Genomic DNA, 126413 nt, shown 5'->3' on the forward strand with positions numbered 1-126413 from the left:
AAACCCGAACCCGATTTCCTAAACCTAAACCTTAACCTATTCTCAATTTCCTAAACCAATTGCTTATAACCTAAACCGAAAGCTAAACTTATACCTTAACTTAAACCTAAACCTATAACCTATAACCTAAATCAAAACAACATTTCCTTAAACCTTAACCTAAACCTATAACCTATAACCTAAATCAAAACCAAAACCAAACCTAAACCTAAACCTAAACCTAAAACCTAAACCTAAACCTAAAACCTAATGTATTCTCAAATCCCCAAACCTAAACCTACACCTAATCCTAATCTAAACTCCCTAACCTAAACCTAAACCTAAACTTGGTAACCCAAACCTAAACCCGATCCTGAACCCAAACCTGATTTCCTAAACCTAAACCTTAACCTATTCTCAATTCCCTAAACCTATAGCTTATAACCTAAACTTAAACCTAAACCTAAACCTTAACCTAAACCTTAACCTAAACCTATAACCTATAACCTATAACCAAAACATAAACCTAAAATCTAAATGTATTCTCAAATCCTTAAACCTAAATCTAAACCTTAACCTAAACCTTAACCTAAACCTATAACCTATAGCCTTAACCTAAACCTGTAACCTATAACCTAAACCTAAACCTAAAACCTAAACCTACACCTAATCCTAATCTCAACTCCCTCACCTAAACCTAAACCTAAACTTGAAAACCAAAACCTAAACCCGAACCCGATTTCCTAAACCTAAACCTTAACCTATTCTCAATTCCCTAAACCAATTGCTTATAACCTAAACCGAAAGCTAAACTTATACCTTAACCTAAACCTAAACCTATAACCTATAACCTAAATCAAAACCACCTTTCCCTAAACCTTAACCTAAACCTATAACCTATAACCTAAATCAAAACCAAAACCAAACCTAAACCTAAACCTAAACCTATAACCTATAACCTAAACCTAAACCTAAAACCTAATGTATTCTCAAATTCCCAAACCTAAACCTACACCTAATCCTAATCAAAACTCCTTAACCTAAGCCTAAACCTAAACTTGATAACCCAAACCTAAACCCAATCCTGAACCCAAACCCGATTTCCTAAACCTAAACCTTAACCTATTCTCAATTCCCTAAACCTATAGCTTATAACCTAAACTTAAACCTAAACCTAAACCTTAACCTAAACCTTAACCTAAACCTATAACCTATAACCTAAACATAAACCTAAAATCTAAATGTATTCTCAAATCCTTAAACCTAAATCTAAACCTTAACCTAAACCTATAACCTATAGCCTTAACCTAAACCTGTAACCTATAACCTAAACCTAAACCTAAAACCTAAATGTATTCTCAAATTCCTAAACCTAAACCTACACCTAATCCTAACCTCAACTCCCTCATCTAAACCTAAACCTAAACTTGAAAACCAAAACCTAAACCCGAACCCGATTTCCTAAACCTAAACCTTAACCTATTCTCAATTCCCTAAACCAATTGCTTATAACCTAAACCGAAAGCTAAACTTATACCTTAACCTAAACCTAAACCTATAACCTATAACCTAAATCAAAACCACCTTTCCCTAAACCTTAACCTAAACCTATAACCTATAACCTAAATCAAAACCAAAACCAAACCTAAACCTAAACCTAAACCTATAACCTATAACCTAAACCTAAACCTAAAACCTAATGTATTCTCAAATCCCCAAACCTAAACCTACACCTAATCCTAATCTAAACTCCCTAACCTAAACCTAAACCTAAACTTGATAACCCAAACCTAAACCCGATCCTGAACCCAAACCCGATTTCCTAAACCTAAACCTTAACCTATTCTCAATTCCCTAAACCTATAGCTTATAACCTAAACTTAAACCTAAACCTAAACCTTAACCTAAACCTTAACCTAAACCTATAACCTATAACCTAAACATAAACCTAAAATCTAAATGTATTCTCAAATCCTTAAACCTAAATCTAAACCTTAACCTAAACCTATAACCTATAGCCTTAACCTAAACCTGTAACCTATAACCTAAACCTAAACCTAAAACCTAAATGTATTCTCAAATCCCTAAACCTAAACCTACACCTAATCCTAATCTCAACTCCCTCACCTAAACCTAAACCTAAACTTGAAAACCAAAACCTAAACCCGAACCCGATTTCCTAAACCTAAACCTTAACCTATTCTCAATTCCCTAAACCAATTGCTTATAACCTAAACCGAAAGCTAAACTTATACCTTAACCTAAACCTAAACCTATAACCTATAACCTAAATCAAAACCACCTTTCCCTAAACCTTAACCTAAACCTATAACCTATAACCTAAATCAAAACCAAAACCAAACCTAAACCTAAACCTAAACCTATAACCTATAACCTAAACCTAAACCTAAAACCTAATGTATTCTCAAATCCCTAAACCTAAACCTACACCTAATCCTAATCTAAACTCCCTAACCTAAACCTAAACCTAAACTTGATAACCCAAACCTAAACCCGATCCTGAACCCAAACCCGATTTCCTAAACCTAAACCTTAACCTATTCTCAATTCTCTAAACCTATATCTTATAACCTAAGCCGATGCCAAAACCTATACCTTAACCTAAACCTAAACCTAAACGTATAACCTATAACCTAAACATAAACCTAAAACCTAAATGCATTCTCAAATCCTTAAACCTAAATCTAAACCTTAACCTAAACCTATAACCTATAGCCTTAACCTAAACCTGTAACCTATAACCTAAACCTAAACCTAAAACCTAAATGTATTCTCAAATCCCTAAACCTAAACCTACACCTAATCCTAATCTCAACTCCCTCACCTAAACCTAAACCTAAACTTGAAAACAAAAACCTAAACCTAAACCCGAACCCGATTTCCTAAACCTAAACCTTAACCTATTCTCAATTCCCTAAACCAATTGCTTATAACCTAAACCGAAAGCTAAACTTATCCCATAACCTAAACCTATAACCTATAACCTAAATCAAAACCACCTTTCCCTAAACCTTAACCTAAACCTATAACCTATAACCTAAATCAAAACCAAAACCAAACCTAAACCTAAACCTAAACCTATAACCTATAACCTAAACCTAAACCTAAAACCTAATGTATTCTCAAATCCCCAAACCTAAACCTACACCTAATCCTAATCTAAACTCCCTAACCTAAACCTAAACCTAAACTTGATAACCCAAACCTAAACCCGATCCTGAACCCAAACCCGATTTCCTAAACCTAAACCTTAACCTATTCTCAATTCCCTAAACCTATAGCTTATAACCTAAACTTAAACCTAAACCTAAACCTTAACCTAAACCTACAACTTATAGCATAAACCTAAACCTAAACCTAAACCTGTAACCTCTAACTTAGACCTAAACCTAAAACCTAAATGTATACTCAAATCCTTAAACCTAAATCTAAACCAAAACCTATAGCCTATAGCTTTAACTTAAACCTATAACGTATAACCTAAACATAAACTTAAAACCTAAATGTATTCTCAAATCCCTAAACCTAAACCTACACCTAATCCTAATCTCAACTCCCTAACCTAAACCTAAACCTAAACTTGAAAACTCAAACCTAAACCCGATCCCGAACCCGAACCCGATTTCCTAAACCTAAACCTTAATTCTCAATTCCCTAAACCTATAGCTTATAACCTAAACTTAAACCTAAACCTTAACCTAAACCTATAACCTATAGCATAAACTTAAACCTAAACCTAAACCTAAACCTGTAACCTATAACCTAAACCTAAACCTAAAACCTAAATGTATTCTCAAATCCTTAAACCTAAACCTAAACCTTAACCTAAACCTATAACCTATAGCCTTAACCTAAACCTATAACATATAACCTAAACATAAACCTAAAACCTAAATATATTCTCAAATCTCTAAACCTAACCTACACCTAATCCTAATCGTAACTCCCTAACCTAAACCTAAACCTAAACCCGATCCCGAACCCGAACCCGATTTCCTAAACCTAAACCTTAACCTATTCTCAATTCCTTAAACCAATTGCTTATAACATAAACCGAAACCTAAACTTATACCTTAACGTAAACCTATAACCTATAACCTAAACATAAACCTAAAACCTAAATGTATTTTCAATTCCCTAAACCTAAACCTACACCTAATCTTAATCTCAACTCCCTAACCTAAACCTAAACCTAAACTTGAAAACTCAAACCTAAACTCGAACCCGAACCCGAACCCGAATCCGATTTCCTAAACCTAAACCTTAACCTATTCTCAATTCCCTAAACCTGCAGCTTATAACCTAAACTTAAACCTAAACCTTAACCTAAACCTATAACCTATAGCATAAGCCTAAACCTAAACCTAAACCTAAACCTGTAACCTATAACCTAAACCTAAACCTAAAACCTATATGTATTATCAAATCCTTAAACCTAAATCTAAACCTTAACCTAAACCTTAACCCAAACCTATAGCCTATAGCCTTAACCTAAACCTATAACCTATAACCTAAATATAAACCTAAAACCTAAATGTATTCTCAAATCTCTAAACCTAAACCTACACCTAATCCTAATCTCAACTCCCTAACCTAAACCTAAACCTAAACTTGAAAACTCAAACCTAAACCCGATCCTGAACCCGATTTCCTTAACCTAAACCTTAGCCTATTCTCAATTCCCTAAACCCATTGCTTATAACCTAAACCTATACCTTAACCTAAACCTATAACCTATAACCTAAACATAAACCTAAAACCTAAATGTATTCTCAAATCCCTAAACCTAAACCTACACCTAATCCTAATCTCAACTCCCTCGCCTAAACCTAAACCTAAATTTGAAAACTCAAACCTAAACCCGATCCCGAACCCGAACCCGATTTCCTAAACATAAACCTTAATGTATTCTCAAATCCCTAAACATAAACCTACACCTAATCCTAATCTCAATTCCCTAACCTAAACCTAAACCTAAACCCGATCTCGAACCCGAACCCGATTTCCTAAACCTAAACCTTAACCTATTCTCAATTTTCTAAACCTAAACCTAAACCTAAAACCTAAATGTATTCTCGAATCCCTAAACTTGAAAACCCAAACCTAAACCAGATCTCGAACCCGAACCCGATTTCCTAAATCTAAACCTTAACCTATTCTCAATTCCCTAAACCTTTATCTTGTAATCTAAACCTAAGCCTAAAGCTATACCTAAACCTATAACCTATAACTTAAACCTAAACTTAAAACCTATTACTTATAAGTTAAACCTAAACCTAAACCTAAACCTTAACCTAAACCTACACCTAATCTTAATCTCAACTCCCTAATCCAAACCTAAACCCGATCCCGAACCCGAACCTGATTTCCTAAACCTAAATGTTAACCTATAACCTAACATAAACCTAAACCTATTACCTGCACTTATAACCTAAACCTATAACCTAAACATAAGCCTAAAACCTAAACCTACACCAAAAATCGAAATGTATTTTCAAATCCTTGAACCTAAACCTACACCTAATCCTAATCTCAACTTCCTAACCTAAACTTAAACCTAAACTTGATAACCCAAACTTAAACCTGATCCCGAACTCGGACCCGATTTCCTAAACCTAAACCTATAACCTTAACCTATTCTCAATTCCCTAAAGCTATAACCTATATACTATAACCTATAACTAAAACCTAAACCTTAACCTAAACCTATAACCTAAGCCTAAACCTTAACCTAAACCTAAACCAAAACCTATAACCTAAACCTTAACTTATAACCTATAACCTAAACTTATGACCTATAACCTAAAACCTAATCCTAAACCTAAACCTAAAACCTAACACCTAAAACCTAACACCTAAACCTAAACCTATTTTAATGATCAGTTTTATTTTTAAAAAGTGCTCACTTTTTTGGAAGAAGTTTATGCCATTCCTCATGATTCTGAATTATAATGTTTTGTTGGTTTAACATTTTTTTTTCAGGTGAAAGACAAAGAAAATTGTTGCTGATTTTTTTTCTTTTTTTTTATTTATAATGTTAAACTTATATGTATTTATGTGTGGATGAATGTAATGTAGATAAGATTGCTTGTGTTTGGATGGATGTAGTTTATGTTTGGATGAATGTAGTTTACGTTGGATTTACGTAGTTTGGGTTTAGATGGATGTAGTTTATGTTGGATTTACGTAGTTTAGGTTTAGATGAATGTGAATGTGAATATGATGAAATATATTATATAACAGGTGTATATTAGGAAGAATATGATGATGTAACAGGTGTATATTGACCCTCTTATAAGGGACGGTCCATGACAGTCCTTTTAAAGGACGGTCCATGACCGTCCTTTTAAAGGATGGTCTGCGGTCCGATGACCCATAAGAGACGGACCATGACAGTCCTTTTTAAGGATGATCATGGACCGTCCTTAAAAAGGACGGTCTATGGCCGTCCTTTAAAGGCTCATCAGAGACGGTCTACGACAGTCTTTTTCAAGGACAGTCCATGACCGTCCTTTTAAATGACGGTCGATGGCCGTCCTTTAAAGGCTCATAAGAGACTGTTCGAGACCGTCCTTTTTAAGGACGGTTCACAATCGTCCTTTTTTAGGACGGTCCATGACCATCCTTTTTTCGTAAAAAAAAATGACGGTTTTTTACCGTCCTTTAAGTAATACGACACGTCAGAATTTGACGGCCCTTGCGACGGTCCATGACCGTCCTTTTTGGTCATTTAAGACGGTTTTGGACCGTCCTTTTTTCGCAGTTTTGGCGTAGTGTGGGGTTCTCATATTTTACACTTAGTCTATATGATATGCAATTGAAGTCATTCATATGAAAAGAAATATACTTCTACGACTACCCATGGGTTTTCCTCACTCGATGGACACCAAAATTAATGGCTAAGGGGCTGATTTATCAATCGGGCCACTTTTACAATGATCTAAGCGCTAAAATTCAATGTGTATGGTTAATTTATGTTACATAGGTATGGTATAAAATTTTACATCAAATATATCATGAAAACTATGTGATCTAGAATTCAAGGGTCTAGGTTAATGGCATTTTCATTATTATTGTTAATTTGAAAGTTTCAGGAAATCTAATGTTTTACATGGTAATAGGCATGCTTCTTAGCAATTCTTATAAAAGAACTCATATCTAAATCATTATAAATAAAGAGTTATTCACCAAATGAATTAAAATTATTATTAAATAAGGCAAGATACATATGTCAAACAACATGATGGATGGTCAGATGACATGTCAAAAATAGAAAAACTTGATGGTTAGTACTGTGACCATGTAAGCAAGTAGATGTATGGTTAGTTTCATAAATGGATGATCATAGAGTAGATTTTTAGAGGGATCAAGAGGTACAACATGTATAATGTTAGATTCAAGTGACTTGTTCACATATATAAGTTCCTCATATTGTAGTTTTGAAGGTGGGTTAAGTATATTCATAGGTGGTGAACAAGTTGAATGGATTAGCATCTCAATTTGATACGTGTATGAGTAGATGTTGAGATCAGGTAGTTAATTTACTATGATCAGGTGGTCCAAACTCAAAGTGGATGGTCAAATATCTTTAGCTAGTGATAAATAGTTGATTAAATGATTGGTTATGATGGAAAATTGAGAATACTTAGATATATGATTATCTGTTTTAAAAATCAACGGTCGAATGACTTGACGTTGGGATGAAGATTATTCCCAACGTCCAAATTCCGGATAGAGAATAAATGTAAGGTTAAGATATGCTAAATTGGTGACATACACATGTATGCAATAAATTAAGTTTCATACTAATATTCGAGAACTTTCAATACTCGAGTATTAAAAAGTTTGGGGTTTTACTATCTACCACCCTTAAACAAAATTTCACCCCCGAAATTTAATTATTTTTATCATGTATACAAATTTATTATGTTTAAAATTTCACTATGTTTTATATGTCTAGGTGTGTATAAGTGTGTATAATTGGCTACACGAAATCGGGACACTACAGTGGTGGACGCGGTTGATATCTTTATTGGGGTTATTGAGGCTAGTACTGGTGGTATTGCTGGCGTCCTTATTCAGGAATATACTAGTTGTCTTGTGTTATGTGTGAAATATTGTATATTTTACCCTTATAGTGCATTGGTTTTTCAAGCATAGAGCTACCTAATTGATTCAATTATGTATGTTTTGCCATGTGAGGTGATTTGGAGAACCAAGATGAAAAGAATGATTAAAGAGAATATGTAATACTAAAAGAACGACTAAGTTAAAACTTAGAGATTTGGAGGTGATTAATGAAGATTTCGAGTGTTAAGCATTCAAGAAAACTAAGTGCAAAAGCGAGAGAAAATACTGACAAAATCACAAAGTGCATTAATGGAAATAACCGACCATTTGGTCCCACCTGAGGTTGGTTTGGTCCAACCGAATGTGCATAAAATAATCTAGTAAGAAATTATAATTTTTAGAAGAGATTTGACTCAACACTTATGTGCAAATGAAGCCATGTTCGGTGCTACTGAAGGAGAGTTCAGTGCGATCTGAGGCAGACAACGATTTCACATTTATGTTGGTGAATTTCGATTACAACCAAAAGAATGTTTGGTGCGAACGAAGTTATGTTCAACTACAACCGAAGGCTGCTATCAGTGCAACCGAAGCATAACATAAGCGCATAAAATTGAAATCAGTTCCAAGTTGGTGAGATTTTTTCCTATTTAAATAATGATTCTAGCATTCATATCCATTGTCGGATTATACAACATCTAAGGTCCTCTAACTTGGCCAAGAATGTGGCTGAGAATCAACCTCAACATCATGTCAATGAGCAACAAGATGCAAACGATGTGCAAAACGTCCCACTAGCTAGAATACAACGTGATTATTTACAACCAGCTAAGACGAGCACATCTTCCTGCATGATCTTTTCACATAATATAAGAAATGTGGATTATAAGCCATGAGTGATCCAACTACTTCCGAAATTCCATGAACTAGATTTTAAGAGTCCATACCTACATCTCAAAGAGTTTGACTAGCAACCTTACACTTTAACAATGTGTCAGATGACACCCTTTTACTAAAATTATTACCTTTCTCATTAAAGGAGAAGACCAACTCTTTAATTCACTCATTGAGATGGAGATTGATTCGGACATACTCTAAGATGACCTGCGAGTTCCTTAAAAAGTTCTTCTTGATTCATAAAACCAATTCCCTTAGAAGGGCCATTATGAATTGCTCTCAGAAAAATGAAGAAACCTTCTTCTAATGCTGAGAGATGTTTAAGGATCTCCTAAGTGCTTGCCCACATCATAGATATGAACTTTGGCAGGTCATAAGCTTTTCCTATGATGGACTGACTTTGCCCATGCGCCAATTTGTATAAATGATGTGCATTGGGGAATTCATGAACAAAGATCTTGATGATGCGTGGGACTATTTTCATATAATAGCTAAAAATGCATAATCATTAGATACTTTAGCCAAGACAACTAATCCCAGGTCAACTAAAGAGAATGGAGGAATATACGTCTTAAGGGAAAAGACGACGTCAACGCTAGGGTAGCTAACCTTAAGAGAAAGGTCCAAGTTGTGGAATTGAAGAAAGTAGAAACAATTAAATTTGAGGAGACCATTGAAACTGCTTGTGGTATTTACACAAGTAATATACAATTGATGTAGGACTGTCCTACAATTCATGTATTCTCAGAGTTGTTACAAGAGCAATCCAATGTCGCAAACAATTATCAAAGACCGTTCAACACTCCCACTCAAACGCGTACAATTCTAGTTGGGAGAAATACCCGAACCTTAGTTGGAAGAATGGGCTAACAACTTTTATATATATATATATATATATATATATATATATATATATATATATATATCATCAAGGGTCTCTTCCTTCGATCTTCATTCTGCTACTAAGTTAGAAAAGAACCTAAGAGGATATGGTTTAAAAATTTAGGCATGATCAAGAGCACTTCAATTAAAATACTTTGCAAGCATTCCAGGATATTAAAACATTCTTGGGAGTGTTTGCATCGTCTATTCAAATATTGGAGTCACAACTTGTTGTTAGGGAGAAGGGGACTACCTAACTCAAAACCGTAATACGAGATAAGTGACTTGAGCTCTTCGAATCAACATGTTGAGCAAGAAAAGTTCATCACCACTCTTAGACATAGAAAATTAATCAACAAAACATCTTGAAGATGTCTGAGAAGCCTAAGGACTCATAAGAATATAATAGAATATAAGCCGATTGCTCCATTCGCACAAAGGTTGATCTCACCAAAACCTCTACCCAACACTCAGGATATCTCAAACATTTTAAAACATGTGAAAATCAACATCCCTCTATTAAATACCATAAAACAAATCTCGACATATGCTAAATTTCTAAAAGATCTTTGTATGACCAATAAATGACACAATGTCCAAGAAAACACATTTTTGACAAAAAAATGAGTGTCATCATCAAATAAGATGTGCTTAAAAAATACAAAGATCTCCGTAGCTCGACCATACTATGTGTGATTGGGAACCATCGGATTGAGCATGTGCTGCTTGATTTGGGGGCAAGTGTGAATCTAATCCCATACTCAGTTTACAAACAGCTTGGCCCAGGTGAATTAAAACCCACCAAGACCACTCTCTAACTCGTTGATTGTTCAATTTGTATATTGAGAGGGATGCCAGAGGACATGCTTGTCCAAGTCAATAAATTTTGTTATCTATTAGATTTCATTATTTTGCATACCCAAGCTGTCATTGATGCTAACACTCAGATTCATGTCATCCTTGACTGACCATTCTTAGACACATCAAACGCTATAATCAATTATAGGAATGCAATTTTGAAACTATCCTTTGGGAATATGACACTTGAACTAAACGTGTTCAACATATGCAAACAACAGGAGGATAGTGATGATGTTCACGAGATTAAGTTAATAGATTCATTCATGGAAGATAAGTCACTTTTGACTTTATACTATAACACTTTAGAGATTTTCCTGGCCCACTCCACTGATTTAGATGATGACATGATTAAGGAGATGGATGCCTTACTTGATGTTACGCTAATACTTGAAACTAATTGGTGGAGGCCTGAATTTGAAATATTACCTCAAACTGGCTCAAAGCCTCTACCTTCTACTGTCAGGGCACCGAAGCTTGACCAAAAACCTTTGCATATTGATCTTCAATATGCCTATTTGGGTCAAGACGAAACATATCCAGTGGTGATCTAATCTCACTTGGATGACGAACAAGAGAGTATGTTAGTTTCTACTCTCAAAGAATATAAAGGAGCCCTTGGATGAATAATTGTGAACCTCAAGGGAATTGACCATCTTATTTGTAGTCATCGCATTTACCTAAAAAGTAATCTAAAAATGTCTAGACAACCACAATGTTGTCTAAATTCAAATATGAAGGAAGTGGTTAAAGTTGAGGTTTAAAAACGATTGGATGTGGGTATCATATACCTTATATCTGATAGCCAATGGTTGAGCCCAACTCAGATGGTACCCAAGAAGCCTGAGATTACCATCACAGCCAATGCGGATAATGAACTCATGCCAACCAAAGTAACTACTGGTTGGAGAATGTGTGTTGACTACCAAAAATTAAATACTGTAATAAGAAAGGACCACTTTCATTTACCTTTTGTTGATCAGATTTTAGAAATGTTAGCGGGTCATTCCTACTGCTACTTCCTTGACTGGTATTTAGGCTACAACCAGATAGAGATAGTTCTTAAGGACTAGGAAAAGACCATATTCACATGTCCTTTTAGAACTTTCGTTTACCAAAGGATGCCATTCAAATTGTCTAATGCCCACGTTACATTTCAGTGATACATGTTGAGTATTTTTTCTGATATGATAGGGCAATTTTTAGAGGTCTTCATGGATGACTTCTTTATCTTTGATTCATCATTCAGTGAGTGCCTTGAGCACTTGAAATTAGTGCTGAAGAGATGTGAACAAAAGAACCTTCTACTGAATTGGGAAAAATGTCATTTTATGGTTCAAAAGGGAATAGTCCTTGGATATATATATCATCCAATGGAATTGAGGTGGATAAAGTTAAAATTAACTTAATCTCTAACCTACCTTTACCTAAAAGCATATGCGACATGCAATCCTTCCTAGGACACGCCGAATTTTATCGAAGATTATAAATGACTTTAGTCTCATCACTTATCCTTATGAAACCTTCTTCAAAAGCAAACTTCCTTCAAGTGGAGTGAAGAATGCTAAAAAGTTTCAGTAAGCTCAAGGGCATATTGACTAATACTCCCACCATGCACATGATTTCAAAAGGTATACACTAATCAGGCACCTGATTAGTGAATACCTTTTGAAATTATGTGCAATATAAGTGACTATGCAATTGGGGTGGTATTAGGTCAAAGAAAAGAGAAGAAGCCCTATATTATATACTATGTGAGTAGAACTCTAAACTGCACCTAAGTGAACTACATCGCTATGAAAAATGAACTCCCAATCGTATTGTTCGCTTTGGACAAGTTTATGTCCCACTTGATATGATCCAAGATCATTATATTTCAAGTACAATCTTTCTAAGAAGGACGTTAAACCTCATCTATTGAGATGGACCCTTCTACTCCAAGAGTTCGTCCTTAAATTTTGAGATAAGAAAGGAGTAAAAAAACGTAATGGCTGACCATCTCTCATAGCTTGTCCTATCCGATATGGAGATGAGACCTGTTAATGATATGTTCCCTAATAAACAAATTTTTAAAGTCTCTCAATTACTTTGGTACACTGACATTTCTAATTATCTTACCACATGTACAATTTCTAGTCATTTGACTATACAAAATAAGAAGAAATTCTTTACAAAGGTACATAAGTTTTTCTGGGATGATCTTTATCTTTCTAAATATTGCCCAGATCAAATCATAAGGAGATGTGTACATGATCATGAATATAATAGTGTCACCTCCTTTTTTCCATTCATATACATGTGGTGGCCACTTTTCGGCTAAGAATACAAGATCAAAAATTCTGCAATGTGGCTTTTATTGGCCCACTATGTTCAAGGATACAAACAAACTCTTCAAAGGGTATGAACGATGTCAGAAAATAGGAGGATTATCACATAGAAGTACAATGTCGCGGAACCTCATTCTAATCATTGAAGCATTCGATTGTTGAGGCATTAATTTCATGGGATCATTCCTCCATCTTTTGAAAATCTCTATATCCTTCTCCATGTAGATTATCTCCAAATGAGTCAAGGCAATTCCGTGCCAGAATAATAACGATCGTACGGTCATTAAGTTTTTAAAAGAAAATATTTTATCCAGATTCAAAACACCTTGGGCCATCATAAGTGATGGAGGATCTCACTTTTGTAACAGATCATTTGAAACATTAATAAAGAAATATAATATTTTGTATAAAGTGAGCACCCCTATCATCCGTAAACAAGTAGCTAAGATGAAATATTGAATGGGGAGATAAAATAAATTCTTAAGGAAACGGTTAACCCAGATCGCTAGGACTGGTCACTTCGACTAACCGATGCGTTGTGGGCTTACCGTACAGTGTATAAAACCCCTATTGGTATGTCACCCTATAGACTTTGTCTATGGGAAGGCTTACCACATGCCTGTATAGTTGAAATATAAGGCATAATTAGGCTAAAAAAATTTCAACTTCAATCTTGATAAAGTCGGCTAGCTACGCAAGTTACAACATAATGAACTGGAAGAAATCGAAAACGAAGCTTACGAGAACTCTTAGGTATACAAGGACGGGATGAAGGTGTTCCATAACAAGAACATTCTTTAGAATACTTGTGAACCAAGCTAAGAAGTCCTACATAACTCAAGAATTCATCTTTTTCCCGGTAAACTAAGATTTCATTGGACCGACCCCTTTACAGTTAAAACATTTTATCCTAATGGGGCCATCGATATAGGAAATCTGGCAAATGGTAACATTTTCAAAGTGAAAGGTCATCGACTTAAACCATTTGCAGAAAAATTCAATTTAGCAGATATGTCTATCCCTCTGAAAGTCCTGTCTATCAGGACTGACCTTCTAGTCTAATGGAGGTCCATCTATCCATTTACTACTTTCTTAACATTAGGATAAAATAGTTTAGGTTTTGTTTTAATTTATTTTTGTTTAGTGGTAACCCCTTTAGATGGTGAAGACTTCATGTCATCTTATTAATCTTCTTAAGGTACTCTCTTTTACTCATTCATTTTTTATTTTCGTTTTCTCATGTTATAATGCATTACATATATTTTTACATTAAGGACAATGTAGATTTTAGGTTTGGGGTGAGATTATATAAAATTAATTAGTATTTTCTTAGTTTTTCTAGCATTTTTTTTAAAATTATAAATTTTTAGATTTTAAGACTCTTTTTGAAGATTAATATTCTATGTATTCGAATATATTTGAGTATAAGATGATAAGATATAAAGTAAATTTTGAAATTCTAAAGTTTAGTTGATTGGTAGATTTTTGAACAAAGTCTTTAAATGAACAAAGTCTAGTTGATAACATATTTAAACATCAATTGAGCCTAGTTCATACTTCACATCTAAATTATATTTTTTAAAAGTTAACTTGAACTCCTAAGTGTTTTAGCTAAATGATTACTCAAGAGTATTAGGAACTAAGTATGGAGATCCTTATCTACCTTGGTATAAAAAGAAAAAAGAACTAGCTAAGAAATATTTGGAATTGAAAATGGTTACCTATTGCATGTGCCTAAATGAGAAAATAATAAAGAAAAAAAGAAAGATGCAATAGTGTTCAAGTTATAGATGAAAAAAAAATGAAAAAATAAGTGAAAAAGGAGATGAATTCGGAATCAATACCTTGTGTTGATCTAACCATTTTGAGGTAATTATCATAATTAACGTTATGGAGAGAAGGCTAACTCTTATATATTATAAGTTAGAATTCATTGAGCACACTAAGAATTAGATGTTTGAATGCATTTTATTACTTGATTATTGAATGAGAACTTAGTTTAATGATTTACTAGTGATATTAGGTTATAGACTAACGATATTCCATCCTTGTATCTTTGAATGTTACCTACATATGTATAGGAATACATAAAGTGTTGTTTTTTTTTTATATATAAATTTTGAAATTTGAGTTTTGAAGACTAGTTTTTCTCATATTTTGCTTGGGATTAGAAAAATGTTGGTTAGGTGATGTGTTGAGTGTGAAATATTATATATTTTTCCCTTATTCTGCCTTGATTTTATAAGCATAGATGTGTCTAATTGATCTAAATTTGTATGTTTTTCTATGCAAGGTGATTTGGAAAGCTAAGATTAAAAGAACAATTAAAGAGAAGACTTATTACTCAAAGAATGACCAATTAAAGACTTCGAGATTTAAAGGTGATTAATGAATATTCCAAGTGCCAAAGATTCAAGCAAACTAAGTGCAAAAGAGAGAGAGAGAGAGAAGACAGCAAAATCATAAAGTGCATTAACAGAAAAAACAACATGTTCGGTCCTACTTAAGGTTAATTCGATCCAATCGAATGTGCATAAAACAATCCAGCAAGAAACTGTGATTTTAAGAAGAAACTCGACTCGACACTTAGGTATAGTTGAAGCCATGTTTGGTGTCATCAAAGGAGAGTTCAGTGTGATCAGAGGGAGATAAAGACTTCAGGTTTATTTTGGTGAAATTTGGTTGCAACTAAAAGAAGGTTCGATGCGACCGAAGGTATGTTTTAGTACAACCGAAGGCTATTGTCGGTGCGATCGAAGTGTAATATAAGTGCATAAAATTAAAGTTAGTTCCAAGTCGGTACAAATTTTTTCTATTTAAAGGGGTGATTGTAGCCTTCTAAGATATGAATTATGGTATAAGAGAAAGAGCAAGGAGTTGTGGAGCTTTTACAAAGTCCTTCTCCAATCCTTCGCTTCTTCTTTAGTTTTTATATGTTTCCTTTGAGTTTTAGTTCAATCATGTCTTTGGTTGGCTAAATCTATAAGCCGAGACTAATAGGTAAAGCTTATAATGGTTTTTAATATCTTTGTTTACTTTGATTCATGTTATTGGTTTAATTGTTCAACAATTCATTGATAATTGGTTTGAATGAAGATATATTTTTAGTTTACTTTGATCCATTCTCGACTCTGAGCACATGGGATGCTTAGGAAAGTCTGAAGTAATTGCTTATATATTTTCAAGTGATTGATTTGTAAAATCCATTGATCTAACGTATATTAAGGGCACAATAAATGCTTTTAATTTCTTGTAATGAATACTTTGATGCTTTATGTGGGAACCAATTCAATTAAAGCTCAAATCTATGTTGGTATTTGAATGATGATTTAACTATTCTATTATCCCGCTGGATAGGATAGGACTTCGATTCAAGTTAACTTATATGATTGAATCATGTGAATTAAATATTAAGAATGATTATAAGTATATTCTTGGCACTCTACTACTTTATCTCTATTGATTTATTTCTACTTCACTCAATTACATCATTACTTTTTAAATCAAATTTCACAAGTTAGTTTAAATCTAGTTCTAATTCTAAAGTGTTCTAGAAATAGCACAATTATAAGTATGTGTCGGTTTGACCTTGGTCTCACCAAGTAAAACTACATCGCAAACATGTACCTGGGTTTGTCTCGATCACCTTAGGTAGAGAGGTATTGATGTTGTTCACTTCGGTTAGGCGCTGGGTGGAACCATTTTTGTTCCCATTCTCGTACCCTATAGGTCTTCCTTCAACTTTACTTTGCTTGACCAAGGCAACTTGGGGAGGCTATGAGTAGATTGTCCCCACAGTATTCCTACTTCAATTTCTTTCCTGACGCCAATAAGTTGAGTGAAGTTTGTGTAAGGGTATACCTAGAAATACTTGGGTTTATCAAGTGGACGATCATGAAGATTTGTTACTCTTCATCGATAGGCATTCACATCCTAGGGGTCACAACTTGCCAACGTCCAACTTAAGTAAAAAATGTATCTTCACTCCTCTGCCTTAATGCTGCCAAGTTTGTTCTCATGAGAGTCATGTTGAGGTTGTATGCGAATTGGTTAACAGAGGCTTGGAAAATTTATTCCTAAGTCTTGATTCGGTGACAATCTAAAGATGTGTACCAATCTAATGTCCTTTCAGAGATTTTTGGAACAGGTAAATGAGGGCTCCATCATTCCTCACCACTACGTTTAGCTCCCCACAAAAGGCCTTGAGATGTGTCATGGGGTAGCTGCTGCCATCATATCACTTGAATTCGATCACCTTAAAATGTTAAGGCTCCTATGCATCTAGGAAGGGACACAGGTCCCTGAACTTTGTTGAGGGTAGATCTACCCCTTGTTGTCATTGAAGCTGGTTTTTCATGACTTGGAGCTACTCCCGCAACTCCTTCGTTTTTACTCGGCTCATTTGAGAGATCGACGTCTCTCGTGGCAAGGCTTACTCTGCTTCTTTAGTATACAGATCGACTTCTTCGAGCATATATATAACTCCCATGAGGGAGAGCTTGTTGGAAAGTGATTGTGTTCCCGGTTACGAAAAATTGCTGAAATTGAAAAGTACTCCCAATCGGCGTAACCCGAGGGATTGGGAAGTGACCCCCTTGGTGTGTATTCGTTATTGATCGTTGATTGAACTGGACCTGACACTAATCCCATTGTGGGAATCCACCATTGCTTGCCTTGGGCCTTTGGTTAGGGAAGCTGATGTTGTTGGAAATTGATGGGAAATCTCGACTACGGGATTGACTGAAAATTGAACAGAAATCCGAACTACTTGATTGTTTTGGATTGGACTGGAAATCCAGGTTGTGGGATTATTTTATTTTGGAATTAACTCCTATTTGCTAGAGGCTATTGAAAGAATTACCTAATGGTCGAGGGCTGCACTGACTAGTGTCGAAAGTCCTGTGCAGAATCTGACAGTTGTGCTTGAACTGAACTGGATGTTGGAAGGAAAACTGGAGAAGGTGACACTTTTTTCTAAGCTGGGCCAACCTAGTTGCTGGCTATGGTGGATCGTGCCTGCATGAACTAGAGGAACATTTTTTGTATGGCCTTCATTTCTTGGGCCAATTCCTGGATGCAGGTGACTGGCATACCTTCTTCTTGTTGTGGTCACATGGGTTGTTCTTTTAGCATGTCGAGGATGAGGAAGGGATGGATTTCTTCTTTGTGGTTGGACATTGCTATTTGGGAGCATGTACGAACTATACTATGAAAGAGAGAGTTTTTAGGGACATATGGCTCGAAGGGGCGTAATGGTTTAATTTTTGTTGTGATTTTTGTTCTTTTTTTGGGATTTTTATTCTTTTCTGGATTTTCAAGATTTGGAATGAATGATAAATGTAAATGTAGTCACGCGAGAACTATTAATCTTCAAGAATTTATGAGATCTTTTTAAACTCCAGTTGTAACTAGTGGGACTAGCAAGTCCCCAGCAGAGTCGTTATTCTATCGATGCTGGATCACAGGTGGATCATGTTCACAGGTTAAATTTTGTTGTTTATAAAGAGGGCATTATATTTGACTAAAATCCTCATTAGCCAATTACTCCATTCCTACAGTTGGCTAGACCTAGTAGAAACATTATGAGTCAAGAGTCTTAAGGATCTCAATCCTAAAATAACTCTTTGATCTGCGAATGAAGATTCCAAGTAAGGAACTACCATTACAGTTAGAGAAGGTGTTAGGCACTCACTCTACCCATATAAATGTATGGTCTCTACTTCATAGGATCTGACTAATTATTGAGGATCATGATTAATACTAGTGGTGTGAAGTGTAGGTGATGCCATGTTAGATGCAAGGTAATCGATCCAGAAGACTGAAAACCCCAAGTGCAGGGCAACAATATAATTTTAACTCAGTGAGACTGAGATCGAATCCTCAAGGACTTATATTAGTACATTCTAAAAACACTTTAGAACTAGAACTCGAACTATAACTATTTATGAAATTTGAATTAGAGTAAAGAAATAATAGAAATCTGAGCATTATAAAGAGAAGATCAATAAGATAAAACACTAAAGCATCAAGGATCCACTTCTAACCATTCTTAATGGCTAATTTACTTTATTTAATTAGATAACGCATCTGGAATCGAAGTCTTATCCTATCTAGCTGGATAATAGAGCGATTGATTCAAATTCACAAACCAAAATAGATATGAACTTTAATTGATTTAGTTCCCACATGAAGTACTACCAAGTTATTAATCGCAGAGAATCCAAAGTATTTATCGTGCCCATGGTCTATGATAAATCAATCAATTTTATAGATCAATCCCTTACAAAAATAGATAAGCAGACAATCTTAACCTTTCTAAGCATCTAAAATACCCGGAGTCGATAATAGATCAAACTAAAACCAGAACTTTATTCAAACTAAAATCAATAAATTATTTAACATTCAAATTATAAAATTTGAATCAAAGTAAACTAAAACATTAAAAACAAATAAAAGCTTCACCTCTTAGCCCGAGTTAGGATATTTAGCTAACCATTGTCATATTTAAGGTAAACTTAAATAATATATATATATATATATATATATATATATAAATAAATTAGAACCAAAAGATTAAGAAAGAAAAATGGCTCCATAGAAGCTTCACCACCTCTTACTCTCTCTCTCAAACCCTAATTTGTATTTAGAATGGTCTAAAACATCTCCTTAAATTGAAAAATCCCGCACCGACTTCAAAATCGTGTACTTTTGTTACACTTCAGTTGCACCAAATCGCATTGAAGCCAGCTGAACATTTTTCGGTTGGAATCGAATTTCTCTTAAACTTCTCTGAACTCTGTCTCCTTTCGGTCGCACTGAACACCACTTTGGTTGCACTGAATAGCCATTCAGTCGAGCCGGATTAATCTTAAAATTCACAATTTATTGTTGGACTGTTTTTGGCGCTTTTGGTCAGATAGAACCTTCATTCATTACTTACTTTTCTTGGATCTTTGGTACTTGAATTCTTCAATATTATCTTTCAAACATATAATATTCCACTTGATTATTTATTGAGCTTTAAATTATTACTTTATTCACATTTTTGTCTTAGCTTTCCAAATTACCTTGTGTAGTAAAACACATGTAACTAGATTAACTTAGTACTTTTATGTGTTTAAAACCAATGCACAATTGCCGGCACATATGCAATATTTCACACTCAACACAAGGCCTATGATAGGCTATAACTTAGGCTGGATAAATCCACATCGATTCTTCCTCTTGCCAAAGCATTAACCAACCAGTCCAAATTTCCGATGGGCAAGATCCAATTATCTTGACAAGCCATAGCATATGTTTGAATGGTTGGGTGTTAAGTGCTATATATACAGTATCATGTATGTAGGGTTATATAATGTTGTGTATTCGATGTACTGTTGGATGCAATGCCTATGACAAGTTATACCTTGGGTTGGATAAATCTAGCTTAACTCTCCCATTTGCCAAAGCAATGACTAATCGTTCAAAGTTTCTAATGGGCATGACCCAAATATATCGACAAGCTGCAGAGCATACACCCAAGTCGATTAGCTGCACAGTGCAATGCAATGTGGATGGATGAGATGAGCATGAGGTTAAGAACAAAATGGATGTTGCATGATACTAATGTAGGAATATGCAAAGTTATTTGGAAGTTAGACAACTGGATGGATAGGAGTGTCATAAGGATTGGCTTGAACGGTTAGGATTAAGATCTCAATGGCTCAAGGGACTAAAGGTTTAACTAGACTAGGCTTACCTGTCTTAGAGCCTTCTTGTCACTCTCACTTCTCCTTGGTAGAGGGATGGATGACTAAGATGACTAAGGGTTTAAGAAATGGATATACCAAATGCCTGAGGGATGCTTGAATTATGTGAACAGGAGACAGCTATTTATAGCCCCAAACACAGTTTTCTTGTAATTCTTGAGAAGTCCAGGGTCTACATGCTTGCACCCCACACTAGGGAGAACTCCACATGCATTGGGCTTCTCCTTCCAAGGCAGGGGGTCTTCCATGGCCATGTGTGGCTCCCTACTTTGGTAGGTGAGCTCCCCAAGTATGTGCGAGCTCCAGTTCCTTGGGTGCTATGTTGCTGCCTCTTTGGATTATTTTTTGATGGGTTTTATATTTAGGCTTGGACTTGATTTGACCTTGGGTTGATTTTGGGCTTATTTTGACTATGTGAGTTGACTCAGTGAATTGACTTGGCGAGTTGTCTTGATGAGTTGGGTTCTAAGGTTTACGAGTTTAAGCATCAAGGTTTAGCTTCTAGGGTTAGGATTTATGTTTAGCTGGTTAGGTTTGATTGAATAGACTGGTCCAACTTGATTATCTTGTCAACCTGAGTTGTGGGGTGGATTACATATGCATTTTTCATGCATGGCCGGCCAAAATCTTGATTATATAAATAAATATTTCCAAAGATATCTTGTCCAAATATAATTTCAATAAAGTAGGAATAGTCCAACATTAGACATTTAGCTTTCCTTCCAACCTTATTCCAAGAAAATCAATTCCCCATCCAAGCACGACCTATACAGTAGTGAGACTTCAAGATGATAAAGGGCCTATCAAATCTTTTAGAAGATGCCACACGTGCCCGCTCTTTCTTGACTATGTTCCGTAGAGAATTCGGTGGGCCATGCATGGAAACAATGGGGATATGAGTTCTAAAATTGTAGGAAATGAGGTAGTTATAGGGGATTATGGGAAATCCAACGTTGGAGCATTGCAAAGCATTCCTTGGGCTTGTATTCTGGAGCCGTGTGGCCCGCTCCCTGCATCCAAAAGAACAAGGGTAATACTAGATCAGACCTTGTTCTTATATTCATGTATTTTATTCTTGTTTCGCGTGAAATTCACATCCAAGAGCTGAGATGAGGAATTTCTTGCCTTTACTGTTGCAAATGTGAAGTTGTTGGAATAGGTCCTTGTGTACCTGTGAGATCAAAACACTTTGTAATTGTCCAATGGTAGATTAGGTCCACCATGGGCTAACACAGCCCAAGACCCTACTGGACTTAGACAATATCAGTTGTTTGGGCTTCACATCAGGCCTTTTAGGCCTTCTTTGGACATGAATTCAGGGCCTTATATATATATATATATATATATATATATAAACAATTACATCTGAGGTCATTTCGATTGAGGGGCTGATAGGAACAATGGTCCCCAGAAGGTCAGGCGTTTCTCAACACATTTCTTTAGATAAAGATCCGTTTTTTCATCTTTCTTGATTGTAAATCTTTCTCAGGAGGATGAATCAAACGGGAGCAGATTAGCTGTTACCCGGGTAACACCTTAGTGGGTGTTACCCTAACCATGTGGGGCCACCTAGATGTATTATTATTTTTTGTATATCCATGCCATTCATCTGTTTTTTCTGTCTCATTTTAAGACACTATACCAAACCTTAAAAAGATCTAAATCTCGAGTGGACTACACCACTAGAAATAGTGATGAATGACCATTAAAAGCTTTTCGTGGGCCATAAAAGTTTTGGATCAAGCTGATCTTTGTATTTTCCTTTCATCTTGGTCTTCTCAACATTATAATCACGTTGGATGGAAAGTAAACATTATGAAAACCTTATATTGGGCCCTTTGGAATTTTTAATGGTGAGGCACTTAAACACCAGTGTTTCCTGTGGTATGGCCCACCCGAGATTTGGATCTACTTAATTTTTGGTACCACGTCCTAAATGGGCTGTAGAAATGGATGGACGGTGCAGATATACAACACATCATCAAGATAGGCCCCACAGTAAGTGTAACTCCCAATATGATGTCAGTGGGTAACACCTAATCAACTCCGAATCAAACCCATGTTTGAATTGAAATTTAGATACTAATACAAGTTTTTTTTTTTTTTTTCTAGAAAATGAGATAGATTCACATCTGAAAGAGGATTCTAACCCTAGATTTTATTGATCCTACCCATTAAAAGGAGGGACTCATCCGGCAATTTGGCCATCCCGGACCATGGTCGCCAATCATCAACTATCGAGAGATTCAGAGATCTTATCCATGTTTCCGTGCCCACGAACGGTACCTTTAAGTCGTGATCACCGCTGTTTGGCGATTAAGAAAAGAAAAGAATATATCAGTATCATGTTATTGTTTTGTTCAAGAAAAGGTAAGAGGTAGAAGGAACGTTCACCTATATATCAGAGCTCGGTAGCCTCTTGTGATCAGGTCGAGATGGTATTTTACACTGCTCTTGAGATCTTCAACATAAGGAAGGTCCGTAGCGCACCGTTCCCATTCTCCAATCGTCCGCTATTTTCATCATGGCAATTGAAAATGTCATCATCCATGCAAACAATGGGCCGGGAACGCGAACGCGGGATTTCCTGCCAAAGCCTTTTGCAGGAAGTTACCGTGCAAGGATGCAGGGTGGGGCCCACTGCAATGTTTATGATAAATCCACCCGTCAATCCGTTTTTAGAAATCATTTTAGGACATTCAACCAAAAATGAGGTGGATCCAAAGCTCAAGTGGACCACACAAGAGGAAACAATGGGGATTCAGTTAGCACCGTTGAAACAATCTCATGGCCTTAAAACTTTTGTATAGGATTTTTTATTTTTTCACTTCATCCGTATGGGATTGACCTTATATATGGTTTGGATGGCATATAAACATCAAGGTGGAGCCCAGAAAGGTTTCAATAGTAGGAATTTCTTTCCCCAATTTTCCCACTCGTGTGACCCACTTGAGTTTTTAATCCACTTAATTTTTAGTCACATGTCCTAAAATAAGCTCCAAAAACGGATGGACGGGATAGATTTCTCAGAAACATCATGGTGGGCCCCACCCCGCATCCTTGCGCACGAACTCCCCGCTAGGTTTCTAGCGCAGGAACGCTTTCGACAGGAAATCCGCGTCCACGTCTGTGGGCCCGGGAGAACCGGGTAGACCAGCCCCAAAAAACGAATGTAAGTGATTGGTTCCTCCCATCTTTGGAACTGTTATCATTGTTATTTCATGGAATGAGTTTTGCCACATGTGGCCACACGTGTGTAACAATCATGCATGTGTTATACACAAACTCACAAATGAGACGGGCGCCATCATCAAGATAACCTGGCCTGGGCCCGAAGCTATTGTAGGGAACGGATGCATTGATGGAGGAAATGCAAATTCCAGTTGGTCCCCATTCAATGTAGCTGTTACGCAATGCCTGATGAGTGGACTAGAATGATTTTCACGCCACTGTATCTACAAAGAGGGGCCCACCTAACATTTGCGTCCAATTTTCCACACGTGTCGACACATGTGGCTGACGTAGTGCGCGTGTGTGCAAAGCAAGAGTTGCACCAAAATGCATCACAGGAGTGTACCTCACGGACGTGGAGAGCCTTTCTAACACTTGCATCATTTGCCCAATAATAGGTGGGCAAATACCCGTAAGTCTGCGAAGAATCAACGGTTAGTTACAGTAGGATTCCTCAAGATATCTTTTCATCCAGTGAGGGCCACATGGTGAGACTGTCCGGTGATCAGATCCCTCCATAAACTGGATGCTACGAACTTCCGTCAAGCTGACGGTTCTGATCATCACTGTGTAGATGAACGTGATGTGCTGAAAAGAACTTTTTTGACGGCTCACATTGAACAAGGATGAAGCATCTAGATCAACCTTGCTCATTTATGGTAACAACAAGTATACGTACACACTCGACTGGATTTTGGGGGTCTGTGTCTAAATTGTTTTAGACCTATTGAAGCCCGCTTGTATCCATACTCTTCCTCCGGTGGTAGACTTTAGGAGTTTCAACACCCGGTCAAGAATTCGACCATCCATAGGTGGTGAAATCCCACTACGGAGTGAGTGGCGGTTAAAATTAGAGCTGTACACGAGTTGAGTTAGATCGGTCAGCTTGCTTGACTCGGAAAAGCTTGACTCGTCTTATCTTGAAATTGGATTCGGACTAAGTTAAGTTTGTTTTTGGAGTTGGAAAAAATTTTGAGCCGAGCTCAACTTGACTTGGTTCGAACCTCAACTCGAATCAACTAGGATCAAATCGACTCGGTGACTCGATTATTTTGATTTGACACCGCTGGTGAAGTGTTTCATGAAATGACTCAACGAAGTGTTATTTTGGATGCATACATTCTCCACGGGATCAACTACTGGCGAGGAAGGAATGGATACGAAACAAATCACTACAAAAATAAAAAAATAAAAAATTTGCATTATAAAATTACCCTCATATCTTAATTTTGATGCTGCCCACCGAGTGTTTGTTGAAATACTTGTAAACTGCTGTTTCTATTTTGCATTTTGTAAGAAATTGAAGATGCACTATATGTGTTTGAGAAAATGTCACGCAGGCTCAAACTCAGCTTGAACCGGTCCAAGCTGTTGACCAAACCAAGCCGAGCTGGCCAGTCAAGCTTGAGGACTGAGCTGAGCCGAGTTCAAGCCGGGGTTAGCTACTGGTCGAGCCGAGCCGAGCCGAGCCGTTCTGAGCTTGACTCGATTCAACTCGTGTACAGCTCTAGTTAAAATTGGTTGCCGATGAGACTAGTTGAGTTGGATCATTAGCTTGGAAGACTCGATGCACTTATGGTGACTTGAGGGAACTCGCACCTCCAACTAGTGGTACTCACCCTAATGTGGAGCTAGTGTAGGGATGCACACACATCATCCACCCACATCGATAAGAAATATTGGTCTCCTAATCTAATACCACATGATGTAGGGAGTACCGACCAACGCAACAAAAACTCTCGAGTTGTTGGAGAAGCACGTCTCATAAGCCCAACCTCATGGGCCACCCTTGGTGTGGACATACACATGTATCAATTTTTGAACATGACCATAAACAATGGGAAAGCAACCCACTTGACAACTGGATTGGCCTAAAATTTGAGGCATCAAATTTTCATCCTGCAAAAAATCCCAGTTGGAGTCTTTAAGTTGAATGCATGGTATAGTCGAGCCTTTGTGATTATCCGTATAGTTTTCGATCATCTTCTTTGGTTTTAAAGTTTACTAATACAGAATCATGTCCGCACCACACTCCCACCATGTGATTGTGTGGGAACATATCTTGGTTGGCTATATTGTGTAATCTATGAGTAATTTACATGCCAAAATCTTAAGAAAATTGGCAAGGAATTGCAAAGGGATTCATACTCGCCCTCAATTCATGGATGGATGGAGATGTGCGCCATCGGCATATGTGATATATTTCCTTCTTGTACCTCAAGTTGCAAAATAAAATTTTTATTTTTATTTTTTTTTTAAAAAAAGGGTAACTGTGTAAACTATATGCAGAATTGCAAAAAACCATGCTATGCATCGAGTATGGAGATCAAGTAAACTGAATATATGGTGTACCTAATTAGGATGTTATCGCTGTAGGCTTGATGTCATAGTCTTCCACACCTTACACCCTTAGGGGGTGTTTGGTGCATGGGTTTAAAGGGGATTAGGTGGGAGTGGGTTTTAATATCCCATGGATCATTGGGACGTCCTGTTTGGGACTGTGTTGTGAAGCTTTTTCTTGGAATCCACACATGGGCAAGGGATTTCCGCATTCCTACTTTGGTCGGTGTTATGTGGACCCCACCATGATGTATTTGTTTTATCCACGTCATCCGTTCATTTTGAAATATAACTTTAGGGCTTGATCTCAAAAATGAGGTAGACAAACTCAGGTGGACCAGACCATGGGAAAATAGTAGTGATTGAATTCCACCATTAAAAACCTCCTAGGGCCACCTGTAATGGTTATTTGACATCTAACCAGTTGATTAGGTCATAAAGACTTGGATGAAGGGAAAAAAATATATATCAACTTGATCCAAAACTTTTGTGGCCCCCAAACAATTTTTAATGGTGGTCGTTCAATCAACACTATGTGGTCCACTTGAGATTTGGATCAAAGTCATTTTTGGGCTCGTACCATAAAATGATCTGGAAGAATGGGTGGATGGCATGGATGAAACACACGCAACATGGTGGGGCCCACAGAGTACCGACCGGTAGTGGTAGGGTGATTTGCAAATCCGTTTCAATTCCAGATGCCAAGCCACAGGATTAAACGACAATCCCTAACAATACGTAATTATTGCATTTTCCTAATTCCATCCCACTTAAACCCATGTTATCCCATGCACCGAACACCCCCTTAGGGAAGCACATGGATGGGAATGGAAGCTTCTGGTGTATGTAGGATTGGGGACCCAATCCTATTTATATAATTTAGAGGGTTAAAGAATTTAAAACCCATCGAAACTCCTCTCCCTAAGGCTTCACATGAATTTGGTAATCCCAGTCCCATTAGAACATCATGTGTGTGACACAATTGTAGTGCACCACCCCTTACATAATTTTAGATGTATCACAACTTAGTGGGGTCCACTGGTATTCTCGATCACACTATCCAAACCTTAGGACAATCCAGACTGTTGATCAATAAGACCCACCTTATAGAATTCTTATATTCTCCCACTTGGGACACATTGATTAATGTCAATGATTAATCTTTAAAAAAATATTTTAATTTTAAAGAAGCATCTAAATGATTGATTAACCAATATAATTGTTGAATGATATGGGCAACGCTGTTACAATCTAGTCCATCAAGACCATTAGTATCGAATTGCGATAGCCATCACAATATGTAATCTAAGCGAAGTAAGACTAAGTGTGGTCACAAATACTATCAGTATTAATTACATAAATCAGGAAATAGGAAGTGTGGTATAAGGTTTACACATGTAGTGTGATAATATGTGCATATTCTTAAGAGGTCCTGGAGCTTTCAAATGTCTTCAACGAGACACGACTTTAGTTGTACTTGGAACAAATTGTGTATGTGTAGAAAGAAGTAAAAATTAACTTTATATCAGAATCATCAAAACTTTATCAATGAAATCCCTTCAATGTCTATGAAAATAAAACACTCTCTCCCACTAACCGAATATAACTGTGAGATCAATGACGCACATGGATGTTACATACTCCTGAAATGGCATAATAGGGAGCCATTTAGTGAGCAGATCCGCAATTATTTCCTTAGTGTCAATGAAATTTACAGACACTATACAATTCCGAACTCTTTCTTTCATAATAAGATACTTGATATGGATATACCTCAACCTCAATGAATGCTTGTTGCTATTAGAGAAGGAAATCTAGTTGAATTATTGTAAAAGATTCTTAATGGTTTCGAGATATGCTCCAGTACCCACAAATCTGAGAAGAAACGATTTAATTAACCACAATACCTGATTAGATGCCTCATAGCAAGCAATGAACTTATCTTCCATGGTGGATGAGGTTATGGTTGACTGTTTCATACTTTTCCAAGACAGCCCCACCAGCTATCATGAAGATGTAGCCTGAGGTGGACTTCTTTGTATCAATGCAACCAACATAATCTGCATTTGAGTATCAAACCAACTCTAAATGATCAAATCTTTTGAATGTGAGTCCGAAGTCCTTTGTTCTTTGCATCTACTGTAATACCTTCTTTGTAGCTATCCAATGCTACATTCATGGATTAGATAGATATCTACCCAACATTCCAACTGCAAAGGTAATATCCGATTACGTGTAGACATAAGGATACATGATGCTCCCCACCACTGACGTGTATGTAATATCCTTCATTCAATTCTTTTCTAAATCATTCTTAAGACACTGGAACTGGCCAAAATTATCACCTTTTACAATGGATGACCATCCATGAGCACAGTTTTGTATCCCATACCTTTCAAGTACCCTATCAATATAGGCCCTCTATGACAAGCTAAGCAGTCCACACAATCTATCACAGCCTATCTCAATTTTGATGATGTAAGAGGCATAACCAATATCCTTCATCTCAAACCTTTGAGATATAAGTTTCTTGGTAACGCTCAATATCCTAATGTCACTGCTAGCCAACAAAATGTCATCAACATACAAAACTAATATGACAAATTTACTCCCACTAATTTTGATATAGATACATTCATCTACAGCATTTGCTACGAAACTATCTAAGAAAATCACTTCATAAAACTTCAAGTATCACTGTCGTAATGCATGTTTCAACACATAGATGGATTTATTTAGTTTATAAACCATATGTTCCGAGCCATCGGCTATAAACCTTTAGGTTGCAACATATATACGTTCTCATTTAGATCCTCATTGAGAAACGTAGTCTTTACATCCATCTAATGTAACTCTAAATCAATATGAGCTACAAGAGTCATTATGATCATGAATGAGTCTTTCTTAGATACTAGTGAAAAAGTCTCCTTAAAATTAATGCCTTCACGTTCGTTAAAATCCTTAGAAAGAAATTTGGCTTTATATCTTTTAACATTACCCTTGGAGTCCCATGAAGGTAAATCAACAAGATCTCATACTTTATTATCTTTCATGGATTTCAACTCATCCTTCATGACATCAATCCAAAGAGAAGGGTCGGCACTCTGTTTGACTTGTGTAAATGATTCGGGATCTTTTTCTACCCCTATGTCCAACTCATGTTCCTGCATATACACGATGTAATCGTCTCGATTCACAGGCCTAATCTCTCTTTCAGATCTTCTCAATAGCTCATCCTCTTGAGTATGATTTTGATTTCCATCATCAGTGGGTTCTATAGAAAGTTCATCGTAGTGATCTGTAGTTAGTACAAGCTCAACTGCAGGATTTATACCAACATGATTTAGAATAAACCGCAACCGGAGTCACATTCCTTTCTTCATCGAATATAAAATTCATAATGTTCATGCTCTCACTATTTTCAGTATCCATAATGAATTTGGCATTCCTAGTCTCAATAATTCTGATAGAATGGAAAGGAAAGTAGAATCGATAACCTTTTGACATTTCTAGGTATCTTATAAAGAAATAACTTATGGTTCTGGGATCGAGTTTTCTTTCATGCAAGTTATAAACTTTAGCCTTAAAATGACATCCCCAAACATGTAGACATTGAAGAATTAGTTTTCTTCCATTCCACAACTCAAAAGGGGTTTTACTTATAGCCTTATTAGGGATCCTGTTAAGGATGGATATGAACTGCACTTTTAATCGCATCACCCTATGCAAATTCTGGCAATGTCTAATTGCTTATCATATTACGCACCATATCAATAAGGTACGATTGCATCTTTTAGCCACACCGCTCTGCTCTAGTGTACCGAGCGATAATGCCACAATCTTATAGCTATCGAGCGAAGGGTCGTGGATTGCAACCTAATTCATCATATCTACCATAGTATTCACAACCAAGGTCAAACCTGACGACCTTAATCTTCTTATCGAGTAGATTTTCAACTTCAGCCTAATAAATTTTAAAGGCATTTAAGGCATCTGATTTTTCACTGATAAGATAAAATATTTATGCTCACTTTATGTTGTTGTAGGGAATAGCCCACAAATGTCTGTATTTATTACCTCCAAGAGTCCTACACTCCTTTCTGAACCTTTCTTTCTAGTTTTGGTCTATTTATCCTTAATCCAATCAACACAATTTTTATAGTCGAAGAAGTCTAAATAATGAAAAATCCCTTCTCGCACCAACCTATCAAATCTCTCACAAGAGATATGGCACAATTGCCTGTACCACAACATGGAGTAATTTTCATAGTCTGGTCTTTGCTTAGATCCTATTTTATTTCCATGCAAGCCATTTACATTATAGATGTGTAAGGCATTCTAGTCTAGTTGGTATAGATTATTCACCATAGAACCAGTGCCAATTTTAATTTAATCAAAGTAAATACTCAATCTTTTATTCTCAAACTGAAAAGAATATCCTAATTTATCCAAACAAGAAGTAGATTTCAAATTACCCCTTATAAAATGCATACAAAATGTATTTACTAGATCCAATAAATGACATAACCCTAACCTAAGCCTATAGACTCCGATTGCCTCCATGTCAACTTTAACACCATTGTTTATGTATACTGAGCGTTCTGCAACAGTTAGCGGTTTACCATGTAGCAAGTCCTGTATAGAAGTATATATGTGAATAGTTGTTCACGAATCTATCCACCAAGAATCTACCAACATGTCAGTTAGATTGGATTCAAAACAGACCAAAATTATATTATTATCATTCCTTATGAGTTATTGCTTGTACTTTATGCAATCTTTCTTCTAATAGCCCGACTTCATGTAAATAAGAAATTATCCTTTTTAACCCTCTTATGTTTTGATTCGTTCCCAGATTGAATGTCAGTTAAAAAACCTGGAGGACATGAGCATCCCTTATCAGAACTATGTTTCTTTTTTAAGTTTTCATTATGTCCATGTCCATTTCTTGAGGTTATAATATTAAAATTCTGTGTGCTTTTAGATGATTCTGGAGGTTCATATTTTTCTAAAGCAATGTCTAACTATAAGTATCCCAAGGTTATATCTATGGACTCTTTCCATTGAACATAATCGGACCTGGTCATGGTAGGAAAATATACTTACATTAACATACTGTTTACATAAAACAATTCATGAATAAAACTGAATATCTGGCAAAATTTATCAATTCAATTGATTGAGGCCATTAATTAAACTACCCAGCATAAAGATGTGCCTAACCATTCGATCCTGGTGAGAATCGATCACATCATCATTACTCTTGCGGGAGGCGATCACAACATGCAAGTGATTCTCCTGAATATGAAGCTAATCAGTGCCAATCATGAAAATCTAGTATTCTCAACACAAGGGTGTAAGATGAGTATCTCATCTTTTACATCACCAGTACAATTTACTCCACCCTGTCCACGCCCCTATCAAACGACGATCGTCCATGTTTTCGTCACTATTTGCATTGAGCATAAATGCAAACATATCCATTCCTACCACTGTATCCCAATATCAAGAGTAAAAATTCATAAAATTTTCACCAATTGAGGTTACGATGGTAGGTAACACAACCGGATCCAATCCCACGAATTTAAATTTAAGGATTGCGAATATAGCCCTGCCCTCAATGGATTATCTAATGCAGTTTAATTTGGCCTGAAAAGTAGCTGGCATAAATGATTGATATACAAGAAATCAGAAAAGGAAACAAACGAATAGGTTTTCCCTCCCCATTTTCCTTTTAAATCAACGATCTCTGTCAGCTTCTAGAGTATGGGTAATGGGCCCACAGCTGAGCTAAATCAAGACTCGATGCACATGATCTATACATCATCAATGAGCATCCCAATTCTGATCTTTAACATGATTCATATGGATGGTGAGATCCTTACATTAGGGTCCACATTCCGATATTTGAGGTCCACATGATGAAACGTTCATAAGTTAAATCGTTCCTCTAGTGAATGAATCAGGTTTCTATGCTCATTATAAGCTGAATAGACGATTCAAATCTAAAGTCAAAGCCAAAGTAGGCCTTGAAGGGAAGGCACAAACATATACCCTAAATGAGTTTCCAACATGGCCCTAAGATTAGGTAGAACGAAAAATGCAAGTAAAACAAGGGCCTCCATCTAGTTAGCAACCAAGCATAATTAGGTCCAACACTAACCGGAGTGGGCTCACGAGGTGGCCCTAAATGAATGGCCAAATAAGCCCACATTTAAACTTTAAACAGGTATCATCCCACTTACATTGCCCAATCTGATATGCCAAAAAGAGGATCCACAAGACAAAAGGACTCATAGATGTGGCTCATCATAGGATCTGGAGTGGGCTTAGGGCAATCCTATAAGCCAGCGGACAAGGCCCACTACTAAAACAGGAACAACCCAGGACTGTTGCTTGAAGAAGGTGCATGCCCAAAAAAAAATAAAGATAAAATAAAATAAAAACAACCACATTCGAATAAAGGGAAGAGAAAAAAAGTTAAAAAAGGGTCGAAAACCTACCCCAGATCTAGTCTGCACATTTCCCTCTCTCGTCGATGAGAATCAGGTGTTCGGCTACCGCAAGATCAATTACAGCTATCATAGATGTGGCCTAGAAATAGAAGAGTCACGATTGCCCCTAACCTTTCCCTCGAAACCTAGCCTGCATCGGAATTTTCAATTAGTAATGGAGCTCTCTTGTCGAAATTGATGGTAACCTTCTCCATTGCTTCCAATAATCAAGGGAAAAAGACAGTGGGGTTGCAGATGACCAATGCCATCATCTGACAACGAGAGAGACTCCTTTAATGTGGTGCTACAAGGAGAATTTGGTGTCTACACACCACTGGGGAAACAATCATGGGAGGAGATGGATTATGACTATCAGAGCGAGACAAGAGGGATGCCGATTCAAACCATCACAGGTAAGGGTTTGAAATCCCTCATTTAAAAAAATATTGTGGTCACAACAATGGCAGTCGCCGCTGTCGCTGTTACACCCTCTTTCTCAAGGATAGAGGTAGTTCGTCAGTGATAAACCTAAAAGGGGTTTTATTGTTCACAACCCCAATTGCAGGATCGTGATATAGTAATAACTCATGAGAACGAGGTCGAATCCACAGGGACTAAACTTGTACATACTCTGAAAAGAACTAGAACTAGAACTAGAAAAAGATCTAAATCTAAATATGGAATAAAAGAGAGTAATTGTGAAGGATTTATCAAATATCGAAAGTAAACTAGAGCCCCAAGGGTCCACTTGTAGTGATCAGGGAGCCCTCTTACTTGATTCAAGTACCACAATTGGAATTGGAGTCTTATCATATCCAATTGGAAGATATAACAATTAAGATCAAATTTGAACTTTCCTTGACCTAATTCTCAATGGAGGAGAATTGTGATAATTAGAAGAGATTTCATCACCAAACCATGCCCATGGGACAATGGCCAACAGCAGGATTTACCAATCCCACAATCTCAAAATCAAGAAAAGAAGCTACTCAAAGCTATTGTAAATCTACTATAATTTGAGTCACAATAAACCATTAAAAACTAAAAGTATTCCTTAAATATCAAATTAGAATTAAAGAAGGTTTAACATAAACATGAATCAAAGCAAGAGAAACATCTCATCACGCTACAAGCTTCACCTCTTAGCCCTATCTAAGAGGTTTAGCCAACCATAGACATGATTGGACCAAAGTCTCTTAAGAAAAACATGAAAACAATTAAGGAATAAGAAGAAAAACACTTGGCGATGGCTTCTCCACCCTTTTGCTCCACTCCTTAAACCCTATAAGATGCATAGGAACATCCTAGGGAGTCCTATTTATATTTGTGGAATTCCAATGAAATAAATCTCAATCCCTTAATGTATAAAACCTCTCTAGGAAAACAATCTTTTGTACACCTAAGTATGAATGAGTAGAATTAAGATACGAAAGTGGGGTTTTGAAAACTTAGAGCCGAACCACATAAGCAACCAATCAAGTAAATTCATTGTCCATTAAATCGAGCATAATTTGCATATCAAGTTTTTTAATGTGCTTAGTGAAAATTAACTTACTTCCTATACAAATACTATTAGTTCATCATGTTAGCCATACTCACCACCTCAAGATCAGTTTGAAACTCAAGTACTAATTTCGAACTTATTCCCTTTTCCTTCTTTTTCTAGTATTTGATTTTATATCGACAGTCAATTTTTTATTCATTCTTTTTATTTTTGCATTCTTTTCCATATTTTTCATTCTTTTTATTCTTTTTCATAACATCTTTGTCAATCTCCTATTTTTTTAACTGATTCTTTTCTTCTTTTAAGGTGGATAAAATTCTCTAAACTCGATTCTCACCATCTATTAATGATTCACATACTAACAATCAGAACTTCTAGCATGTCTTACAGAAGACAAATTGAATGCGTCTTATGATTTAGATTAACCTAATATTCAAACTATCTCTTAATCAATTAAGCGCAAGAACTTAGGTGATATATTACTTTATTGATCAAATTCTAACAATCCAAAATTCAATCTCTATTTTTATCATACTCAACGCATTCTTAAGTACACAATTCATCACTTCCCAAACAGATTTCAACTTGAAACATTGAAAATTTTTAAAATTTTTGCTCAAAACTGAGAAAACAATGATTAGTTCACCTAATCCCCCATCCCCAGCCGAAAAATCTACATTGTCCTCAATGTAAAAGAAATAAGCATGTAATGCAAAAGAGGCAATGAAAAGAGGACGGAAGTGATGGAAAGGAATACTTGAAGAAGGAATTTTGAGGCTTTTCGAATAGTCTTAGTGTGGCGATGGGTTAACATAAGAATTAAACCAAAAGAAAGCAAACTATCTTAAATAATGGAAAGTAAACTATCCTAAATAACGGAAAGCAAACCATCCTAATCTTAAATCATATGAAAGCAAATAAATCTACCTATACCTCCGTTAGACTAGGAGGTCAATCAGAGGTATTACATGTCCTCTGAATCAAATTTTTAACAAATGGCTTTAAATGATGTTTTAAATTCATTACCATTGTTTGGATTCCAAATCTCGACAACCCCATGAGAATAAACTTTATTAATAGTGAAAGGGCCGGTCCAACGAGATCGGAGTTTACCCGGAAAAGGTGTAACCGAGAATTATACAAAAGGACTTTCTGACATAGTGTGAATGATTTTCAAAGAATGCGATGGTCATGAAATACCTTCATCTTGTCCTTATAAATTCTCGAGTTCTCATATGCATCATTCCGAATTTCTTACAGTTCATTCAACTGAAGTTTGCGCAACGAGCCAGCGTTGTCCAAATTAGAATTCAAATTTTTAATCGGCTAGTAGGCCCTATGTTCCAACTCCACAGGCAAGTAGCAAACCTTCCCATAGACAAGTCTAAACGGAGACATTCCAATAGGGGTCTTAAATGCAGTAAGGTAAGCCCATAAAGCATCGGTCAATCAGACTAATCAGTCTTTATGGTTAGGGTTAACCGTTTTTTTCAAAATATGTTTAATTTTTCTATTGAAAATTTTGGCTTGCCCACTTGTTTGTGTGTGGTATAGAGTGCTCACTTTGTAGGAGATGTCATATTTATTCATTAAGTTCACAAATGGCCTATTACATAAATGAGAACTTCCATCACTAATGATGGCCCGAGGCATTCTAAACCGGGAAAGGATGTTCGCTTTTAAAAACTTAATGACTGTTTGATGATTATTGTTCTGGCACGGGATCACTTCGACCCATTTAGTGACATACTCTACCGCTAGCAAAATATACAAATTTCCAAAAGATTAAGGGAATGGTCCCATGAAATCGATGCCTCAGCAATCAAATACTTCAATGATCAGAATGAGGTTCAAAGGCATCATATTTAGACGGGACAATGATCCCAATTTCTGACAACGCTCAGAAGCTTTGCAAAACTCATGAGTGTCCTTGAACATAGTGGGCTAGTAAAACTTGCATTGCAGAATTTTGGTCATGGTCTTTTTAATAGAAAAGTGACTACCATAGGCCTAAGAATGACAGAAGGAGATGACACTTTGGTGTTTATTATCTGACATACATCTCCTTAAGATTTGGCCTAGGCAATATTTAAACAAATACGAATCATCCCAGAAGAATTTGCATACCTTAGTGAAAAAAAATTTCTTATCTTGCACAGTCCAATGTGTCTCCATGAAACCTGTGGCAAGATAATTAGCAATATCCACAAACTAAGTTGAATGGGAGACTTTAAACAGTTGTTCATTAGAGAACATGTCATTTATATTCATCGTCTCAAGGGAATCAGATAGGGTCAAGGCAAGAAAGATGGTCAGCCACTATGCTCTCTACTCCCTTCTTATATTTTATTTCCAAATCAAATTCTTAGAGTAGGAGGATCCATCTTATCAAGCCGGAGTTAGCATCATTCTTAAAAAGAAGATACTTGAGCGCCGCATGATCTTTGTAGATGACGATCTTGGATCCGATCAAGTAGTACCTAAATTTATCCACTTGTTAAGTAATTCACTTTGGCAAGATTTAGAGTTCTACTTGCATAGTGTATAACATGGGGCTTCTTCTATTTTCTCTGGCCTAACACTACCCCAAGAGCATAATCAGATGCATCACATATAATTTCAAAAGGAATGCTTCAATCGGGTGACTGTATGATAGGTGTAGTGGTTAACATGCCCTTAAGCTTAGAAAAAGCTTCCTAGCATTGCTCAGTCCACTCATATGATACATCATTTTGAAGTAGATTGCATAAAAGGATGAGAGAGATAACTAAAGTCCTTTATGAATCTCCTTTAAAATCCAGCGTATCCTAAAAAGGATCGCATGTCTCGTATGTTCTTGGGTGAAGGTAAGTTAGAGATAATATCAATCTTAGCCTTATCTACCTCAATTCCTTAGGAAAAGATGATATGTCCAATGACAATCCTCTTACAAACCATGAAATGACACTTCTCCCAATTTAGTACCAAATTCTTTTCCTCACATCGCTTCAGCACACATTTAAGATTCTCCAAACAATTGCCGAAGGATGGACCAAAGACAGAGAAGTCATTCATGAAGACCTCTAAATATTGCCCCACCACGTCAGAAAAAATACTCATTACCCATCACTGAAAAGTGGTGGGGGCATTACATAGTCCAAATGGCATCCTTCGATAAGCAAAGGTGTCAAAGGGACATGTGAATGTAGTCTTTACCTGATCTTCAAGGGCTATCTCTATCTGGTTATAACTCGAATATCTGTCAAGAAATAGTAATATGAGTGACCAGCTAACCTTTCCAAGATTTGATCAATAAAGGGTAAAGGAAAGTGGTCCTTCCTTGTGACAATATTCATTTTCCTATAGTCAATGAACATTCTATAACCAGTAGTAACTCTAGTTAGTAAGAGTTAATTATCGGCATTGGCTACGATGGTGATTTCGGACTTCTTAGGAACCACCTGAGTTGGACTCACCCATTGGCTATCAGATATAGGGTATATGATACCCACATCCAATGGCCTAAGAATTTTGGCATTAACCACTTCCTTCATATTTGGATTTAAACTATGTTGTGGTTACCAGGAGTTCTTCGCATTATCTTCTAAATAAATGTCGTAAGTACAAATCAAATGATCAATTCCCTCAAGGTCCACAAGCGACCATTCAAGGGCTCCTTTGTGCTCAATGAGAGTAGAAATAAGCATACTCTCCTGTTCTCGTTCAAAGTGGGAAGAAATCATCCCCAGGTATATCTCGTCTTGACCTAAATAGACATATTTCATATCAGAGAGCAAAGGTTTTAGGTAAAGCTTCGGTGCCTTAAGGTTACACGGTAGAGACACTATATCCATTTGGGGTCATTCTTCAAATTATGGCCTCCACCGGTCAACTTCAAGTACCGGCACAATATCAAGCATGACATCCGTCTCCCTAATCATATTATCATCTAAATCACGGGAGTGAGCCAAGCACGTCTTTAGAGGGTCAAATGATAATATCATCAGAGTTCTATCTTCCACGAAAGAATCAATCAAGTTAATATCATGAGCATCATCATAATCATCCTCTACCCGTTTAATCATATTGAAAAAGATATTGAGCTCCAATGTCATATTCTCAAAAGACATTCATAACTTTATTCTTACAATTGATGATTACATTTGATGTAGCAAAGAATGGGTGACCAAGGATGACAAGAGTTTGAGTGCTCATATCCACGATGGGTTGAGTATCCAAGACGATAAAATCTATTGGATAGTAGAATTTGTCAACCTGGACCAACACATCCTTAACTATCCCTCTCGGCACACGAACTGAGCAATCGGCCAATTGTAATATAGTCCGGGTAGGTTTTAATTCACCTAGACCTAGTTATTCATAGACCAAGTATGGGATCAGATTTACGCTTGCTCCTAAGTCAAGAAGTGTATGCTCAATATGGTAATTCCCAATTACATAGGCGATGGTTGGGATACCAGGATCTTTGTACTTCTATAGCACATCTTGCTTTAAGATGACACTAACTTTTTCTGTTAAGAAGATTTTCTTTTAAATGTTTTGCCGTCTTTTGGTCATACATAAATCTTTCAAAAATTTGACATATGAAGGTATCTGTTTTATGGCATTTAGTAGAGAAATGTTGACCTTCACTTAAGCACTTCTAGAATATCCTAAGAGTTAGAGAGAGATTTTGGTGCTATCAACTATTGGGGAAATGGAGCAATCAGTTTGCTTTGAAGTTCCGATTCTACCCCATGTAGAGCATTGCTAGGTCTATCAGTCTCATCTACATCTGGGTCCTTAGGCTTCTCAGCCCTTACTAGAATAGATTTGTCAATTATCTTCCCACTCTTAAGAGTGGTGATAGACTTAGCTTGTTTCATTATATTTAAAGAGTTTGGTTCACTAACTCTGTATTGTGGTTTAGGATTGGGGATAGGTTGGGCTGGAAGCATCCATTTCTCCATAACTATAATGTGTGAGTCTATCTTTTTTATAGCCTTTGTGAGTTCTTATAAGGCTTGAAGAGCACTTTTCTGGATGAGCTCTTGAGGATTTTGAACCAATTCCTCTTAAGGTTTTCCTTGATTTAAGAATTGATTAGAGATTCCTTGAGGTGTAACAAATTGTCAATTCCTCAAACTGAAATTCGGATGATTTCTCCAGCTGGAGTTATATGTGTTCGAAGTGAGTCCCTTGAAAGGCCTTTGGTAGTTGTTTACGGCATTCGATTGTTCATTTAATATTTCTTAAAATGCAGGTATTGTTGAAAAAATTTCAGTTGTATGAATGTTACAAGCACAAATACCGCAGACAACTTCCTTATCCTCATCCTTCCTAAGTTCCATAGCTTTGAGTTTCCTTGTGAGACTGGCCACTTTAGCATTGATATCATCTTCCTCTTTTAAAAGATATATTCCACCTCTCTACTTTGATTGAGTAAGCTTAGACTTGATGCTCGTTCTTAGGGAGATGTCTCATGATTATGTGGTTTCAATAAGTTTATCAAAGTTATCCCACACTTCATCAACATCTTTGTTCAAGAATTCCCCATTGCACATTGTCTCGACAAATTGGTGCATGGAAGATCTCAGTCTTTCATGGAAGAAATTTGTTATGCGCTACATTTCAAAACCGTGTTATGGGCATGAACTGATAAGATCCTTGAACCGCTCACAACATTGGAAGAATGTTTCATCTTCCCTTTGGGAGAAGTTCATGATTGAATTTCTGATGACGTTTGTTTTATGATATGGGAAGAATTTCTTTATGAACTCCCTTGTCATGTCATTCCATTTACCAATAGATTGTGAACGTAGTGAATGTAACCACGTCTTAACATTTTCTTTCAGGGAAGGGAAGAGTTTCAGCCAGATTGTGTCCTCAGACACATTAGGAAAGTATAAAGTAGTTATGATCTCATCATACTCTTTCAAGTATAAATATGGATTCTCATATTCAAGTCCAAGGAACTTTGGAAGGTGTTGGATCACTCCTGGCTTGATATATATGTTTCCTATATATTTCTGAAAAAACCATGCAGGAAGGGATGCTCACCCTCGCCGGTTACAAATAATCTCGTAAAGTACGAGGTGGGGGTGCTCGATACACCTCGTTCTCATCCTGGATTTCCTTCACCCTAGGTTGGGGTGGATTTGGAGGTTGATTGGCAAGTTGATTTGTAGCCATAACTTCGGTGAACTTTGTGGATCTTGAGTGGTATGTAATCCTGTGATGGATTGATAACCCCTCAATCAATTCTCTTTCACTCAAGAGACTTCGAGTGTTGTCGCGGACCCACTTGGGCATGAAACACTCTCAACCCTCAATTTCAGAACCTAACCTAAACCTAAAAAGAAAAAGGGAAATAGAAATTTAGAAATAGAAAGAGAGAATTAGAAATAAGTTACCAAATTAGAAGTTTTTATGTTAGGATCCTGTAAAAGAAAAAGGAAAGTGAATTAGTTTCTAAAAAGAGAAATAGAAAGTTTTTAAAAATAGAAAGATGGGTTAGTTTCTAAAAATAAATTAGGAAAGTTTCTAAAAAAAATAACCTAGTTTTCAAAAAATGAAAAAGAAAAGTTTCTAAAAACAAATTAGGAAAGTTTCTAAACATAGAAAAAGAAAAATAAGTTAGTTTCTAAAACAAGAACTAAGAAAGCAACCTAGTTTCTAAAAAAAATAAAAAATAAATAAATAAAAAGAAGAAAAAGGAAAGTTTCTAAAAATAAAAAGATAAGTTAGTTTCCAAAAAGAAAAGAAAATGGAAAGTTTGTAAAAATAGAAAGATAAGTAAGTTTCTAAAAAAGAAAAAGGAAAGTAAACTAGTTTCTAAAAGAGAAAAAGAAAAGGAAATTAGTTTCTAAAAACAGACTAAGAAAGTTTCTAAAAATAGATTAGGAAAATTTCTATCCTAGAATTAGAAAGTTAATTAGTTCTAAAAACAGAAAATGAAAGTTTGAAAACTTAGAAATAGAAAGCTAAGTTAATTTTTAAAATAATTCAGAAAAAACCCTAACCTAAAAATAAAAAGTGAAAAAATCTTAATCTTAAACTAATTCCAAAACTATTTAACCTTAGAAAAACGCAACCGTTAGTCCCTGGCAGTGGCGCTAAAAACTTATTCACAACCCCAAGTGTAGGGTCACGATATAATAATAACTCGTGAGAACGAGGTCGAATCCACATGGACTTAACTTGTACGTATTCTGAAAAGAACTAGAACTAGAAAAAGATCTAAATCTAAATATGGAATAAAAGAGAATAATTGTGAAGGATTTATCAAATATCAAAAGTGAACTAGAGCGCCAAGGATCCACTTGTAGCGATCAGGGAGCCATCTTACTTGATTCAAGTACCAAAATAGGAATTGGAGTCCTATCCTATCCAATTGGGAGATATAACAATTAAGATCAAATTTGAACTTTCCTTGACCTAATTCTCAATGGAGGAGAATTGTGATAATTGGAAGGGATTCTATCACCAAACCATGCCCATGGGACGATGGCTAACAACAGGATTTACTAATTCCACAATCTCAAAATAAGGAAAAGAAGATACCTAAAGTTATTACAGATCTACTGTAATTTGAGTCACAATAAACCATTAAAAATTGAAAGTATTCTTTAAATATCAAATTAGAATCATAGATGGTTTAACATAAACATGAATCAAAGTAAGAGAAACATCCCATCACGCTACAAGCTTCACCTCTTACCCCTAAGTAAGAGGTTTTACCAACCATAGATATGATTAGACCAAAATCTCTTAAGAAAAATATGAAAACAACTGAGGAAAGAAAGAAATAAAAAAACTTTGGGCATTGGTTTCTCCACCCTTTTACTCCACTCCTTAAACCCTAAAAGATGTCTAGGAACATCCTAGGGATTCCTATTTATAGTTGTGGAACTCTAACTTTCACACCTAATTGGAAAACTCTAGAAACCGCATCAAATTTATGCAGTTTGCTAAAATAGATTACACTCTACGCAGTTTTCCAAAATAGAATTCACTCTGCGTAATTTCACAGAATGACCCAAAGTTTCAGAATATGCCTTTTGAAGACAATTTCAGGATTCCTTTTCTTCACTTCAAATCTTTAATTCTCTTTATTCCTTACTTAGTTTTCTTAGATATTTGGCATGTGAATTCTTCAATCTTGGTCTCCTAAAATCCATCCCTTGCCTTGGTTATTCTTGAGCATCAAATCCATGCTTTTAGCATCTTTTTCAATCCAAGCTCTTAAATTCGCCTTGCAACACAAACATGAGTAAAATAGAACATTAAGCATTATCATGTTTATAAAACCAAGATATAAATGGGGGATAATATGTAATATTTGACCCTCAACATTTATCCCCAACTATAAGCCGGAATCCGATCCCCTTGATTTTGAATATTCGATTGTCCTAGTTGTTAACTATAATTTTCAACAGTTGTTGGGTTCCCTCCTCTTTTTTATGTCATCTCTAGTTGGTAGTGGTACTTTCAAAATTAGGTTACCTTGGATTTAGGATTCTGAAGATTCAGATACCGGATTCACAAGTCTGACAACAATAGCGACATATGCCACTAATGGAGGCTGGATGATAAAAACAGGTACAGAGTAAAAAGAAAAACAATAGCTTGATCTGAGTTTGGTTATACCGTGATCAAAACATAAATCAAGCCTGAAGGATTAAAGCACAAGTTCAACAATCTCGACAGCTCCACCATAGTTGATGCACAGTAGGTTCTGATACCAACTGTACACTATATGTGGAATTACAAAGGACCGTGTTATGCATCAAGTATATAGATCAAGTAAACTGAGTATATGACATACCTGATTAGGACGTCATCGCTATATGCTTGATGTCATAGTCTTTCGTACCTTACACCCTTAGAGAAGCACACGGATGGGAATGGAAGCTTCTGTTGTATGTAGGATTGGGGACCCAGCCCTGTTTATATAATCTAGAGGGTTGAGGAATTTGAAACCCAATGAAACTCCTCTCCCTAAGTCTCCACACGAATTTGGTAATCCCAGTCCCATTAGAATACTGTGTGTGATACAGTTGTAGCGCACCACCCCTTACGTGATTTTAAATGCATCACAACTTATTGGGATCCATTGGTATTCCCGATCACACTATCCAACCCATAGTACAATCCAGACCATTGATAAATATGGCCCACCTTATAGAATTCTTACAAAGGGGTGTTAAGATGGAAATGCAGTAATCTGAGGAAAGAATGAAGAATGAGACCATCAAAATCAAGAGGCATGCTCATAGGATCCTTACTCTTGCTTCGATGGTAGACTCTCAGGAGTTTCAACACCCGGTCAAGGGTTCGAGTATCCATAGGTGGTGAAATCCCACTAGCGTGAGTGTGTGGGGGGTGTGTGTGCATGTGTTATAAAATAATTATAAAAATTAAAAAAAAAAAAAGAAAAAAAAAAGAGGAGGCATGCTCATATATGTGTGTGTGTGTGTGTTTGTGTGCTCACCTGCATACTTTCTTAGGTGAGCACTCATGCGCACCTTTGAACACGTGTCATGGTCACCGAATCTGAATGGTCCACGTGATGCAGCACCCCTTGAAATCTCACAAGCCCAACCTTCAGCCTAATACAAAACTCTGGTGGGTCATGACAAAAGGAAACAGTTTCCTTCCTTGATTTGCATTTCTCTTTGCTATAGCCCACTAGAGTTTTGGATCGAGCTTAAAATTGGGCCCATAAAGTTTCAAGGGGTGATGCATCACGTGGACCATTCAGATTCTGTGACCATGACATGTGTGGAAAGGTGCGCACGAGTGCTCCATATATATATATATATATATATATATGGAAAAGGTACTATGCGCTCGAGCTAATGGGACCGTCCCATGAGGTCGAGCTGTGTGGGCCCCACCGTGATGCGTTTCGAACATCTACCCCATCAGCCAAATGCACCATTCCATCATGGGCCTAGGTCTCAAAAATCAAGTCAATCTGTTGCTTGTGTGGGCCACACCACATACAGAAGTGGGGAGGGGCCGTGCACCATTAAAACATTCATAATCATTTTTTGGGCCAACCAAGATGTGGTTTGCTAATCCAGCCCATCCATTATGTGTGTCCCACATGGATGAGGGTTTAGACCAAGTTTCAGCAGCATTCAAAACTCAGGTGGGCCCCACCAAGTGCTTTTATATGTTTTTGGCATGTGTTCACATGATTTTAGATGGTATGGCCCACTTAAGTTTCGTATATGGCTGATTTTTGGGATATCCCTTAATTTAGAGGGGACCCATCAAATGCACAGTGTTGATGGTCGACATGCATCACGGCGGGGCCCACACAGCTCGACCTCACGGGAGCTTATCGTGAGGTTGAGCGCATAGTACTTTTTCCCATATATATATATATATATATATATATATTGTGTGCAGGCGTACGCCGGCACAAGCTTCCCATGAGGTCGAGCTTTGTAGGCCCCACTGTGATGTGTGATGGACATGTATCCCATTAATCATATACACCTTTCACACTTTCATGGTGAGCCATAGGCCTAAAAATTAGGCATCCAGGGCCACACTACATACAACAATTGAGAGTAGATGCCCGCCCATTGAAACCTTCCTGATCGTATATAGGGCCCACTGAGACGTGATTTAAACATTCAACCCATCCATTATGTGTGTCCTACTTGGAATGGTACTATAAGGTCGACCTCATGGGAAGCTTCCCAATAAGGTTGAGCTCTATGGGCTCCACTATGATACCTGTTCAATGGACATATATCCCATTAATCAAATGCACCCTTCCGTGGTGAGCCATGGGCCTAAAATTAGGCAAATCCATGATTTAAATGGGCTGCACCACATAAAACAGTTGAGAGTGGAATGGCATCACTCAATCAATAACACACGCATATCTTAGGTCTAACTAAAGTTATGGCCCTTGATACAGTGGAATGGCAAAACAACATACATGTTTCCAACTTGATTAATTGTGAGAAGGCTTCAATGATGATGATGATGATGAATTATAGTAAATAATTTAAAATTTTTTATTTTAGCAAGATTTTCCCAATAATAGCCTAAGGAAAAACCCAAAATTTGAAAATCTCTCAAGAAATTCCCTAGAAACGGGACTTGTGGCTATGGTTCACACCTACATATGCACAGATTGAGAGAGAGAGAGAGAGAGAGAGAGAGAGAGAGAGAGAGAGAGTACCCTACACCCAAGAGTAGGAAGGGGATCTGGGAGGAGGAGCGCTCTAGAATTCTCTTTAAGAGATCTTCCGTGTTCCAATGTATCTTTTGGCTTTGGAGATGCAAAGGGGCATTTGGGCTCCAAAATGTGAACGGAATTAAGTCCTGTAATGCACTGTACATCACAAAGATCGAGTCCACAGTCCATTCCAATAAGAAACAACAAGAGAACCGGAGGCAAGTTCATTATTACCTTATTTACTGCCTCAAGATCCTCTGAACATTTAAAATTGCTAGCCTTTGCATAAACTCCTCTACAACTTTTCTTGGTTGACTGGCATGATGAAGCAAAATAAAGACAACATCTATTAGAAGTGATATATGTACCCACCCCTTTTTACACCCATCTTGCGTTTTGAAAATTAAATAATGATAAATTTGCATATGTGAATAGTCACTCTCCGACTTAATGTGGATGAGATCCACCAAATCCATCAAGTGGGCCACCTCATGTTAGGACTTGATCTTAAACATCACACTCGTCCAAAACTCTAGTGAGCCTTAGAATATGTAAAATATTCCGATAAAACCTTTAAATTCACTTGTAATCCACTTGAGTTTCAGAATAACATGACTTTTAGAGAGTACTTTCATCTTGGTGAGAAGAATCCAGAGTACATTGGATCGCATATACAAACTAAGTGGACCACACAGACAACTAACGGTTGGCATCTTATCCTAACTCTTTCGATGGTGTAGCCTACTTATGTTTTGGATTGACCCAAAATATGAAGAATATGAGGTAGTGCATCTTATCTACGATGCAATTCATTACAATAAAAATATTAAAAGAAAATAAAAGAAAAGAAAAAACCAATTTATTGGACAACCATTTGATTGTTAGCTATTATTACAATGTTATTAGTGGTCAATGAATAGCTCGTCATATAGCCTGTATGGTAAAATAAAAACGCTTTTAAAAGGTGAAAAATAGAAATTAATCTTTATCAATCAAATGAAGGAAGATGCAGAACAAGGCAATTCCAAGTGCTGGTGTAAGTCTTATCTCAAACATGCATTGCAGTTCTCTTCCCACTGTGTTTTGTTGTCATGTGTACCGGATGATGTCCACCGTTAATTTGAAATTTCAATTTTCTCAAGTTCTTGTTGAAATATGGAGCCACATCTGGACAGGGCCGCTCGACCAGTCGAGTGGCCCACTCAACCAGTCGAGGGTTCGCTAGACTCAAAGTCCAGCGAGCTGCAATTTTTGGTGTCCGAAGTGCTCGACCAGTCGAGGGTCCGCTCGACCGGCCGAGGTTACGCAGAGTCGTTTGCGGCTTTGATGAGGACTACGTAAATTTGATACAGTTTTTGGCAAGGTGCAGAATGGAAGTTGCCTAAAATATAAATATGGGTCATACGGTTATTCTAGGGTATGGAAAAGGGTTTTCTAAGCAAGACTAAGGGTTTTCTCTATGCATGGGAGCATCAAGAAGAGGTTAGTATATTATATGTAATCTCGTTTTCTTCATAGTGGAAGTTTGCACCCGTGGTTTTTTACTCTTGTTGGGGTTTTTCCACGTATATTCTGTGTTGTAGTTTGTTTGGTATACTTTGATTCTATTTCTAGATTATATTTCTTTCTTTTTATCATTTTATGGGTGCGACTAGAGATTGGATCTCAGTTCCCTAGCATTGTTGGCGTGCTACGCAGCAGTTCTCACGTCCGCCCTTCACTTGAGTTTTCTACTAGATGGATCATGGCCCAAAAATCCCCTCAATAGGGCATCCTAGCCGTTAAATTTGTTCTCTACCAATCCATCAAGATTTATAATAAAAAATTTAAAAAAATAAAAAGAAAAAAAAAAAGAGTTCCAAATCGGTGGATGCTAGCTTCCTACCCGTAGATTTTTGGACATGGTCCATCCTGGGACTATCGTATCTGACCAACGGTCCAGATATGAACTGTGCATTTGTACAGATCGTTAATAGATGTTTCCCTGTCGAATGTGAACGACGTTAACAATCTTGTATACGAATATCACTTTTATCTGGTGGTCAACGTGAGTTTCGTAACATGGCCCCACACATGATAAGTCAAAAAGAAGAGGGGACAATATCATTTGGCCATGCAGATACGTAGTCCTCATCGTGGATGGAAAAACAAAGAACGGTCTCACAATCAAACTGAAACAAGCTTGAAGGGTTTAGTGGAAACGGATTACCTCATAGAGTTCGTTCGATATAAGACCCATCCCATGGGCGTACGGTACAAATGAGCCCTCATCTATTACTCTATCCATCTTGGGGTTTCCGAGAAAATAACCCTGCAAGCAATTCCATTTTATAATATTTTAAATTAAGGGGAGAGAGAGAGAGAGAGAGAGAGAGAGAGAGAGAGAGAGAGATGCGAGCTCGCACATGTGATATACTTAATAGGCATGATGGTCAAACGCCCGCCACATTGTCAAAAGGGTTGGGGTCCTCCTCAGGTTGACTGGGACACACATGTGTGGACTTAAGTAATTTTTAGTGCCACGTGTGTGAGGAGTATTTTAATCTTTTGGCCAATCAACTAGAATTAAAAATAAAAAATTGCACTTTTTGTTTAGAGAGATTTAAAGAGTAATATTTGGAAGTTTTCTTTCTTGGAGAAAAAATAGTAAAAAGAGAAAAGAAGAAGGGGTTTTGTAGAAGAGAAGATTAAGAAGCTTCTATTACCAAAATCTTCGTATTCGGATTTGCAAGGATCCATTCACAATGTTGGTTTCTTCAATTGTCTTTTTTAAGGGTTGTGTTAGGAATTTTCTACATTTTCTAGTCGGTGAGAAATTCATTTTCTTTCATTATTACTTATAATCCATCATTAGATGATGTAGTTTGGGTATCCAAGAGAAGTCTCTTGATGATTGTACTTCCATTATTTTTATTATAGTGAATTTGCGTTGCACTAGGTCTCGTGATTTTTCTTTCACATTGAAGGGTTTTCTTTGTAAAAAATCTCAGTGTCTCTTGCATCCTATATGTTTGATGATTTGTTTGTTTGTGCTAAAAATGATTTTATCTACTAAATATTGTATATTGTTAATCCCATCGATTTGCACACAAAAAGAAAAGTTGTGTGGTTTTCCAACAAGTGTTATCAGAGTTCCGAGTTTTTATTTCGTGTGTGAATCATGAAAGCAAGCACAAGTCAAATGGTTAGCTTGAATGGAAACAATTGGATGATTTGAAAAGCAAAGATAGAATATTTATTGTATTACAAAGTTTTGTATGCACCCGTTAAAAGTGATGGGGCCAAACTGAAATATATTAACAATGATGAGTGAAAGAAATTGGACTGGAAAAACGTTGGATTTATTCAGCAATGGTTGGATGATGGTGTCTTTTATTATACGTCTTTAGAAACATTGACATAATTATTTTGAAAGAAATTGAAAGTGTTGTATGAGAGAGAGTGCGGGCAACAAGGCTTTCTTGATTAGGAAGCTTGTGAATTTGAAATATAAATAAGGAAGCTTAATTGCAGAGCATTTGAATGAAATCCAAAGTACCATGTACAAACTAAAATCCCCATTGCACACACTCTTTTTAAACTCACCTCTAGATCGTCTGTGTTTAGGGAACTTTGCTATTGCCCATGAAGTTCTTTTGTGTGGGACTTTGTGTTGTCCAATCCGTTGATCTGATATCCTGACCGGCCCCATCAATGACATGCTACACCAAAATCTTCCAAATTGGAGGATCTTAACTGTACAATTTTTGGCTTTTTCTCCTATTGATTGTGAACTGTTGGTGTATTTCTTAACCATCTATTTTCATGCCAATTCAGGATATTCCTTGATCGTGTTCCTTCCATGATTGGGGCCACAAGCTCAATGGTTTGGATTGCCCCCACATGCACAAATGCCATGAATAAGGGAAATTTTTACATTGAATCAAATACCTTGAGATTCAGGATTGGTTCCTGCCCAGCGTCAATCCCTGCAATACCATATATATAAGGACGTCTCAAATGCAACTTGTTGCCCCCATAAAGTTATCATCCAGCTAGCTCGTGATCTGCACTGCACCATGTGTGAATGACATCCAATCCGTTCAGAAGGTGAGCCATGAGTAATTTGGATCTTACCAATGGCTTTCAATTTTTTTTCCTATGGTGTGGCCAATATGATGAGTGGATTTTCTTAATTTATGCATCATCTGTTTTTCAGTATGGTCCCAACCTTTTGGACGGCTTGGATGTCGAAAGAGCAATATAACCATGACACCAATGCATCTCTATTCGAACCCATCACCTTGTGTTGAAACTCATGTGAATCTACCACAACGGACCAAGAGTAGAGTTGTACACGAGTCAAGTTAGTCGACTCACCTTGCCTCAAAGTTGGATTCGGACCGAGTCGAATTGGTTTTTGGAGCTCGAAAAAATTTCTAGTTGAGTTCGAGCTTGCCTGAGCTCGACACTACTTTGATCGAACCTCAACTTGAACCGACTCGAATCGAATCAGATTGGCAACTCAATTATTTTGATATGGATATGTTGCTCGCCAAGCATTTAATGAAATGACTTAATGAAGTATTGGTGAGGAAAGAATAGATATATTGGGTGTTTGATTTTGATGATATTTGTAGGGTGTTTAATTTTGTTTGATTTTGATATTGTACGCCGAGTATTTGATTTTGACGTTGCACGTCGGGTTTTTGATGAAATACCTGTAAAGTGTTGTTACTCTTTTGTATTCTATGAGAAATTTAAAATGCATTCCATGTGTTTGATAAAATACTGCACATGCTCGAATTAGCCCGAGCTGCTGACCGAACTGATCCGAGCTGGCTAAATAGGCTCCAGGACTGAGCCAAGCCAAGTTCAAGCTGGGGTTGGCCACTAGCTAAGCCTAACCGAGCCGAGCTGTGCCAAGCTCGACTTGAATCAACCTGTGTACAGCTCTAGCCATGAGTAAGGCCGTCGTGTTAAAACTCTTGTGACTCTCGTGAGTCTCATACTCGACCAGCCTGATTTCCTCGGCCTCATGATGCACACGGTTTTTAACACATGATCCACAACTCATTTGTCACATACACGTGCCAGATTGGTATATACATCAATGTGTTGAGGTTGGTGTGGGGGGGTTAAGCTCCACTATGAGTTTTCCACCAGTTACAGTACTCTGGCAACTCACTTCGTACATATGCACGCCAATCCAGACCGTCAAAGTCGTTAAGCCCCATCATTAATGGAGCAAAGCCAGAAATGACACTGGTAAGACAATCCTCACCATCCAATTTCAATCGGTTGAATTTGGACCATTGACCGGTATCTTTTTAACCGGCTGCTTGATGCCTTCAATTAATCATACGGCAATGATCGTCCGCTCAATATCATCTTGAGCTATGCTTCATAAACAATGGGGCCCACAAAGTAAATGTGGATTGCAGTTAAAAGAAATGGTTTTTAAAAAGCTTGAAATCAAGAGAGATTACCATTTGCTATTTCATGAACAATGACAGGAATAGTTAGGCCACAATATGAGTCACCACCAATGTAGAGAGGATTCGACACGAACTGTGGGTGATCTGTCAACCACTGCAACAAAAAATAAAACAAACGTGGAACATTCACATCCATCCATCTCAATGGCCCACAAGGTTACCGTTCATTGAGTGCATACAGCCAACACGTCCCATTTAGGGGTTCACACTGAACCAGTAGAACCGGTAAACCAGACCGGAACGGACCAGACTGCACGGTGTGAACCGGTCCGAAGTGCACCAGTTGGGTTCCAATTTTGGTTCCAAATCAAAGAATCGGTTAGATCGATTCGGTTCTCAGTTTGGGGTTTTGCATAACCGAACAGGTCCGTAAACTGAACCGTAGAACCGAACCTACCGAACCTGGAACTAAACACCTTGGCCAATAAATATTATATATATATATATATATATAAAAAATTTAACATAAAAAACTACACCATTAATCAAATGGATCACAACACAAATAGACATTGGCAGCTAAATCATATTGAGAACATGAAAGGGTCATGAAAATAAACCATGACAAGATTACTCTCAATGAAAACTTTCAGTAGAGGAGCTTGGGATATATATATATATATATATTTGGGTTGGATTATAAAAACAAACCATGCAATTGAGGTGGATTATAAAAAGTCCATAACCATAGAACTGATCCAGAATCGACTGGAATTGAGCCAATATTTTATGGTCCGTTCCCATTCGGTTCTAGGGTGCAAATAGTCTGGTTCCAGTTCTAGTTTTCCTGGAACCATTGGGAACAGTTTAGTTCCGATTTCACTCCAAAACCGGAACAAACCGGACTGTGTGCACCCATAGTCCCATTTGTAGAGCACGCAAGCTGCTGAAAAGGTAGGTCACCTTGAAAATCACCGGGCACAAAATTCTAGCGGATTCATTTATCATTTGGTGGGCTGCATCACTAGAATACAATGAAGGCCATGATAGAGCATCAACACATTGTGAAAGCTAAGGTTTCTATGATGAAGAATAGCGGTTAAATCAATGCTTTCCATGCTACTACTTCGCTTCTTAATCTCTTGCCTTTATAAATTCTAATCATAGTTCAAACAATCTGAAAACTCCACTACTCGACTCTCCATCTTTAGTTAGGTCGGCTTGATCGGAAGATTCCAACAAAACTCGGCATTTACTAATTATATTAACAATATTTGGAGTGGTTTTAAACATTTAAAACAGCTTAGTTATTATTATAATGGATTTTAACAAGAAAATTCCTCACCAATGCTAATTTTTTGAAAACATGCTTTTTAACTTTTATATTTACCAAAACATGCCTCAGAACATGCTAATGAGGGCTAAATGATATATTTCTCCTTATTTTGAAAGGAGACAGAAATTAGAGACTGATTGTAAAGAAATAAAGTCTTGCTTAGGGCACATGCATGTACAAAGGCTGGTGTACATGCTACACATGCCAACATGGTGCATACATGCCTGGCCTAGTTCATCCATCATGTTAGTCTAAACTTGTACATTTTTTCCCAAAAAGAAAATCTAATTCAATTTGCATGTAAGCCTCAATATTGAAAACATGTGAATGAGTTCAAATAGCATGTAAGCTTCAATATCGTAAGCTTTATCCAGGTTTTCCTTTTCCTTTTACCTCTTTGTTTCAAGAACTCAAATGGGAATCCATGTTTCAATAACACTCATAGAAATCATCTGTGAAAATTAGGTATGAGAGGAATCTGAAATTCTTATTATTTGATTTTTATTTTATTTTTTGTATTTGATGTCTTAAATCGAATCAGATACAGGGTCTGTCGATGTCATTGACAGCCTGTTCGATGGCATCGAGCAGTTCTCGATCTCATCAATATTTTTTATATTTTCTTCAGTTGGTTGCTGGACTAACTGGGCACTTTTTCAATGCCATCGATGCATGTTCGATGCCATCGAGAATTTTCAGAAAATCATATGGTCTTTAGATAGTTGAGGTATTAGTTCGATGCCATTGACAGGGCTTCGATGCTATCGACAAATTCTGCGCAATTTTTTGCAAAACTGTGAAATTGCGAGATTTGTTTCCAATTTCGTTTGGAATTCTTTACAGGCTATATATATGAGTGTAAAAGGGATTGGGAGGTATTCTAAGAGTTTCTAAATTGTCCTAGGGTTTCAAAGAGGTGTAGCAAGGGTGAGATTCGAGGTTATTTGAATCGGGTAAGCTTTCTCTCTTTGTAATTTCTACTTTCATAGTGATCATCTGTCGCTTTGTGCCGTAGTCTTTTTCCCACAAGGGTTTTTCCATGTTAAATCGTTGTGTTCTTTTCCCTTTTGCCTAGTGTTTTTGGATTGCTATCCTAGATTCATCTATGTGTGCTTCCGCGGTCCCCCAACAAGTGGTATCAGAGGTAACGTTGGGGCGCAGGCTTGAATCTGAATGATTAGTCTCAATGGGAAACACTAAGTATGATATTGAGAAGTACGCAAGGAAAAATAATTTTGAGTTATAGAAGGTTAAGATGATTAGCCTATTAACTAAGCAAGGCGAAAATAGGGCACTTAAGGAGCGACTACCGTCTATGAGTGACGAAGACTGGAATACTCTTGATAAAAATGACTTATCCTCTATCTGTTTGTGTCTCATAGATGAGGTCCTCTACTATGTCTTGAGGAAGAAAACCGCAGCAAGTTTGTGGGCAAAGTTAGAGGACTTTTATGCTAAAATGTTCACTAAAAATCATATACACTTGAAGCTGCAGTTGTTCAACTTCAGAATGACAAAGGGTGGAGATGTGGAGGCCCACATCAGTAGTTTTAATAAATTGATTTGCAAGTTGGTGGACATGGAGGAAGTGGTCAAAGATGAAGATCAGACATATATGTTGTTGAATTCTCTTCCTGCATCATATGAGTCATTCAGGGACTCATTGTGTACTAGTAATAAGTCCCTAAGTGTGGACACCATTATCTCATCTCTTCAAGGGAAGGCCATGAGAAAGATAAACACTGGCATAGGGACATCTTCTGATGCACTGCTTACGAGAGGCAGGAATATGGTATAAGATCTTCGAGACCTAGATCTATATCTAAGGGCAAGGGTAAAGGAAAATTAAAGTGCCGAAACTGTGGGATGACTGGACACATGAAGAAGGATTGTACAAATCATAAAGCGAAGAAAGAAAACTCAGAGGCTTCTTTCAAGCAGGCCAATATTGTTACATCCAATGAAGAGACAAACACGTGTGAGGTGTTGTCTTGTCTATGATCGGACACTTGCACGATGATTGCAGAGACGAGTGGATCCATGACACAAGAGCTTTATATCACATGACTCCTCATCGGAATTGGTTCACCAGTTATAGAGAGTGCGATGGTGGACAGGTCTTTATGGACAATGACAATGCCAGTAATGTTGTGGCTATTGGTACGGTGCACATCAAGATTTTTGATGGGATGCAATGTATATTGACTGATGTCAGGCATGTTCATAATATGAAGAAGATTTTGATTTCTCTCGGTGCACTTGAGGCTATAGAGTGCAAGTTCACTGGTCTTAATGGTGTCCTTAAAGTTTCAAAAAGGGCACTCATGGTTATGAGAGCGCAGAGGCACGGAAACCTTTATAGGCTGATTGGAAGCACTTCAGTAGGTGGAGCGGCAGCAACTGTTGCGGATTTTACGTTTGCACGTATGTGGCATGCTCGTTTGGGCCACATGAGCGAACGGGGTATGAAGGTACTTTCTGAACGATGTTTGATTCCAACTTTTAAGAATTCTGATTTAAATAGATGCAAGTATTGTATATATGGTAAACAATCTAGATTATCTTTTAAATATGGAAAACATGTATGTAATGGAGTGGAGTACTAACTAATTATGTGCTCTCTGACGTATGGGGCCATCGCCAAAGGTTTCCGTTAGAGGGTCGTCATGGTTTGTCTCATTCATTGAAGACTACTTCCGAAAAGTTTAAGTTTACTTCATGAAACGTAAATTTAAATTTTTTACCACATTTAGACAATGGAAGGCAATGACGGAAAAATATTAGGGCGAAAAATAAAGGTTTTAAGGATTGATAATGAAGGTGAATTTACTTTCACTGATTTTTATGAATATTGCAAAGATGAAGGGATCATTAGGCACAACACGGTGCGTCACACGCCTGAACAAAACGATGTGGTTGAACGGATGAATCAGACTCTCTTGTAGCTTTTGAATTGCTATCCTAGATTCATCTTTGTGTGCTTCTGCGGTCCCCCCAATAGATTCTATATACATAGGAGTTATTTATAGAAATTGAGAGAGAGAGAGAGAGAGAGATAGGGAGACAGAGAGAGAGAGAGAGAGAGAGAGAGAGAGAGAGAGAGAGTTGTTTTCTAATACAATTTATAATGTGAGAGAAAAGAAGTTGTATATATCACAACTATTTACAGGGAAGAGGAAAACCCTACTCAAAAGATAATTTCTATAATAGTCTTCAACATCATCATTATTAGAAACTTATTGTTTTTCTTGTTTTCTTTTACCTTGGATTTCACTTATCCAAATATGTTGCTGAAACCATTACCTAACAACCAAATCTATCCAACTCATCCCCTCTACCTCCAACTACCATTCAAACTATCACTCAACAACCAAATCTACTATTCATTTATTCATGTACTCATATCCATCGTTCTTCTCGTATTATTTCCCAAACTCTAATCGGTCACCTATGAAAATTTCTACTCCATTCATCATACATTGCTTTATAATACACTTCATTACTATGAGACAAAATCTTATGTATTAGGATCCCCGTGTTGGTGCTCTTCCATATATGTTTAAATGAAAACCCTATAAAGAAACATGCTTGGAAAGTTGTGCCATGATACCTTCTTAACGTGTGGTTAGTTGTAAATGGGAATACCATATTATTGTTGTTTTGATGGATCTATTGAGCAATGTAAGGGCCTACTAGTAGCTAAAGGGCAAATTTAACTTCATGGTATTGACTACTATAGGAATTTTAGTATTGTCATGAAAATTCTCATTGTTCAATTTTCCTTATCACTTGTCTCCAAAGCCTATGTGGCCATTTTATTAGATGGATCTGGTAAAAAAAAAAAAAAAAAAACACTTCTTCAGTGTCTCTCGAAGGAGGTTTTTGTGGACCAACTAGATGACTATTTATTTGTTCTAAATTTTATTATGAAGGCATATTGTTTTTTTTTAGAGCAACTGAATCTCTTATTGATAGTAAAAACTATGAAGATATACAACTGCTTAATTCAGCGAGGCCTCTCACAAAAAGGTGCAAGACCTCCCTATCATGTACCCATTCACAAAAGCCTATGCACAAAAACAAAATAAAAAATAAAAACACAAAAGACCACATAAGGAAGCAGACTAAAAAAAAATTCCCCCGACTCGCTTTTTAACATGCTTGATAGCACCCAATCACACCACATCCAAAGTCAGGAGACCTTTAATGAGCTTTGGGAGATCCTCTCTTCTACAGTATTTCATATCGAGGAACCCTCCATTGCCTATACGCGCTAACGCATCCGCAATCGCATCCCTTCACGACGAGCATGAGAAATTCTGAAAGTAATGGAAGATCATAATTTGAGCAGGCAACCTAAACAATACCAGATACTTCACTGATGGGGACATTAAAAGACCTACTCGAGTATACCAGAAGCGAAGGCAACCACTGACATATGTGCAACCCTCTCTTTGGATTGTAAATGAGTTGCAGATGGGGACCGTCGAGCCACTTTGAAGACCCCACATGAATTGGATGCGCATTAGGAAGACTTCACATTGGGATGATGCATATGGGCTGCTTAGGAGACATTTTAGTCATAGGTTTTAATTTTTGTGTCAATTCAATCGTTGGATCTTATCAATCAGACCATCAAGCCACTATATCTTCGAGATCTGGGTCCCTTGGACCATGATCTTGCTTTATCTATGTTTTTCATTATTTAAAATTTATTAGATGACCAAGATTACACTTAGGTGTTTCAATGTGCTTTTTTTGGATTATGGGCCATAACACTTAAGTAGATGGTAATTTTATAATTTTTAGTATTTTTGATATATATATATATATATATATATATAAGCAAGAGGGGGGGACACCCAACCCTAATGGTGTTTTCAGTAAAAGAAATAAAAGACTTGTCTCTTTTGAGAAAAGCCATTTTTCATCTTTCCTTAGGGTCTTTGTGAAAACCCTCCATTCCAATCAGATTGTTGAAGAGCTAGAAGATTGCTTGTTGATGGGCTCTTCCAAAGTTCACTTCTTCCTCTTTTTCTTATACAACAAGGTACATAACTCTCTTCACTTTTCTTCTTCTTCATTTTTCTACAACTCCTCTAAAACCAAAACCCTTTCATCCCGCATCCATTTTCTTACCTTTCCTAATTAAACCCATTAAAACCCAAACATCCATCGAACCCACGTGCACGTCCATATGTGCGTCCATACTGACCAACCTTGCAAATGGTCGTATATATGTACGGACAACCATATCCCCTCCTTTTTTATTTATACCTTCTTTCTCCTTCCATCATCCTCTACACCTTTTTTCTAATCCTAGCATCAATCTTAAACCTAAAACCCTAATCCCCAATTTCCTAAAACCATAAATCCCAAAATCCCTAAGTCCCTAATTTCCAAAACCCCCAAACCTTGATTCCTGATTCCCAAACCTCCTTAAAAATCTTATTTTCAAATAAACCCATTTCCCCAAATATAATTTTTATGGTACCATTGTTTTTTCATGTGAATGTTGCCCTACCTATGATAGATTAGAAGTCCCAACTTCAAAGTGGGTCACTCTTGTGATATTTGATACTTTCATGCATCGTGTATGTGATAGCCTAGCTCCATTAAGCGGTTAATCTGAATTTTCATAACTTATAATGTGCATAAGCTTGATTTTACCTGTTTAATGCTTAAATTGATACATATTCTATACTAGTTTCATTCATCCTACATCAAATTTGGAATTAGAAAAAGGTTCTAATGTAGGTTAGTGTTCCCCATTTGAACCTAGAGTTGTTAGATGCATTTAGAATATATGAGCATCCCATTGCATGCCTAGATTAGTATCACAATGAGAATTATCAAATCTAAATTTTTTTAGAGTCACATTTAGGTGGTGTCAAATCTTAATTTTGTATTGCATTCATCATATAGTCCATATAGAGTCTAGGTTATTTTTTCTTAGGGTCGTTTAGTGTATACAAATGCGAATAGGTCATGGTTTTGGTCTATTCCCCACCATGAACCTAGATCAGATTTTCGAGACTTTAAAAATAATAATAATAACCGCCGCCCTTGAGACACACAATAGGACTACTACTGCACAATTGACTGTCAATAACTAGTGTATCATGCAAATAGAGGCTACCTCTATCAGTGTCTACGTCACTAGTGAAGACCACAAGTCTCAGGCAAGAGAGCCAATGAATGAGGACCCAGCTGAATAGAGTCCCTTCCTAATAGAACCCATTAGGGGCTGTAATAGGAACTTTGATTAGATAGTAAATCATGTAGGACTGCGCACCCACACACCTCATAAAGAGTCGCGGGATCGTTACAACCCTAAGGACAAGGTTATGAAGAGCGTCAAAGTCAATGCTCCCAGCTTTGATGGCTACTTGAACTCGAATGATTTCCTTAACTGGCTAGTTGAAATGGATCACTTCTTTGAGTGGCATGATATGTCAGATCTCCATCGAGTGAGATTCACAAATTAAAGATGAAGTTAACGGGTCAAACCAAGCTATTCTAGATCAATATAGAACATAAGGCTGAGGAGCGTGGAAATGAGCCCATTACATTATGGGTTAAAATGAATGAGGTCTTTAGAGAAAAATATCTCTTGTTTTCCTACCGTGAACATTTTTTGGACCAAAGGCAGTTATTTAGGAAAGGGTCAATGCCTATCACGGATCACATCACCAAGGTTGAGGAATATATGATGCGATATAACATCAAGAGCATCCTTTAGTGACTTTGTCTCATTTTAGGATGGGCCTTCAGGTTGACATTAGGCATGAGCCCATCCCTTATGATGTTGGTATACTAGAGGCCTACCTTAGGGTAGAGGAGCTTGAGTGATACCTAGTGCAACTAACCATGAAGCAGTTTAGAGATAGGGATTCTAATGGTAGGGTTACTCCTTAAGGAGCCAAACCCAGCCTTGGGAGCTAGACTAAGGCCCCAACTGGTGCTCCCACCTATAACAAATATGTTAAAGGTAAGGGTTTAGCCAACACTAGTTCAAAGGGAAGTGAACACATGCAGTGTTACCATTGTAATAGTTATGATCACCTTACAAAGGATGCCCCAAAAAAAAAAGAGGTAAAACTCTTATGATAGATGAAGCAGGTGAGGATGACCACAGCGAATGCGATGAAAAGGACCATAAACCTGACATTGGTGCTAGTGATGAGAAGTTTGATGTGCAAGAGACCCCGACACTCCCAATTGTTAGATGCACATTTGCCCAAGTTAAAGAAAATAATTATTGGTGTAATAACATGATCTTTTACACTTATGCCAAGTGTGAATAAAAGAATTGTAAAGTGATTGTGGATAGTGGCAGATGTGCCGACGTGTTCTCTAGAGCTGACTGGGCTTAAAAGTCGAGTCTCACTCTCAGTCCTACAGAGTGTCATGGGTTGATGAGTATTGCATTCCGTTTTCACAGCGATGTCTTATCCCCATCCAGTTTGGATCGAATAAGGATTCATTGTTGTACGATGTGGTTCCTACAGATGTCAGCGATATCATCTTAGGTAGGCCCTAGTTTTTTGTTTTGAATGTTACAATATTTTGTCACTCGAATATTTATATGTTCATATTTGAGGGCAAGAAAATTAGATTGAGCCCCTTACCACTCAAGAACACTTCGTAAAAGGAGGCCACCAACAAGGATGATCTGGTACTTCGAGGAAGTCCAAGCCTACGTCTCTTCATATTATTAATGTAAAAGAGTTCGAGAAAAAGGCTAAAGCAAATTTGGAGGTGCATGCCCTCGTGGATAGAGAGGTTATAGTGTAGAATTGCCCAGTGAGGTGATTTCAAATATGGATGAGTTTAGAGACATTTTTCCTGATGATGTCCCAGATGAGCTTCCACCTATGAGAGACATCCATCATGCTATTAATCTTTACCTTAGCTCGACTCTCCCAAACCTTTCCCATTACAGAATGAACCCATCAGAGTATGCAGAATTCATGAAGTAAGTTGATGAGCTTCTACGAAAAAGGTTCATTTAGGAGTTCATGAGTCCATGTGATGTGCCTACCCTTCTGACACCCAAGAAGAATAGCGCGTGGCACATGTATGTGGATAGCAGAACCATCAATAAGATTACCGTCAAGTACTGGTTTTTCAAACTACATATTAACGATATATTAGACATGATAGCCAATGCTACCATCTTCTCAAAATTAGATCTCAAGAGTGGGTATCACTAGATTTGCATTTGCCCATGTGATGAATGAAAAATTGTCTTCAAGACCAAGGATGAGCTATATGAGTGGTTAGTCATGTCTTTTAGGTTGACCAATGCCCTGAGTACATTTATGTGAATGATGACCTAGGTGTTGAGACCATTCATGAGGAAGTTCCTAGTCGTTTACTTTGACGGCATCCTTTTCTATAGCATGACTAAGGAACAACATCTTCACCATCTAAGGCAAGTGTGTAGGATCCTTAGGGCAGAGAAGTTGTATTCCATCCTCAAGAAGTGTTCGTTTTTGTCCAATAGTGTCACCTTCTTAGGTTTTATCGTGTCTAAAGGCATGTTTATGGATCCCGAGAAGGTCAAGGCCATAGTCAATTGGCCTGAGCGGCAAAATATTCATGAGATGCGTAGCTTTCATGGCTTAGCCACCTTTTATATGTGGTTCATTAAAGGGTTTAGTTCCATCATGGCTCCTATTAGCGATTACATAAAGAAATGGCATTCCAATGAACTAAAGTAGCCTCTATGGCATTCAAGGAGATTAAAGTCAAGATGACAAAGCTTCTATCATGCGACTTTCAAATTTTTCTAAAATTTTTGAGGTTGCATGTAATGCATCTGATGTAAGTATAGGCGGAGTGCTTAGTCAGGAAGGGCACCATGTCGCTTTCTTTAGTGAGAAGTTGAATGAAGTAAAGCGTAAGTATTCTATCTATGACAAGTAATTCTATGTGGTAGTGCAATCTTTATGCCATTAGTGACATTATTTGTTACCACAAGATTTCATCTTATTCTCTAAGCATTAAGCTTTGCGCTACCTTGGCTCCTAAAAGAAGTTGAACTCAAGGCATCCCAAGTGGGTCCAATTTCTTCAGTGTCTTCAGGAGTACACTTTTGTGTTGAAGCATAAAGCCGAGGTCAAGAATAAACATGATGATGCATTGAGTCGTAGAGTCGGGTTACTCTAATATATGAGCGTAGAAGTAATCATGTTTGAGCGATTAAAGGAAGATTATCCTACTTGCCTAGATTTTGGAGAGGTGTATGCATTGTTATTAGGTGGTCAGTGTAGAGGTAGTAACGAGTTTGTCTTGGTCAGTGAGTTTTTGTTTAGAAGTGATAGATTGTGTATACCATGTATGTCCTTTCGTGACTTTCTTGTCTGGGAGCTTCATACTAGAGGAATAGCTGGTCATTTTGGGCATGACAAGACTATTGGCCTTGTAGAGGAGTGTTTCTATTAGCCAAATCTCAAGTGAGATGTGGCTAATATTGTAGGGCAATGTTGAACCTATCGGTTGGCAAAGAAGAGAAAGCAGAATTGTAACACCCCGAATTTTCGCCATTTTGGGTCTGCCAAAAATCCTTAAAATTTTTTTTTTAATAACTAGCCATGCCATCACTTACGAACCATTGACGCTCGAGGCGAGCTTATTCACGGCTGGTACCGATAAAGAATCGTACAAATAAGATTGATCAACCGTAGAAAACCAATGAACCCAACCGATCACTTAAACATCAAGTTTATCCCCATGATTTATTCACATAGAGCCCAAATGTAGCCAACCTATCACTAACTAATCAAGACTACCATAGCAGGATTAAAGATCTACCCAATGACGAGACAACTGATCGTAATTAACAAACCAAAGTGACCCAGTATCCTTTTAGCTTGAGAACCGATGGTTTAGAGTGATTATAATCGAATCGCCATTTTCATTTGTTGCGAATAGGTCACACTATGAACTTAGCTAAACCAAACCCTAATAATTATGCACAAGAAATCTTAATACCTAATTCATTCTAGAAATGCCCCGATTTTTTGAACAAGCTCTAAACTGTTCGTTAGGGGGCCACTAGCTCCGAAACTATAAAACAATGTCTATCTCGTTGGGCTTGACATCCATCGTGGGTGGAGAATCAAGATAGTACCCAAAAATGTACAACTTCGGCCAGAGGCTGAGTGCTTGAAATGCGCAAATGTACTAGGCGGAAGCCTGAAACTTAAGTGAAATAAGTCAATTTGTTCTTTCACAAAGTTGTAGCTTTTGGATGGTTAATTCATAGCCAAAGTCGGGGTACCGACTAAAGATATTTCTCCAAACATATCCATATAGCTGAGGCCCCAATTGACTATCGGTGACCGTTAAACAGACTTCTAATCATATCTGTCGATCGACGCATCCAAATTGCGGGCCGATCATATTCATACGTAGATCACCATTAGGGCTAACTATCCTACGATGTATATCAAAATGTACACCTCATAGTGGGCCCTAGTGTAATACTTGGTCCATTTGGTACTATTTTTCATGCATATGTGCATGATGATCGATGCCTTAGCTAACCTGGATTGGCCATTCATAGTACACACTTAACTAACCGGAACCCCAAGACCTCGAAACCTATCTCATATCGACCGCCCCATCGCCGCGATCCCGGAGGTACCACCCGTGCATCGATATGATAATCCGTTAGTGAGATACGCCATAAAGAATAATTAAGTATCATGTGCACATGGAGCCATGTACTCCACTCCACACATGTGCACAACACATGTCATACACACATGCACATGCCACACATGGGTGAGAGAATCTCTACCCATGTGTGTGATGTCACACACCCATACCTCTTATCTCTCATGTGCATGAAAAGTCAACTCTCCTCCATACCACACCTCATGCATGACATCATCACACCATGCCATCCCATATTTCTTTAATCCAACATTAATTACAAAGCATGAATTAAGTACCATAATCCTAGCCTAAGCTAATATTAATCACATTAGCTTAACTTAACTAAAATTTTATCCATTTCTTTATAAATACCCCTCCATCTCTTAGCATTTCACCATTTTCCATAGAAGAGAGAGAGAGAGAGAGAGAGAGAGAGAGAGAGGAGTGATCTTGGTGGGCCACCAGCTCCATCAATCCCATCCCCTCCATCTATCTCAACCATCAATTTCATCTCAACCATCCATCTAATTCATCAAGGTGAGTACACCCACTCCACTCTTGGTTTGTTTGTTTTTTTTTTATTATTATTTGTATGATTATTAGTGGAAATGATTTGAGGATAATGATGTGATCAATGGTGTGGATACATAAGAGAGTACATATAATAATAATAATAATAATAATAATTAATACTTGTGATGATATGATGATAATGATGTGATTAATGGTATGGATGCATGGAAAAATAATAATAATAATAATAAATAATAATTTATTATAGGCTTTATGTGGGACCCATTGATAGTGGGCCCCACCAGAATTTTGTAGCCATCCAAACTGTTCAAGTATGGCAATTTGGTTAGCCACACACTCACACATGCACACGTGCATACACACCACACAAAAAAAAAAGGAGACAAGCGTCCAAACGCCTGCTGCTGTTTGAAAGAAAAAGAAGGGAAGAGGTGTGGGACCACAATGGGCCCCACCCATGATGTTTGTATTAAATCCACGCCATCCATTCAATTTTTCAGATCATTTTAGGCGTTGAGCCAAAAAATGAAGCCAATCCATTTCTCTGGTAGGCTACACCATCAAAAATCATGTGAAGACATGCTAAAACATATAAAAGTACTTGCTGGGGCCCAATTGAAATTTTTATGCATTTGAAACTTGGATTGAACGCTCCACCACGTGGGACACACACAACAGATGGACTGGATCGTCCTGTTGTGGGCCCCATATATGAGAAACAAAAAAAAAACAGCACTCTGACGTTGCAGCAAGCAGCGTCTCTGTTGACGCTGGAAAGAGGTGGCCCCACCACAGGCTCTAGCTTGATGTATGTCGAACATCAGCACCGTGAATTTGATGGGTCCCCTCTTAAAAATGGATCGTACCAAAAATCAACCGTACAAAGAACTTAGGTGGCCCACACCATCTAAAATAATGTGCAGACATGGCTAAAACATATAAAAGCACTTGCTGGGCCCCACCTGAAATTTGGATGCATTTGAAACTTAGCCTGACTGATCAACCACGAGGAACACACATAATAGTCGGACTGGATCGTCCTATTATGGGCCCCATATTTGAAAACAAAAAAAATAAAAATAATATATATATGCTGCCGCCGTCAGCGTCTGGATGACGCTGCAGCAAGCAGCGTCTTCTGCTGACGCTGGAGGAAAGTGGGCCCCATCACAGGCCCCACATTGATGCATGTCGAACATCAGTACCATGCATTTGATGGGTCCCGTTTAAAAATGGACCACCTCCAAATTTCAGCCATACATGGAACTCAGGTGGCCCACACCATCAAAACAATAAAATAAAAATAAATAATAAATTTATAAAGCTGAATAAATCAGTAATTTTATGGGTCTGATCATGTGGTATATGTTATATCTAAACCATCCATCCATTTGGTGAGCTTGACCTAAGGCTTGAAAGAAAAATAAGATAGATCTAACTATCAAGTGGGTCACATGACAAAAGGAGCAAGGATTGAACATCTACCATTGGAACCCTTTTTGGGTCAAAAGTTTTGAACCAATATAAAATTTGTCTTTTCCCTTAATTCAGGTTTCTATGACCTTATGAATAGATTGGGTGGAAAATAAATGTTATGGTGGGCCCGATGAATGGTTTAACGGTGAAATCATTATCCTAATTGCTAATTGAGGAGAGGTCCAGATAATTTTTGGTTATGATTCATTTTTGGATAATTTTCTAAAATGATCTCTAAAAATAGATGAACCGTATAGGTATAATAAATACATCACTTTAGCACCCATGTAACTTTGATCTCCTTGAACCATTCGTACAACTCGAAGCTCGAGCATGTAAAATCATGTGTTAGGTCCACCTGAAATTTGGATGTATCTGAAACTTGGTCTGACCCCTCAACCAAGTGGGACACACATAATGGGTGGGCTAGATTTATGAACCACACCTCTGCGGGCCCAACAAATAATTATGAATATTTAAGGGAGGGTAACCCTCTCAACGTGTGTGTGGTATGGCCCACTTTGATGTAGGTGTTATGCCACTTAATCCACCATGGTTATGACATGATTTATATTCAAGATCCTCATCATTTATTTATTTTATCAACCCCTTTGACGTTATGTTACCAAGACTCAGGCTCATCCAATGATTAGATAGCCTTTCATTATGAAATAATGTAAATTGAACTCTCATCACAAAAAAAATTATTATGGGCCATCCTGATGATGCATTAGATATTTAACCCATCTAGCCCATGTACCGGGTCCCCTCTAGGGCATTGTCCCAAAGATCAGTCAATCCAACGTGAATTGGACCACACAATACAAGGCTGTGAGAATAAGGGCTTAACTATTGAATCCAACCTAAGGCCACCATGGTGTATCTATTTAATCCATGCGGACCATCCACTTCCTCATATCATTTTAGGGTTTGTACTAAAATCAAAGTAGACCTAAGTCTTAAGTGAGTCACATACGACCTAACCTCATGGGAAAGCCCCATGAGCTCCACCATATAGAACTCATTGTAAATTCTATTTATTTGTGGGTCCAAGAATGTTAAGGCCCATTTTAAGTGAATGCCATGTAGGCCCATCAGCGGTAGCCTTGGACCAACCATTAGGTCTCTTCGACAAGAGTTTGTAATCTCCATGTGTTAAACATATGACGAACTGGTATTGTAATTTTTGAAGTAATGATGGTTAATCCCTTAAATGAGTTGATCGTGGACAGCCCTTGATCACTTGGCACTTTGTTTAAAGTACGGCCCTAAGTAATAGGATCATGTGACTTGTGTCTAAACCCTTAAACATGTTTAATTATAACAAATATGTAAAATCTAATAGTGTGAGGGTGTGATATACCTGTTTGGTCCATTAATCATGTAGGTATTTGATGTATTTATAGCCACCTAATCATAGACAATGGTGGAGTATATGTAGTATACGTAGTCATCTAATTGTATGAATGTGAAATACGTATAAGGCCACCTAACCGTATGAAATCAAGTGGCATTGATGGCCATTCAATGACATAGGTTTGTGCTTATCTATATAGATACCGTCACTTGAATCATATATAACTAAGTTGTACACTAACCGAATGTGATATAGAGTTATATTACCCAAGCTAATGCTATTAAGGTCCTGGATTCTATACGCTATGATCGTTAAACCGTAAATGGTACGATGAAACGTGGCTCTTGGCCCTTAATTATGCAGCACCAAATATGAGTCATTAACTATGTGACGTATGAAGTAGTTGTAGTATAAAGACTTATCATAATTGGTGTAGCCATGTATTCGTGGCCTATGGGCAAGGCCCATTGAGATATATTCCTGACCCATATGATGAGGCTCATTGTGATGTATTTGAGGCCCATGTGTAGGGCCCACCTATTGTATATTTGAAGCCCATGGGTTGTGAAGCCGGATGTGGTGTATTCTTGGCCCATGTGCCGAGGCCCATAGCGATGTGTAAGGCCCATATGATACGGCCCAATGTGATGTATATGCCCCCATGAGTGAGGCCCAATGCGATGAATGTGTGGCCCTTGCGAGAGACCTAAAGCGATGTATATGAGAACCAATGTGATGTGTGATTTCGCCGTGATGTATGTATTGATGTTTATGTGGGTCACTCCTTAGGAGTAATGTTGGTTAAATGTCCACACTGACGGGCAATGATGGTTGAATGTCCACATTGTGACCTTCCTTTAGGCCTTGTTAGGCCCATTCTCACCGATTCCAACTGACGATGCCGATTACGAGTACATGATAGCATAACATCATGATTCATGCCCATACGCATCATCTGCATGTTTGTTATGAGATGTGGTTGATCATTGCAAATGTCATTGAGCATGTTATTATGAGACTCCCTGATAGACAGAGATTATCTCACTTGAGCACGTAGTATGCACAGGATTGATGCATGACTGGATTGTATGACTCATGCATCTCCCATTATGATTACTATACGCCCTAGTGACACCAGGGCCGTAGCCTCCACAGGCGTATCGTGGATGGCCAAATGGGACACCGAAAATATTTGCTTCTAGCATACGGGCGCCATAGATGTCCCTGGGTAAAAATTCCTAAACCTCCGTGGCCAGGAGACACCCCAACGTCGAGACCGAGTGGATACATATGAGCGCATGAGGGCCGTATACCAATAGGTCGTGTCTCCCACTGTGTCGTGGCCGGTTGGGAGGGGGTGTGACCTTACCCGCTTGAGTGAGGGGGTAATATCTAGGTTGAGTTTGACCAGCTTGAGGAATGGGTTCGCTATCGACGAGCCGGGCCCGATATTGGCAGGCGGATACTGAGGTCTCTTTCACTCACCTTATTGAGCGCGATGGGGCGGCAATCTAGGGTAGTATAATAGACCCCGGTGATGATCCCAGAGAGGAACTGTACTGATATGTGGATTTATTAATCAGGAGTTGCATACTCATTCATTCATTCATTCACTATTCACTCGGGCTAGTGGTGTGTAATTATTTGTTACGTGTACCTTTGCAATGGCCAGGATTTCAGTTGGGGCGCGCGACTAACCTGAGATCAGGAGTTTACCATATTGAGTCTGACTATCCAAATTAGGTATGAGACTAGTTTGGATAGAAGTCCTTTGTGATAGACCCCATAGTCTGCGATACTACGTAATACCATCCCGACTTCACTCCAGCATAGTCAATTCATTCACACCACATATTACATTGCATTAGTAACATTTAGCATTTCGGGTTACTATGTTTCAGTATTTAGATACGACTGACGATATTCGTGAACTCATCAGGAACTGTATATTACATTACATCCTCGGCATTTGATATTTGACTCTTTATAACTCCTCATTTACATACTGATTTATATTACGTATTCTGATATTGTATGACTCATGGACTTGTCAGTATTTTCAATATTGTATAATTATGGCATGACAATATGATGATGATGATGCGATTACAGATGCATGTAATATGGTTATGGCTGTGGTATGATTTCCTTGTAGCATATTTATCTTGCCTGCATGTAGGACACACTGCACACACATGTGTACTCACTAGGCTTTTTGCCTAAGCCTCCTATTTTTCATTTTTTTCAGGGTTAGAGTAGCTTGGAAAACTTAGCTTTCTCGATGCATTGCATCTATTCTTCGATTTGGCAATGTTGACGTTACGTACCTTTTGTAAAGCATTATGCTTATAACCATCGGGACTTATGATGAAGAGTGTTGCTTGGTAGTTTGATTATGGATCTTCATGCTCAAGTATTATTATATATATATATAAAAAAAAATCAGTCAAAAATCTTCCTTGTGGTGCGCTGAACTCGAGACTTGGTATATGGAAGTCGAGTGTCAAATTCGGGGCATCACGGAAGCTGTCCATCCCCGGGTTTGGGGTGTGACACCTAGAGGTTAGAAAAACCCTCCCATAGGGCTAGCATAGTAAAAACCTGGCCCTTAGGGCCATTTACACCAAATCTGGCACTATATAAGGGCTTCATTTGGGCACCCCTCTCCCCATACGAATTTACCCTAAAAGAAAGAGAGAGAGAGAGAGAGAGAGAGAGAGAGAGGAGGAGGAGAGAAAGGGCCCACCTTGATGTGCATGTGAGCTAGGTGCTTGGATTTTGGAGATCCTTACACCCTCACTTCTCCTCTACTAGGAAACTTCGTCGCATTCCGCAATTGGAAGAGAAATTCCAACTCATTTAAGGTAAGTTGGGATCTTAAACCCCATTTTCCTAAATTTTTACAACATGCATGTGTCTTATCCTCCGTTCTACGCAATGCAGGGCCCCAACACCTCGAGCTTGCGGACCTGGCATCGCTAGGACCACCTCAGCAACTTTCAACTAAGAATAGGTGCAGACCATTATCCTTAGGTGGCCAAGTACCAATTTTAGGATAAATTCAATGATTATGGATGTTAGATTGATGTGCATGAGTAATTTTGGGGGAAAACTAGCTAGGAACCTACATGATAAGTCAACCCAACATGTATGCATTGATAAATTATTGTTTAATTGGTATTTAATTTGTTTAGGCATGGAATCGGTGCTGCATGTTCATCCTTGCATACGATCTTTGCATATTCATCCTTGTAGTGTGCATTATTGTATTTTTACTATTGTATTTTCTGCATTATGAATGTTGTGTTGTCTCTTGTGTCCTAGGTAATCCGGCACCATATGCACACATGTCTAACCTATGCTGTTAAGAGTAGATGCATTCATTGTAATATTTTGAATTTTATGCTAGATGTATAGTGCGCATAATTCCATCTATAGTAAGATGAATTCTTAGCTAAAATAATATAAAATACAACCTATTTTCTAGGTTGGTCAGCAAACTGAGATTTTTGAGGGTGGTCTCATTGGTTAGACCATCCTGTGACTAGTCCGACTGATTTGGGTAAACGCGAACGGGCGACGGTAGTAGGACTACATGGGTTGTTTGCATCCGATGTCGTGCATTGTGTGCTCGCCTGAACTTAGGCGGTCTAGTCCATCGACTGACCAACCATGTTTATTCACGCCTTTTTGGAACCTGGAACACCCCTCACCCACGGACACCCACTAACAACAGCTAGAACTAATCCACAGCCTCATGAGCCGGGCATGGTGGAATGGAACACTATGTCCGAGCTGTCGGCCTACGCTGGGGCGACGAGCCTCCCCGTAGTGACCGCGAGCGACCCTCTTCCCAGCACTCCCCACGTGCTTGCAATCGAGGGTGGGGACTCCGATAGAATCAAGGATCGCGGGGTCTTGGCCTCGCAGTTAAGGAGTCCTGGCCTCGTAAATGAATGAGGGCATTAATATCGTTGGGGTGTACCAGTTTTCTCAACCTGCTGGATGAACAAAATTAACTAAAAACTCGGCTAATACATTATTCACACATCACATTAGGTAGGATTTAGCGACTCGGTAGTTGAGGTCGCAATGAGGGAGTGTTGGTCATGCACGACCGTGAGAAGAAGTCGCTCGAGGGAGTGTTGTGGGTGAGGTCATGCATTATACATAACTCATGCATACGCATTAACAAAGACTAGTTAGTGATTTATGAATTTATGTTTTTCATTAAATTTATCATGAAATTGTTATTTGATGTAACATATGGCTAATGGCACCCACTGAGTTAGCTACTCACTCCCACTCTAGGACAGTATTTTAAAACACCAACTAGACACGTTATTAGAAGCAGGTGAGGCAGAACTCGACGAGCTGAGCGGAGGAGCATGGATGAGGAAGAGGAGATTCCCTGCTTCCAAACTTTTGGCAAATCCTTCTAATCTGGGTCAGGGCTTTAGTCACTTTGGGTCATGTATGGGTGGGACTAGTTCACTATTTAGATTATTTTGGATTTCTGGTTTGGATATTTTTTATATTTAGTGGCACTTAATACTGCTTTATGACTTACTTATGCTTCTTGCCTTGCTAAATTCTCCATTGTTTATGAGATTATCCAAATATAATTGAAATTTGAAGCCCGCACCCGTGGCACTTAGGAATTCGGGAGCCGAGTTCCTACACGGCCCCTGAAAACTTGAGGTGTTACAGATGGTATCAAAGCATGGTTCGGGGTAAAACTGGGCCTTGGGCAATGGGTCTATCGTGACGCGTTTCAGACTTAGGAGGTAGCGATCGAACTTAGAGACATTTATAGGATCCCTGGATCATGCCATTTGGCAAGTCCGAAGACTAAAACATTATGGTTTATGAATAAAAAGACTTAGACTGCGCAAAGTGATTCAAATAACTTCTAATTGGAAGGTTGGATGACTTGAGCCGACTAGACCTAAATGCGATAGGTTCAAGCTGCTGAAGCAGCTTACACGATCCCAACATCTAGTGTATCCTAGCCCGACAAATAGGTGGGGCCCTCCCACACATGGGGACCCCCTCCTTGCCTCTCCAAGCTCCTTAAACGCCCTAAGGGCTTCTCCCTATGGTCATTTCTAGTCAATCCTACCCCTTTCACCCTCAATCATCACCCCATTTTCTTTCCAAGTTCTTAAAACTTAATCCCTAAGTCTCAACTCCTCCTTCCAACCCATTTCTTTAAAAAAAATCTTACTTTCCACCACTTTATCCTTTTAATTTCTCTAAGTACTTTCAAATTGGACACAACTACAAAGCTCAAAGGATGAAGAGTTACAATCAAACGAAATTTTTTTAAAAATAGTAAAAATGTGAATAAAATAGATTTTAAACCATTAACCTAATGTAATCTTATGAAATAACTGGGTTATTTAGATAAGGTATCTTCTCCTACCCCAAATTCATACATGGCACGTCATGTAACTCATTATGGTTTGCGAGATATGGACGTTGTAAGGTCCGACAATCCAGATAGCCAAATGGGGAGGGGCCCCCACCCAGCCAGAGGGGCCCCTGCCCAGCCGGAGGGGCCCCCGCCCGAGGAGCCAGAATTCGAAAGGGGCCCTGCCCAGGAAGGTAGTGGTCAGCATGGCCCCCGCCCAGGGGACCAGAGGTCCGCGTGGTCCCCGCCCGGGGCGCCAATTTGTGGCCCCTTTATGCAATGTAAGTTTGTGTGGGGCCCACTTCCTTGCCCTTATAACACTTTCCACCTCTTTTTCTCTCTTTCATTTCACTCCTAACCCTCCCAAACCTCTAGAAACCCTCTCCCTCTCCAAATCTCAAACCCATTTTCAAAACGTATTTCTCAACCTATACATCTACTCTCTCCTAAACCTCTCCCTTCAACAACCCACCTCTATATACATATTTATATATACATGCATTTATATTTTTGTTGTTTTTATTTGTTTTTGTTGCTTGTTTGTTTGTTTTGTTGTTTTTGTTTAAGTTGTTTTGGTGCAATTAAGTTAGGACCCTTGAGTAGGATTGAGTTTCATAGTTCAATACTCTGTAAGCCTATATTGAGGCAGACTACAGTAGAATATTTTGAGTTTTCTTGTTCTCTTATAGACCTAAGGTTCAAACAACATTGAGAAGATGATATTCTTCATCTTTTCTTTTCCACGGCCTTACTTACATCACTAGCACTCCAAACCTCTGAATTATCTTAGAACCCTCAATTCTTCCTCCTCTCTCAAAGTCAACGAAAATGAAGTGCAATTGCTCATATCCCACTAGCCGTAAGATCGAAATGGCAAAATACATATGAAATTTTGTGCTATTAGAAACCCATCCTAAGCTCTGTCAACCCTTCTTCAACACCCATTTTCTTCCTTCCTTACAATGAAGGATCAAGGAGGAGAGAGCACCCCCTCCTTCGCCCGACTCTAAAAAAATCAATAATCTAGCGCTAACGTTAATTACTTACTTATTGCCTGAAGTAGTTAGGATTTGCTTCTCTTTGTTTGACATGTAATGGTTAGTTTCTGTTTTGATTAAGCTATAGTTTTCTTATATCTAAAAGACTAGTAACTCTTGTATTCCCCGTATGAGTGATGTAACGACTCATGATTGAATGGCATTTTGGCTATAATGAGAATAAATATGTAGAGTTGCTTAGAATTGCATGTCACCTTTAAAATTTTAGTAATTTTTCTATGAATCCAAAATGAATGAAATTTTGTGAAATGACTTTAAACTTGATGATAAATCATCAAAAAAATAATAAAAAATAAAATAATAATAATAATAATAATAATAATAATAAAATATATGTAGTGTTATAAGAAATAGTGACATTTTGGAATCATACAAAAAAACCATTGGAATTGAATAGCCGGTACTTCTGAAATTTTTATAAATTTTTATGAAACCTCAAATGAAATGAAATTTTGTAAAATAAAAGTCAACTTAATAACAGATAATAATAATATAATAATATATGATTAAGTAACTAAAAGTGACAAGGATGTTACGAACAATAAACGAGTTGGACATGAATTAAAACGAGAAATCTCTGTAACCAAGACCTGAAAGACAACCTTATAAATGTAAAACTCGAACCTCCTTATAAATTTTAATATTCTCCAAATATCTAAAATAGTCGGATTACAGGATTACAAAACCGTACGCCTGTGAAGCATTCGAGGCTTGACCCAATTCTCAATCCTGGGTGGCTACCAATGGACTTACTGCTTTGACCAAGCAGAAGACCAGGATCCTCCAGGACTAAGAAGGGATACAATGAACCTTCAACCCTGGTCAAGTAGATGATCGATGTATCGGGTTCAAGCCCACTACAACCGTCTCTCCGTGTTGGTCGCACATTTAAAATATATTTTTTTACTCTAGGTAGAGGGAAATCGTTGTCATGAATCCAAATCTTTAAAAAAATAATAATAAATAAATAAATTGTATTAAACCATCAAGGTGAAAAAGTTTTAAGGGGGGTAGACTAAAGTAAACCAGACTAGCATAGATAGTATGCACCCTACCATGCACATGAATGCGAAATCAATGGAACTTACGTATACATGATTAAAATATCTTTACCTAATTACCTTAGGTAATTTCGAGGACGAAATCGTTTTTAAGGGGGGTGGATTGTAACACTTCAAAATTCACCATTTTAGGTCTGCCAAAAATCCTTAAAATTTTTTTTAATAACTAGCCACGTCATCACTTACGAACCATTGACGCTCGAAGTGATCTTATTCACGGCTGGTATCAATAAAGAACTGTACAAATAAGATTGATCAACCGTAGAAAACTAATGAACTTAACCGATCACTTAAACATCAAGTTTATCCCCATGATTTATTCACATAGAGACCAAATCTAGCCGACCTATCACTAACTAATCAAGACTACCACAGCTATATTAAAAATCTACCCAAAGACGAGACAACTAGGGGTCGGATCGTAATTAACAAACCAAAGTGACCCAGTATCCTTTTAGCCTGAGAACCGACGGTTTGGAGTGATTATAATCAAATCGTCATTTCCACTGGTTGCGAATAGGTCACACTATGAACTTAGCTAATCCAAATCCTATAATTATGAACAAGAAATCTTGATACCTAATTCATTACAGAAATGCCCTGATTTTTCAAACAAGCTCTAGACCGCTCGTCAGTGGGCCACTAGTTCCGAAACTTTAGATCAATGTCTGTCTCCCTGGGTTTGATGTTCATCGCAGGTGGAGAATTAAGATAGTACCTAGAATTGTGCAACTTTGGCAAGAGGCCAAGTGTTTGAAATGCGCAAATACATTAGGCTGAAGCCTAAAACTTAAGTGAAATAAGTCAATTTGTTCTTTCACAAAGTTGTAGCTTTCGGACCATCAATTCATGGCCAAAGTCGGGGTACCGACTAAAGATATTTCTCTAAACATATCTGTATCGCCGCGGCCCCGATCGACTATCAGTGACCGTTAAACAGACTTCTAATCATATCTGTCGATCGACGCATTCAAATAGCGGGCCGATCATATCCATACATATATCATCATTGGGGCTAACTATCCGACGGTGTATATCAAAATGTACACCCCAAAGTGGGCCTTAGAGGTTAGAAAAACCCTCCCATTAGGCTAGTATAGTAAAAACCCAGCCCTTGGGGCCATTTACACCAAATCTGACACTATATAAGGGCTTCAATTGGACACCCCTCTCCCCATACAAATTTACCCTAGAAGAAAGAGAGAAAGAGAGAGAGAGAGAGAGAGAGAGAGAGAGAGAGAGAGAGAGGAGAAGGAGAGAAAGGGCTCACCTTGATGTGCATGTGAGCTAGGTGCTTGGATTTTGGAGATCCCTACACCCTCACCTCTCCTTTACCAGGAAACTTCATTGTATTCCACTGTTAAAAGAGAAATTCCTACCCATCTAAGGTAAGTTGGGATCTTAAACCCCATTTCCCTAAATTTTTGCAACATGCATGTGTTTTATCCTCCGTTCTACGCAATGCAGGGCCCCGACACCACGAGCTTGCAGACCCGGCACCGCTAGGACCACCTCAGCAACTTTCGACTAAGAATATGTGCAGACCATTATCCTTAAGTGGCCAAATATCAATTTTAAGATAAATTTAATGATTGTGGATGTTAGATTGATGTGCATGAGTAATTTTGAGGAAAAACTAGCTAGGAACCTACATGATAAGTCAGCCCAACATGCATGCGTTGATAAATTATTGTTTGATTGGTCTTTAATTTGTTTGGGCATGGAATCGGTGCTGCATGTTCATCCTTGCATATGATCTTTGCATATTCATCCTTGTAATGTGCATTATTATATTTTTACTGTTGTATTTTCTGCATTATGGATGTTGTGTTGTCTCTTGTCTCCTAAGTAATCCAGCACCAATTGCACACACGTCTAACCTATGATGTTAAGAGTAGATGCATTCATTGTAATATCTTAAATTTTATGTTGGATGTATAGTGCGCATAATTCCATTTGTAGTAAGATGGATTCTTTGCTGAAATGATATAGAATACAACCCATTTTCTGGGTTGGTTAGCAAACTGAGATTTTTAAGGGTGGTCCCATTAGTTGGACCATCTTGTGACTAGTCTGACTGATTTGGGCGGACGCGAACGGGTGACGGTAGCGGGACTACATTGGTTGCTTACACCCAATGTCGTACATTGCGTGCTTGCCTAAACTTGGGCAGTCTAGTCCACAGACTGACCAACTATATTTGTTAACTATGTTTAGTCACGCCTGTTTGGAACCTGGAACACCCCTCGCCCACTGACGCCTATTGACAACAGCTAGAACTGATCTACAGCCTCGTGAGCTGGGCATGGTGGAATGGGATACTATGTCCGAGCTATCGACCTACGCTGGGTTGACAAGCCTCCCCGTAGTGACCGCGAGTGATCCCACTTTCCAGCACTCCCCACGTACTTACAATCGGGGGTGGGGACTCCGATGGGATTAAGGATCGCGGGGTCTTGGTCTCGCACATTGAGGGGTCCTGGCCTTGCAAATAGATGAGGGCATTGATATCGTTGGGGTTTACCAATTTCTCCAACCTGTTGGATGAACGAAATTAACTAAAAACCCGACTAATACATTATTCACACATCGCATTAGATAGGATTTAGCGACTCGGCAGTTGAGGTCACAATGAGGGAGTGTTGTGGGTGAGGTCATGCATCATACATAACTCATGCATACGCATTAACAAAGACTAGTTAGTGATTTATGAATTTATGCTTTTCATTAAATTCATCATGGAATTGTTATTTGATGTAACTTATGGCTAATGGCACCCACTAAGTTAGCTACTCACTCCCACTCTAGGACGGTGTTTTAAAACACCAACCAAACACGTCATTAGATGTAGGTGAGGCGGAGCTCGACAAGCTGAGTGGGGTGAGCATGGATGAGGAAGGGAAGCTTCCCTGCTTCTAGACTTTCAGCGGATCCTTCTAATGTAAGTTCGGGCTACCGCGGTGTATGAGCCAGGGCTCTAGTCACTTTGGATCAAGTATGGGTGAGACTAGTTCCCTATTGAGATGATTTTGGATTTGTGGTTTGGATATTTTTTGTATTTAGTGGCACTTGATACTACTTTATGACTTATACTTCATGTTTTGCTAAATTCTCCATTGTTTATGAGATCATCCTAATATAATTGAAATCTAAAGCCCATTAGGGCACCAGTGGCACTTGAGAATTCAAGAACCGAGTTCCTACATGGCCCCTGAAAACTTGAGGTGTTACAAGAATACATGATTATATACTCATTTGCCAGTTTCCCACGCCCCATAGGTGATGTTAGTATGGATTTTGTTCTTGGGCCACCCAAGACAATAAAAAAGCATGATTCTATCTTTGTGGTTGTGGACCATTTTTTTAAAATGACTCACTTCATTTTGTGTTTTAAAACATCTGATGCCATTAACGTGGTTAAAATATTCTTTAGGGAGATAGTTCATCTGTATGGTTTTCCTAAGACGATTGTGTCAGATAGAGAAGTGTGATGTATGAGTTATTTTTAAGAAACAGTATGGCACATAATGGGAACTAAGTTGCAGTTCTCTTCGGCATACCATCCTCAGATTGATGGTCAGATGGAAGTTGTCAATTGAAGCTTAGGGAATTTGTTACGATGTCTAGTGGGAGACAATATTAGGACCTAGGATATAACCAAGTTTGCATATAATAGTTCAATCAATGAGTCCACATGAATGACTCCATTTGAGATTGTACTTCGATATAAGCCTATAACACCTATAAATCCCATACCTATGTCTGTCTCACGTATGCCATAAGAGTTTGCATATGCATTTGCATGGCATATTCATGATTTACATAGTGAGATTAGGAAGCAAATTAATGCTACTAAATAACATTATAAACTCTTTACAGATTTACATCATAGGTTTAAGGAGTTTTCAATAAGCTACTACGTCATGGTCCGCATTAGGCCCAAACAATTCTCATAGGGAACCATAACGAAATTACATGCCCGTAGTGCAGGTTCGTATAAAATTTTGATAAGAGTGGGCCCTAATGTGTATGTGGTAGATCTTCCATATACCATGGGCATTAGTGCCACATTCAATGTTGAGGAACTTGTGCCTTGTGACGGATGTTCTAACCCTCCTACAGACCTTTCTCCTACCCCAAATGATGGTGTCCCTAATCCCAACCCTAACATATGGCCTTTGTTAGACCATGCTTCCCACTCATTGCCTTTTCTTCCATTACTTCTCTTCTAAGTGGTCTTTACCCGCCATGTAGGATATTAGAAATACTTGTGAAATGGAAAGCCACGTCGGAATCAAACAACACCTGAATTAAAAAGGCCAAATTTCAGCACATTGATCTCGATCTACTCGAGCACTACCACAACTATATTTTGCCAGTGACGTATTCTTCTCAACCGGGAAGAGTTGATGGGGACATTAGAGGACCTACTCGAGTATACCAAAGGTATAGGCGACCACTAGTATCAATGCAACCCTCTCTTTGGATGGGAGACGAGTTCTAAATGGGGCCCACTGGACCACTTTGAAGACCCCCATGCATTGGATGTGCATCGGGAAGACACTACATTGGAATGGTGCATATAGGTTGCTTAGGATACATTTTTAGTCATAAGTTTTTATTTCCATATTGATCCGACCATTGGATCTTGTTAATCAGACCATCAGGCCACCAAGTCTTTCAAATCTGGGCCCCTTGGACTTGATCTTGCTTTATTTATATTTTTATTATTTTAGGATTTATTACATGGTTGAGATTGCACTTAGGTGACCGTTGGATCTTGTTAATCAGACCATCGGGCCACCAAGTCTTTCAAATTTGGGCCCCTTGGACTTGATCTTGCTTTATTTATATTTTATTATTTTAGGATTTATTACATGGTTGAGATTGCACTTAGGTGTTTTGGTGTGCTTATTTTGGATTACGGGCTATAAACTTGAGTGGATGGTAATTTTGTAATTTTTATTTTTCTGATATATAAGCGCGCACGCGCCTGTGCGCCGGATGGGGGGGGGGGGGGGTGGACCTTAATGGTGTTTAAGTAAAAAAAAAAAAACAAAAGGCTCGTCTCCCTTGAGAAAAGCCATTATTCATTTTCCTTTAGGATTTGTGAGAAAACCCTCCCTTCCAATCGAATTGTCGAGGGGCTAGAATATTGCTTGGTGGTGGATTCCTCCAAAATTCTTTTCTTCCTCTCTCTTTTCCAACAATGTACACAACTCTCCTCACTTTTCTTCTTCTTCCTTTTTCTACAACTCATCTAAAACAAAAACCCTTTCATCCATTTTTTTTTTCTTTCCCCATCAAACCCATCAAAACCCAACCATCTACCGAACCCACACGTAGCAATACATGCGTCCATACAAACCAGCCATACGGATAGTTGTACGTCCATACGAACAGCCCTATCCCTTCCTTTTTTTACATCTTCTTTCTCCTTATATCATCCTTTATACCATTTTTCTAGCCTTAGCATTAATCTTAAACCTAAAACCCTAAATCCCTGAGTCCCGAATTCCCAAAATCCCCAAACATCGATTCTTGATTCCCAAAATTCCCTTAAAATATTTAATTTTCAGACAAACATTTTTTTCCAAAATCTGATTTTTATAGTGTCATTGTTTCTTCATGTGAAGCCCTACCTATAGTAGATTGGAAGTCCCAACTTCCAAGTGGGCCACTCTTGTGATATTTTATACTCTCATAGTCTCATGCACCATGTATATGATAGCCTAGGTCCATTAAGTGGTTAATCTGAATTTTTATAACTTATAATGTGGATGTGCTTGATTTTACTTGTTGAACGATTAAATTAATATGTAGTTTGGTCTTATCCTATTCATCTTAGGCTAGTTTCAATCATCCTATATCATCCACAACCTCATCTTTTTCAGATTAGAAGCCGCATCATCCACCACCGTAGAATTTGCCTTGATGATAATATTGGATAGCTCCAATTCAATGCAAATTTTAAGGCCATCTACCATTGCTTGAGCTTCCACTACTATGTTGGAGATTCAACCATAAGCTTTGAGAAATGCAAAGACCAATTTGCCCATGTGATCTCTACAAACTCCTTCCCCTATTATATTGCCTCTGAACGACCCATCAACATTAACATTCAGCCATCTAAAAACCGGCCTGACCCATTTAACAAAATGCACCCAGTGGAAAACCCTAGGTTCAGGGGTTGAAACCCCTAGCATCTGTAAGGAAACTGATTCAGACAATGACTCCCTCCTTTTCTCTGGGAGACAATTGGCCATGTCCCTAAGCCATCTGCAAACCTCGGCAATGATTGAATCTGCCTCCATACTTGCCCCCTCATATCTGGAAATATTTCGTCCTATCCATATTTCCCATACAATGAAGCATGAGACGAGCCCCCTTAACCTCAAGAATTTGGAAGGAGAGGAGACCATTCTAACCTAGAGGCCTATATATTACTGAGCTATAGATTAATTATACTGTAAATGAACATCAAACAGGTGAGAGAAATGCCCCCATACCTGGGACGCTGTGCTGCTCAAGCGAAAGAGAAGATCTAAATCTTTACGCAAAAGAGATGGTTTAAATCCATTCATAGTTCAAAACAAGCTTTAAGGCATGTTTTGTTGATTTTTAAAGTGTCTTGCTTTCTACATGTTTTGCTTATAGTTTGTTTGATCAATCACTGTTATTTAGGGACACCTTCAAAAGCTATTTCTTGTTTTCCTCTAATTATCACTCACAATGACTCCACTCAGATATCTATTCCTTAGCCTCAATTTGAAATAAAAGATCTTGCCAAGCTTCATTTTTATTGATTGTAATAAACAGGATATGAAAATTACTCAATTCAAGCATGCATTGAGACTAATTAAGTTCAACAAAACTTGTTTTAAGCTTGTTGTCACATTTGGAGTATGTAAGAAACTTGGTCCCAACTCCCAATAATGGTGCCTTCTAAGAGGCATGTGAGATACATACCACCAAGAAAACTAAAAGATAAAGTCAGCAAGACCATGCATTCAGTGAGAAAATGGTCCATTCATTAGATGGCTAATATACATCTATCAGTGCAATTTTTAATTAGTGACCAATCAATGGTAGGTCCCACTAAATGAATGGTTTTGACCATCATACAAACATGCCCCACAGCATACAAGAATCCGTGGGCACGAAAATGCCATGCCACTGGAGGCACATACATCCATATATTTATATGAACGTGTGTGCACATGTGCATGTTTGCTAACTCTTTTAATGTGTGTAGTTCCACAAACCACTCACCTTCCTTAGAAACTGATGAACTTCCTTGGAAGATTTTATATCTCCACTTAAGTCAACTTTTGAAGCACTTGAATATGAAAATCCAGTCCAAACAGGTGAATCAAGGAAGATGATGTTGGAAATCTGAAAATTCACCCTCGACTTCTTTAACAAAGTGAGCTATCTTTAACAAAATGGTTGGGCCATCCAATAAAGGGTCACAAAATTTCGTACCTTTGTCCATGAATGTTGTCTGAGCTTCAAAGTTGGTAGAGATCCATTATATAGAACATACTCAAAATACAATGGACCTGGAAAGTCATGACAAATACATCTCATTGTTTTGCAATATCTAGTTACAAATAATAAAGATATGCAGTGGAAATGTAATCATATGATGTTGATGTTTGTGGAGTCTACCATGATGGTCATATGCCATCCAATCCATTCATCATATATGCTCCACCAAGACTACAAGACACAAAAATTAGAAAATTCCAAAACTCGGATGGAAACATAACACCAACTTGGAGGGTTTTTTTTTTTTTTTTTCACGGTTACATGCGTTACAAGGTGGCGTACCTGAACAAGAGCTGATCACATGATGGATGGAAATGGATGCGGGAAAAACATTACGGTAGGCCTCATAGAGGTCAATACCACAGGAACCTTCCTACAGTGTAAACGATATAGGATCTGAACTCTATCCTTTGGGTATTTCTTCAGATTTAATCTAATTCTAGAAGTGTTTAGAACTTAATTCACTCCCTATATATGGATTGACTTCGGTCTCACTGAGTATATATTACTTTGCGACCCTGCACTTGAGGCTGCACAACATTATACAAGCATAGTAGGGAGCTTAATTGTTGGATACGGTGGAGGATTTTGCAAATCCAAAACCGTGTGAAGGGTGCGTGTGCTAGCTATGCATGCTAGCTGTAAGATATTTTTTTTTTTTTTGCTGTGAGATTTTTCTAAGTTTAGAATATTAGTTGGAGAAGATAAACAGTAGATTTTTCCTTTGGATTTTTTCTTTCTTTAGATGCCCCTAGGATGAATCTAGACAGGGATAAATTAGTAATTTCATAGTATAAGAAAGCCTATAAAGGCAGCAATGTAATTCATTTCTATTCATAAGAAAATACAGCAGCAGTTCATATCTTTCTCTTTTCAGTCTTTTATTTTACGGTGGCTGCAGCCACACATTGGCAAGTAGTTGGGATACAAACCCAACAAAGTGGTATCAGAGCAGCATTCGATCATTGGGCCTCATCAGCAAAAAGGCAGGTCCTATTGCACTCCCTGGTTTTTCAAAAAAATCTGTTTTCAAAATCAGATCCTAAAGCTGTTTTTCAAAAGCTGGTTTTCAACACCTGTTTTTCAAAAGCCGTGAGAAGGAGGTTTGCAAATCTGTTTTTAAAAAAATCAGATTTCAAGAAAAATCTGTTTTTTTCAAAAATCAGATTGCAGCAGAGCAGAAAAATCTGTTTTTTTTTTTAAAAAAAATTAGATTTCGAAAAATCTGTTTTTCCAAAAATCAGATTGCAGCAAACAATCTGTTTCAAAAAAAAATCAGAGATTGAAAATTTTTTTTCAAAAAAATCAGATTTCAGCACAAAAAAAAACAAAATCTCTTCTTCTAGTCCATCCTTTAAAAAAAAAAGAAATAGAAAAAGATGGCTAGCACAATCCAGCCGCAGGTTCCTAAGTTGTCAAAGGACAACTATGAAAAATGGTGCATCCAAATGAAGGCATTGTTCGGGTCGCAAGAACTATGGGAGATCGTCACCGATGGGTATGAAGAACCCACTATGGAAGAAGAAATCGCCTTCACCAATGAAGAAAAGACTGCGCTCAAAAATCAAAGGAAGAGAGACAATAAGGCTTTGTTTCTCCTCTATCAAGGTTTGGATGAATCTACCTTCGAAAAGATTGCCGAAGTAACATCAAGCAAGCAAGCATGGGATACCCTTGGCACCATCTTCAAGGGTGTAGATCGAGTGAAGCGGGTTCGCCTTCAAACATTAAGAGCCGAGTTCGAAGCGACTCACATGAAGGAAGGTGAGAATGTTACTGATTATTTTTCGCGTTTGCTTATAACTGTCAATAATTTGAAAAGAAATGGTGAAAAGATTGAAGATGTCCGAGTTATTGAAAAGATACTTCGATCCCTCACAACCAAGTTTGAGCATGTGGTTGTGGCGATTAAAGAATCAAAAGATATTGAGAAACTCTCCATTGAGGAGTTGATGGGATCGTTACAAGTTCATGAGCAACGAATGCAGAAGAATGCCAGTTCCATGCCGATGGAACAAGCTTTGGAGTCAAGATTGACTCTGAATGATAACAATGGTGGACGTGGAAGTTCACAAAGTGGTGGACGTTTTACTAACAATCGTGCAAGAGGCAGAGGGCACGGATACCAACAAAGTCATGGCCAAAACCAACAGAAGAATACCAATTTCCGTGGAAGAGGAAATGGTAGAGGTAGATCTATGCGTGGACGGGGAAGTACAAAGAACATCCAATGCTATAATTGCAACAAGCTTGGCCACTATGCATCTGATTGCTGAAGCAAGCCGGTAACTCAAGACGAGTTATCCAACTATGCTGAAGCATCAGGCCATGAACAAGAAAGCTCCACACTTCTCCTTACACAAGAGAAAAGTAGTGATCAGCAGGATGTATGGCATCTCGACACGGGTGCAAGTAATCACATGTGCGGCGACAAGAAACTTTTTGTGGAACTCATAAAAGGAGTTCATGGCGATGTAACGTTTGGAGACTCATCAAAAACGCCAGTGAAAGGTAAAGGCAAAATCAAAATCTTTCAGAAGAATGGTGTTCCAAACTATATCTCTAATGTGTACTACGTGCCCAACATGAAAAGTAACATACTGAGTCTCGGACAACTCCTCGAAAAAGGGTATGTCATACACATGGAGAACTCTTCTCTTTCCATAAGAGATATCCATGGACGTTTGATTGTAAAAGTCCAGATGGCGAAGAATCGTATGTTTCCTCTCCATATAAACACAATGCTTAAGAAGTGTTTTTATGGGAAAGCAAAGAATGATTCCTGGACGTGGCATCTTCGCTTTGGCCATCTAAACTTTAGTGGCTTGAAACTTCTGTCCTCATCAAGCATAGTGCATGGCTTGCCTGCCATTGAAGCTCCAGAACATGTGTGTGAGACGTGCACACTTGGGAAACAACAAAGAAACTCCTTTCTGAGTGGAGTATCCCAAAGAGCAAGAGAACCGTTGCAGTTGGTTCACACTGACATCTGTGGACCATTAGAGCCAATCTCTCTTGGAGGTAATAAATACTTTATTACCTTCATTGACGATTTCAGTAGAAAATTGTGGGTGTATGTAATTAAAGAGAAGTCTGCTGCTTTTACTATTTTTAAAAATTTTAAGGCCCTTGTTGAAAAAGAAAGTGGTCTTAAAATCAAAACTCTCCGATCTGACAGAGGTGGGGAGTACACCTCAAATGTTTTTCGAGAATATTGCAGGGAACATGGCATTAAGCAACAACACACTGCAGCATACATGCCACAACAAAATGGAATTGCAGAACGGAAGAACCGCACCATCCTCGACATGACGAGGACCATGCTAAAGGAGAAAAGTCTGCCAAAGAATTTCTAGGCAGAGGCAGTTGCATGTACTGCCTATCTGCTTAATAGGTGTCCGACCAAAAGTGTTAGATTCAAGACACCGCAAGAAGCATGGAGTGGATACAAGCCGAGCGTGGCGCACCTTAAGATCTTTGGGTGTGTCGCCTACGCTCAAGTTCCAGAAGCGAGAAGGAAAAAGCTTAATGATCGTGGCGAGAAATGCATCTTCATCAGTTACAGCGAAGAGTCAAAAGGCATACAAGCTCTACAACCCACTAACCAATAAGCTGATGGTGAGTAGAGATGTGGTATTTTGTGAGGAAGAAGCATAGAAATGGAATGAGGGAAACTCGGCCAAAGAAAAGCAGGTCGAGGTCGAAGAATACGAAGAAGAGAGACCTGAGATTCAAGAGCAGACATCACCCCCTTCGAATCGCCGAAGTCCAGGAGTACGCTCCATCTCTCCTGAAAGTACTTCATCAAATCAGAATTCATCCAGCACATCTTCATCCGATTCTTCTTCACCCTTGGCTCCTATTAAAATGAGAAGCCTCAACGACGTCTATGTAGAAACTGAGGAAGTAAATTTACTCTGCCTGTATGCGGACCATGAGCCTCTCACATTCGAGGAGGATGTGAATGAAGAATGTTGGAGAAAGGCTATAGAAGAAGAGATTCATGCCATCGAGAAGAATCGAACATGGGTGTTGACCTCACTCCCCAAAAGCCAGAAGACCATTGGTCTCAAATGGGTGTACAAAATCAAGCGGAATGCCGATGGTAAGATCGAACGATATAAAGCAAGGCTCATAGCAAAAGGTTACAAACAGAAATATGGCGTTGACTATGAAGAAGTTTTCGCCCCAGTTGCTCGCCTTAACACTGTAAGAATGATAATCTCCCTTGCAGCTCATCACAGTTGGATGATTTACCAACTGGATGTGAAATCTGCATTCTTAAATGGGGTACTTGAAGAAGAAGTATACGTTGACCAGCCTGAAGGCTTTGTCATGCAAGGGGAGGAACACAAGGTGTATCGGTTGAAGAAAGCCCTGTATGGGTTGAAGCAAGCTCCTCGTGCTTGAAATGCACGGATCGACAGTTATCTTCAAGAAAATGGTTTCGTCAAATATCCATATGAGCATGCCGTCTACACAAAGAAGAATGCCCATGGTGATATGCTTATTGCTTGTTTATATGTTGATGATCTGCTGTTCACTGGGAGCAGTCAGGCGATGTTTGAAGAATTCAAGCAGGCTATGTTCAAAGAGTTCGAGATGACTGATGGTGGATTGATGTCTTTCTTCTTGGGCATTGAGGTGAAGCAACAAGTCAGCGGCATTCACATATCCCAGAAGAAGTACACAAAGGAACTTCTTGAGAAGTTTCAGATGGTCGACTGTAAAGCCGTAAATACACCTGTTACAATAGGCCTGAAGCTTACGAAAGATAGAGAAGGAAGAAATGTCGACTCAACCCTATTCAAGAGCCTAATCGGAAACTTAAGGTACCTCACAATCACTAGGCCAGATATAGTCTACAGTGTTGGGCTTCTAAGCCGGTATATGGAAGCCCCAAAAGAGTCACACTGGCTAGCTGCAAAACGAGTACTGAGGTATATCAAAGGGACTATTGAGTTTGGTCTCTTTTATCCGTACAATGATGATGCGATGTTGTATGGATACTCTGATAGTGATTGGGGTGGTGATCAAGATGAAAGAAAAAGCACCACATGCTATGTTTTCTATCTTGGGTCGACAGCATTCACACGGAATTCGAAAAAGCAGAGTGTGGTCGCCCTGTCCACATGTGAAGCAGAGTACATGGCAGCATCGTCCACCGTCTGTGAAGGAATTTGGTTGAGAAATCTGATAAAGGAGCTGAAACATCCACAGGAAGAATCCACAGTCATATATGTGGATAACAAGTCGGCAATCGAGCTAGCCAAAAATCCGGTGCAGCATGGAAGAAGCAAACACATCGATACCCGATACCATTTTCTGAGAGATCATGTGAAGTAGAAAATGATGAAATTAGAGTATTGTCATACTATGGAATAGGTGGCGAATATTTTTACAAAGGCATTGCCGACAGATGCATTCAAACGACTAAGAACGATGCTCGGAATGAAGCCGGTTTTGGTTTGAAGGGGAGTGTTGGATACGGTGGAGGATTTTGCAAATCCAAAACCGTGTGAAGGGTGCGTGTGCTAGCTATGCATGCTAGCTGTAAGATTTTTTTATTTTGCTGTGAGATTTTTCTAAGTTTAGAATATTAGTTGGAGAAGATAAACAGTAGATTTTTCCTTTGGATTTTTTCTTTCTTTAGATGCCCCTAGGATGAATCTAGACAGGGATAAATTAGTAATTTCATAGTATAAGAAAGCCTATAAAGGCAGCAATGTAATTCGTTTCTATTCATAAGAAAATACAGCAGCAGTTCATATCTTTCTCTTTTCAGTCTTTTATTCTACGGTGGCTGCAGCCACACATCGGCAAGTAGTTGGGATACAAACCCAACATTAATGTATGACATGCTTTATACCAAATTGAAAATTAATTATACAGTTAGCATAGTCACTCATTATCAGAATAACTCAGGACAGTCTCATTGGCAAGCCATTAAAGACATATTCCACTATCTTAAATAATCTAAGGACTTGATGTTATGTTATGAATGAACAAATCTCGAACATAAATGATATTTTGATGCCACCTAAGGTAATAGAGAAAGGATCGTAGAGGATAGGGGATAGATTTTGAATTAGAGTGTTTATCTCAATCTTATTCAAACATTCAAACATGAAGAGATCCCTCATAGAAGGCATAAAAAAGAAAAGAAAAGAAAAAGAAAGAAAACAACGACAAAATTAATAGAGAGAAATCAAAGATAAGATTATACTCATTGTCCATCTAAGCCACCCCATAATCGACCTAAACCGTTGATCGTCATCCAAGATTATCTTAACTATAAAATTAGAGGGGTAATTAGATCTCTCTACTCAGATAGTGGTTAGGTGGACATCTAGTCAGTTCACCATCCATTTTCAGCTTTTGAAAAGGTTCAAAGAACATGTAAACGATCAAATCCTGCAAGTGACCCATAAGTTTCACCGCCCGCATTGATAAATAAACTAAGGGCGTATTTGGCCGGACCAATCCCATGGGATTAGGAGGGATGGAATGGTTTTTAAGGTAATGATGGTGGTGTCAGTGTTTGTCCGTTGACCCCATGGGTTTGCAATAGCCCGTGGGATATACAGCAGCTTGTTTGGACCATCACAAATGAATGGCTTTGCATCTCCACTGTTTCTTGTGGTGTGCGCCACTCACTATTTTATATCTGGCTCAAGGCAGGTTCATGGCTGAATGTAGGCGGGTGAAAATGATGGAGGGAGTGGATATCTCATTGATATCTCGGTGGGCCCCACATAGCGGTGAAAACTTACACCTCGGGATTGGCAAAATCCATATCAAAGACGGGGCGGTGTTTACGAGGGCATGGTGGATGAAATACATCCCGCCATCCCAAACAGCAGACAGGATGGGATGGCACGCAACCCTCCTAATCCCATCTAATCCCATCTCTCTTGACTGTCCGAACACACTCTAAAAGAATTACATATTTCAAACAAAACAGCCTACCTAGAAGCCCTCCCCTCCCTTCTTTCCTTTTTTTTTTTTTTTTTTTCTAGATTTTGTTTAATTCTTAAATTTAAGAAATGCTTTATAGCATTATAACTTATATGCCCCTAGTTGCACTAGTCCACTTGGACAATCTAATTTAGTCCAATTCATTGAACTAATCGCAACCAGGTTGGGTGAAGATTAATGTGGACGGTTCGTCCCTCGGCAATCCAGGTAACTCAGGTGAGGGAGGTGTGTGTAGAGACGACAAAGGTAATTTTCAATTCACTTTCTCCATTGGATATGGAGAGGACTCGAATGTAAATGCAGAGCTGAGAGTAATTTTGGATGGAATGGATTTGTGTATTCGTAGCGGTTTTACGAATGTGATTGTGGAATCAGATTCGCAGCTGGCGGTCAATTTCCTGTCTAACATAGCTAACCCCGGCTGGAAATGGGGGTATTGGATCCAGAGGATTAACCACATTGGGCAATGGGGAAATTTTATTTTCCAGCATATCTTCAGGGAAGGAAACACCGTGGCTGACCAGATGGCTCGTTTGGGGAGTTCAGGGCAAGACAGTGTGCTGAGTCACTGCCATGGGAACCTTCCTACTAAGGTTAGAGGTTTGTTATTCCTTAACAAGGTGGGGCTCGGGTCCATTAGGGATGGTTCGAGAGTCGAGACGGGTCGTCGCTACGTTGCGGGTTCTCTCTGTTTTGGTTTTTTCTGTATAGAGCTCTGTTTATACTTCGATCCTATGATAGGAGTCCCTTGGGTCTTTTTTCTCCAGGGGGTCTCTCGAATGTAATGGACCATTTTGATTAATGAGAAGCTCTCCTTTAAAATTTTTTTTTTTAAAAAATACATATTATTCATTTGATCTTAACCTGTTTCAGGGCTCCCATTCAAACATTGCACTAATCCAACAAATATTAATCATTGACCAAAGTTATTTAATATAGATGGTCAAGATTGTTTACATTAAAATAGGTCCAATCAACAATCCGATCCATCTATTTGTTAAAGCCCATCATGGATTACTGAATGGTTATGATTTTGAAGAACATTTCCGTTAAATCATCATCGTCACTCCCTACATAGCTTAGAAAAGGGATGGGTATGGAAAGTTCCAAATCGAGGATGGATTAGACCGTTTGATCACTGAATTTTTTGCATGGTGTTATATGAAATATGTTCTGGAATTAATAGACGGTTCCAATTGATCAATTGAACTACCAAAATGGACCCATCCTACTAGGAGCACTATAACAACAAGGGATCATTCTCATTAATTTTTAGCCTTGGAGCTTGGCCCGTATTGGGGGCTGGTTTGGTGTAGTGTATCAGGCCCAACAGTTAGGCTCGGGCTTAAATGGGGAGCCTAATTGTATATCGGGCCAGACTCGGGCTTAGCAGGCCAAAAGCACATAAATCTAACCTCGCCGATAGGTCTTTTCTAAACCTAATTTTCTCCCATTTTCTTTCATTCTCTCCCTCCCTCTCACACATGAAGCACACCAAAATATCATTTATCCACAGATATTCAGGGCTTGGGCTTGGGCAAACTCAGGTGAGCTTTGTGTAAATGTCCTGGACCAGACTCGAGCTGGACTATTTTAGCCCATCACAGGGCCAATTTGGGCTTAAGTTCAGAATTGCAAGCCCGACTTGGACAGAACTCAGCCTGGCCCTAACCCGGCCCATTGGCAGCCTAGTCCCTAGGTTAGCTTTCCTTTCTTTCCTATTCCTACATAGAAAGACCTCTCAAACCTCATCAACGAGTTCATTTTGGCTGTCGATTCAGTGGATCCCTGACTATGAAGCCCACCTTGAGGCATGTGTCTTACATCCACGCTGTACATCTATTTCTCCATCGCATTTTTAGAGCATTAGCTACAAAATGCAGGCAGATAAAGATCTCAGATGGACCACGGAACAAAGACATTGGTGATTGCTCTTAAAAACTTCTTGGGGCAACAAAGACATTGGTGATTGCTACAAAATGCAGTAGATAAAAATCTCAGATGGACCCACGTACTTTTTAATGGTGGGCATTCAATCACCTCTGTTTCCTGTGGTGTGGTCTGCTTGAGATTTGGATCTAATGCAATTTTGGAATCATGTACTAAAACAAGCTGGAAAGTCGGATAGATGGTGGATTTAAGACAAATACATCAAAATGGTTCCCACAGTCAGGGATTCAACCACCGCGATGGATCCGGGGATCCACCGAATACGCGTGCTTGCTTGGACACGGATTGCATACAGGGTAGCATACCAATGTACTGAGTAAACTATGTGGGCCTACCATCATTTACGCATCTTATCCACACTGTCTATTAATTTTTGTATAGCTCATATTACCATGAACCCAAAATTGAAGCATATCCAAAGCTTGAGTGGACCATACCACAGGAAAACGGTGGGACTTGGATACTTACGGTTGGAAACTTCTTCATGGTCACATAAGTTTTGGATGAAGCTATTATTGGTGTTTTTGCTTCATCCATGTTTGTATGACCTTACAAACCGATTGGATGACAAATAAACATCACTATGGGCCCTAGGAAGGTTTTAATATGGTGGACTTCATTATCCCCACCCTTTCCTGTTGTGTGGTCCACTTGAGCTTTGGATATGCTTCAATTTTGGTTTCATGCCCTAAAATGAGCTGATAAAATGGATGGACAAAGTGACACATACATCATAGTGGCCACATAGAGTATACCCAATATGTTGTAGGGTACTTAATTACCGGGTACTCTTCTGCTTCCCATCTATTGTAGATGTAACGGATTTCTACGTGTTTGCTTATGTGTATGCGAAAGGGTCCTAAATTACTCAGGAAGCGAATTATGTCCGACTGTGAGGTCCTGAATTAGTTGGACCTTTAAGCATATGATCAAATCTGTGTGGAGGCCCATCATGATGTATTTATTTATCCACACCATCCATCCCTTTTCTCAAATCATGTTAAGATATAAGCCCAAAAAACAAGGTAGATCCAACGCTCTAGTGGGCTATACCTAGTGTTCGAGTTGTCGGTATCGCTACAAGTTTCGCGCGCCGGAGATAAAGATATAATATCGTTATCGCCAATAATATCATGGATAACCGGAAATACAGGGGAAAAGGGGGAAACATGGAGAAAATGGTGAAATTTTTCAATGAAACTTCAGGACATGCCTAAATACACATATTTACATATATAGGAATGAAAAAAATTACAAAAAGAATGCATTAAATAATAAGTTTCCATTTAATGAGAGCCAAAAGGCATGCGCTATCGTAAGAAATCACTTAAATAGTAACCAAAATGAGTTTATATAATACAAATGTAAGCTTATAATAATTAAGACATGTAAAAGTGAATGATTTTTTTTAAAAAAATACACATTTCTACCCATATTTCATCCCCACATAGAGTGATGAGATGACTCATAATTATTACCCGGATCCCTTGGCAGTTGAGACTAGTACTATTGCCCAACATATTGACAGTACTATTCCCAAGTCATCCACTGCTCATTGAGGAACTCTCTAATGTACCTCTGATAGTTGTCATCCCCGAACTGTATGAGTACGCCTAGAAGTGGGTATTCCATGACATACATCGACGGCATTTGCTAAGGGAACAGATCAAGTCCAACCCCGACTCCTTAATAGTATTGTCGTCAGTCATACGGTACCCCTAATATCCTCCTGTCAAAGGATCATGACTCAAAGAACTACCTTCCGGTTGCCTGTACCCATGGGTAGATGAGTGTGATTAAATGTCAGAGTTGTCATGTCCATACCCGTGATATCCCCCATTAGCATAAGGTGGGACGGAGGTGAAACTCCCCTAATCTAAATTTATGTCCATAAATGACAAGTTATATGTGAGAGCAGCAGCCGCAAGGCGTCCAATTTTCTTCTTCGAATAACGCTCGAACATATATGTGGGCTCTGATGCTCTCACCCTTGATGGTGAACGAGATCCATGGTCCTCGTCCTGAGTGGCATGGTCAAAGCTCTACTCCTCAGTGAACTAGCCAACAAATCGTTGGCTCTGAGCCGTCGTATACCCCCCACCACCGCCACCCCACCCCCACTAGTACGATCTATACTAGTGCCGGTGCCTCCGTCCCCTCCCTCATCACCGTCGTCGTCGTCCCTAGGACCAATGTCGAGTGGGGGTGAATTCTCATCATCATCACTCATTATGACTTGATGATGGGGAGGGGGCTGTGAAGATGCTTCCTCACCCTCATCGGAATGTGCCGAACTCCTCACCAAAGATCAAAGGAGTCTATATCCACCTATTGTTGGCTTACTACCTGATCAACATCGATACTAAGAGATGTTGCTCCCTCGGCTACCTGTGAAGTAGGGCCTCCCTCCGCGTCATCTAAATTAAGTGATTTGACCCACTCATAAAGTGAGTCATCATCATCACCTATCTGTGTCCAGTGTTCATATTATCGGTGAAAAAATCGATAATATCGCCAATATTATCGGTATCGCCTGAGTTACGACACCGAAACTCACTTTTTTTGTTTCTCTTCTAAAAATGGCGAATATTCGGCGATTTTATTGATTTTTCATGTAAAATACAGTTGTCGACCAGAAATCGCAGCCCTGTCAAGTGCCAACAACTCCTTTTCAACAATAAAAGGGACGATAATATCGAGGGCTACGTAAGTACAAAAAAAGAAAAAAAAAATCCAAAAAAAGGGAAAAAGAAACTTTTGGAAGTGTACTTGTAGAATCGGATCGTTGATCACGGCCCTGTCAAATGATGATTCCGACGAAGAACATGTGAAATCTTAGGAATTTTTTGAGATTTTTGGGATTTTAGGGCATGTTTGATTTTCTGGTGAAATGGTAAATACAGTGTAAAAAGGTAATAATTATTTCCCTGTACATTTACAACATACCTGATTTGACTGCTTACATTTTGCCACAAAAACCAAGAATATTATAAAATATCTATGGGTCCCACTGTGCTGCATTTCGCTTATCCACACCGTTCATCCATTATTCCAGTTGAATTCATAGCATAAGTAAAAAATTGAGGCATATCCAATACTCAAGTGGACCATGTCATACAAAAAAGGGAATCTAATACTTACCATTAAAAACTTTGTGGGGCCACTGTTTCTTTTAGCGTGGGCCACTTGAGCATTGGATCTGTTTCATTTTTTGTCTCATGCTCCAAAATATTATAATAAAACAGATGGATGGAATGGATATATCATACGCATTACCTTATAGTTCAAAATTTAAAATTAGCTCTTTTGAACTAATTTCAAAGGCACAAATTCCTATGAATTTTCAAACACGGCGAAATCGTAATAATTTCTATTTACTTTGTATTTCCCATTTCTATGAGAAAACAAACAGGCCCTTAAGGTTCCCTTGAAAGAACCTCTTCTACGGGCATGTTTTTCGAGAGTTTAGGGTTTTGAAACCCTTTTATAGGGAGGACGCGGATTTACTGCGAAAGCTTTTCACAGGAACTTCCTGCGCTGGAAACCTACGTGGGGCCCACCGTGATGTTTGTGAGAAATCCATTCCGTCCATCTGTTTTCTAAGATATTTTTACAATAAAGGGCCAAAAATGAGCAATATTTAATATTCAAGTGGGCCTAAAATGTGAGTATTAAACATACACAGTTGAAATATTCGTGGGGCCACAGAAGTTTTGAATCAGGCTAATATTTGTGTTTTCAGTTCATCCCAGTAGGAATGACGTTATTAACGGTATGGATGACATGTAAACATCACTTTCTACTCCAGAGAGTTTTCAACAATAGGAATTTTCCTACCTACCTTTTCCTCTAGTGCGGCCCACTTGAGTCTTGGATCCTTCTCACTTTTGGTCTCAAGTCCTAAAATGGGCTAAGAAAACAGATTTACGGTGTGGATTTCTCAAAAACATCATGTTGGGCCCCACCCAAGTTTCCAGTGCAGGAACTTTGTCTTTTGTAGGAAATCTGCGTCCGCGGATTAGGTGTTACGCGTGGTGCATGCGACCTCAGTGGCGACGTGGCGTGGATGTGACCAAGTTCCATGGACCCCACCATGATGTATATGTTATATCCACATAGTCCATCCATTTGGAGAGATTATTTTAGGTCATGAGCCAAAAAATGAGACAGATCCAAAGCTTGGGTGCACCACACCACAGAAAGCAGTGAGGAAAATGATTCCTATCGTTGAAAACTTCCTAGGGCCATAGTGATGTTTATTTGTCATCCAAGCTGTCCATAAGATCACATAGTCATGGACATGATGAAGGAAAAAAATAAAAATTACATGGATCCAAAACTTCTATGGCCCCTAAGAAATTTTCAACGATAGACATTCAATTCACACTATTCACTGCAGTGTGGTCCACTTGATCATTGGATATGCTTCATCTTTGGAATCAAGAGCTATAATTATATGGTAAAAATGGATGGATGGAGTGGATAAAGTATATAAATCACAATGGGCCCCAAAGAGTTGACTTGGTCCACTCAAGGTAATAATTTACACGGTGCGCAGTCGACTTCCCACATCCAACTCATTTAGGTCTCCAAGTTGGTGGCTCGTTGCTCTATGAGATCCATTACAATTCGATATATTTTATCAATACCATCCATATATTTTGCCAGATATTTTTAGGGCATGAGCCCAAAAATATGGTAAATCCGCATCTCAGGTGGACCACACCAAAGGAAGCAGTGGTGATTAAATACCAACCATTATAAACTTCCTAAGGCCATTGTAATGTTTTTTTGCCATCCAACCTCTCAAGTGGTCCGTTTGATCATTGGATATGCTTCATCTGAATCGAAAACACAATTATCAACTTGATCGAAAACTTTTTGTGACACCTTAAAAGTTTTTAATGGTGGGATTCAATCACTACTGTTTCCTTTGGTGTGGTCCACTTGAAATTTGGATCTACCTCATTTTTGGGACCATGAACTAAAATGATATGCTGAAAAGGATGAATGGGGTGGATTTCTGACATATATCATGGTGGGCCCATGGAACACTATACAATAGCCACCTCGTTATTGGGAACATGATAAAGCAGATGCGTCACGGTGGGTACACAAAGTCCTTATGCCAGGACATGATTTGGCTAGTGACGTTAGCCTGATGGCTAGTGGTTGGTGCTATATGGGCCTAATCATGATGTATTTATTTGATCTACGCTGTCCATCCATTTTTTCAGATCATTTTAGATCTTGATCCAAGACATCAAGCATATATAAATCTCGGGTGGATCACACCACAGGAAATAGTAGCGATCGAATGCCCACCATTAAAAACCTCCCAGGGTTCATTGTAGTGTTTATTTGACATCTAACCTATTGATTAGGTCATACAGACCAATTTGATGCAAAACTTGTGGCCCTTAAGAAGTTTTTAATGGTGGGCATTCAATCAACACTGTTTCCTGTGATGTGGTCCACTTGAGATTTGGATCTACCTATTTTTTAGGCTTATACCATAAAATGATTTGAAAAATTGGAAGGATGCGTCAGTATGTCAAACAAGTGTCATATCCAAGCCATCCATCACCAAGTATACCACTATATAGATTCCATGTCTCAAGAAAGGTGTACTTTTTTAGTTCATTAACTTTTGCATGGCTTAATTATTATATGCCAGTTGCATTTGTATTATATGAATTCATTTTGGTTACAATTGGAGTGATTTCTTACAACAGAGCATGATTTTTGGGCCCCATTAAATGAAAACTTATTAATTAATGCATTCTTTTTGTAATTTTTTTATTCCTAAATATGTAAATATGTGTATTTAGGCATGCCCTGAAGTTTCACTAAAAAATTTCATCATTTTCCCCATGTTTCGCCAATTTTCTTCACATTTTCGGTAATCGACGATAACGATATTATATCTTTATCTCCAGTCAACGAAACTTGTAGCGATATCGACCACTCGAACACTGTCGGTGCCATGGTACATATAGACAATAGGTCAAGCGGGTCCAGATTTTTCTCCATGTCTCAGTCACCCGCAACTGCTTCTCTCTTAACTTCATATTATAGTCGTAATAAACGAGCTTCTACAACTTCTCATATACCAGCCTATTCCTATTGTTGGTGTGTATGACTGACCATGTGCTCTAATCCCTTTTACACGGTGAATAGGATAGTCTATGCAAGAACACGGGCTGCAAATAACTGCAGTGCGGGCGTGTCAACTCCATACATTGCCCACCACTCACCTATATATATCTATGAGGAGCTTGTTTTAGTTTGAAGTTTAAATGAAAAATGTAATTACATAATTATGTTACCATACTCACACGGCAACATCACTTTTGTCAATGCTTTTGCTAGTGCGGATGGGAACCCCTCGCATCCCTAAACCATAACAACTGAAAACATAGATTTATGGGTCATTATTTTTAATCACCCATATTTCTATAGGCTATAAGGAAGAAAATTTAATTTATCAATTACCATTGGCAAAATCTCCTTAAATTGCATTACCTGGTTACCTAATTCTGCTTGTGTTGTCGATTCTGGGAACAATCGTTCGAACACCTCGTGAACGGCCATCGTCAAATCATTATTCTCATGGAGCTGACATTTATGATAAAATTTGGGATTCGAGTAGTATGCTGAAACCCAAATATTAGTTACTCAGTTGCATTAACATGCAAACAGAAGTGATGCTTAAAGCATAAGTGCAAGTAAAAAAAAAAAAAGATATGTATACGTAACAAACTTACCAGCTTGGTGAAGTGGATGCTCGAGAGTCCGGTTCCATCATTCATCGATGACATTGATCACCCACTGATATGAACTAGGGATTGTAGTCATTATTCCCTCTCTCATAATTCTCATAAGCTCATACATTGACCCCATCAAAGGCTACATCTCATTGTTTACGGCTCGTAGGACCTTGTAGATCGGATGCAAGATAGAAATGACGTTGTGAACTCTATCTCAAAAGTAATCGAAAAGCACCATCTTTGAAACATTCTTTGCACCCTCAGTCTTCTTCTGATTCCACTCTAAGTATCTCTCAGATCTGAATAAATTCCTGAGACCCACGCAGTACTTGTATAAGTTGTCGAGTGCAATGAAGTTTATGGCAAATCATGTCGCATGAAATTGATAATGGACAATTTTGTGGGTCCTGTCCACTCATCACACATGATCATCATCCTGTACTGCTTCGAGTTTGACTTGAATCCAAGTACTCAAGCCTTCATCTCCTCGTACTCCCGATCGAGGTAGGCGCCAAGAATCTCCTGTGATGTCAAAGGCTTCATGCCAAGCCCTGCACGCTTCACCTCCTCAATTATATTTTTTGAAGTGATGATTGGCTGCTGCATTTGTTGGTATATGGCTAGAGATGAACCACCTAGTTATAGCTCCCCCCCCCCCCCCCCCCCCTCCACTTTTTCCCTGAGCCCTTGGTCCACATATTTTTTAATCTCTTTTGATTAACGCCTGCAATGGATGCATTTGTGACATAAGCTCTTTGCGTGCGTTGTAGGCCATGCCCGCTAGAACCACTACTATCTATACTGTCTCCCTCAAATCATCTGTTACTTCCACTAGCCTCATGTCGGGACGTCCCAAACAATGGCCTACTCTCATCAAACTGTCTTTTTTACTCCCACTCCCACTCTGATGCCCGAGACTCACAAATCACTTGTCTAAACTCACTCTTATCTCGAGTCGTAACATAGTCATTGGGATATGCGATCCCCTCATCGTCGTTATCATCTCACTCGTCGATAGTATCTAAACCTCGTCCAGTGCCTCATAACTCCTCGCTCAGATCCCTCTCCTAATCCTTCTGCCGCAGCTTGTGTGATTTTGCTTCAGTCATCACTCTTCTCATCTCCTCTCTCATTGGCTTTGTTATACTTGGGCAGTCTTTCACATTCTTGTATCCCTCTGCCAAATGTTCCTTCGGCCTAGACACTCCCCCACTCTATATCGCTTAGCCACAGTAGTTTCATATGGCTCTATATTTATTCCCCTCCACTAGTCATCCATGTTTCCACCCAATGTCCCTTGATCCTTCTTTTCCCGATCCAGGTGACATTTTGCTCCCTAGTAACATACAAATTCGCAATAATTGACAAAAAAGAGTATCGACTCATGCATATTCAGTGTAATAAGTCCAAATCAGTTGAAGGGCTAGGATGTTAAATCACATCAAAGTTTCATGTAACTTACATTTGATGAAAGAGTCTGCAGATTATGTATTGAGTAGATTCCCTAGGGCCTAAGGTGATTTATGTACTGTATCTATTGTCTACGCTTTAAGGTTAGCTTACTATGGAACACTGGAATGATCAAAGTTAACTAGCTACAGATGTCACTAAGTTATGTGGACCCATCATAACATGTACTATATATCTAAATTGGCTGCCATAAAAGCGAGGGGTGGTAATTTACATTTAGAAATGGATAATTACATCCTAGCCTTAAAAGCTAGGGGTGGTAACATCCTAGCCCTTCAACTGATTTGGGCTTATTACACTAAATACGAGTCGATGCTCTTTTTTGTCAATTATTGCAAATTTGTATGCTATTAGGGAGTAAAATGTCGTCTAGATTAGGCAAAGGAGCAAGGGACATTGGGTGGAAACATGAACGGCCAGTGGAAGGGAATAAATATGAAGCCATGTGCAACTATTGTGGCCAAGTGATACAGAGTGGGAGAGTGTTTATGCTGAAGCGACATTTGGCAGGGGGATACAAAAACGTGAAAGATTGCCCATGTGTAACGAAGCCAGTGAGAGAGGAGATAAGAAGAGTGTTGACTGAAGCAAAGTCACACAAGCAGTAACAGAAAGATTAGGAGAGGGATTTGAGGGAGGAGCTACGAGGCACTGGACAGGGCCTAGGTGCTATCGATGAGTAAGATGATGACGACGAGGAGGGGATCGCATATCCCCATGACTGTGTTACAGCTTGAGATATGAGGGAGTTTAGACAAGTAATTTGTGAGTCTCGAGCATCAGAGTGGGATGAGGAGCAAAAAAGATGGTTTGATGATAGTAGGCAGTTGTTTGGGACATCCCGACATGAGACTGGTGGGAGTAGCAGATGATTTGGGAGAGGCAGTATGGGTGGTAGTGATTCTGGCGGGCATGGCCTACAACGCACGCAAAGCGCTTGTGTCATAGATACACCCATTGCAGACGTTAATCTAAAGAGATTAAAAAATATGTAAAACAAGGGGCTCGGGGAGAAAGTGGGGGGCATTATATCTAAGTGGTTCATCTCGAGCCATGTACCAGTAAATGCAATAGCCAGTCCTCACGTTAAAAAAATGATCGAGGAGGTGCAGCGTGCCAGGCCTGGTGTGAAGCCTCCGACGCCACAGGAGATTCTTGGCGCCTACATCAATCAGAAGTACGAGGAGATGCAAGCTTGGGTACATATACTCAAGCCAAACTGGAAGCAGTACGGGGTGACGATCATGTGTGATGGGTGGACGAGACCCACGAAATTGTCCATTATCAATTTCATGGAGTACTATAGAGGGCAGCTCGTTTTCCTCAGATCCATTAATGCATCAGCTAATAAAAAAGATCACAAATACATATATGAGCTCCTAAAAGATGTGATTAAAGATGTTAGGTCGCAGAATGTTTTCCAAGTTCTAACGGATGATGGTGTGCGTTCGTTAAGGCATGAAATAAATTGATGAGGAGGTACAATCTCTATTGGACCCCATGTGCAGCACACTGTATTGATTTAATGCTCAAGGGGATAAGTCAAAGGAATTTTATCAAGAAGACCATCCAGGATGCGAGAAAAGTGACAAACTTTATATACAATTACTCATGGTTGATACCTGTAATGAGTGAGTGTTATGGAGGGGACATCGTTAGACCAAGCACAACACGGTTCACAACTTCATTGCACTCAACAACTTATACAGCTGTTGAGGGTCAAATATTACATATTAAACCCTAGTTATTACCTGATTTTATGAGCATGATACTGTTTAACATCCCATTTTAAACGGTATTGTGATGCAGGGTGTATTTAGGAGCCTGGACTGGAAAAGGGTACTAAAAGCATGGATTTAATGCTCATAAATCACCAAGGCAAGGGACGGACCCCAGGGGACCGAGATTAAAAAATTTACACGCCAAAGATCTGAGAAAATCAAGTCAGTCACATTAAAGAGGCCTGAAAATCATCCAAAATGCAAGATCACAGGGTTCCCACCATCTGATTGGCTTGAAACTTTATATATGGCCTGAGGACCATAAATTAACCGTACAAGTCAAATTTCAGCCCTTGGATCCCTGTGGAAGTGGCCCAATGGACAGATCAGCCCATAAGCCATCGATTTTGGGCCCACCTGATCTTTGGATATGCCTCAATTTTAGACTCAATGCCTTAAATGATATGACAGAATGGATGGATGGAACAGATTTCTAATATACCATCACAGTGGACCCTACATATGGGGTGGGAGTGCATAGGAGGTGCACTCCCGCACCACACTGAACCAAGGTCTTCGGTCAAACGACCGTTAACCGACCCTCTTTAACAAAACAGAAACGGAGTTCTGTTTTCGCCAACAACCGAATAGCACTCGCGGTTGGTTTCTTGTGGGCCACCACCATGATTTGACAGTCCGATCCTAACCAACCATAAGACTCACACAGCCCCTCTCACTCAGGCTTAGGTGACAGAATTTCAAAAGACAGCAGAAATCAGATCTCAACCGTCCAAACGTAGGACGAACGGTAAAAGCACAAGTCACGTGGGCCACACCGAATCTAAGCCAAAACAAACCATACTTAACTAGTTTTTCGAGAAGAATTTGGTGGACGGCATGGATTTCATAAAGGACAGATGAAGTGGACCCCACCAAGAACCAGCGCAAGAAATTGCGTAGCCTGGACGCTTCCGAATGTTGTCCATCCGCTGGGAGTTGAGGTGACCCACCACGATCACTAAATGGATGATCTGCGACGTCCATCATGTCCAAGGTAGAGCATCGACCAAAACCCAATCAGTTTCATGCACCCAGGAAGTCATTCAAAAACGTAGAGCAAGGAACAAACTACCACGTTGAGTAATGTTGTGGTCCATTCAGAGCTCGAATTCAATTCAATATTGGAAGAGTACCTTAAATCGATACCACAAAACTAGTGGACAGACCTGATTCTTCAGTAACCATAGAAGATGGGCCCCACCAAGCATCTATGCAAGATGGGTCCTCCTTTTCTTGTGTAAACAGCACCGACTCCACTGCGTACTGATTTCCTTCACCGACTGATACAAGCCAAACGACTCCACCTCTCCACACTTCTACCGACCTTGATGCCTTTAAAAGGAGAGGAGAAGTGGAGATCAAGGCATTGAATCCTGGGACGTTAGTGAGAGAGAGAGAGAGAAAGAGAGAGAGAGAATTTTTAGAGTTTTTATTTGTTTTATTTACTGGTTTTTTTTTTCCTTATAATTTTTAAGAGATCTAACCCAATCATGTCGGGATAAACCTCTTAGCTAGGGCTAAGATGTGAAGCTTGTGGTGTGATGGAAAGGATTTTATGGTTTTAATTCATGTTATAAACTACTTTGATTATAGTTTGATTAATAGGAATGCTTTAAGTTTTTAATGGTTTGTTGTGACTGAAATTACAATTGATCTGCGATAGCTTTGAGTATTTCCTTTTCATTATTTTGATTGTGAAGATAGGAAGCCATGTTATTCACCGTTGCCCTTGGACATGGTTGGATGATGGAATCCTTCCTAACATTCATACATCTTTCTGATTGGTTCCTCATGTTTATGATGTTTTATTTAAACCAACATGATTTAAATGATTTTTAAACTCGCAAGTATACGAATCAGATGTAGATACGGTACGTATTACGAGATCGTTCCCACGAGGACTGGTCGTCACAATTCAAATCTATGATTCTCCTTAACTAATCCAACAAATAATGGAATGAATTACTAAGCACAATTTTTTGAAAAATAATTAATTAAGAACAGGGAAGAAAATTCAATCAGAGAGAGAGCACTAGGACTTTCGAATCCACCCCTAATTATCCTAACCCTTGTTTTGTCTGTTGATTCACCTTGATCTAGATTGATACCACTTAAATAGAGAAAGCACAATCTGTGTCCTTAATCGGGCATACAGACTGTCTAATTCCTTTAAGCAATGCCATGAATGATATATCCCATATCCTTGGTCGGGTACATGGAATGTACATTCATTAAAGCACCCTGTTTCTTCCTCTATAGGAAACCGGTTCTTGTTCAGACACAAGCACCTATAATAAGCATCCAAACAACATCCATATATATACTTTGGTCAAGTTCATAGATGGAGAAGTATAGAATTTAAACCCATAAAGCCCACTTAGAGAAAGAGACAAATTAATTAATATTCAAAGTAAATCAACCAATACAAGAGCTAATCAAATTAGGGGCTTCATCTCAGCCCTAGCTGAGAGATTAGTGACCCATAAAATCCATAAAAAAATATTAAATAAAATTCATAAAAAAAACGACAAACCAAACAATCTCTCTCTCTTTTCTTTCTTCTCTTTCTTCTCTTTCTTCTCTCCCTTGCTTCAGATCTGGAATCCCCTGGTTCTGAATGCCTTTCCCACGTCCAAAACTCCCCTTTTATAGCTGCTGGATGGCTGGGGTCGGTGGCAGAGTCGTAGAAGGACTCGAAGTGTAATTTTTCGCAGCCGTGATCGGTGGGCCCCACAGAGGTATTTTCTGGAAAATTCACCCCATCCATTGGATTCAGAACGAAATTTCAGTCAAGAATGGGTGGTTTTGAAGGTCCATTAGCGCGGCCCACAGAAGAAATCTCAAAAAACTCAGAGTTTTGAACGTCGCCGAGTAGCCCTTTTGTGGCCTCTGTATCACGCACGTGTGCACGCATGAGAGAAGAATATCAGCATGATTTTGAAGCTCTCGAACCACTCTACGAGATGGACGGCTCGGATCGGCCGTACGGTTAACGGGTGGGGTCCACAAACAGCCGCAAAAACAGACAGCGACCGTCCGTTACGCGGACGCGAAACCCGTTGCTGTTGTGATGGTGGGGTCCACATACTTGGTATTCTAGAAATCCACTCCGTTCATTGGATGGAGAGTGAAAAAACGGTTGGGAATGCTCAATTTTGAGTTATTTTTGTGGTGGCCCACAGAGTTTTGAACTCACCGTCCGTTTTACCATTGAACGGTTGAAAAACTAGTATTCATTATACTTTCCATTTCCGTCACCTTGGCGTGGATTGTGGCTGCCCCAGGAAGCGGATGGATGGTTTGGATTGTCCATTTGGACAATAGGTGGGACCCACAACCGACGACCGCAGGTCGTGTTTGCGGACGCTGGAACGGCGGGCGAGAGAGAGAGACGGGTCAGCGCTTTCGCTGACCGTCCCAGCGGTGCGGTGCGCAGCCGGCGCACGTGTGCTTTACGCACACACTCACGCATGTGGGGCCCAATGTAATGTTTGTGGGAAATCTGCACCGTCCATCCTTTCCTTCATATAATTCCAACCGCCAAAACCAAGTTTGAGGCAGTTCCAAATATCAGGTGGGCCCCAAAGTGAAGATTAATGGGCTGATCTGTCCATTGGACCACTTCCCGAGATCCTCAATGGCTGAAATTTAATATGTACGGTTAATTTACGGCCCTCATCTCATGTATGAAGTTTCGAACTGATCGGATAGCGGGAACCATGTGATCTTGCATTCTGGACCCTTTTCGGCCCCTTTGGCTTGCTTTCCTCAGATCCTAGGCGTGTAAAATCTTCATTATTGGTTCTCTGGAGTCCATCCCGTGCTCTGGAGACTTTGGATCATGAAATCCATGCCTTTAACATCAATTTTCAATTAACGCTCCTGACTCCATCCTGTAACAAAAATACAATTAAAATACTCCATTAAGCATTATCATATACGTAAAATCGGCTAATTAACTGGGTCATACATCACTCAGATTGACCGTGAATTGGTTTAATTCTGTTGTTTACTTTGTCTCATGGGCATGGTTTTGTGATGGAATCAACTCTAATTCTCATACCTTTCATCTCTTTGAAAACTAGATCAAAGGAAGTTCAAATTGAGCTTAGTGATATATCTTCCAACTGGATGAAGATGGGACTCGCAGTCCAGTTGAGTGCATAAATCAAGCGTAGATCTCCCTGATCTCTACAAGTGGATCCTCTGAATTCCTAGTTTCCTACCTTTGAATTTTACAAGTTTTAGATTAATATTTTCACCATTATTCCCTCATATTCCTCTGATTTAGATTACATCTTCATCTAGTTCTATTTTTGGTTACTTTCAGATTATGTACAAGGTTCATCCTTGTGGGTTCGACCTCGGTCTCACCAAGATTATTACTATATCACAACCCTATACTTGGGGTGTGAAGACACCGCGTGGGTCTCAAGTGTTCAGATCTTAGAGATACTTAGAGTGGAATCAAAGGAAGACTGAGGGTGTAAAGAACGTTTCGAAGATGGTGCTTTCCGATTCCTTCTAGGATAGAGTTCACAACATCATTTCTATCCTGCATTCGATCTACAAGGTCTTACGAGCCCTAGATAATAAGATGTGGCTTTCGATGGGGTCAATGTATGAGCTTATGAGAACTATGAAAGGGGACGATGATTGCAATCCCCTGTTCATATCAGTGGGTGAACAATATCATCGATGAACGATGGACCGGGACTCTTGAGCATCCACTCCACTAAGCTAGTAAGTTTGTTACGTTTACCTATATTTTTTTATCACTTGCACTTGCACTTTAAGCATCACTTTTGTTTGCATGTTAATGCAACTAAGTAACTAATATTTAAGTTTTAACATACTACCTGAATCCCAAATTCCATCATAAACGTCGGCTCCATGAGAATAATGATTTGACGATGGCCGTTCACAAGGTGTTCGAACGATTGTTCCTAGAATCGATAGCGCAAGTAGAAATCAGAAACCAGGTAATACAATTTAAGCAGATTTTGTCAATGGTAATTGATCAAATAAATTTCTTCCTTATAGCCTCTAGAAATATAGGTGATTAAAAATAATAACCTGTGAATCCGTGTGTATAGTTATTGCAGTTTAGGGTTGCTAGGGATACGTTCTCATCTACACTAGCAAAAGCATCGACAAAAACGATGTTGTCATGTGAGTATGGTAACATAATTAGGTAATTACATTTTTCATGTAAGCTTCAAACTAAATCAAGTTCCTCATGTGTGTGTGTAGGTGAGTAGTGGGTGATGTACGAAGTCAACTCGCCCACACTGCAGTTATTGGCAACCCGTGTTCTCGCACAGACTATATCTTATTCACCTCGTGAGAGGAATTAGAGCACATGGTCACTCATACACACCAGCAAGAGGAACATGCTAACATATGAGAAGTTACAAAAGCTCGTTTACTGCTACTATAATATGAAGTTAAGAGAGAGGCAATTGCGGGTAGACCAAGACATGGAGGAAAATCTGGACCTGCTTAACCTGTTGTCTATAGGTACCATAACACAGATAGGTAATAATGATGAGGACTCACTTTATGAGTGGGTCAAATTAATTGATTTAGATGACGTGGAGGGAGACCCTACTCCACAGGTACCTGAGGGAGCAACGTCTCTTGGTATCGATGTCGATTAGGTAGTAAGCCAATAGAAGGTGGATACAAACTCCTTTGATCTTTGGTGAGGAGTTCGGCATGTTTTGATGAGGGTGAGGAAGCATCTTCATGGCCCCCTCCCCATCATCAAGTCGTAGAAGGGTGAGGAAGCATCTTCACAGCTCCTTCCCCATCATCAAGTCATAGTGAGTGATGATGATGAGAATCTACCCCCACTCGACACTGGTCTTGGGGATGACGACGACAGTAATGAGGGAGGGGACGGAGGCACCAACACTAGTATAGGTGGTAGTAGTGGGGGTGGGTGGCGGTGGTGGGGGTACACGACTGCTCAAAGCTAATGATCCATTGGCTAGTTCACTGAGGAGCAAAGCTTTAACCATGCCACTCAAGACGAGGACCATAGATCTCGTCCACCATACAGGATGAGAGCATCAGAGCCCATATATATGTTCAAGCGTTGTTCAAAGAAGAAAGCCAGATGCGTTGCGGTGATGCTCTCACATGCAGCTTGTCATCTTTAGACATAAATTCAAATTAGGGGAGCTCCACCTCTGTCCCACCTTATACTCATGGGGGATATCATGGGAATGGCAATGATATCTTTGACATTCAGTCACACTCATCTACTCATGGGTACAGGCAACCGGAAGATAGTTCTTCGAGTCATGACCCTTTGACAGGACGATATTTAGGGTGCCTTACTTAGCAAGGTACTATCAAGGAGTCGGGGTTGAACTTAATTTGTTCTCTCAACACCTTACTCAGCAAATGTTGTCGATGTATGTCACACAATACCCATATTTAAGCATACTTGTACAGTTTGGAGAGGATGACTATCAGAGATACATAAGAGAATTCCTCAATTGGTACGAGCAGAGGATGACCTGGGAACAAAACTACCAACATGCTGGGCAATTGTACCACTCTCAACTGCCACGGCATCCGGACAATGATTATGAGCCACCTCATCACTCTTATATGGGGATGAAATATGGCCAGAAATGTATATGTTTTTATATTCATTTACTTTTGCATGTCTTAATTATTGTAAGCTTGCATTTGCATTATATAAACTCATTTTGGTTACTATTTGAGTGATTTCTTACGATAGCGCATGTCTTTTGGCCCCCAGTAAATGGAAACTTATTATTTAATGCATTCTTTTTACAATTTTTTTCATTCATGAATACGTAAATATGTGTATTTAGGCATGTCTTGAAGTTTCACTAAAAATTTCTACCATTTTCTCCATGTTTCTCCCTTTTTCCCTGCATTTCCAGTTATTGGCGATAATGATATTATATCTTTATCTCTGGCCAACGAAACTTGTAGCGATGCCGACAACTTGAACAATGATTACAATCATTGTGTCAAACATTACTTACATACACTAATTAAAAATATTAAAGTTTATTTAGTAATTAAATTCAAACCCCCTCAATTATATTACACACAACTACTCTTCGATGAGAAGAGATTCTAAAATTCGGGTGCATAATCAGAGGATTCCAAATCTAGGGGATTCCGAATCTAACGAGCTCAGAATCCACACTCCCAAATAGGCCCTTAAAAGGATTTGAGAAAATGGATGAACGGGTTGGATAAATAGATACATCATGGTGGGCCCCATGCAGATTTGGTCGGGTAATCCATACCATCCCCATTTATAACAGAGATGTACTCCAATGGTAGACTCACAAGGGTTCTAACACCATGTCAAGGGTTCAAGTACCGTAGGTGGTGAAATCCTGCTACTGGGATGCATGGAGGGGAAGGGGATTGGTTGGTGTACCACACACTAGCTATATAGCTGTTGTAGGTATGTGTCATGCGAAGACGAGCACTAATGCTCCTCAAGCTCTGAGTTGTACAAATGGTTCAAAGGAGATCAAAGTTACATGGGCTCCACAGTGATGTATGTATTATATCTACACTATTCATCTATTTTTAGAGATCATTTTAGAGTATTATCCAAAAAAAAATAAAAAATGAATCATATCCAAAGATCATCTGGACCACATCACAAATAGCAGCGGAGATAGTAATTTTCACCGTTGAACAATTCGTAGGGCCCACCATAACATTTATTTTTCATCCAATATGTTCATAAGGTAACAAAGACCTAAATTAAGAGGAAAAACAAATTTTATATTGATCTAAAACTTTTGTGACCCCAAAAAGGGTTTCAATGGTAGATGTTCAATCCCCCACTACTTTTTGCAGTGTGGTCTACTTAATAGTTAGATCTATCTTATTTTTCGTATCAAGCCTTAATAAGAGCTAGCCAAATGGATGGACGGTTTGGATATAACTCATAACTCATGATCAGACCCGTAGAACTTGCTGACATCAATACAGCAGCTATATAGCTGGTGTGAGGTACACCATCCAATCTACGTCCGTGCGGAGGTGGATTAGCTAGTGTACCATACACCACCAACCTAACTGGTGTGTTAAGGTCACCAGGTTACGAGGGTCCCTCCATGAGATATATGTTATATCCAAATCATCTGTTCATTTTTTGAGCTCACCCTAAAGCTCTAGCCGAAAAATAAGAAAGATCAAAAGATTAAGTGGACTACACAGCAAAAACCAGTGAGGGATTGAACGTCTACCATTGAAACTCTTTTGGAGTCACAGGAATTTTAATCAACATGATATTTATTTTTTCTTTTCATCCCGCTACATGTCTTCATGAATAGATTGGATGGAAAATAAACTTTCTTGTGGCCCTACGAATGTTTTAGTGTTGAGAATCATTGTCCCCAATGATAATGATATTTATGGTGTACTCTAGTTACGATTTTGATATAACTAAATTTTGGTCTCACATTTTAAAATGATCTCACCAAATGGATGAACGGTGTAGATATAATAAATACATCACTGTGAGTCTAATGTAACCTTAATCTCCTTTGAACTTTTCGTACAACTTGGAGCTCGAGTAGGCTCATCTTGGCATGTCGCACGACACGTACCCACACCAGCCTTCAGTGGTGTGTGGTACACCAAACAATCCGCTTCCGGGATGCTTGCAGTGTGTCTTGACGTCACCAAGTTATATGTAGGCCTATTCTGTTGTATGAGTTATATCCACACCATCCGTCCAATCTGTGACATCATTTTAGGGCATGATCCACAAAAATGAGAAAGATCCAAAACTCAAGTGAACCAAATCACTTAAAGCAATGGGGATTGAACACCTACCATTGAAAACTTCCTCGTCATTACAAGATAGTTAGATTAAGCTGATATGTCTTTTTCCTTCATCCAGGTCTAAGTAACCTCATGAACATGTTGGATGACAAATAAAGATCATGGTGGGCCCTAGGAAGGTTTCAACAAACATTATGGTGGGCCCAGGAAGGTTTCAACAATGGGTGTCATTTTTCCATTGCTTTATGTGATGTGGTTCGATCTAGGGGTGTACATAAACCGAGTTAGCTCAGTTAGCTCGCTCAACTTGACTCGAAAAAGCTCGATTCAACTTGGTTTGAAGCTAAGTTCGAGCGAAGTCGAGCTGATTTTTTTAGCTCGAAAAAATTTCGAATCAAGTTCAAGCTTGCCCAGGCTCGACTCGACTCGACTCAAATCGAACCCCAACTCGAATTGAACTTGGATCGAACTAGTTTGGTGACTCGATTACTTGGATATTGATGTTGCTCACCAAATGTTTGAAGAAATGACTCAATGAAGTGTTGGCTAGTGGCAAGGAAGGTGTGTATATTAACTAAATACCATTTTTCATTGATTTTGATGTTAATTGAAAGTGCACTGCATGTGTTTGTGAAAATGCCGCAAAGGCTCGATTTTAGCTTGAACTCAGCTCAAACTGACTGAGATGCTAGTCAAACTGAGCCGAGCCAGCCAGGCTCGAGGACCAATCCGAGTTCAAACTGAGGTCCGCTAGTGGCCAAGCCCAGTGGAGCTGAGGACAGCTCGACTCGGTGTACACCCCTAGTTCGATTAGATCTGCCTCACATTTACGATCATGCAGTAAAATCATCTTACAAAGTGAATGGGCAGTGTCTGGGGCCACATAACTTATTGACGTCATCACACGACTTTAGTTGGTGGTGTGCAGTATACCACGCAATTATGATTCCTCTGTCCATTTACGCATGCACTCACACCTACCCATTTTTAAATGTAAATTACCACTCCCAGAGGGAGTGTTTACATATGTGAATTTCCACCTTTTATTTAGCACTTTAACAGGGATAGTAGATTTCCCAAACCATTAATAAGATGGTTACGTCATCCAATCGAAGTGATTTAAGATCAATGAAAATTAAAGGTAGGTGCTACATCACATCCATGCTTAGATGTTCCTAGCATACTCAACACGGACAGTACATTTCCCAAATCACTAATCCGATGATAGGTTCATCTTACAAGGGCTTTGTTTAATTTTCCATGATACATTTGAATCATGGTAAATAAGTTATTATTAATTTTTCACTTGGTTTGAAAATGTGAGAGTAATTCCACCTTAAAAATTGATACAAAAATGTTGACTTAAATCTATGTACCCCACCACAATGTATATGATATATCTGTACTGTCCATCTATTTTCTTAGAATATTTTGGTGTATGAACAGAAAATGAGGCAGACTCAAAACTCAAATGGCCCACACGAGAGGAAAAAGTGGCCTTAATTCATCCACCATTGAAAGTTGTTTCCTCCAATGGGCCCACATTGAGGTTTTTTCAACATCTAACCCGTTCACAGGGTCACATAGAAATGAATAAGGGGAAAACACAAATATCAGCTTGATCCAAAACTTTTAAGGGCTCCAGTGTACAGCCCACATTGATTATTAGACTGATCTCACATATTGGTCATCTGGACTCAACATATCAATGGTCTAGATTATCATCCATTGTGGGACTCAACATATCAACGGTCTAGATTATCATCAATGGCCTCACTTCTGTACAATAGGATTCCTTCATATTACATACCTATTTCGTAGACAAGACCGCTCCACGCAGAACAGCCAGGACCGCCTGTGAGCCACAGCACAAGAGGGTCTTCTTTTGGGCTCTTCTCAGACTCCACGAAGTAGTAAAATAGCTGGTTTTCTTCCGATTCCCCCACACCAACGTACCTACAACAATCCCATACATTGAAGATTGGTCCACTTTTAAATAGATCCGCACCGTCCAATTTGTGGACAGCCAACTGGAGTAGCACAAATGCGAAAATCGCACCAAGTAAAAGTTCAGAACCATCTGATCCATCGCCCATTTCCAGACGGTTGACAAAAGCGTAGATCAATGGTCCAGAAGAATTTTATAGATCAAAGGGTTAGAAACAGGCAAAAGATGCAATTTTCTCTGATTTGACCATTTATAATGTGGCCCACATCTTTGTCTCGAATAGGGAAACGGATTGGCTACTCCCACTGCCACCAGCCCGGTGGCTGTTGGTCGGTGGTCTGTGGGCCCCACCATGATGTATTTGTTTCATCCATTCCGTTCTTCCATTTTCACAGATCATTTTACGGTTGTTCCCAAAAATGAAAGATATATAAATATCAGGCGGACCACACTGCAAAAAACAATAGTGATTGGACATCCACCATTAAAATCCTCCTAAGGCCCAATGTACTGTTTATTTGACATCTAATCTGTTGCTTAGGTCATACAGGCCCAGATGAAGGGAAAAAACACAGATCAGCTTGATCCAAAAATTTTATGGCCCCCAAAAGGTTTTTAATGGTAGACGTTCATTCAACACTATTTCCTGTAATGTCGTCGACTTTAGATGGACGTTATGAATGAAACACATACATCATGAGCGCAGAGCACCGACCACCAGCCATTGGCTGGTGGCGGGGGAGTAGCCAATCCGTTTCCCTCGAATAGGAATCATCAGATCAGATGTAGAGCGTAAGAGAAATTCCAAAGATCGGCAAAGGAAGGAGGATTACAGCTTACCCGGTCTCTAGACGGAAGGGGAGAGGGCCAGAAAATCCGGGAAGATATCTGACCGTTGATTGGGAGACGGCGAGCTGTTTACAGGAGGATGAAAGCACCATGAGTATGCAAACGGAAATCGCATGCAATCCTCCCCTCGCCATTTTGCCTTGCTTTCGGTCAACTGGCTCCAGATGTGGCGAGATTCCGTGAAATATGATACTCGACCCTTCGGATTGGCTCGTGTACCACACACCACCGAGCTGGCTGGTGTGTTGACGTCACCAAGTTATTCGGGTCCCACCCTGAGGGATGTGTTATATACCAACCGGCCCTTCATTTGGCCGTCCCTTCATTTGGCTAGCTCATTGTAAAGCTTGAGCAGAAAAATAAGACAGATCCAAATATCAAGTGGACTACACTGCAAAAAGTAGCAGGGGATTGAACGTCCACCATTGAAAGCCTCCTGGGGTCACATAAGTTTTGGATCAAGTATAATATTTGTTTTTTCTTTTCATTTTAGCCTTTTTGACTTTATGAACAGATTTGATGGAAAAATAAATGTTACAGGGGGGCCCACAAATGTTTTAACAATGAGAATCATTCTCCCTAACTATTTTAATATGATCCACTTGTGCTTTCCCTGTGAATCATTTTTGGAATCATGCCGTAGAATGATCTCATATAATATGAATAAATACATTATTCTGGAAATGTCGATTGGGTCCTGTTATGGCTTAGACAGTAATTTTATCGGGCAAATCTCTGTGGTGCCCCCTTTACGTAAGCGTTTTATCCATGCCCATTTATTACTTCTTCTTTTTTTTTTTTTTTTTTTTTTTTTTTTTTTTTTTAGTATCATTTTTAAGTTTAGTCCTAAAATTGAGGCAGGTCCACGCTGTAGTGACAATGACACTCACGGTTAAAACTAGGGGTATACATCTAGTTGAATCGAGTTGAGCTGGCTTGAGCTCGGATTGGCTTGAACAGTGGTGGATCTCAACGCGAACTCGACTCGGCTCGGTCTTCGAGCCTGATTAGCCAGCTGGGCTCGGTTTGGTCTGCAGCTCAGGCCAGCTTGGGCTAAGTTCAAGCCAAGTTCGCCATTAAGGCATTTCCACAAACACCTGAACTGCAACTTAAAAAATCAACTGTTTTACAAACAAATGCAATGGTTTTACATGTATTTTCTCAAACACCTGGTAAGTAACATAAAAAAATAATAATAATAATAAAATGAATAAACAAAAAACTAAGAGAAAAAAGTATTTGTTTTATGTATAAACCTTCCTTGCCACCAAGCTAAAGCTTCCTTGCCACTGGACACATTTTGTTGAGTTATTTTATCAAACAGTTGGTGAGCAACATCAATGGTAAAGTAATTGAGTCACCGAACTAGCTCAATTTAAGCTGGATTCGATCCAAGTCAAATCAAGCTGAGCTTACTTGAACTTGGCTCGAACTTATTTTCAAGCTAAAAAATCAGCTCGAACTTAGCTTCGAACATAGCTGAATCGGGCTTTTTCGAATAGCGTCAAGTGAGCTCTAGTTAAAACCTTTCTAAGGCATGCTATCATGTTTGTCTACCATCCAACCTATTCATAAGGTCATGTAAACGTGGATGAAGTGAAAAAACAAACATCAGCTCGATCTGAAACTTCTCTAGTTCTTGGTAAGTTTTTAATGGTGTACGTTTAATCCCCATTTTATGGTTCACTTAAGCCTTGGACCTGCTTAATATTTTGAAAAATATATTAAAATGGACTGAGGAAAACTATGAAAGGCGATAAAACATTTACATCATGGTGGGCCCACAGAGCTTTGTCCCAGTAAGGGTAGTACGCAACATGCGTTGTATCCCAGCTATATAACTTTTATCTCCCTTGAACCGTCCGTACAGCTCGCAGCTCGAGGAGTGTATGCGCTGGTCTTCGCACGACACTTACACACAGCAGTAGCATGTGGTGTGGGCTAGACGGTACACACAGCAGCGGAAACGGATTGGCTACTCCCCTGCCACCAGCGCGGTGGCTGGTGGTCGGTGCTCTGTGGGCCCTATCATGATGTGTTTCATCTATTCTGTTCATCCATTTTTTACAGATCATTTATATGTTGATGCAAAAAATTAGAGGGATATAAACATTAGGTGGATCACACCACAGGAAAACAATAGTAATTGGATATCCACCATTAAAATCCTCCTAAGGTCGACTGTACTGTTTATTTGACATCCAATCTGTTTATTAGGTCATACAGGCCCAAATGAAGGGAAAAAGATCAGCTTGATCCAAAACTTTTATGACTCCCAAAAGATTTGTAATGGTAGATGCTCATTCAACACTGTTTCATGTAATGTGGTCCACTTGAGATTTCCATTCAACTAATTTTTGGTCACGTATCATAAAATGGTCTGAAAAAATAGATGGACAGCATGGATGAAACAAATACATCATCGTGGGGCCCAAAGAGCACCGACCAATGGCGGCAGGGGGGAGTAGCCAATCCGTTTCCCACAGCAGTGGGTATGTGGTGTGTGGTGCACACCAGGACACGTACACACAGCAGTAGGTATGTGGTGTGTGTTGCACGTCTGTGCCAAGCATCGGATCCGGATTTGCGCCCGACTGTGTACGAGTAACTCGTCCCGTGCTGAGTTAATTAACCCTATTAGGCCACCATGATTTATATGTCTCATTCACAGTTCTTAGCTCAGGCATAAGCCCAAAACTACACCACAAAAATAGTGGTGATGCACCATCAAAAACTTCTCATCGACCACAAAAATTTTTGGATCAAGTGTTACTCTTGCCTTATGAGGCCCACCTTGATGAATGTATTTCACATCCACACTACGTATAATTTTTTTAAGATTATTTAAGGACGTTATCCAAAAAAATTAAGTAGATCCAAATCACTGATATGCTACACTGAAAAATGTGGGGTAAGATGACCATTACAATCTCTTTTAGGCCAAAAAGGTTTGGATCAATCTATTCCTTGTATTTTTCCCTTCATTAAATCCTATTTTTCCCTTCATTAAATCCTGGTAGACCTTGTCAACAGGTTGGATGGCAAATGAACATTATGGATATGCTTACGGTGGGGCCCGGGAAATTTTTAATGGCAAGCGTTCAATTATCATTCACTACAACAAAAGGCGGTATACACGGCATTTGCGCTGCAGGTTTATCGGCGCTATGTAAGACCCAGCGACGAATATCGTACCATATTTATTAAAAAAAAAAAAAAAAAAAAACAAAACAAAACAAAACTCTCTCACATTTCCTACCCGTCTCTCTCTCTCTCTCTCTCTCTCTCTCTCTCTCTCTCTCTATGCAACTCCACGACTCTCTCTCCTCTCTCTCTCCTCTTTCTCTCTGACAATTGCTTTGGGATCTGTTATTCTCTTGTTTCCTAGGGTTTTGGATCTATTTTCTGCACTCTACTGCAGTTCGGTCTTCCGCTGCTGGTGAATCTCAGATTCTCAGGTATGATCTATTTTAGAATACTTAATTAGAAATATGCTTTGTTAAATACAAATCCCTAATTAGGGATTTGCATTTTCGAATCCATTTTTATGAATTTGCATTTTCGAATCCATTTTTAGGGATTTGCATGGTCGAATCCCTAATTTAGAAGTGCTTATTACATCTGCAGATTCTCGAATCAGGGTTGTCGATGGTATTGATCTGATTCACAAGAGGTTATAGAGATGAGCCAGTGTAGCAAGAGGTTATAGAGAATCCCTCCCTCCCTCTCAGCTAGTTGCAATATTTTCGTTTATCCTTGCTATAATATAGGTATGTTATTGGATATTCCATTTTCGCATAAAGCCCTAGGGCTTCATGTCTCTTCATCTCCTTCCCCATTCACTGTGTTTTGATGAAGCCTCGATCTGTGGCTAGGATTCCTAAAACCCAAATGCAATGACTGATTTGAATGTGTGCAGATCTATTCTCTAAATTTTGCAACGATTTTGGGTAATATAGTTGGGTTTTTTTAAAATAACCATTTATTCTCTTTTTCTCTGAATTTTTAGTTTTTGTTTTCTTTTGTTCTCTCTATATATTTTTTTATTATTATTTTTTTTAAACTTATTTGGTTATGAAATTTGGGGCTTCTAATTCCCAATTGGAGGTTTGAATTGTTCTTTTTAGTTTTGCTGAATTTTTTGTGTGTTTTTCAAGTCTCTTATCTGGTTTGAATTATGCATGTTAACCATTTGAAGAAATGCTTCAACCAAGACCCTTTCAGTTATTTTGAATGTTTTAGCTAAGTTGTATATCAATCTTTTACAGGATGCATGCCATTAGATACTATATTGGTAAATTTTACAAGTGTATGTATGTCTTCATTGGCTCGATTAGGAAATATCCTCTGTCCAATGTGACATATGGATGCGATATCTGGTCATTCGTCTACTGCACCCCAACATTATATACCATGGGCTAATCCAGCCATCAGGTGGACCATTTTACATATGAAAGAAGAAATGGACAACTAAAAAATAAAAATTAAAAAAGGATTTATGCTCCCCATTCAACATCCATATGCAGCCCAATCAATGCTTGTTTTGCAGGAGACATATTAGGGGCAAACGAGTTGCGTGGCCCAGTAAATTTTCATTACAACGATCTGAAAATTTCAACCAAAAATTTCAGCCAAGAAAATAAATTGGGAGGAGGAGGCTTTGGAAACATACGTATATAAGGTAATATTTCCCAGTTGATGTTTTTTCTGGTGTTATTTACTGCTACTTGCAATATTTCATCTTCATCTGCAATCAGGACAATACTGTGGCCCCTGATATAGTGGAATGGCAGAATAAGATTCATGTAGCTGACCTTGATTAGTTGGGACAAGGCTTAGATGATGATGATATTCAATCAGGGTATTTTTGGATGTTCCATCGAGTAGAATTTCTGTGTTTACTCTAATATAGTGACCAAATTGCAATTTCCTTAGCATTCACATCAGGAGCTTGGGTTTCAACATGCAATCACGTTTCTTTCAAGTTGGAGTTGAAAGAAACTAATTGCAATTTGAGCGCTACTTCCTCATTGTTAAATGATAGAAAAACATCATTAATTTTAATCATTTTCTTAACATTGAACTGAATGTAACAATTCCCTTGTACATACAAAACAACCTTCAACCTTTCAGATACTTCCAAGATAATATATTATTTTGTATATGTCAGGGTGTTCTGAGAAATGGGAAAATAGTGGCCGTGAAGAAACTTGCATTAAGCCAATCCACTACTGCCAAGGAAGATTTCGAGAGTGAAGCTAAGCTTATAAGCAATGTTCATCACTGGAATGTCATCCGCCTGCTAGGATGTTGTAGCAGAGGAACATAACTGCTTCTCATTTATGAATTCATGGCGAATAGCAGCCTTGATAAACTATTATTCGGTATCGTCATCTTTCCACTGCTGCTACAAACATTAATTGATCAATTTGCAATTCCTAATGATTTTAGGTCATTTATTTCTATACTGCTGTGAATTAGTGGTAGCTTGGTCAACTCTGCTAATCTCTCTCTTAAATCGTAATAAAAACATCCTGGTTTCTTTAAAAATAAAAATCATTATTAGGTAATGGCAACCCATTAAATCAGAGAATGCCTAAACAGGTTGTAACATTAGGTTTTTAACCTCTGGAAACAGTGTTGAGACTTTGACTAGTCCCTTCTGTACAAGACTTTCACCAGTGCAATCTTTCACAAAAAGCACAAAACATGTTGAAGGAGAATATCATCTAATTTCATTTCGTTGAAACATCAAAGCCACAAATAAGGCTTCTTTATATTCTAAGAATTTCAATTCTTTTCTTCTTTCTTTCATTCTTCTATGATTCGATGTGGGCCACAAGTAGAACATGGCGGGTTGGGAAAGTTTCTTTTCTAGGCTATTTGAATTTTCAGAAGAATGTTGGAATGTATCAGGCCATTTTGCATTCTATCATATTTGCATTCCTTATCAATAGTCTATTACTCTATTTACATGCATAGCTCAAGTTGACCTACTTAGCTGTTTCTGCTAGGCATGCATATAATAGGGCATGACATTTTCGGATACTTTTACATCTGATTCTCCATTGACTGTGTAATATGCACATAGTTTTTTGTTTTTTTCCAAAAGGAATGTAGACATGATCAAGACTACTTCCTCAATTTGAATTCTTGGACATGTTTATTTCTTCATGTTAAACTGAATGTTCCTCATCCAAATCACTTGTGCATCCATGTGCATTCTAAATGAAGATTTCTAGCACATAAATATAGTCTTATGCTGCATCTTAAATTTCAAGCTTTATGGAACCATTGCAAGTCATACCAATAGCATACCAGGTATTCATTTTAATGAGATAATGAATATTTATCCTTATTCCTACTTTTTCCCCACCATCCGAATTGTATGTTACTTCATCTTTTGGAGTGTTGTAATCCTTTCACCCTCATGGTGTACTTTCTAGATACTTACCATTCACATGCTTTCATCAACCTTCTGAAATAATACATGCCTTCTATTTACCAAAACAAAGTATTTTATATTAGTCGTATTGTTTTTTTTTTCCTAATATTTTTTGAGCTGTTGTATGCCAGCTATTATTTCACAAATGTAAATGATAATTTGTACAAGAATAGCAAGCATGGCTGTGTTAATATGCTCTCCCTCTTGGGGTAGATATATATGGATGTGTTCAATGTGGTTAATCCATACTGAGTTACATGAGCCTCGAGGGGAAGGATATGTATAGTATACCTCGGTTTTGAGTTTGTTCAAGGCCCATGTTTCCATGATCCAGACATTCCTTTGTGGGGACCACCATGGATTGGACAATGTCCTAAAATCTCCTCTCTCAATTTGTCACTGGAAAATAATAAATGTTTAAGAAGAGAAATGCTACAATGGTCCACATTGAACTGAAAGGAAAGCCCAAGACTTGTGGCTAGGATCTTACAACAGATAGTTTGAGTGAGGGCCAATGGACCAAGGGTCTAGATCACTGAATGATGGGCCCCACTTGTACAAACTAAAGAACCACACATACTAGTTTCTATGAGTATCAGACTCAAATATGTATGGGTGGAATGTGGTTCCAAAATTTATGAATAAAACATGTGAATATAAAGATAAGGGCAAGCAAAATGAAATTAAAATAAAAAGATAGTATAGCATCTGTGAGTGATCCAGGGTTCAATCCCTGTTAGTGTTACCTTTAAAAAAAATAAAGATAAGGGCAAACAAAATGAAATTAAAATAAAAAGATAGTATAGCATCTGTGAGTGATCCAGGGTTCAATCCCTGTTAGTGTTACCTTTAAAAAAATAAAAATAAAGATAAGGGCAAACAAAATGAAATTAAAAAACAGTAATTTATGCATTCTTTTAATTTAATTTAGTGAATATCGAATTGAATCTAAATTAATCAATATTTAAAGAAATACCCACGATTCACTGTTGTCTATGACATTTTCTTTGATAAATTTGGTAGCTGTATATGTGAAGGAACAAGGATTACTTTTTGGATCCAGTGAAGAAGCAGATAATAGACCCATGCAAGCAACATCTTTGAAGGCATATTTATGAACTTGTTAGGTATGCCCACATTTCCTTATCTTATGCAAATGATCTGGTAGACGTGTTGAATGGACCCTCATGGTTGCCAACAACATTCCAGAAGTTTTGGATACAAATACTTCATGGTGATCAACAACATAATGGCCTTGGTGCATTTGTGCATGCATGCTTGCATGAGTAGAACTCACCTCCTGTTAAAGAGGCATTTGTAGGATGACCTATCTAGGCATGCTTTCTATCCTTTAGGTTGTCATAGACTTATAGTAATGATTATCAGTTGTGCTGTTGGCATATTTTATTAGTTTTGTATTTTTATCTCATCCAACTTTATGCTTTGTGCAGTTTTATTGTGCCAAAGATAAGGATGAATACAATCATTTGGCAACTATTTTTTTCAATACTCAGGTTTTTATGAATCTTGTCGCAACCCAGTCTTTCACTCTTTTTTATTAAATGATTTATATTTATTTTGTGATTTTCTTTTAAATGTTCTATGTTCTTGATTGCAGGATGATGCTATTTGCAATTTATTTAGTGCAAAAACATTTCATGAGTATAGTGCTCAAAGCCTTCTCACCTATCTGGTATGCCATTTCTATATTCATTTATTTTTCTTGTAGACGAGTCAATTATTTGTTTTCTCTGATATAATTTAAAAGTGCTTGGGGAAAATTCAGCATTGTTCTCTTTTGGTATTGTAGATGTAATTTTCTTTTAAAAAAAGATTATTCTTTGCCTTGTTATCCTTGTCAGTTTGATGTCTTTTAGTTGTCTAACTCTAGAATAAAGATGCCTTTTATTATCTTAGTCGGACCTGAAATTCATCTTGATTTGAACTTCCATCGAGTTGAGTTTATATGAAGATTTACCAAACTGCAGAAGGCATGCTTTGCCTTTACATTAAATATTTATTTCCATATTCACCCTTCATTTCTCTCAGTGAAATGAAATGGCTGCTGCAATTCTCTATGTTCACCTCCATACAAGAGGGAATTTGGGTAAAATATTTGAGAGCAACCTTCTCCCCTCCACATCTGATGATCATATTTGCCTGGTCTTAGATGCATGGAGTCTACACGGTGATGATTGTCTAAGAAGCTGATTGGATCTTACACATGTATCACTTTTTATAGCTATTTTCCATTATATGCACTTTTTAACTTTCAAGGTTCTGGAAACTAAACTTATGTGAGTAATTCCTGATTACAGGAGACAGGCTACACATACATCATGCCCAAGAACATTTTGAAGAAGTTTATTTGAATAGCAGATCTTTGGACTCAAAATATTGCAGGATATTTGTGTGGCATAAGGCCCCCAGATAACCCTCAAGTGAAGAAAATCTGCTGTATTAGTTATCAATTAATATTAATATTTTTTAGCCAACTCATCAAATTGAAGATGTGTATTGTAATAAATACTATATTTTTTTATTATTGTCTAGTAATATAAAATTTGTTTAATATTCAGTTTTATTTGTATGACATCATTTTTTATGTTTCCAATATTTTAAAAATACAGGTTTCGATTGAATTATATATAATAAAAAAAATTACTGGCATGCTAGGGCCTCTCAAATCTATAGAAAAGCTTTTAGCGACGCTTGTGTAGAAATTTTACGGCGCTTTTTCATGAGAAAAAGTGTTCAGAAACCACTTATACCGGCGCTCGGATTGAATTTTAGCGGCGATTATTAGCGTCGGGAAAAACCACAATTATTGGCGCTCAGTAAAGCGCCGGTAAAACTCGTCTAGCGCTGCCAATACTTTTCCCGACATACCTATTTATCGGCGCTTGGTTAGCGCCACTATTACAATTGCCGGCATTTTTAGGGTCTTTTATTGGTGCTTTCGAGCGCTGATAAAAGTCCCAGCTGTTGTAGTGATTGTCTCTTATAGTGCGGTCCACTTGAGATTTGGATATGCTTAATTTTTGTGAACGTGACCTAAAATGGGTTGTAAAAACCTATGGACCAATTGGAAATACAATATATGATCTCGGTTAGCCCAAGGGTAAGGGTAACACCCACTAAGTTGTTATTGGGATAACACTTGATCTGCGCCCCATAATTTGTCGGTCCATCTGTGACAACAACTTTACTCGTTATTTGTATCACACATGAATTGTGTACTAACTCAGCGTGCTAAGTAATGTAAATTCACAAAAATATCTCAATAAAAATCGTCAACCATTGATTCATGATCTGATGAACCGTATCATTTTCAAAATTTCCAAAAAAAAATCACAATAAAAATCGGTATTGATTGCGACCACCAATTCGTGATCCAATGGATCAGATTATCTTTCAAAACTCTCTAAAAATTATTTTTAATTAAAACCATATACTGATTGCAACCGTCAATTCGCAATTCGATGGATTGGATCATTTTTCAAAAATCTCCAAAAATTATTTTTCAATAAAAACCAGTATCAATCGCAGTTGTCAATTCACGATCCGATGGATTGGACCATCTTTCAAAAAAAAATTTCAATAAAACCCAGCATCAATCGTGACCATTGACTCACGATCCAATGGACTGGATCATCTTTCAATTTCCAAATATTCTTAATAAAAATGGGCATCGATCGTAATTATTCAATTTGTGATCTGATGGACTGGATCTTTTTTAAAACATGCAAAAATATTCCCAATAAAAATCAGCACCAATCGCAATCATCGATTCGCAATCTGATGGACTGAATCATTTTTAAAAAATTTCACAAAAAAATCCTCAATAAAAATCGGCATCGATCATAACCGTCGATTCACAATCTGATGGACTGGAATATTTTTAAAATTTTCACAAAAATATTCAAATAAAAACTGGCATCAATCACAACCGTTTGATTATGATTTGATGGACTAAATTATCTTTTTTAAAAATTTCACAAAAATATACGAATTAAAACCAACATCGATCGCGACCTCCAACTCGTAATATGATGGACTTGATCATCTTTTGAAAATACCAAAAAAATACTTTCAAATCCCCAAAAAAGTCATAACCAAAATCTAAACATATAGCGCGATGACAGACCCAATTGGTCGCAAATCAGAATCTTAAGTGCCATCGATGGACATATCTGCACCATCCGTAATAAAGGTTAGATTGAATCACAACCAACGATCTGGATTAACCCAAAAACAATCTAGTCTGATTACCATGTGAGACGATGGAACCGATCAACTATCCCTGATAAATCAGACCCTTGATCACAACCACTAATCAGACTTGCGCCAAATGAGTCATCCCCAACAAATCTCAATCCTGATTGTGACAATTATAACCCAAGCAATAAAATACAGTCCTAAAATCCACAATCCCCAGCCGAGTCAATTTAAATCGCAACCATCATATACACCAATCTCTTGCATGTTTTCAATAAAAACCCAGCTTACTTGAAGTCTCATAGGCATCTCCAATGGAGAAAATCAAGTAAGCTGTTCCCACCTACAAAATCATCTTCAAATAAAATCCTCCACGAGTATCAATCCCCAGGCTAGGGCGACTTTAAAAAAAATCCCAATATATTTTCAAAATAAAGTTCCAGGCTTTCAAGGCACAAGAGATCTTCCATATCTCTAGGTGGGAGTCAGTGTAAAACTGAATAAGATTCGATGTCTCATGGTTTTCCCGAACATTATCAAATCTAAATGCACATCAAAGTATCATCAAACTAAACTCTAGTATCAACTCTAGTATATTAAATGCTAACGCTAAGAAAGAAAATGGGTCAAGACCGGTAAGAAGAAATCATCTAAACAATGAAAAATATTAATTGTAACCTAAGTATCAAAACCAAAAGATTGCATGGAAAAAGGTTAACTACACATACCTAGGTCTGGATATTTGCAGAACTTAATTGAGTCCAAGTTGGCACAGTGAGTTCCCCGTAAGGCCGAAGAAAGTGCAAGGCAACTAACCACTTTGATGATCAACCAAAACAAGTATTCCCGGGGTGATCTGGGAATCAACGAACATTTCGGCACAAGTCAGTATTTTCAAAAGGCCACAAAAAGCGTTGGGGCTCTGATGTACCTTTCCGATGTTAGTACCAATTAGGAGCGAAAAGGTTGTGATTGGTGACCCGCAATGCTGCAAAAAACATATGGACAATCAAAATGTATTCCTTAAACTCTCATGATATGTTCAAATTATCTAATTTCAAGCAACCAGTTGAAATATACACAAAGGCATACAATGAATCCAGACCGTAATTTATCACTAACTAGTAAAGGTGGGGTGCTCACTCGCTTTGGCATTCGATTGCACACAACATTTGCCAAAGAGGGGCATCTATAGACACCCATCCTTGGCTCGATAAGCTGATTGAGTTTGAACCAATGGATGGTTAACCAAAATCCTAATCCTAAGCCCTAACCCTAAAGACCTAAATCCAAGAACCCTAATCCTAAACCCTAACCCTAGAGACCTAAATCTTAAGAACCCTAATCATAAACCCTAAACTCAACCTAATTAACCCTGTCAACCTAGTTGATATAATCCTAAAACCTAGGCTCTTAAAACTCTGGAGCCTTAAAGTCAACTCAAAGAGTTAACTCATTGTTTCAACAAGAAACGAATGTGTTTTGATAGGAAAGATCTTATTCAATAATTAAAAAAGAAAATAGAAGAACATTCATTATGATAGATTTTTATTAATTCTGAGTTTCAATTACATCATCATGTTTCCCTTAATTCTAAAACAAATTATAATGAATCAACATAACGACATGAAAAAGAAGTAATCTAATGGTAATTTCAGTGGCATTTTGGCGTGTTTTGCATCCGTCAGAGTGACAAAGGGATTGTGCAGGTCCAAGATTGACGCAGGGAAGGACGTGAGGTCGAGCACTGTCTTTCTCAAGAGGATAACTATTCCGAATCCATAGAACTTCTCTGGACTCCTCACAGAGACTTCTCGAATCCACGAGGAAAGAAAGCAAAAAAATAGAAATAAATTCTAATAAATTAGAAATTGATTGATGAATGAATAAAAATGAGATCACAACCCTTTAAATAGGGATACCAAGCAATGGGAGAGAAATCATAATCAAACTACAACTAAAACTCCTAGAATTTGTGACTTACTATAAATAGTAAACTTACTATTTATAGACGGTCGTGATGTCTACTAGTGGTCAAGGTTTTCGGCAAAAAATAGTAATTGTCCTATTTGGCCTCACCAAGCTATTCTCCTAATTTTTCTAAGCTCTTTTCACGTTGGATGCAACTCCTAAAGCCCAACGGATGAAGAGCTATAATCAAACTAAAACTTACTATTTATAGTAAAAATGGAATTAAAATAGGGAAACGACAGTCGATTTGGTGGTATTTTGCAAGTCTGGCTTGGGTAACCCAGCATAGCATGGTTGGCTGGCTAAAGTAGCTCATTCTACTTGGAAATCATATATTTTACGTCTGATAACTCATTCCGGATTGCGACATATGCCCGATTTAAGGTCCAACGGTTTGGATCACTTCTGTCGTCAACCGGGACTTTTCTTATCCATCTTGGCCATGTAACTGTTCATGACCCACTCTACATTAAAGATCCTCGCATCAAGTCGACATTCGATGAATATATATATATATATATATATATATATATATATAGAGAGAGAGAGAGAGAGAGAGAGAGGTCGAACCATGAAAGAATCCATAAAACTGCAAAGAATAGAGTTGTGGGGACACTTGTTGCACCCATATATAGTATACCCTATTGCGCGAGCACGCACAACATATCTTTTATTTTGTGGGTCCACACAACACATCTCCCTAATACCTCCTCTCTCTCTCTCCCCTTGTTCTTGGCACCTCTCTAAAACTTCTGATCCTCAAATGAGAGGGAGGAAGGGGTATTTATAAACTTTCACAAGTATGAGACCTCAATTTATGTGCCACAAGCCCCATTCCATGCAACAAACTTAATAAACCCACTCAACAAGTCTATTTGTGTAACTAGTCCGCGCAACAGGTCAGTTTACATAACTAGTCTGCGCAGTAAGTCTATTTCTGAGCAACTGCACTTTGGAAGTTGTTCTACGTGCAACAACATTTTGGGTGTCTATTTCCACACAATTGCACTCTAGATGTCTGTTTTGCACGCAACAGCATTCTGGGTGTCTATTTCCATGCAACAGCACTCTGCATGTTTGTTCTGCGTGTAACAACAGTCTGGGTGTCTGTTTCTGCAGAACAGGGACTGGGAAGTCTATTTCTGCTGCAATAGGGACTGAGAGGTGTGAAAATGCTGCAAGAGGGACTGGAAGGTCCAAAAATGCTACAATAGGGACTGAGAAGTCTGAAAATGTATTTTTTTGTGCACCAACAGATGCCCCCTCGATCCTTGTTTGATTTGTCTATGAAATCAAATGGAGGATTGATCTTCTTCTGCACAAAAATCCTTTCATGACAGAAGGATTCTTCATGTAGGTAGAACTGATTGCATAGTGGAGAAGGATCGCTCAAACGGAGAACTCAAGAGTCAAGCTCGAATGAAAGACTAAAGAATTACGTTAGAAGGAATTAAGCTCGAAGGAATCGCGGTTGAAGGAATCACGCTTGAATAATGACTGAGTGATCATTTCCGAACAGAGAATCATGCTCAACGAATGACTAGATGATCACATCCGAACAGAGAATCACGCTCGAAGGAATTATGCTTAGCTCGAAGGAATGACGCTCGAAGGAATTATGTTTGACTTGAAGGGATGACTGAATGCCCCCGAGCAAACACGCTTTAAACTCATAAGTAGTTGGAGTGGGCACAACTTTGGCTATACTTTGACAAGACATACTCTGACTGGTCATAACTTGACCAGGCTTAAGAGAGTAAACACAGTTTTTTGCTGATTTCGAGCTGGGCTCAAAGAGAAAATATAGTTTACCGCCGATTTCAGGCT

At 38.5% G+C, this 126413-nt stretch overlaps 1 protein-coding gene and 1 non-coding gene across 2 annotated transcripts; both read right to left on the reverse strand.

The window, feature by feature from the left end:
- Nucleotides 1–9217: 9217 nt before the first annotated feature.
- On the reverse strand, nucleotides 9218–9324 carry LOC131219740 (small nucleolar RNA R71). The gene has a single exon (XR_009158385.1). It is a non-coding gene; the product is annotated as a small nucleolar RNA R71 (small nucleolar RNA).
- A 13612-nt stretch (nucleotides 9325–22936) lies between these two features.
- On the reverse strand, nucleotides 22937–112149 carry LOC131218044 (serine carboxypeptidase-like 18). The gene is made up of 12 exons (XM_058212726.1): nucleotides 111944–112149; nucleotides 110966–111111; nucleotides 81342–81418; nucleotides 81129–81251; nucleotides 51005–51107; nucleotides 49467–49504; nucleotides 47746–47847; nucleotides 45771–45851; nucleotides 45540–45692; nucleotides 24363–24434; nucleotides 23180–23298; nucleotides 22937–23090 (listed from the first exon to the last, which is right to left on the reverse strand). The coding sequence occupies exons 1-12, from the start codon at nucleotides 112084–112086 to the stop codon at nucleotides 22937–22939; spliced, it is 1311 nt and encodes a 436-aa protein (XP_058068709.1). The 5' UTR covers nucleotides 112087–112149.
- Between the last annotated feature and the right edge of the window lie 14264 nt (nucleotides 112150–126413).

Source organism: Magnolia sinica, chromosome 11 (genome assembly GCF_029962835.1).
Source record: "Magnolia sinica isolate HGM2019 chromosome 11, MsV1, whole genome shotgun sequence".
NCBI classification, from domain to species: Eukaryota; Viridiplantae; Streptophyta; class Magnoliopsida; order Magnoliales; family Magnoliaceae; genus Magnolia; species Magnolia sinica.

Coding starts and splice junctions, on each gene's coding strand:
- LOC131218044 (XM_058212726.1), bottom strand. CDS start 112,086: ATGGCGAGGGGAGGATTGCATGCGATTTCCGTTTGCATACTCATGGTG. Junction 111,112..111,943: donor CCCTTCCGTCTAGAGACCGG/GTAAGCTGTAAT, acceptor GGATTGTTGTAG/GTACGTTGGTGTGGGGGAAT. Junction 24,435..45,539: donor TTCCTACTCTTGGGTGTAGG/GTACTCTCTCTC, acceptor GATTCTTCGCAG/ACTTACGGGTATTTGCCCAC.